Source organism: Pistacia vera, unplaced genomic scaffold (genome assembly GCF_008641045.1).
Source record: "Pistacia vera cultivar Batoury unplaced genomic scaffold, PisVer_v2 Contig320, whole genome shotgun sequence".
In the NCBI taxonomy this organism is placed as follows: domain Eukaryota; kingdom Viridiplantae; phylum Streptophyta; class Magnoliopsida; order Sapindales; family Anacardiaceae; genus Pistacia; species Pistacia vera.
In genome coordinates, this window is record NW_022196136.1 from 3,525,613 (window position 1) to 3,664,461 (window position 138,849).

Here is a 138,849-nt window from a genome sequence, read left to right on the forward strand (position 1 = left end):
AAATTAGATAAGCCTGACTACCCTATAAATTTAATCTCTGATTTCATCCACGAATAGATAAGAAGCATCATGGTTATCAGATTATAGGGCATAGCATAATGGTGAACAACAAACCATCTGTCAACAACACTGAGATAAGTTATACAGAGCAGTGAAGCAAGCCTGTATACTTATAACATGACATAATCAAGAAAACTTCAAGAAAACCAACAGGAAATACCTTAATTGTGCGATCTGCAGAGCCAGTGCAAAACCAATCATTACTAGGATTGAATGCAATGGATCTTACCCATCCCAAATGGCCACTAATGACCTGTAAAACAAACGTAATTCAAATATTTTCAAGTATCATTTCATGTCAGCAAGTGATTGATGTACAGAACAGACAGATAAACCATAGAAAGATCGCAACTTGAACAAACATGTATGGAGAGGTTAATCAGAAAAGAAAATAAGTCATTCCTACCCAGTCAATCAGTCAACAGCGAAACAATCCCATGTATCCTATGTTAAATTTTAGTCAAGTTTGATTCCCTATGACATATATTTAATTCCTTCTCTTTTGACAAAATTTTCATGTCAAAGCTCACCAGCTCTGACCTGCAAATTGATGGTCAATATCCGCAAATGGTTGCATTCTAAGTTTCAAAACAGAATGGAATTAAATAGTAGATAAGAGAGCATGTACAAGCATGAATAGTGCAAGTCTCAACTAGTTAAATTTAGGATAGGTAATAGAATAATAAATGGAGCACCAAGATGAACCAAATAACTGTTTTAAGGAGATTTCACAACTAAAAAATATATGAATGGAAAACTAATTAGAAAATGTATGGTTGCCCCTTGGTCCGAGTACATAAACAAAGGGAAACTATAATTTGGTTCTATCAAACATTAAACAATAACTTTTAATTTTAAAGCAGTTGAAGGTTCCGTGGCCATATAAATGCATGTTTTTGTATATTTTTTACTGGAGCAACTAGAATAAAAAGATAAACTACTTACATCAAACAAGTTGCATGTGACCAACAACAAAATGTGAATGAATAAGTCTTACCCTGTAGCACTTCCATGGAGGATGCCATACAGGCCGTGGCCATCTGCTCGGTATTCTTTCGATTATTGCAGAGGTCGAATAATTCCTTGGAAGAGCAACCAACAGGTTTTAGTAAGAATTGCTTCAACATCCAGGGTAAAATCCACATAAAATTGTAAAAATATATAAAATAGTTCATAATCAAAATTTTCTAGATATATCTAATAGTCTAATGAAACTTTAAGCTGGAAACATAGTAAATCTGGTTTCAAGTTTAAAACTTCTAAATTGTACTTCAGAAGCAGGACACAGGGTACCTCACTGACAGCCATTCCCACATTAACAAGTGAAAGAGTCCAAATATAGAGCATGTGGTAACAATAAAGAATGCTGAAGAAAGCAAAATGAGCATGTGGTAAAAAAAAAATTCAGTTCCAGAAGAATTGAGTTTAAAAGAAATTGAAAAAATTTCATCTGATTACAGAAGTATTGCAAACAAAAAACTCCACCAAGTGGTGTTCAGCTGTTAAGCTGAAATACTGCATCAAATTAAAATGAAAACAGTGGAATGCAAATCAGTTGTTTCCTATTGCTCTCATACATATAATAGAAGAGTTGAAAGAAGCTTGACAAAGGAGAAAACAAGAAACCTTTCAGACGATCCAGAAGTAGAAACAACCATAGTGCCTTTGCCTTGAAGACCAACATTATTTCTGACAAAAACATAATACAGGTTAGCACAAAAGTAAAAGCATTTCAAAGACAATAGAGAACCGTTAGAATCCAGTGCAACTCAAGTGGTGAAGTACAAAATATACCCCAACAGCAAACCAAATAGCTAGAAATGAACAAGCAAAAGTTGATAAAATGGGACAGACCAATATACTCAAAAGAGACACCATTGTCTATCCAGAATGAACTTACAAAAAATAATAGCGATAGAGAATACTTACGGGCCCTTTGTTTGCGCAGATGGACCAACAACCAAAGCATTTTGAGATCCTGCTTTCTGAGGATCCCTAGAATCCTCCGGCCCTGCATTACAGTAAAAGTAATATTCCAATTGAAGATTTAATAAGTCTAAATTCCTAACACTAAAAGATGCAAGCATAAATTCTTAAAACCATAAAACATACAGAACTCTCAGTGATTAAATCAAATAAAAATAATACCAGTCAGAGCAAGGATATTGGAAGATCCTGACGGTTGATTTCCACTACTCGAATTAACATGGTGTGCAGGTTGACTCGAACTTTTAATTACTCCATACTCAAGATTAATCTATACATTAAGTCGAAATTCAATTTCTAAGCCACAACATAATCACGTTATGGAAACAAATCAATTTAACTAAACTAAATCAATTCAACTAACCTTGTGGCTCGTGCGAATTTTTTTACTGCAGCAAAAGAAAAAATGTAAAAGATAACAAAAAATAATAAACGAAAAAGAGAACATTAGGTTTGAGAAATTAACGGATACCTCTCAGGATCAGGAGGAGCTAAGTGGCCATGGACAGGGCTAAAGAGATCGAGAGTTCGCTTTAAGGATTTGAGACTAAGCTTCTTCAATGATTGTGGCTCCACGGGCTCCAACTCCATTGTTTGTACGGGCATCTTCTTCTCTTCTTGTAAACCGTCTCTGCTATTAACACTCCAGCAACAGCTAGGGCTTTAGACAGAGAGAAGAGGGAAATCGGTCCGCTCCAAAAAAGAAAAAAAAGAAAAAATTGTTTAATGAGGATTTCTCTAACGCGAGTACGTTCATTTCTTGTACTCGGCTTGCAATATAACCCGGACCGGGTGTCAGTTATGTGAAAACTAGTTTTCCAAACACCTACATTAAAAAGCTCTCCTTTGAAGGTAAGGTATGATTAATCCAAGAAACAAGGTTACAATAATTAAGTATGTAATTCTATCAAAATTAGAATATCAATTATAATAGACTAATAGTAACTCTCAAATATCATTATTTTTATAGAGTAAACGACATGTTCCCACCAAGGTTTGACGAAATCCCAAGTTAGTACCACTAGTTTCATTTATTCCAGATTCCCACCCTTAAAGTAACAGTGTTATGAATTTTTAGGGTTTAGAAGATACAATTACCATAATACCCTTAACTCTAAATTAATTAAAATTATGTTAACCCCTAAAATAGTAGAATTACAAAACTTACCATTTTATTTTCAAATTATATCAAAAACACCCTCGGTCATATAAACCTCCCGGAAACAGCCCGATCTGGGCTGTTTCCGACGACATCGAACCCCCTGGTCACCTCCATCACCTTCCCCGTAGTCCGTCGTCCAAAACCCCTCCAGTTCCCGACTCATTTGCCCCTCCAATCGCCGGCACCGTTAGGCTTAGGGTTTCGGTGTTCTTCACCAGATTCTGGTCGATTCCGGCGGTGAAAATCCAATTGGACACCACCAATGCAACCACCGTCCCCAAATCTATAAAACCCCTATGTCCCCAGCAACCGTTTCGTCGTCATTCGCCGGCCGAGAGTTCATGTTCATCGGCCGTTTTTCGTTGCCGTGGCCGGAGATCGACGAGTGATGAGGGGTTGTGAATGGTATGGTTTTGTAGAGGGGAGGATGGGGGTTCAAATGGTGGTGACTAGGGTGATTTTGGGTGGAAGAATCGCCGGAAAAGAGCGAAAAACATTGGGAACGACGGCTGCTAACATGCGCCGGAGGACTGTTAGAGGCGGTGGTCTGCTAACATGCGCCGCCCATGTAAAATGACCAATTTACCCCTTTACCGTTACATCAAACGTTTTTTCGTTACTTTAAGGGTGGGAATCTGGAATAAATGAAACCAGTGGTACTAAGTTAGGATTTCGTCAAACCTTGGGTCGGAATATGTCGTTTACTCTTTTTTATATGTCTTTTAGTATTATCAAGTTATTATGTATTTTTTTTATTTCATAATCGCGTTAATTTATATCCATTTAAGTAATAATATGCGCACGTTAAATATACATTAAAGTTTGTTTGTCCCAATTTAAACGTATAAATTAGAAATTAGAGTTTTAAAATTTTTAATTTTATGGATCTAATATTATGTTTTTATTATCAAATTGAAAAGTTTTGGACTTACTGTTGTATTCATCCGATGGAATAATAAGAAAGTCAGACAAAATGGATCCGTAACTTTTGGAAATTATTGGTAAATGAATAACATTTTATTTGAAAAAATATTTAAAATTTCAACTTCAATATGCTTGTAATGTAATTTTAATTCATTTAAGCTTTCTATTATTGCCACCATAATATATATATATATTACAAATTCTTTTGTATAGCTATAGTTCGATACAAAGTGACTTTGCAATAAACATCATTGGGTGGTCTAGTGGTTGGACAATAACTTATGGGTGTATTACTTAAGAGATAACCATTAGAGGTATTCCTTGTCGTTAACTTCAAGATCCAGAGATTAATCGATGTACACGCAAACTGGTTTGGACAAAGTTAATAAACATCCCTGGTTGGTCTAGTGGTTGAACAATGACTTTTGAGTGTATTATTTAAGAGATAACCATTAGAGGTATACCTTGTCGTTAACTTCAGGATCCGAAGATTAGTTGATATACATGCAAACCGGCTTAACAGCTCCTAAAAAAAAAAAAAAAAAAAAAAAAAAAGGGCTTTGCTATCAACTATATATATAAAATGGGCTGTGATCTTCTGATTTAAACACAAGCTCTTTTTGTTCTCCTGGTAAAAATGCCACCACAATATCTGCTACTTCTGTTTTTGCTAGAGAGGGATCCAACCCTGTTGAGTATAATGATCGAGGAAATTAGAGCAAACCCTTTAGAGAAGTAAACACAATATGTAAGATGAGTAAATAAACAAACCTTGATTAGACCTGTCTCTGTACCGCATAAAACAATGTCATTGGCAGTGAGGAGACTTGTTATCTTGCTTCCTGCTGATATTCTCCCCACTTTCTGTTGTGTGCCTCTCAACCAAATCTGTATTGATGCATCAACGTAGCAGTCAAATCAAGGAATGTGTGTTATGTATGAAAAGTATCTTCTCTTTCGTCAATCAGATCGATGAATATGATTGATGGACTCGGATTGTTTCTGTGCGGAAAGCTGGAAAAAAGTACCTGCAGAGAGCTTGCTGAGTAGCTGCAATTTAAGTATATGAAGTCTTCCACTACTCCCATGGCTAGTATACTTGTTCCTTTTTCTGGAACAACTGTTATTTGTGGCTTACATCGTCTTCTCCATTCCTGTATTGTTCCTTTAATAAGTTTGAGGTTCTTGTGCAATATATGTGTACATGTTTACAGGATAATCTATTAGTTTACCTTTATATTTGAACCCTCTACAATTGAACTTGCACTATAAAGCCATTCTCTATACACAACAATCGAATTAATGGACTTGCTTTGCATTCTCCAAATCTTAGCTGGTGCCTTTATTTCTCGCTCCTGGTAGTTTGTCATTGCTAATTCCTGAAAAGATTTTAATGCATCAAATATATAAGATTTCTTTTGATGCATGAGTTTCTACAAGATAAGACCATTAAGCAAACCTGTATGCTTGAATCCGTGCAGCCTGCATAAATTCTTTTTTGAATAATACTCATGCTCTTCACTTTTTTACTCATGCAGATATCTTTCACGGTTCTGGATGAGTTAATCACCTGGAGAAGAACGTAGGAACTTTCTGAGATATATAACTTTCAAAGGCTCATGATAAATTTGTAAGTTAAATAATTACCTTCAATCTGTGGCCTTGTGTGATTGCAAAAATGGCTTTGCCATAGGTGTCTAACTTTTGAATTGGCTCTTTTGTTGATATAACTTCAATTAGCTCTAATTTCCTCTGGACCATTTGCCAAACCTGTAAAACGAAGATGGGTTTTAAAACAGACTCTTCAACTAGATGAAGGCAAGAAAATTTGTCTTTGTAGATAAAGAATACAATATACCCTGATGGTTTTATCAGCAGATCCACTTAAAAGGCTATCCCCTGGTTCAAAAAGAGAGAAACAAGTCACTGTCTTTCTATGCTCCTTAATGTCCCATACAAGTATGGCCGATTGCATTGTGATGTCCCACACCTGTTTAATTCACTCATACATCACCATTGTTGTTTTTCAATAACACAATTTTTGTGTCATTTTGGATGGTCCAAACAAGAACAATATACTTAATTTGCAAGTCGATCCACTATAAACGTACCTTAATTGAACCATCTGAGTATCCACTGTAAAGCAGTCCCTTGTAGTAGATAAGGGCGGTTACAGCACCACTGTTCTTATAACTTGCCTCCAGAATTGGTGTGTGAACACAAGAGATACGCTGCTCTTGCCGTTGTAAAGAGTATAGGTAAGAAAGTGATTGAATAATTGTCACTGATGCTAAATATGTAGATGTACATTATCAGACAAACTACTAACCGATTTGTTGGGAAGATAGAAGTCAGCCACTCTATGTAATTCCTCTGCCATCCAGGATACATTTGAAAATCGTCTCAATGACTCCCGCACTCCTTCTGAGAAATTGATTATTTTTTGCAATCCTAAAGAAAGAAAATGTATCAGAATACAGGTTGATCAGATTGCATACTTGACTATTACGCTACTCATGGTTGTGTAAAGTTCTGCTATGGCTTAATTTATCTCTGTAATTAGATATCCTCATATTCCTTTATATGACGTTACCTTTACCGGAAGCATAGTTGTAGATGCAGAGACATGCCAAAAGTCTGTCTTCAAGCTCCAATCCAGGGTGCAAAAATTCCTCAACTCCACCAAGTAATATTTCACATGCAGAATATCTTAGGCTATTTGGACTTTTTGCAATTTCACAACCAAGCCATGCAATAGCTGTGAGAGAGTCCCGAGAAACCCTCCTTATATTACTCTTTAGTCCCTTCTCTAAAGCATGGAAGACGGGTTTCCCAATTTCAATGATGCTTTTGGCAATCTTACTGCTCCATGAGTCTATTCCTGCATCCTGCAAGTTCAAGCAATTGTCTTCATTCTATAATTGCTACTACCAGTAATCATCAGTTATAGATATGTGTATGCCATACTAATACTAATTTCTTATGCAAATTACCTGCAGGCTTTGGTCCAACCAGTCAAAGTTTCTTATCATGTTCCGAAGACAAAATGAGCTCAAACTTGCCTTTTTCACCAGCCATGCTACTGTGTATGGTTCTCCTGTCCAGGAAAAAGTTCCACCAATGTTCGAGAAAATGAATGAAGATAGCAGCTGTGTGTTACAGCTTTCTTCTGATGCCATTGATTTGAGGAGGACCTGCATAGCATCTTCTCTAAACACACTTTTACCAGATGAGTTTTCCTGCATAAATTTATTTTTTGGTTATGTCAGTTCAAGCCTTCCCTATTAATTTTGTGTTTAAGTAACATGGAATAAAATTTTCTTTGGTGGTAGCTAAATATGTTAGAAAACAGTATTGCCAGGTAATGAAAGGTCATCTTATCACATGTAACATTAGTCTGGAAGAGTCTAGGTATATATCACAATTATACTACCATAGGTGAATTCATACCCTCTCTGAAATCTAGCCTAACATCAATATGACTGCAGGATGGGATCATTTTTCTGAGAATAGCTTCCATAATTTAGAAATTTACCAGTGCATCTAACTGAAGCAACAAATTTGCTGCCAAAATTTGGTAATCAGGCTGCAATTGCTGGAGAGAAAGCTTTAAAGTCTGTAGAATGTTGATGCTTCCTTCTTTGTGTATTCGCTGCAATAGGCCTATGGCTGATGATCTGCAATAAAAATGAAATCTCAGAAGGGCATCTTTAAGATTGGGATCTTGCTGTTAGCAGCATCAGTAACGTTGCTCCATCTAATGTCCTTAAAAACAGAATGAATGGATGCTAGACCATCCCTGTAACATGAATGTAAGTAGATTCAGGTTCATGCTTATTCACACTTTAATTTGGTGGTAAATTTCTATACACATCCAGTCAAAAGATTTCAAACAACTTATTGTGACGGTGAAAACTCTGGGATTGATTTTGACAAAGCATAAGTTTATGAATTTGTTTTCTTAATTTTCAGATTAGTTATATTTAAAATATGAAATACTGAATTTGAACCTTTTCTTCTGTACCTTGGTATGCGAAGGATCTCATGAAAAAATTCAAGAGCAATGAACATGGCGTGCTTCTCATTACTCTGAAGGAGGCAGATAAGTGGAGCCACTGGAATAAACTGAGAGAGATATTTTCTGCTTTGTCCATCAAACTGCATACATTTTACAAGAACAGTGGCCAAGGAGATTAATTCTTCCAGCTTTTGATATCTTGTAACATCTAGGAGGGCACTGAGGACGCGGGGTGAATTGATTGCAGCCAAGTGCATGTTATTAGTAGCATTGTCAAACGCAGTTACTAATACTTCAATAATCATCAATGATGCAGCTGGAGGTGTCAGGAGATTTGGTTTTGGCTTACCCTTATAAATGTCTGATGTGCACACAACCTCCGCCAGTGTTGGTAAGAGTTCTAAAGTCTTTATTTCTGTAGGAGATGGCTTTATCAAGTAGATAAGGATAGCTGCTTCATGAACATTTCTTTTAAGAGCACGCGCTAAGTCGCTTAAACATAAACCCTTCTTCTTGATGTCTTCTACAACTGATACATTGGCTGAAATGATAGTTGTTAGTATAGACACTGATGCCCTTATTACTGTGTCCTCTTTAGAGGTTGAAATGGCTGTCAGCAGCTGTTCCAATATTACATCCCTTAAAATTGCGTATTTTACTCCTGTTTTGCTCTTAAGCATTTCATAAATGGCAGTGACTTCTACAGCATAATCTTTGTCACCTTTCCTCAATTCTTCTGAGAAACATAAGCTTGAAATGGCTTTCTCAATTATTTCCAGCAATTCACTCTTGGAATTCCTTCCCCAAAGGGAATAATCTTCATCGAATCTTTTGCTACCTTGCGATTTCTGCTTTTTCTTCGTACAACTTCCGTGGCAGTCCATCTGAGTAAGCCTATATTTCTCCAGAGAATTAGATGTTAAGTGTTCAAAGAGCTGGACTTTCTGTGGCTGTAATGTTCTCTGAATTGTACAATCTTCTTCATAAAAAGTGTAATTTGATCTTTTATCTCCAAATTCAGAAATGGATAAATCTAATTCATTTATAGAACTCATGAATCCCTTAGAAAAATCCTTGGTGATATTCAATAGTTCATTAGATTCTCTGTGCATTGAATGTTGAGGAGCTTTTGTGAAAGTTATTGCTGTGGACTCTGGGCTTGATAAAGAGCAGTGAGCCTGCAGCTTCCTGCGTAAGCCATTGCATTTAAATGTGGAAAAAATCAGAAATTTTCGATACAAAAATATCTATTGCAGGCTTAAGGTATTCAACAAAAGTAACCTATAAGCAAGGACTGTGAACCTAACTGATCAAAAGTTTCTGGTTGTGGATTATCAGCATTTATTCTTTCATTTCCAATTAAGCTGATCTCCAGCTTTTCCTAATCACAAAAAGGTAGTGAGAAATGTGATACAACAAACCGGTAAACATTGATGTTATTTTGTAAAATACAAAATCATTAGCACACAATAATGCATTCTAAACAATTACCTCAAAATCAGCAGAGCATGAATCAACTGAGCTTAACACATCTAATTGAGATTCTTGCAGCATATCCTGGATGCATTTGATGCTTGAATTTTGTCCCGGTTTGCCAGTTTGAAGTGGTAACCTCGGAACTTGGTTTAAACGTTTTAAAGCTTTACTATCTGAAACTTCTCTGCTTCCCTTAGGTTCATATGTTTTGCCATCACTTATATTTTCGTGAGGATCAAGTGGATGCACCTTTGCATACTGCATTAATATCGTCACACATCACAAGAAAATTAAATATGTAAATGCATACTGTATTTTATCTTATATATGGGCAATATATGAATCTTAAAACAGATTTAGAACTGAGAGTCCTCATTGGCACATAACAACTTAGATACGGAGTACTAGAGATGAAAAAAAAAATGTAATTCAAAGCATACGTTACAATAAGTTTGCAAGGTGTGTCCATGGTCAATTGCCTTCGAAGATTCTGTACCACTGGATACTTCTTGCCTGTTCATAAATAGTAAATTATAAAGAGATCTTGCAGGGGCATTTGTAGTTTCTTAACAATTTTACTAGGAGAATTTTAATGAACAAGCAATAAAAGAAGACAAAATAACAAGGTCATATGGCAGGCTTCAGTTTAGATTTACACAAGATTTTCCTGTAATATTAAGATGAGCATAAAGGGGCACTTACGTGGAATAATTTGCTTCTACATGAGGAGATGAAATATCTGTTTGTCCAGAGTGCACCAGTGGAGCCTCTTTGTATATCAAGACCTGATAATACATTAACCAATGTTTGTATCTTTTCGCCATCTGCCTCATGGCTTCAGTGGCATTTTCTTTACCAAAGTCCTCAAGGTAAAAAGATTCCAAGTTCCTCCTAGACATGGTGCCTGAAGGAAAAAGACTTTGGCAAAGTTCTGGTGCTAATTCTGTTCCTATCAGTCTTGGGAAAACTGATAATGCTTGGAGAAAATGCAGTGCTACCTGCAACTCATCCTTCTGGAGCTTCTTAACCACAGAGAGGTAAAAGTAAGAGCAACAAACCAAGTAACGGTTTGGAATTCCAGCTGTGACTTCATGTTCATCAAGCAATGCAGTTACCTGAAGCATTGACTCTGAATTTTTCAGCCTTGAAGTCATCTCTTCAGGCCATTTCGCCTGAATTGCAGCTTCGATACAGTCTATACCCCAGTAAAGATTTGACAGAACCGACTGCTCGGAGAATTCGAAGAACTCCTGCTTTTGAATATTTATCTTGGAGGTGCATCTCATTTTTATAGACTGCCATCTTTCTACATTTGTTATGAATTCAAGAATGTATTGATTGATTAAAATGACAAGTGCCCTTATGGTTTCAAGGTCTGGTCTCTCATTATCTCTATATGAAGCTGATAAAAAGGAACTAGAAATGGATGCCATGGAGCTGCTAGACATATTGTTTTCATGAAGAAGAAGAAGAAGAAGAAGAGAAGAAGTGATATTTACTCTGGAGAGGAAGAGAGTGATATATACTATATAAGTGTTGTAAAGCAATTACGTATGGAACACTTCCCCGTGACTGTTCCAGCCAAATTCCATTCTTCAGCGCCCCTCTATTTCCTCCTATTATTTTTATTCAACGTTTTGTATTATCTGGAAAATGAGTAGCCTTGTGTCTAACTTTATGATAACTGGATATAATTGAGAAATGATAGAAATCTTACTCTGAAATCTATTTTTTGAGTATTGTATTTTCCACTCATGAGTTTGGAATCTACTAGCATTATTTGAAGGTACAGCTGATCCAGGATGGCCCCAGGAAAATCTGGCAGAAAGTTCCATAAAGTAAAATAGAGGTTAGTTTTTGTCTTCTTTAACATATTTAATCACTGTTAGAATTTTTTTTTTTTTTTTTTTTTTTTTTTTGACCTCCAGAAGTGTACGACAAACTGCAGTTTGACTGGACAGGGAGCAAACTTCATTATTAAAAAAGTACAGGACCATCACATTTTTTTCAGAGCTAATTAATTACAACAATGTAATAGTTGTTTCAGCTTGTGGTTTTGGTAATTTTTTTCACAAAGTAAACTCAAATTAGATATGGGTCTGTTCCAGTTTTGAGCTAAAATGCCAGCTTTGGTGAACCCATTCTGTGTGTTTTTTGTTTGGTATGATGGAGGCCAATTATGATAGAATTTGTGCAGTTGTCATGAAAAGACCCTCTTCTGAATTTGGCTCAAAGAGATAAACATCACAGACTGAACAGAAATTGGAAACTACAAATCTATCCCATCATCAACTCACAAAGATATCAATCTATAGAGACATCGCACCAACAGCTATAAATTTATTGAACTTAAAAGATGGAACAGAGAAGATAATCCGGATATGCAGCAAATGGAATCTGATATAATTGAATTGAAGGATCAACGTTAGATGGGTTGAATGAGTGGGTCCGATGGAATCGACTCTTGTCTGTCACGGGCTTTAAAATGGAATGGGGTTTTCAACGTTGGATCAAAGATCACATTCACATGCAGAGCAGACACTGGAGCATCTTGTGACGAAGAAAAAAACAAATCTTATTATAGCTTCGAATGTAGACTACTTTGTAAAGACTCTCATCTCCCACCGTCTAATTGCGGAGAATTATGCATAGATCATGCGATTGAAGATGGACCACCTCCATCACCCTCCTTCATAGCGTGTCCAGGACGGCACCAATTTTATACTTTTGTTTCTGTATATGTATTAACAAAAGGTATTTAAACGCATTTTAAAGATAAATATTTTTGAAACATTATTGGATCGAGGTTTGGCCCATTTTCAGGGCTTAAACTCGACAGCCAGGATGAAGCTCTTAAGCCAGCCCATAAATTAGAGGGCCTAATAATGTCACGGTCCATAAAACCATTTTTGGGTTTAAATTTGTGATCCAATTAATTTTAGACTCGATTCTCAATCTCAAATTTCAAGTTTTATGCAAGAAATTTGATTTTCTCATGAAGGATTCTGGGAGGATCCCACTTTGGGATCTCACACCCATCAAGTGTGGTACTCATCTAGGGGCTCTCTTACCTATCAAACCGGTGTTTTGAGTCGGGTTCTTCTTTGAACTTGAGTTCTAATATTGGTGCTTCTATGTGGCTGGTGTTTTGGGTTATTTTGTGTTGGGTTCTCCTTGGGAGGAGGTGTTGTATCAAATAATTGATTAGATTGAGGTGGTTGGTCTTTTGGGTTGGGTTCTCCCTGGAAGGAGGTGTTCATTGAATAACTGGGATATCCACTAGATTAAGGTGGCCGGTCTTTTGGGTTGAGTTCTCCCTGGGAGGAGGTGTTACATCGAATAACTTATTAGATTGAGGCGGAGGACATATCCATGGTGGCTATTAAAAAGGGGTACAATGTGAGGATCCCACATCGGCATCTCAAACCCACCAAGTGTGGTCCTTAATAAGCCTAGGGGCTCTCTCACCCCCTACCAGACTAGTCTTTTAGGTTTCCTAATAGATTGAGCGTGTGTTTATTTGTGTTTGTGATCTTGTTAAAAATATCTCCCGTTTATTTTGTAGACTTGGGTTAAAATACAAGCAAATTATTTATTTTTTATTTTAGCAGAAAATGCATGCATTTCTAAAACATAATTGAATTTCCATAGTCAGAATCTTGACACTTTGGACTCTTCTGCCTAATTAGATAAAAAATTTCAAGCATGCCTAGCCACATTAGTTGCAAGAATCTCATTGACTAAATGGAAAAAAAAAAATCAGGCATTCATCAGCATCTGTATATATACTTATCTAAGTCAGATTCATGAATTTCTCCTCTACACATCATCACCCATTTAATAGTTTGAAACTTATTAGGTTCATCCTCTACGTAATGATAGCGTCTCTTCCTGTTGCAGTTCACCAGCTCAATATCTTTAATTGCATAGACAATCCTGGTTCCTTGTCTTAGCTGCTACAGTTTTATTCTCCAATAGTCACTATTACTACTACTAAGAAATCAATATTCCAACCACACCCATGTCGAGTTTTTCCTTTGAATTTCCATGCTCTCTTTCTCTTCATGCTATCGGCCTTTCTTTCTCCTTCTACTACTCATCAAAACCTCCCATGTGATCATTAATGTTACTCATGCAGCTCGCCAACTGGGTAATTTTCAGGATTCTGATGATGCTCCAACGCACTTAAACTTCTTCCGTTCCGCTTTACGTGGAAGGCAAAGAGTGTTGTCATGTGCTACTGATCCTGGAGTGTGCTTGGATCGTGAGAAGAATCCATGGGGTGGTACCACGTGTTGTTTTCGACAATTCTGCAAGGATACTTTGAAAGATTCAAGCCACTGTGGAGCTTGTGGAACAGCTTGTGGCTATGGACTCGTTTGCTGCGATGGAAAATGTGTGGATGTTCAGACTGATCCTCAACATTGTGGCTCCTGTTTTGAGGAGTGTCCTGGAATAAACAAATGTGTGTTTTCAATGTGTGATTATGGTGGATGAATATTTGATCAGTTAATAAAGTTCTTAAAATCAATTCATCTTTCTCTCTAATAGATGTGCATGCTTGCAATGGATGGCTGTTCAGTTTGGTTTCTGTTTAATGTTGGTCGTCAGGATTCCACGAGTTTCCTTCTAGGTTTATGTATATTATTTACGCAGTCAAATTCTTATTAATTACAGAGGGCAATGTTTTAAAACCTGGCCTGGCCAATTTAACCTGTTCAACTGGGACCCAGAAGCTTCAACGGGTTAGGTTTATATTTTTCTTATTTACCCAAAACCCTAGGATTTGGGAGGATGATTGGCAGACAATTGACGGTCGGGATGTTGGGACTTTTGAAGAGAAAGTGATGGTGAATGCAATGGTGATAACAAAGTTGATTTCCGATGAGTAAATTGACCAAAACTGGCAGCGGCAACAACTGGCTTTTACCGGTAATTGGCAAGGCTAACAGGGGTGGGATAAGGTGGGTTTTGATCGGGAGGAAGAGGGAAGTAATTTCTTAGTGATGGGGAGGGTTGTAGATGACGGCGTCGATGAGATCTGGCCTAGAATGCCGATGCAGGTGTCGATGAGATCTGGCCGAAATCGAACATATTTCAACTAGATCTTGGGTATATTTTAAGGGAAATGGGTTCAAGAGACGATTGGGGTTGCATCTGGGGTGTCGCCGCCGCCAACCAATCGCTAGCCGATTTGCATTTGGGGTGTGTTTGCTAAATTTTAAATCTATATAGACTTAACATAATTTTTAGATGTTTATTTGCTGAATTTTAGAAGTTTTTATCAATCGGTTTGACCAACGGTCAAACCAGTTAAACCATTCAACCCGGGACTCAGCAACTTTGTTGGTTTTCACCCCGGGTTGGGTTTTAAAACATTGACAAAGACTAATTTGTGTGAGATAAGATCATTATTGAGTCAACTATGACTATGACATTGTAACTAGATTAACATCATCTTTATTAATAAACTCTTAGCTGATTAATAATTAAACGTACAGATTAATGATGATAAAAGTTGTGGAAAGAGATTCCAATAAATTAATTTTCCTAAAAACCAAATGCTTGGTCCATTTTTGGTGATCCATAATATTTTAAAACTGAAATCGGGGTGTGTGTGTGTGTGTGTGTGTGTATCCTACACATATATACACCAATTTTCAATTTTTTGTTTTATAATTAGGGTATCCGGACCAGCTTCCGTACACCTCAATTACTATTTGAGTCCATTGAACACCCTACTGTTAGTATATGCCCTATGAATCAATTGTGTTATCGATTCCAAGATATTATGTTTTGTATATATATGTTAATGTATATACATTTTTATCTTATTAATAAAAGAAAGTGTTTTTATTTCACACACACACACACACGTATATATATACATGTGAAATGTCTGAATGACATAAATCTTTAGAAGATCAAAATCATCAAAGTATTCCCTACATAGGTAGTATAGGTAGTATTAATTGGGCAATAATATTACATAGTAGGCATGTTGAATGCCTCCGTTGAATATCATGTGATGGTATTAGTGTGGGTGATTATAAAAGTTATATCACTAGGACATCAGCATGGATAAACAGTTAATGAACATTTTATCGAATATGACCATTTATGATGAATCACATGGACATTTATAATGCAATTAATGATGCATCATAAGATAGTACTAGTGTACTATTAATCCTTAGACTTGAGATATCATGGTTGGATTTCGCATAAACGCATATAGTTCATATGGTGTATAAACACAAGACTAATCACGTCATGTGTAAAAAGCCGATTTGGCTATGTGTTATTTATGTGTGAAGACAAGTGATAGTCAAGATGGGATCCGTTCACTTGGTATAGGTTAATATCAAGTTCCTAGACAAATGTCAAGATACATTGGAAAAGGCAAATCTCCGGTTGGGGTATATAAAATGTTACCTAAAATGTTATTTCATGGTGACACATTCTAAATGTATTAATTGTCAATTTGATATGAGATTAAGAGAATGATTTTGACATACCATGAATCTATTCTTAATCGAGATTAGACAACGAAGGGATTATATTATACGCTATGCACGATTATAAAAGGGTTCATTATAGTATATCTTCATTATGACTTATGGGTTATGGAGCATTGTTAGATGCCTGCCATAATCATTGGGAGTTTTGGTCATAAAGAACTATGACGAAACATATCAAAATGGATTACGATATTGAGCCCACGGCTAAGCCACAGTGAACCTAATAGGTCACACATAAAAACTAAGGAGAATTAGAAATAGCCAAAGAAAGTTGATTATCCAAGGCTGGCTAGCACCTACCAAGGGTAATAAAGTTACTTATATTATTCTCATTTAATTAGATTTAATAGAGGATTTTATTAGTAATTATGAATAAATTAAGAGTTAAATTGCTAATTGGAATTCCTTCATAATTAATCATTTTCCTTATATTAAATTGAATTTAATAATGTGTTGTAATTGTAAACATATAAACAATTTAAGGGTTAAATTGTTATGTAAACAACTTAAGGGTGCGTTTGGTTCAATGAATGTTGTATTATTGGAAAGATAGATTACCAGGAAATCTTTAGAGAAATGTGTTTGGTTGGTTGAAATAAATCAGTGGGTATGTTATAATAATATGTTTGGTTGGGAGGAAAAATGAGTTTGTATATTATGCAGATTACTAAATTGCCCTCCATTTTAAATAATAATATAATAATAATAATATTATTATTATTATTATTATTATTTTATTATTTTTTAAATTATTTCTTTTAACTCCCTATATTTGAAATTTTGCTAAAACACACCAAACATATAAAACTTTAAATTATAGCAAAATCACCCCCACCCACCTTAAACCACTGCCGGCAACCAGCCACCACCACCGACAGCTGCTGTAATAGCGCATGATTGGCCAGATCTGGTTGGTCGTGCACTGGTAAGGCCTAATCCGGTCATGGATTTGATCTATGGCAAAAAATGACTAGATCTGACCTTTTCACGACCAAATCTATGGCATTTTACAGCCACATCTTTGGCCATAAAACAGCCAAATCTGGTCGTTTCCAAGCATGGATCACAAATCCATGGCTGAAAATGTCCTTATCAGCACACGACAGGTAAGATCCTGTCGGTCTTACATCGATATGACGACTTTCACCGAAGGCCAGTGGTGGTGGCTAGCAGTCGGCAGTGGTCTTGGGTGGTTGGGGGTATTTTGTTAACTTTTAAACTTTTTTGTGACTGGAGTGTTTTAGCTAAATTCTCAAATATATGGGGTTTGGGTAATTGTTATTTGGTAGACATATGAGGGCAAATGTGTTCAAAATGATAAAAGACTAAAGGCAAAATAGAGTCAAAATTAAGATTACCTCGATAATCTTATATTAACACCCCTTGGAAAGGTAATCTGATTACCTCAAATATTATTAATAATAAATATTTGCAATAGAAGATTAAGTAAATATTTTATTACTTGATAACCAGACGAGGGAATATTTTATTACTTGACAACCAGACGAGGGAATCTTAAAAATTAAATAAAGATTACAAGATTAATCTTATATCACCCCGAACCAAACGTAACCTAAGAGTTAAATTGTTAATTATAATTAAATGTTAATCCAATTTCATAATTATGGAATTAGTTATAACCCTAAAAGAATTATGAAATTGCATAAGGGCATCCTTGAACAATTATTGAATTGTTTATTGGTTCATCCATATGAAGAAAATAATATTCAATTTTTTATAGAATGAAAAATTGAAAAACCCTAGCATTTTTCTCTCATTGGTTGAATTCTCTCTTTCAGCTTGGTGTGGACTTTCTTTTGCTAATTTCTCTTGTAATTGAAAGATCTCCTAACTACTAAGGAACCAAGGTAACAAGTTTTTACCTGATTTAATTCAAGTTTTTGAATTATATTTAAAAACCCTAATATGCATAATATAGTGATATATGCTTCCAATTCATGTTCTTCCATGCAATCCATCTTTCATCTACAAGCCCAATGGCCCAATGGGTCAGGTAAGTCACTTTACAAGTTCAATGAGCTAAGTAAGTCATAAATGTAGTAGGTAAACACTCTATGAGACTCGAACACAAGACCTCTAGACAGTGACGGATCCAGGATTTTTGCCGAGGGCGGCCCTTTGCGGCTCCGCCATTATTTACCAAACAACTAGTAAAAACTTTAAAAAATCATCAAACCTTAATAAAAAAAAAATAATAATACAATATTAAAAACTTAAGAGAAAAGAATATGCAATAACACAATATTTTCCTATTTGAATAAATCAATGAGAAGCAAAATTTTGAGTAAATGTGTTAAGTAAACCTTGAGCAAAACCTTCTTTTAATATTTTTATTTTTGGCTTTCAAAGATTATAATATAAATTTTTATGACTTTGATAATACATAGCCTAATTAGGCTAAAGTCAACAAAAACTTCAATAAAGTCAACGTTGCTTTGACTTTTAATATGAATTAATAAAAAAATGAAAAATTTTCTTAGTATAAACATAGATAGTAACTCAAATTTCTTTAATAATTTTGAGCAGCTAAACAGTGACGTTTGAAATATAGGAAAGTAGTGGGTGAAAGGTGAAGAATAATGTCCTTTAAAATATAGTCAATGTTTTAATTTGAGAAAGCATGTTCATTCAGTTTTTAAAAGTTTTAAGAGCGAATAGCATGAGAAAGAGAATGAGAATGAGAGAGTAAAGAATTTTGGGGATAAAATCATAAAAAACAAGTGGAGGAAAAGGAATGGAGAAAGTTTTAAACTTTTAATATGATGTGGGTTTGGAACATATATATCAATAGCAAACTTTTTGTGGACCTAGATATATGTATAATAGTTCTCATAATCTAAGCCCTAAGGGTGGGTCTAGGTATATATATTAATTAACAATTTTTGGTGGCCTGTACATTAATAATTATTATTATTTTTTTTTTTTTTAAATCTGAGGCCTACCCTCAAAGGGCTAAATCTGCCTCTGCCTCTGCCTCTGCCTCTAGGTAACTCACCTAGATGGTTAAAATCTTGCCGCCAAACCCCAAAACAAGTGGTTAAAGACAGCTAAAATTGGGATTAGAACTAAATGGTCTGGTTCAGATCCAAAAACTCAGTGATGCATGGTGGGCATCTGGGTTAATCAATTTCAACTGATAAATGATGTAGGTGATACTGAAATTATGAATTCCTAACTTTTATAATCAACATTTTCATTAAAGTATGAAAAGCATATATCACAAACATGTGATGGTGGGGATTCTATTATTTTTAACAATTACTTTACTCAGAACACTAATTCTTGTATCTCCAATTTATTAGTCTTCTGTCCCATGGCTATAGCTAAATGGCATAATCTAACATGTACTAATAAATATTTTCTTCTAAAGAGAAAAGAAAAAGGGCCCCAAATGGGCCCTCTGTACTCAAAAAACCCTCTGGTTAGGCTCAGTCTCTTGCGTGTACGCTCCAACATGGCCGAAGTCAATTATTTATTTACCATCTCTACTGTTCATTACTTAAATGGCAATTGTCTATTCTGTGCTGCCAGATCCTGTACAAGTATTTGCTAATGTGAAGCGATAAACTGATAATAAACAACCTAAATAATAATTCCCCATGCCCATGCCCATCGCATCTTCATAGCTTGGCTACTGTTTCACTTTACCATCTACCCAGAACATTGGTTCAGATTAATACAATTATCGGTCAACCACTCAACCGACCGAGTAAGCATCAAAGTAGGTGTAGCCGCGTAGGCTTATTATATATTATACGAGCCAGATCCGCTAGGTGTAAACTCTTTGAGATTCTTAAATGAATTATTTAAAAGATATTAAATTTGGATTGATTATTAATAAATGATAGTCATTAGAGGATGTTTATCCTATCGTTAATTTTAAAATTGTAGAAGATAGTTGAGATATATTTAAACTTATCAAAAATTCCAAACAGTCCTGTTGTACTTAAAAAATCACACTAATGTTAGTACCAACCAATCAAAGTTCAGAAAGGTTTTGTGTCATCTAGAAGTTGTCACATCGTCTCAAGACAGAAGAGATACGATTGTCATCAACCCAACAGATTTAAGTGTTATCTATGAGTGGATGATGACTGCACATTTGTCCCAATTTTATCAAAATAAAAAGATAAAAATTAAGGAATGATCCCCACATGTCATGACAACTCACAGAAGCATTCATTACATTGATCTAAAATGTGTATAAATGAGCACCTCTCATTACGAAAAAGAAGGTAAGACATATGAGAGTTAGACATAGATTTGAACTTCATTATTTCTCTCTGTAAAGCAAAATATTTCTTCATCTTTGTATAGTCAGAAAATAATAAAATAACAGTAGATGTAGGGTTTGCTAGCATCCGAACCACTATAAAAACCTATTTTATCAGTTTATTATTTATGTTTCTGCAACATATATAATATCAGTACCATATTCAAATCTCATGGATCGATTACATATAATTTCTAAGACTCTCTTAACACTTTACACGTGTGAGTCGTTAATGTCAAAATCAAGCATCATCGAGTCCAAACACCAAAAAAAAAAATAATAAATAAAAAAAAAAAAAAAAGAAAGAAGAAGACGGATGGCTTAGAGTTCCAGAAATGACCTAAAAGCCTCTGCATTTACACTGAAAAATCAAAAGAATTTTCATCTGTTAGTCTTCGAGGAAAAGACCAAGAAAAGTATGGATTAGATCCAACCTTCCTTACAATTTCAGGCTTGACCTTGAGAGCCCAAAAGGGTCTTTTGGTTTCAAATATTTTGTAGCCAGAGAAGCTGTCTCCGAATCTACCCTAAATTTTGTTTCTCTAATAAAATCACAGGTCATCTAACCATTTAAATATTAGATCATATGTATGCATACATAAGCTTTGTCTTATTTAGTTGAGATGTTAGCATTCAAAGTTTAAAAAAATGTGAGAAATGAAGGTTTTACAGGTTGATAACCTGAAAAATATTCAAATTTAATATTGGTATCAAAATCCATGACTTCTCAACCGTAACGTTAATTATAACGTGTAACACGATACTAGTCTCACCCATTAGTAGCTTAAATAATAAAACGAACATTAAGATGTATGATTTATTAAGAAATAAAATCATTTTGATTTTATTTCCTTATTATTATGATTATTATAATATCATATTTTTTTATATTTTTTATTAATTTTAATATTAAAATGATTGTATTTCCTTGTATAAAATATATTGAACTTATATATTCTATATTTTTTATTAATATTGAATATATAGCCATTTATACCATTCTTATCATTAAGACGCACCGTGCACCGTCTGATGTTCGAATTCCCCGTTGGGATACCCTTTAAAAAAGAAAAGTAAAAAAACACCATAATAAAAAAAATTAATAAATGGACAAACTTTATAAACCAAACAGCAGAGAAATTTACTTTGAAGTCTCAGTCCACAGAATATAAAAAAAAAAAAAAAAAAAAATTAAATACCGACTTGCTTTTGATCTCTCAAAAGGGTAAAAAGTTATTTCCACCTGAGACAAACGCGCCCCCTACACCTGTTATAAGCCACACCATTCACATTCTCTCACACTCATTCTAAAGGCTCTTGAAAAAAGGACTTTGAAAACTGCGAAGCCAAACCTAAAAGCAAAAACAATGTTTGATGAGAGACCACGTGGTCATGGTGGAGCGCCTCACGGCGTGCTACTGGCGGTGGTGGTGAGCATAGTGGTGCTGGTTCCGTTTCTGTTTGGTGACTCAGGCGAGGCCGTGACCGAGTTCATTGCCGAGCTCTTGAGCCCAGTAGGGCTCCTGCTTTTGCCTATTATTCTCCTACTCACCATCCAGTTTCTCTCGTCCGATCGTGGTTCATTTGTGTCCAGCTTGTTCTCTACTGGTGGACCTGACTCCATTCACAGGGTTAGTGGGTCGCCTGTTGGTGTGGCGCTTTTCCTCATTTTGATCTTGTTTTTGCTTTACAATCGTGTATCGATCTTTGGTGGTGATGATGATTCTGGTGATTAGTTCAAAACTTGAAATGGTAAATGGATCTGTGTTACTTTTCTTTGTTCTTTAATACTTTTGATATGTTATAATATACAGTGGGGTACGTACGTAGACTTTCATGTATGAACTATGAAGATGGTTAGGGGAACTGGGGAAGGATCTTTTTGTAATTTACGTAAATACCCAGGTATTGTGTGGTCATGTGGAACATAGTTGAAGTTGATTTTCCAATGTTTAATTATAGAAATACCCTTTTCATTATCACTGTTCATATCTAGTTTACTCTGATGTTTAGGGCATAATGGTCTTTTTATGCTGTAAATTATGTGAACTTTCGTTGGTCAGTAAAGCCACCTTCGGTGGCTGGTGCTGCAGCGCCAGTGGACACTGCTGGCTCTCTTTTTTTTTTTTTTACACTTTCTTTTTGTCGTTTGATGAGTTTCCCTTTTGTGATATTTTAATTGGTTCTTGAATCTTGATTTCTTGCACTGGCACGTGGGCACGTGGGCATCCTCTTTTTTTAATGTAATAATTGTTTAATGAGGTAGAGGAAATTATGCACAGCCAAAACGCATAAGAAGACGAGTTCAATAAAACAGGCCTTTATGTCTATAATGAAGTCACTGACATGTGGGTACAGAAGCAGATACTCCTCCTGACGAGGCAGATGCAATCGCCACGTGTCAGATTGATGATTTTATTTTTCTATATTAATTTTCAAATATTGTGAGGTGTGGATGGGATGGGAGTAATCGGTAATCACAAAGGCAGCTTCAGCACATATAATTGACTGCAGATTCCATGTCTTGTTCAAATTCAATTGTTAAATAGCCCACAACCTGAAGAGAACTGTGGTCCATTTACATGATCATATTGTGTGTTTATGCCTTGTATACAACACATGGATTTCTTGGTCCATGGCTAAAGCTTCATTTGCTCACCGCTCGAAGTTTTGGAAAATCAAATATCACGTCTTGGTTTTAAGCAAAAGAAGCCTATTTGTGCTTCCTAATAAAAATGCCAACGTCAATGTCTCCCCACCGGCACCCCAACACAGTTGCGTTCTGGATTATCAATCAGTGGAAAGACAGTGAAAGAGGGATCAACGAATACTGAGATGACGCCAAATGTCAAGGATAAGGAAACCTAGAAAGACATACATCGCCAAGTAAAATGTTGAACTCTTGTAATCGCAATACAACAAAGTAGTTGTGTACAAGTTAAACTCTACTGATTGACCAGATTACCAAAATGAAAGCGTGTACTGGAAATGATACAGGTTTCCAAAAACCATGGTTTCCACTTACCACCTTGGCAAATTCTGAAAAGTGAAAACCAGTCTGCAGACGAGGGACCACCTTGGCAAATTCTGAAAACCAGTCTGCAGACGAGGGACCACCTTGGCAGAGGAACGAGTGGCTAATGAGTCCTTGGGAATGAAAAGCAACTGCTAGGCTGGCTCACATCTTTGGAACTCAACCCCACAAATTTGTCTTATCTACCGACCCTACTCGACTCTTGGGTCTATCTTCATCATTCATAGTTTGTAATTTTACCCTTCCCAGATTCTAGCCATAATACTCTGTTCAATCGAAGAAACATCCAGTGTTATTTAGATTTTAGATAAATAAGATTGTAAGATCGTTCCAACAAGAAAAGACATCTACAGAGAAATATGTGGTCCAAAATGTTGCTGAAAATAAGTATTAGAACCAGGTCTGACAAAGCGTCCTGCTGTAACCAAAACTTATCATACGTCAGGTAAATGCTTATCAATGTGCCAAGTGTAAATCACTGTCTTGCAGTAATTGCTTTGTTAGTTCTCATTCTTGGATAATTGCAAGTTGCACCTCTAGCTTTCTGCCCAGAATGAATGCCCAAGGGCAGTTAATTCAAATGCTAAAGCTTGTTTACTGTCTCATCATGTCCAACGAAAACTGATGCCAATTAATGAAGAGACCGAAGTTTAAATTGCACCCAAAAAAAGGCCTATAAACTCCATGAACTAGAAGGATCATAAAAAAGGGGATGGGATACCAACAATTTCAAATGCTACAACAGCATCTCTTGTTAAGTGATGTGTCACGGGTTAATATTCTAAATTTTTTGGCTTAAGCACAAAAGAAGGGTTCTTATTCAAGCCGAGAAAGCAGATAAAATGCCAGTACAATTCACCAGCATTGACTGCATAGCATTAAGTTCACTAAATCAGTTTGGATGAAAAAACACTAAAACAAGCATACAATATAAACCTCATTAATGCACGTAAAATAAGCAAGGGGCTTACCTTTATGCTAGTCCAAGATTTTCTAATTTATTGCAGTGGGGAGTTGGCAGGTTCTTATTCCAATGTCGCTTCTGTAGCTCTACATTACAATACCTCCAAAGCAAAGTTTTGTAATCCTTAATCACACTGTCCTCAACGTGAGCTCGAGCAGGACTACCATGAGGAAAATGCTCATCAAATGCAGATGATTTTACGTAAAAATCAACTCCATGTTTCTCAGTAGTCCTAGCAATCTGATAGTGAAAATTCTTGTGCAACGAGTAGTTGGGCTCTGAAAATGGCAGGAAAGCAAGCAAGATTATTAATAAAAAAGGAATTATCTGAAGAAGAACCAAAAGATTAGGCCCTCCACCACGAAACTCCTCTCTTTGATGGCTCCTCGTCTCTCTAGTTCTAAAAACATGAGTTGTCCGAAACATATCTGTTTGACCAAAGAATGACCTGAATATCTCATCAGGATCAAAATCATCATCAAAAAAGTCATGCTCAGTTCTCCTTCTCCTCTGCCTAACATTATGCGTTTGGTTATACTCAAATTCATCAACCAAACCAACATGATCATACTGCCTCCTCGAATCATCATCACTCAAGCACTTGAAAGCCTTGCTCACTTTCTTAAACGCTTCCTCAGAACCCGGAGCCTTATTCTTATCCGGGTGAACCTTCAACGACAGTTTTCTATAAGCCTTTCTTATCTCTTCAACCGAGGAAGTCCTTTCCACACCAAGAATCTCATAATAGTCTTGGTTTCTCTTAATCTGCCTAATCAACTCAACATGTTCTTGACTATAACTCCTCTCCCCATTCAAATCCTCATCAAATTTCGCCCGACCAGGCTTATTGTCCTTATCATAACCACCATCAACACGCCTCTCCTCAGGTGACGACCCGGAATCACCAGAGCCAAACTTCTCACAAGCGGCCAAAAGTTCATCAACAGCTAAATCACGATTGAGCCGTTGCGCAATTTTGATAAATTTCAATGCGCGTTCTTTTTCTTCAGAAACAATCGCTTCTTTAGCAATACGAATACATCTCAACGCCTCGTCTTTGTTACTATCCATAACGAATACTCAACACTCACACATTCAAAATCAAATCACTCAACTCGACGGTTTCAATTTTCATTCTGTAAATTCGACATTACCTAAATCCAACAAAAATTTAAAATAATTAAATAATAAAACAGAAATTAGTATATAATCCTAAAATTCTAACACGTAATTATAAAAATAAAGTAGATCAGGAAACAAAGATAAAGATCATCCAAGAACAGAATAGAAAATTACCTGATACAGAGATCCAAGCCTCGTAACAGCGAGAGGATTCAGGAAGGCGTAGCCAAAAGAAAAGTATCGATTTATATATTTATTTATTTAAGGGAAAGCCACGTCGGATAGTTGGTCAGACTCACCAATAGGAGTCTGCCACGTAAGAGTGTATCTGTTTCATGATTTTATTCATTATTTAGACCAAAAGGAGAACCCAAGAGGGCCAAGACATTTGCTAAAATTAATAAACAATTATAATTCGATTTCTGAAAACAAGTTATAGCATATTTCATATTTGTGAAGCTGGATAATAAAATAAAATAGAATGGAATTATAATTTTTTCTTCTATATTTGTGTAATGTTATACATAACGGAGAGTTGGAAGCCTGTTTTAGAGCTAAAAACAGAACCCGGATGAATAAATGTATTTCTAAAGACATCAGTTTTCTTCATCTGAATCAAAAGTTTTTCTACTTCTCAAAGACTCTAATACATGTAAAGGCCTGTCATGTCGAGCTGTGGTTCCTCCCTGTCCCTGGGCAGTCTTGAGTTTAGGCACACTCATTGCACTGAGTGGTGGTGTTTGAGTGTTAACTTCCTTGAGCACAGACCGAGCGGTGGCTGCAGCTGCCGCATCTGCCATTGCTGAAGCCACTCTAGAGTCAGTTTGCAATTTTGTAGCCAAATTACTACGCCTCTTTGAGAGGGCAGGTGACGTGGCAACAGCTGCAGCAGCCTTGGCTGATTCATACTTTTGCATATCATAAATGAGTTCTTTCTGGAGCTGCCGATCAGCAACCAGTATGTCATCAATCTCGTTTTTATAGTCCTTGAGGAGAATTCTAAGGCATTCCATTAGTGAGCCTGTGAGGGGGCTGTTCTTGCTCTCTAGTAGCCTTTTAAGTTCTATGAAAATGGGGATGGTGTTTTGGATGAGCCCTTTTCTCACTGCTTGTGTTATGGCTCTTCCTTTAGCAGCAGCTGAAGATGCTCCCGTATCTCCGGCTTCTTCCTCTATTTCTCCAGCTTCCGATGCTGACCTGCGTGTGGGAGTAATTCGAATCTCTTTGCAGGCAAGAATTTGGAAAGCATCCTGCTCCACAATGTAAACATTGAATATTTATTTACATTCTTGTTTGTTAAATGAATGTGTATATACTCAAGTTTACAGAATATGCTTTAGGATTGTACCTGAAGAACAGACTGTCCAGTGGCATCTTCTGTGTTGAGCATGCCATCCGAAGCAGCTGCAAGAATCTCAGCACATAACTTTGCAAAGGTGGCTAAAAGGTGCTCTGGAGCCATTTGCTTAAGCAAAGAAACATAGATATGCATTCTTTTAGACCTGGACCTTTCATCATTTCCTCTGAAAAGGGAAAATATATTCAAGGTGATAAATCAGCATTTTTTAGTTACAAATCTCTTCTTGTTGCTGAGTATGAACACATGTACCTGATGGAAAATAATCGGCGCTCTGTTTGTGAACCCTTGGAGTCATTGAGACCATTATGGACGTGGCAATCATTTAGGACAAATATAGCCTCCACAAAACTGTTGTAAGCTAGAAGTGGAGCCTTGGCTGCCATGATGTTATAACAATGATCAAAGCCCCCCCAAAAAAGAAAAATAAACAAACAAATCACTGACTTCTGTGTAAAGTAACATCTGATAAGTTGAGGAATCAGTGTAACCTTTTAAAATATTCCCAAAAAGAAAATCAGCAAGTTGTCTAATCTTTTCTGATTCATCAACCAGAGACAGAAGAAATCGATGGAAGAGCACGCCTCTCCACTTCACGTAGTCCCTCTGAATGTATGAATAGAAATAGTAATCAACAGAATCTGTATGCCTTCTTACAATTAACCTTCAAAATGGAAGTGACATGTGACACTCAGACAACAAATTTACCTGTAATAATCTTGACAGTAGTATAAATGTCTGCCTTCTTACAAGTTCACATGGATCCCGGAGACACATAGTAATCTTTGCTATATAACTGTCAAATTCAAGAATCATTAATCAGACGGCAAAGAATTATTCAACACTAGCATTTTCTTCCAGAAATGTCAGTATCTTCTCAATAGATTAAATGATGAGTACAGTTATTTCAATTAAGTTTCTACAGGCCTCACCAATCAACCAAAGCAGTATAACGAACACAAAAATCTGCCATCATTACTACAATATTGTTGCGAAGGGCCACACAATCACTTTTTTCAAGCTCCTGTAACAACACAGACGCCGTAAGCATTTTGAATTCAAAATGTTAGGACAGAAAAAATCTAGGTGCTAGAAATCATGATATGATCAGGCAGGAATAGTTCAAATGGAAATAGGGGATGTTGGAGGAGAAGGGTTGCATTTTGCAGAACTATAGAAAGAGCATTGTTAGGATGTCTCAGGAATCTTACAAGAGACTCAAGTTAGATACTCCTTCACAATTCTTTTTGCAAATAAGTTGGGTCAGTTATGCATGAAATAAAAATTAGTATGAAGTGAGATAGTTTACGAGAATAGGCAATCCTGTCACTGTGATAATATATAAGATAAAGAGTGCCGCAGAAGTGTTTTGTGTAATTCCTGGTTTTAGAAACTCAGAGGCCAATGTTGATCAGTTAAGAGTCATCTAAGAGTACAAGACCAATGTGAAGATAAGATGATGATCAAACCTGCACAAACAGTGGAATATAACTCTTTGCAAGTTTGCCATCCGCAAGGCACAGCTTCCCCATTGTCAACCATGCTTGAATATACAATGAAGGAGCTATCTGCTTTGTAGAGACTGATGAGCCTGGTAATTTATTCAATTTTGGACCAGAATTCCCTGAAGTAATGATGGCGTATAATAGAGGAACAATAGAGCTCATATCAGCAGTGGGACAGACTATAACCAAGGACCCAATAGTATAAACTGCAGTGACTGCTTCTGACAATGATATGGACATGGCCACTGCTTTCTTGCCCTTTCTACTATGTTTGGGGGGAGTAAAGAAACTGCTATTTTTATTTTCTTCTGAATTCTCTGAAATGTATTTTTCTAAAATTTGTGAAGCTTTGGAGAGAAGTTGGCGCACCCATTTCAAGACAAGCATGTCAGACTCTTCAGCATTAGAAGCCTTCCGTTTACACAATGTTCTAAGAGCTTTTACGTGAGCATTAACCTGCCATTAAAATTCTAATTAAACAAAATGCAAATAGACAAACTAAAATAAGGAAAAACACAATACATTTCAAATGGGCAAGCAATGCATATTGCTTCTGGTGCTTTAGCTCTTTCTAGGACCACAGTTTCACCGCACATGACCTCTATAACAATTTAGATACCCTGTATTTGAACACATGTGAATGCTTTTTATCTTAATTATGACTGGTGAAGACATTTTCAAAAAATTAGTTCCTTGGGAATAAGCTATACAGTTCAAACAAGTCACCTACAACATGAACTGAAGTTTTCATCACATTGTTTTCTTTAATACCCTGGTCAAATCTCCAAATGGTAAGTACCTCTGTTGAGTGCATGTTGAATCCTTCAATCCGCTTAAGTAAGTTATGAGCTAAATCTGCAGCAGGTTCTGGAGGCAGCTCCACAGAAACATTAGAGATTGTTTGAAGGAGGGAAACACGATCACCAGCCCATGAAACAGAATTGGATACTATTCCCTCTTCATCTTCTTGCTCATCTCTTAGCATAAGTGGGCTTTTAAATTCATCTCCTGCTTCATACTTGTCAAGAAGCTGCCAATGGTGATGAAGGAACTCCCAGTCCACTGCTTTTGGAAGGTATGCTGATACCTCTGATAGAAGAAGCCAAGCACCAGGTGGGGCTGTCCACTTCTCAATTGGCATGGAATGGCTCAACCAGACAGATTCAGATGATCTTATAATGTTCTGAAGGGCTATGGCAATTTTGGGCTTCAGTCTTTTCTTCTTTCCCAGGCTGGTGCAGATTTTCTTCACCCAAGGTGTCACCTCCCCGTTACAGATCTCTTTCAAAAGACCCAAGGCCCCCTCAGGAAATAACAGCTCAATCTCCCTTTCTATACTTTTTTCCTTCACATTTGAGTCATGGAGAGTGGAACCAGAAGATCCAGCTCTAGATACTCGATCCAAGACCAGTTCCAGGAACAACTTCTCACATTCTTCTTGAATGCTAGTTTCATTGTCAGTTATTAAACGCGGAACAGAATGTAGCCACTCAGCAGTCACACTTTCATCTGAAAATGTTCTGAAAGCCTACATAATGAAGGTAGATCTAACATCAGATTCAGTAATGCACGAAGTGAAATTTATCGGAGAATAGTAGAAAGAAGCATATTTTAGCTATCTATGCATCTAAACAGTCTCATAGAATCAAATGACACTTCAATTTGATCTCCTAAGTCTCCAAATTAGAATAAACGACTTATAGAATAACATAAACTTATGTAAATGGAAAGCATAAGGAAGATTTTAAAGGCATCAGAAACTAATTGAACATCATATACTATTGATATCAAGCAACAAAGTCAAACTAAGAAACTTCATATGAAACAAAAAAGTAAACTAACCTCCGAAATAGCTGAAATTGCTGCTTTCCTGATGCTAACAAGAGGATCAGAACAAGACATGCCCAGCGTCTTGAGCAAAATTCCATCTACTGAACCACCAAAAAGACCTGTCAACTTGGTAACTAGCAGAAGTGCAGCCTTTCTAACGGCGGCCTTTTCATCCATACATCTTTTCCTTAAAAGGCTATTCATTTCACCTTCTCGAAACCCCATTACTTTCTTCAAAACCTCCTTATTTTTTTCATTACTAATAAAATCCCCCACCAACTGAGCCAAATTTGACAAAGCTCGAGCTCGTATTGCAGCACTAGAATCTGAACAACGCCGAATCAAAGCCTCCAAACAACTCAAACCCCAAGAATCTTCAACTGCACCATCCAAATCCACGCTTAACGGATCTCTCAACGACATCATTAATATCAATATAAGATCAACTGCTATCAATCTAAGATTATCCTTCCCTTGACTCATCTTCACTGTATATTCAACAAACGCAACTTGATCCTCAAACTCCATTGCTTTAACAATCTCTATTATCGCCTCCACAGCTAATCCCCTCGGCTCAGCCTTCTCCGGCGCTTTGTTTGCCAAGTACTTTGGCAAATTCAGTACTGCTTTTTTCACCCCCTCACTCTCTTTAGCCGCAGCCATCATTTTACCCCTCAAAAACCCCAATGCAAAAGTCCTCGCTTGAGATTTACCCATTAAAATCAACGATGTCAACGACTTCAACACCTCCGCAGCTGTTCTTGCCACATCACCGTGTTCACTTCTCAGCAACCTACTCAAAATCCTGGAACACAAATCAGTCAATCCATTATAACCACCCAATTCAAGCGACAGAACCGGAATTTCAGCAACCATTTGTATCAAAGATTTCAAACTGTCAGAAAATCGGTTCAAATAAATTAAACTCATAGCAGATTCCAACTTCTCGAGTACTATAAACAATGTCCTTCCATCATATTCGCTATCGTCCTGGTTAAATTCATCCGAACTTCTCGTTATATTCTTCGACGCCCGGGTCCTCCCACCACTCTTTCTCTTTCGAGTAACTGTCACCTGGGGCCCACCATTTGACGCGGGTTGTGGATGCTTGAGAGAGCGGCGGATGGAGCGGAGGAGAGAGAGAAATGCCATGGGCGTGAAGAGCGTGAAAACAGGGGAGTTTGGAGAGAGAAGCAGAGAAAGGTAAACTTTGGAACCCAAGAGGGACAGGTTGGTGGGACCCCCGTCCATGACGGATGAAATCGGATTGATGAGGGAGGACACGGAGAGGTTTCTGGAAGGAAGTTGGTCGAAAAATCGGAAGATGAGGTCGGGGTCATTTGTGTTTAACAGAGATTGGAGATCGAGGAGAGTGGAATGAGAGATGGGACTGGTTGGGTTTTGATTTAGGGTTTCTTCGAGGTCAGTGATGATTCTTGATATCGTTGCATCTTCTTCTTCTTCCATGGCTATCGTTTGAGATTGGGAATTGTCTGATTCTGAGGTTTTGACTTCTTTACGGTTAAAACTTAAAATGCTTTGAATTTTTGGGTGTCCCGCTTAAACCCAAAAAAAAAAAAAAAAAACGAAAAAGTAATGAATTACCTAAAATGACCTCCTAATTAAAACTACTCTTTTATCTTGAAAGGTAACATGTTAAATGACAAATATTTTTTAAATACTGTATTAATGCAATTTCTTTATAAAATATTAAATATATGTCCTTAAAAGCACATATTATGATATTAACAATAAGCCCCTACGAGCTCACTGGCAAGTGCTGCATATTCTTTTCACACCTGTGAAACTAAAAATGATGAAGAAGAAGAATGTTGAGTTTCCTGTATCGGCGGAGATCAGCACAGAATAGGCAGGTAACAAGTAAATCCAATATCCCACTAGAAATAATTATTTTTGCAAGCTTAAAAAAGGACCATCCATAAACCAAACAAATCCCAAAAGAGGTAGTCTACAGTATTCTGTGGCAAAAAAAGTTACAGGGCTAAAACATCATAAGCAAACTAGCAGTTGTAACAGTTTTAATAATTATTCAAAACATTCTACCTGCAGTTACAGTTTTTGGAAGAGAAAGAGTTTTATTTTCTGTGACATCTTAGATGCCTGATAATGTCACAGAATGTTCAGCCAGCTTCATTTGGTGCCATGCCAGGCACTTACTCTTGTGGTGCTCAGTAAAAATCCATATCTTCTGGAAAATACTCGTAAGGTGGAGCATGAACTTGTTCCTCGACATGGTGATGAACAAGAAACGGTGGCTCTGGGTAGTTCTGATAGATAGCATGTTGGTGTGGTAATGGTATCTGTGCTTCAGGAAGCCAGCCATGAAAAACGTTGGGTTGCCTCCTGTCCGACAACATAAAACCAGGAATTACGGGTGATAACATACAATGTACCAAAATTTCATATGTGGGTGCAGTTCTGGTTGGGCATGAACAACAACTCAAGAGTCAACAAAACAAGAAGCATCAAGCCTATGAAGATGAGGTGCATGCTCCACATCTTTGGAGCACATGATGTAACACTAAAAAGGAAAAGTAAATTGCATACTTTAATAACCTGTTTGTGGACATCTAATGAGATTAAGAAAGACTACTAATCTGAACAACATTGAACGCGTTAAAAAACCTGTGCAAGTAACTATTGAAGCAGTCAAAGTTTCTTCGGTTAACTTTTTGCATTAAAATCACGGCAAAATAGTGTTCATGATGCAAAGAGTTCTCCATGCCACGTCAGAATTCAGTGGCTCTGAGAGATCAATATTAGAAAATTTCAGGGTACCAATTAAATTTATTAGGCAGGTAGACTGAAGCTACTGGAGCTTACCCTTGCTCAAGAATAACATCATAAGCACCCAACCCCACATTTGGCAGACCGGCACCAGAATAACCCTGAGGAGCTCCCTGGATTCCAGATGAAACAAAAGTCCGATTGACACCAATAACATGGTTGCATGTAGGAGCAATTGTAGCAGGAGGCACCTGATTGGTACGATGAATGAAAATTTGGGAAGTAGATATCTCAGTGATCACGGGTGGTCCATGATGGTGATGATCACCTGGGAAAATGGCTGGTATTTCAATTTCAGCTATATCCAAATCAGCACCTACATAAAGAGTTCACTAAATTAATTCATAACAACGATCCAATTTCATGATCAGCAAATCCCAAAAACTTACTCTCCACAACTGGTGGCTCTGCAATCCTGCAAAATTCAAAAAATCAAGTGAGACAAAGAAGCTATAGCCCCCATAACTTATGAGGTCCATGTGTACCATTTTCAACATGGGAAGAGTGTGGTTGGCAGTTCAATTTTTACCAAAGGCTGGAAAAAGAAAATGCAAGATTAAGGAAAGTAGTAATAAAGTTAACAAATCATTCCTCAATTTGCTATATCACCATAAAGATGCTTTTAACTAAATTTTTAAGACAAATAGAAAGGCATCCTCAACAAGTTTTGTTAGTTGGCATAATAAATGCAGTATACCTAAAAAAAAAAAAAGAAAGAAGAAGAAGAAGAGTTTCATATGAAGTATTTTGGGGGTACTAAATAACTTTTTGCAGAAAATTATCTAGATACAGTACACCAATTCAGAACACTAAATAAAAACATCATAATCTCTGTAAAACAGAGTAAAAATACTTCAGGTAAATGAATTCTTTCTTCATGAGCAGAACATCAGACTTTGTATATGAATCTTCAAATTTCAATAGGCAAAGTGAATTCTTTATAATACAATCATCCACGTCTATTCCTTGGACTTGCATCCAGATGTGAAAATGAGCACTAAGCATATGCAGAGAAAGTGTAGCAGTGAACATGTTTTCATATGTCAAAAACAAGTATGTTAGCTATTACAGAGCGATGCAGCATTCAGAAACATATAGAACATTTCTTTAATCATGAAATATTGTTAAAACTTAACTATCAGCATTGAAAAATTTAATGTATATAACCAAAAATCCTACATATGGGAAATCATGCTTACTCACCGTCCATGAATGGGGCACCAGCGATCTCCAAGATATTGCTGAAACATCCATAAACATAGTAACAATGTAAGAGAAAAGCATCAAACACCAATTATCAATTAATATGACATGACATCTATTCAAAGGACAAGAATGAGATACACAAATTATTACAATCAAAAGCGAAGTGAAACTACTAAGCAACAAGAGGTCCAAGAACAACATTAAAGTACCAAACATTGCAAGAGATATCAGTCTTAAAGTTTTAAACACATTCACTATCAGTCAAATAGTGAAAACCAACAGCTACACATCAAATAGACACATTCACATAACAAGTGTGCCTGTGAACACGTTCGGACAAAGACCAGAAGCCAAGAAGAGAGTGGGGCAAAGAAAGATATCTGATATGTGGTTAGAGACAGCATGTTATATGTTTGCAAATGAGAAAAAAAAAAAAAAAAAAAAAAAAAAAAAACCCTTAAAGTGACCCGTGGTGGCATTGAAGTGTTTTAATACCTCTACAAGAATAAAGTAGATCTTCCAAGTCGCAATAATTGTATTAACTTCAAAGTTATAAACCTTGCTTTTGGGATATTAGCTAGGCACTGCTTTTTCATCTATTTAATTCTGCTTAAGGCATCCCTTATATAGGCAAAATGAATATGGCAATTACTCCAATTACTTATCCATCAAAGATTTTGTTCCAGCCTAGAATTCAAAACCTTAGCATCTACGGAAGGCATTTCACTTAGGGAAATGGCCCTCAGAGTAACTCCCTTGATAAGGCACAGGTCTTGGGAGAAAAGCAAGAAACTCATAAATTAAAGGCCTCTAAGCGTCTTGTTGTAGCAAATTTTTAGAACTATTTGATGAAAGGAACTTCCAGGAACATAGTCACATACTCCCACGGTGGTCATTTTCTTAAGTCTAATATTTAGCCAATTCACATGCAAGAAAGAACTACCAGGATCAATCAAATGGTTCAACGTATGACCTTTAAAGAAACTAGACTGAACATGATTGCATTCTTCCAGTTGTACTTCCCTCTAAGAAAAATAGAACTTCAAAAGGAATTATTGAATCTCATTTTAGACTTACCTACTTGAATCGTATATCTTAAATGCCTACCATGTAATATTCATTGTTAATGAACATTAAGGTTTAAGCAACTTTTCATTCAAGCACGTGAGCAACTAGATATGACCTAAAAGTAATATAGGTAAAGGTTGGTCATTGAGATAATAACTTCATCACCACAAGGCAAAAGACCGATCACCAGAATGTATATAATAACTTCATCACCACAAGGCAAAAGACCGATCACCAGAATGTATAAAATAACTTCATCACCACAAGGCAAAAGACCGATCACCAGAATGTATCTAAAAAACTGATCACCGGAATGTATATAATAACTTCATCACCACAAGGCAAAAAACCGATCACCGGAATGTATCTAAAAGAGATAAGGGTACGAATGAATAGAACTACGAGGTTCACTGGTTCGGAGAGACTATGGCGAACGAGGTTTGGGTAGAACTCACTCCCAAGCCCGCTCAAAAGAGAGGGGTGCCCAACCACATATATACACCATAACAGCTTAACAACTTAGCGATGTGGGACAAATTCAAATTTTAACAACCACCATCCTCCGAAAAATGCATAATAGATCATTAGTCTACCAAAGACAAATAACATTTAGTTGCCACTCAAAGCCTAACACAAATAAAAAACCCGAATTTTCTTTAAATGGCTACTTAGTGACAAAAGGCAATAAGGTTACAACTACAATTATGAGGTTCACCTAGAAGCAACCACCTTGAAAACATGTGTAATAGTTAATAGTTTACTTGCTACTCAACGTCCATAGTTCAAACACAACTTTACAAGAATGCAATAAGTACTTTGACTTTCAAGTTGAGCTTCCTATACTAGCTTATCGATATTAATGGTCAATTGTAAACAAAGAACTGAGAAGTTGCCTAGTTAGGTAAAAATACGGGTGGGAATTATGCTAAAACGAAGTCCCGTGTGTGTTAAAAGGATAAGTTAACAATTTTCAGTTGCCATTTTCCAATTATATTCTTCTTCCTTTTCTAACCAAGCCAAAATTAAATATCAAAGAAATCATAATGATGATGGAATTATTCTAAAAAGTAAAACTTATATTAATCCAATATTATCAATGGATAGCATTTTGGCAAAATTCTATCACGACTATAAGGATAAATGATAAAAGGAATTTCAAATTTAGCATGATCAAAATACTTGGGACTAAGAGTTGGTTGATTTATAGTTTTATGTACATAATGGATACTATTCATTGATTTTAGTTTTGACATTAAAGGTTTAAGCTTTCTCGCGCATACTTTTCTTAGAAATTGTAGGCCCAGAACAATTCATTTTCATGTTATAAACAATACTGTAATAGTATAATATAGAAGTAACGAGAAACAGGGCAAATTATGGCCTTATGGAAGTTTAGGTCTTGACAGTTATACAAGGCAATCGAAGATCCCAATAGAAGATAGCTTTCAAAAACCCGATGCCAATGCTTCGACTCAAATTTTGCAATGAACTCATTGGATGAATTACTACAAGAAAGAAAACCAATTGGACCGAAGATCCTAGAGACCGTTACAAATGGAATTTTTTCAACATCGATGATTGAAGCTCATATCAAGTTTGAGATTCTCGTTGAAACGAATACCCATTTCCATGAGCAACAACATCTCAAAAACATTGATGAAATCATCTCAAAATTTCTTGATTCCATCGCAACATGTGGTCATCATTTGCAGATTTATACTTTTTGAAACAAGTATGTACCATGCTTGAAGAGACTTCTTAAGCAATTGTGTATCCTTCGAGTCCTATGATAGGAGCTTGCAAAGTGAACCAAAATCTCCTAGGCAAGCAGGCTAACTTGACTAGTTGCTAGCTTTCCATAGTTCCTAGTAATCAACTACGAAGCATACATTTTCATTGTTGTATTCTCAACTACATAATTAATGACTTATATATGCTTCCATAGTCGAAATTTCAACCATATAAGAACATGGTTCTCATTATGAACTCCAAATACATGTGAGCTAGCCCCAGGGTGGGAAGCAAGAAAGCCACATATAGCCCTCGTGTCCAACATGCACAAAATGCATCCTTAGTTCTCCCTAATACAATTATAGTATAACACTCAATTATTTTAATAACATTTATACCAAGCTGGTATTAAAGGGAAAGCCTTGTAAATTAACTTATAATCCGTAAACTGTTTTTAAGGAAATTCCAACTAATGATTCATCAACTTGCAACAAACCATAATATCATCATGCTTCATTAGGCTATCCAAAAATTTGTTACTTTTAAAACACCTATTCTTGAGATAATTTTAAACAGCTACAAATCATTGGCATTCGTCTCTATAGAGAGAAATACCATAAAACTAATAAGTTGATGATAGATTTCTCAATCAATTTCTCAATCAACCTCTTGGCCTTGAAAAGGTAATCTTTCTTGTTGCTTAGTGAGAAGCTTCTGCTTGTCTTTTGTAAGCTACAAGAGTTCCAGTTATAATCTGGAAAATATATTATGTCATGAAGTTCATAACACAAGACAGTTTGATCAAGGACAACTTAGTATCTTTAGAGATTGGGTTTAATATTTGTATAGAATATTTCAACTATTTTCCTTTCGTACATGTTTTATCCATGTAAACCTTTGAGTTAATGCTTAAATGTAGTTCAACTTCAACCATCAAGGTATTTTGACACTACCAACATACTTATCAATTGATAAGATTTACTCTATCTAGTCCTTGACTTAGCTATGAAGCCAAAGAAGGAACTTTCCTTTTGGAATCAATCAAAGGGAACTTTCCTTTTGTAATCAATCAGTTGTTCAATTTAACACAGTGCCTTACTTTATGTGTGTGCAATGAACAAAACATAACTTTCCATCAATACACATATATCCAAGAATATCGAATGTTGTATCAGTTAAAGAAATAAATTTCAACTGATTTTGTTCCCTGTCACATCCTTTAAGCAATTTCTGAGAGAAGCATAAAATATAACATTTATGAAACCAAATAAGTTTTGCATACAAGTACTGCAATTGTCCTAACAGGATTATTGCATCCATTGTAGGAAAGTCAAGATAGAAAAACACTGAATGACAGAAACAATTTAAAATTTATGGGCAACACGATAATATATCGGGATTGTATAATAAACATAAATCAATGAGGCCCCTATTTTTACCGTTTGGACAACATGTTGCTGATCCTCGTCAGCCTCCTGATCCATGTCTTGTTCATTGTTCGTATTCTCAAAACGCCGCCATACACCATTTTCAATTTCTCGACAATTAGGGCATTGCATGATCCCCGATACATTAAATGCAGAACCAATGCAATCTGAAAATAAAGCAGAATATTAGTTATAAAACAACAATAAAGTTCAAGATAAAGGTCATAATAATCGATACCAAGAAGAAGACATACAACGGCCATCAAATTAACTGTATAACGAGCTTAACAAGTACAAAATATACAAGTGGTTTTGACTTCTAAGAGAAAATGAAACAACAGAGTATGTTAGCCCCCAAGTGCCCCAATAGTGGGCAAGGCTTAGCATACTAAGAAGCCAGAAGATAGAGTTTCAGCAATAGATTGTGTAAATACCCAATACGCTCTCACTGATGCAGATATATGAACACTACGACCCAAACAAAAACATGCACAAAAATTCATAAGATTTAATCTTTTTCTCCCCAATAATCCAAAAATCCTTTGGAACCCAATTATAACTCAGTTTGAAACTGATTCTCCCAAACACTTGTGGTTTTTCATCAAGCAGATGAGCCATGGCTCTTAGAAATGGCACCTGAACTTGTGGTGACAGACCACAGACACAGGCCTCACTCGTAACATTTGACAAAAGCATACCCATAAACTTTCATGTAATTATTAGCAAATTATAATTAAGACATGTCATTTTCATGCCATTACTTTGATTTCTCAAGAGGACGTCCCCAAATTAACCGTTGTTTGAATTCACCAATACAAACTTGCAGATAAATCCTCATATCAAGCATAATTTCAATGTACACGTAAACATCCATAACAATAAACAAAAATGCAAACTTCAAATTACTGACCGAGGTGGAACAAGTGAGAGCACTGGAGCCTGACAATGGAGCGACCACAGGTCTCAGATGCCTCATCCCAGCAAATTGAGCAGAGAACGGTAGAAGCTGAAGGTGCCTGAGCCATTTCTATTCAAAATTCTATTTCTTTTTCACTCTCAAACTGGGAATTGAAACTGCAGAAGAAGAGTTCAAACACAAGCACAGTAGTTTTATATAGAGGTCCTGAATCTTCATTGGCTCATTAAAGACCATAATCTAGTGCATGTATATTTGGGTTGGCACTTCTTCCATAACTGGCAAGCTCTTGATTGCTAGAAAGAAAACACCATTTATGGTCACTGAGTTAGTTTGGACACTTTACGCTCGGCCCCACCAGAGTACAAAATTTAACGCAATAATATCTAAACACGTGGCTAAGATACTTGTGTCCTGGTTTTTTATTGGAAGTTTTAAATTTATCATGAATTATGACTTTTGACTCTGGTGAGAACAAAAAGAATCACCCGCGTTTTGAAGGGTATAATAGTAATTAAAAGAAAGGACTCAATTAGTAACCATTAATTAAGGTTGAATGTAGGATTCTCTGGCTTTGTTGGTTCTCATTGGCTCTTCTTTTTATGGAAGGATGTAAGGTTGGATATACACAAAACCATTATTAGTCTTTTTGAAGTCAAATTTTTTTCTTTATAAGTTTCAACACCTTCCATCTATGAACAATGTTCAATGTCAAATTGTAAAAAATCGTCTCCTTTAAAACGTTAATATTACAAACAATGAAAAAATAATATTCACTTTATAAACTTTTGACTATGGATTCTTAATCCTATGAAACTGAGACTTGTATAATCAACAATGAATTTGGATGTATTGTGGAAATTGTTAAAAATGTGTTTGGGGTTGATGGTATCATACATATGGTATGTATGTATGATATGTTCTTAAAAATAAACTATATGGAAAGTAGGGTTTGCTTTTTAGACTTTATGCGAGTACATTTATTCAAAAGCATTATATTTTGATGAGAGGTGACATTATTTAATCAAAATATGTTTATTTCCATGTAATGTGACAAATTCTACATTTTGTGGACCTTTTGTCTGTTTTAGGAGATTGTCACATTGCATTATTAGGTTGCAAGTAAGTTCGTAACTAGGATTTCTAGTCGGTTGGGTCAAAAAATCTAGGTCGATAAATTTATAATAAAAAATATTCTGAAGTAATAAGTATAGAAAACTGTAATTTAAAAACGTAACTTTAAAACTTATACATATTAAATTATCAATTTTATACTTGTCATTTTTCATATTTTGAAAACGTTGTAATCAAATATGAGTAATTTTCTTGATTGATTAGAAAGTATGAGAGAATATAAGAGGAACTGAGGAAGAAATAAAAAAATATGGGTATTTTTTAATTTTGAGATTAATAAAATATGAAAATATTTTATTAGAGTCAATAAAATATGAGTAATTTTAGTAGGGTCAAAATTATTAATTATTATAAATATATATATTAAATAATTTTAGAATTTCCGTAGGGTCAAGTAACCCCACTAAACGCCCTTATTGCAAGTTGATGACATCCTTGAGTCTAACTTGCACAAATCTACTTTCTGGCACGTAAGCATATCATTCACTCAAAATCCATCAAGTTAGTTTAGAAACATTGGCACTTTATTTACATTTAAACTTTATATAATAATAAATTCTACGTAATCATAAAAAAAAAAATATATATTCTCAATTTATGATGGTTATAAATAAGAATAAACTTCATATTGTAACAAGTTGTAATTTTTCAAATTCCCGTCTTAAGGAAAGTTGTCTCTACATAGTAATAATTATTTGTATACTACAAAAAATACATGATATGGTATATTAAAGGTTTAAGATTAAATAAAATATTTATCTAAAGTTATTTGAAACAATGATTTATACTTTAGAGTTGTTACCAGTACCATATCTTTACGGGTACATTACTCGTTGGTATGAATATTTATAGCTTCTCAAGTATGTTTAGAGCTTATTGGCGCAAAATTTTTTGTATTTCCATACTATTATCCTCATGATTATTTTTTTTTTTCTCATATTATCATCCTCATGATTATTTCCTTTATTTTTTTTTTTTGTCTAATTGTAGCAATGGTTTCTTCTTCAATTAAAGCCATATGATTTGTTGCTCATTTGGATGATTGAAGAAGACATTAATATTTATTCGATTAGTGTAGTGAAGTTGTCAAATCTGATAACTCAATTATACAATAACTCTTTGATTTTCCTCATCTACTTTATTTTTAATTTTCAATTTATCGATATCAGGGGTTCTAATTTTGCAATGCTTAAAACAACTGATAATTGTCTGTGGTTTCACATCAATTGACCATGCAACAACTGCATTTACAATTCCATCAAAGACACTTATCATTGTTGGTTCCAATACATTATCTTCTATCCGTTTCAAAAGTAGGCAATTGAAACACTAATACTATTAAAACATGAACTGAAATCCTAATATTGTATTACAAGAACATGAATTATGGAATAAAGAATTTTTGTAACTACACATCTGTTATGTTATAACTTCTTCATAGTAATAAAATTAGTTAGTCCCACCATTGTGACTATAGAGAGGTTTTACTGTATATGTTAATGCAAACGTATGGTAACACATTGTTTGGAATATGAATTTGAGATAAATTTTAGGAAGAGTGATATTATTAAAATTAAATTAATTAAAAAATATAAAAAGAAGAGTAAGTTCTATTAGAACTTTAGAAGGGGTTTTTCTTTCAATTTAGTTGGGGCTAAATAGTATCGCAAGTCCATTAAGCAACAAGACAACAAAAACAGAAACAATCAAAGCCCATCATAATTCAAGCCTACCTATCGGCCCCAACCCTTTCTCTAACCCAAAAGAAAGTAGAAACTGGACGCATCAGGAATTTAAGAAAAAGACGTGTCCTGATTCCGTAATTTATAAGTTGCGTGATTTTTCCCGATTCTTAGCACAAACCCTCGCCTATATAAACCCGCTGTCCTCTCCTGCGCAAACCCTCTCGCTCTCTCACCGCTGCGTCTCTCTCTCGGCTGCTGCTCCGTTGATTTATTTGCTTGTTCGATCTCGGAGAGAGAGACTGCAATCATGTTGGTCTATCAGGATCTTCTCACTGGTAATTTTTTTAATGTCTTTTTTATTTTCTGCTTTTTTTCTGAATTTTGTTAATTTTGACATATTTGACTTTGATTATTGTTCGATAGTTTTTTTTTTTTTTTTTTTCCAATCTTGTGGCTTTAGTATTTCGATTAGATCTGTAGTAATTCTGTTAAGTTCAATACTGTTCGGATCTAGAGAGCTTCGGAAATTTTCAATCCATGTGTTGTTGAGCCTTCGATTCAACCAGTTAATTGGTTTAGTAATTTAATAAGAAAAGATCTATTTGTTAAAGTTGCTGTGTTATGTATTTATGTGTTGATAGCAGTGTGCTTGAATCATACATAGTGGAGTTACTAAAGCATCGCATAGAAAAACGATTTTGGTTACTATTTGGGTTTGGGTTTGGATTTTTATTTTATTTGAATAGAAAGCTATGACTTTGATCTAATTGTTGAATGCCTAAATAATATGTTCTTTAGGCGACGAGCTCCTCTCCGACTCCTTTCCATACAAGGAACTCCATAATGGCGTGCTTTGGGAAGTTGAGGGAAAGGTTAGTTTCTCTTTGATTTAGCTTTACAATGCTCTTTTAATTTGAACATTTGAGTTTCCTGCTACCCATCGCATCCTTTAAATAGTGTAATTAAGTAGTTATTTGTATTGATTGTGTTTTTTATAGTGGGTTGTTCAAGGAGCAGTTGATGTAGACATTGGTGCCAATCCTTCTGCTGAAGGTGGTGAAGACGAGGGTGTTGATGACCAAGCTGTTAAGGTGGTTGACATTGTTGACACATTCAGGCTCCAGGTTAGTTTCCATTTAATGGTTACATTGAGGTTTTATTTATTTTTGGAGTTTTCAGACCGAAAATGACATGTACTCTGTTGCTTGCAGGAGCAACCTGCTTTTGATAAGAAGCAATTTGTCACTTACATGAAGAGGTACATCAAGTTGTTGACACCCAAGTTGGAAGGGGAGAAGCAGGAGGAGTTCAAGAAAAACATTGAGGGAGCAACCAAGTTCTTGCTCTCGAAGCTCAGTGACCTTCAATTGTAAGTATCATTTTGTCTGTATGTTTATCTGAGTTAAATCTTATTCTGTTTTCACCTAGGCTTAAATGTTTTCTTGTCTGATAATTACAGCTTTGTTGGCGAGAGCATGCATGATGATGCTTCCTTGGTGTTTGCCTACTACAAGGAAGGTGCCACTGACCCAACGTTCTTGTATTTTGCTCATGGTTTGAAGGAGGTGAAGTGCTAAAAGGTGGGCCAGCTGGCTTCAAAGATGAAGTGCGTGCTGTAGTTTAGTTTTATTTATTGCCTGTCCTTTCTCTAGTGTATCTCTCTAATGGTTAGACTTGAGGTATTGGGTTTGCTATTCTGGGTTAATTGTGGATTTCGGTTTACAACATACCCTATTTCTATATGTTGTGTTTTATGTTTTGTTTGAGTTGGCAAATAAGTTATGTGTCTTGAACTTTCTTCAATTTTGCAAATATCAGTTTATGATTTTTGTTAATTCAAGTACAATCCAGTTACGAGTTCTAACTAGGTATATTTTTGTCAATTGGTCTTGAACAGAGGATCTATCAAAATATTTACTCATAGACTCTCCCAGAAACACTTGTTCTGGAGGTAATTAACTTTCTTTCAGGCACAATAGGCCGTTGGCTCGTTGGGTTCCCCTTTTTGTGGCAACCAGTGCCCAATAGGGAAACCTTTTGTTCTATTTCTACAAAGCTTACTATATTAAGGATTATCCTAGAAGCATATTAGTGCATGATTGTGCGATATAAGCCATATATATATAATAATTTTAGAATTTCCGTGGGGTCAAATAACCCCAATGAACGCCCTTAGTGCAAGTTTACGACAACCTTGGAGTTTAACTTGCACAAATCTACTTCAGGCTTCACGTAAGCATATCATTCACTCAAAATCCATCAAGTTAGTTTAGGAAATCTAACACATTGTCCCTTTATTTACATATACAGCAAAGTCGTTCTATAGTGAATTCTATATAGTAATAAACTCTACATAGTAAAAAAAAAAATATATATTCCCAATTTGAAATAGTTATAAATAAGAATAAATTTCACATTATGATAAATTATAATTTTTTAAATTCCTGTCTTAAGGAAAATTGTCTTCATATAGTAATAATTATTTGTATATTATAAAAAAATACATGTTATGGTATATTAAATGTTGAAGATGAAATAAAATATTTATCTAAAGTTATTTGGAACAGTGATTTATACTTTACAGTTGTTACCGGTACCACATCTTTTAACTTACAGGTACATTACTCGTTAGCATGAACATCTTCTTGTTGATGTACCCGTTAGCATGAACATCTTCTTGTTGAAGCCAAAATATTTATAGCTTCTCAAACATGTTTAAAGCTTTTTGATACAAAACTTTTTGTATTTTCATACTATCATCCTCATGATTATTTCCTTTATTTTTATTTTTTGTTTAATTATAGCAATAATTTCTTCTTTAATTAAAGTTATATGACTTGTTGCTCATTTTGATGATTGGGGAAGACATTAATATTCATTCGATTAGTGTAGTGAAGTTGTCAAATCTGATCACTCAATTCTACAATGGCTCTTTGATTCTCCTGATCCACTTTATTTGTAATTTGCAATTCATCGATATCGGAGGTCATAATTTTGCAATGCTCAAAACAACTGGTAATTGTTTGTGGTTTCACATCAATTGACTATGTAACAACTGTATTTACAATTTCATCAGAGACACTTATCTTTGTTGGTTCCAATACATTATCTTCTGTCTGTTTCAAAAGTAGGCAATTGAAACACTAAATTGAAACCCTAATACTATTAAAACATGAACTGAAATCCTAATATTGTATTACTAAAACATGAATTATGGAATAAAGAATTTTTGTAACTACACATCTATTATGTTATAACTTCTTCATAGTAATAAAATTAGTTAGCCCCACTATTATGACTATAGAGAGATTTTACTGTATATGTTAATGCAAACATATGGTAACACATTGTTTGGAATATGAATTTGAGATAAATTTTAGGAAGAGTGATATTATTAAAATTAAATTAATTTAAAAAAAGAAGAGTAAGTTCTATTAGAACTTTAGAAGGGGTTTTTCTTTTCATTTTAGTTGGGGCTAAATAGTATCGCAAGTCCATTAAGCAACAAGACAACAAAAACAGAAACAATCAAAGCCCATCATAATTCAAGCCTACCTATCAGCCCCAACCCTTTCTCTAACCCAAAAGAAAGTAGAAACTGGACGCATCAGGAATTTAAGAAAAAGACGTGTCCTGATTCCGTAATTTATAAGTTGCGTGATTTTTCCCGATTCTTAGCACAAACCCTCGCCTATATAAACCCGCTGTCCTCTCCTGCGCAAACCCTCTCGCTCTCTCACCGCTGCGTCTCTCTCTCGGCTGCTGCTCCGTTGATTTATTTGCTTGTTCGATCTCGGAGAGAGAGACTGCAATCATGTTGGTCTATCAGGATCTTCTCACTGGTAATTTTTTTAATGTCTTTTTTATTTTCTGCTTTTTTTCTGAATTTTGTTAATTTTGACATATTTGACTTTGATTATTGTTCGATAGTTTTTTTTTTTTTTTTTTTCCAATCTTGTGGCTTTAGTATTTCGATTAGATCTGTAGTAATTCTGTTAAGTTCAATACTGTTCGGATCTAGAGAGCTTCGGAAATTTTCAATCCATGTGTTGTTGAGCCTTCGATTCAACCAGTTAATTGGTTTAGTAATTTAATAAGAAAAGATCTATTTGTTAAAGTTGCTGTGTTATGTATTTATGTGTTGATAGCAGTGTGCTTGAATCATACATAGTGGAGTTACTAAAGCATCGCATAGAAAAACGATTTTGGTTACTATTTGGGTTTGGGTTTGGATTTTTATTTTATTTGAATAGAAAGCTATGACTTTGATCTAATTGTTGAATGCCTAAATAATATGTTCTTTAGGCGACGAGCTCCTCTCCGACTCCTTTCCATACAAGGAACTCCATAATGGCGTGCTTTGGGAAGTTGAGGGAAAGGTTAGTTTCTCTTTGATTTAGCTTTACAATGCTCTTTTAATTTGAACATTTGAGTTTCCTGCTACCCATCGCATCCTTTAAAAAGTGTAATTAAGTAGTTATTTGTATTGATTGTGTTTTTTATAGTGGGTTGTTCAAGGAGCAGTTGATGTAGACATTGGTGCCAATCCTTCTGCTGAAGGTGGTGAAGACGAGGGTGTTGATGACCAAGCTGTTAAGGTGGTTGACATTGTTGACACATTCAGGCTCCAGGTTAGTTTCCATTTAATGGTTACATTGAGGTTTTATTTATTTTTGGAGTTTTCAGACCGAAAATGACATGTACTCTGTTGCTTGCAGGAGCAACCTGCTTTTGATAAGAAGCAATTTGTCACTTACATGAAGAGGTACATCAAGTTGTTGACACCCAAGTTGGAAGGGGAGAAGCAGGAGGAGTTCAAGAAAAACATTGAGGGAGCAACCAAGTTCTTGCTCTCGAAGCTCAGTGACCTTCAATTGTAAGTATCATTTTGTCTGTATGTTTATCTGAGTTAAATCTTATTCTGTTTTCACCTAGGCTTAAATGTTTTCTTGTCTGATAATTACAGCTTTGTTGGCGAGAGCATGCATGATGATGCTTCCTTGGTGTTTGCCTACTACAAGGAAGGTGCCAGTGACCCAACATTCTTGTATTTTGCCCATGGTTTGAAGGAGGTGAAGTGCTAAAAGGTGGGCCAGCTGGCTTCAAAGATGAAGTGCGTGCTGTAGTTTAGTTTTATTTATTGCCTGCCCTTTCTCTAGTGTATCTCTCTAATGGTTAGACTTGAGGTATTGGGTCTGCTATTCTGGGTTAATTGTGGATTTCGGTTTACAACATACCCTATTTCTATATGTTGTGTTTTATGCTTTGTTTGAGTTGGCAAATAAGTTATGTGTCTTGAACTTTCTTCAATTTTGCAAATATCAGTTTATGATTTTTGTTAATTCAAGTACAATCCAGTTGGACCAGTTACGAGTTCTAACTGGGTATATTTTTGTGAATTGGTATTGAACAGAGGATCTATCAGAGTATTTACTTATAAACGCTCCCAGAAACACTTGTCCTGGAGGTAATTAACTTTCTTGCAGGCACCCATAGCCGTTGGCTCGTTGGGTCCCCTTTTGGTGACTGCCACTCTGCCAGTGCCGATTGGGGAAACCTTTTGTTCTATTTCTACGAAGCTTACTATATTAAGGACGATCCTAGAAGCATATGAGTGCATCTGTGCATGATTGTGCGATATAAGCCAGTGTTGTCGTGTTATTAATATTTGGAAAAGGTGAAAATAAATAATGAACTCTACAATTGAACGATCCCTAGTACATGGAATGGAGCTAAATAACGTTGAATTAAAAAGAAATAAAAAGCAATTCATTGACTTTATTCATGAGTAACAAAGTAAACAGATTGGTTTCAGTTTAGGACTTGGGTCTTGGGCTTCTTCACAATCATTATAGAGCAGCTACAATGGTGAGCACAGTAATCACTGACGCTGCCCAGAACAACCCTGCGAGTAGTTAACGGACATAAAACAAACGAAAATAACAATACCTATGCAGAATCTAAACCCATTTTGTACCTTTTGACAGCGCCATAGCCGTGACTTCCAAGTACCAAAATGTCTGCGTGGTGTTTATCTACGGCTTCAGTGATAACATCTCTAGGATCACCTTCCACTGATTCCACTGGCACATTATGCACCTGACATCAATATGTATTTAATAATTAAATTAATAATCAACTATCTGGCCCATTTTAAGGCAGTGCATTCTTAGAAACCCATCTTCTCCATAAAATTTACACCTAGATATGCATTCACTGATACCAAATATGAAGTACTGATAGCTCCGAAGAAAAAAGGGTTGCAGTGCCACCCCGACGAAAAATACCAGACTGTGTAGTTTGAACTGAACTCATATGCTGGAATCAATTAAGATCTTATGGCATATTTCACAATTTGAGGGGAAAAAAAAAGTTTTGGATCTGCAATTTTTACGAGTGAATCTCACCGATTTCTTGCTGCATGTATCCTTGACCTTTTCAATGATCTTTTGTGCCGCTTTCTTCGAATCAAAATCCATCAGTGATATAACATCAGTAGACGCTGCATGTTGCTCGAAAATCAGAATTTACTACATGGTACGTGATGTTGTGAAATTTTTTGCATGCAAGCAACTTCGTTGAGTCTAAAGACAAAATGAAAAAGGTTTGTGCAGAAGAATAAGAAGCTAAAAACTGATACGAAGATGGATCTGATTATTACTGGTTCCGGGTCCTCCGAATCCAAAAAAAGTAGTTGGAGTGGGTCGAGCATGAATGACCATGAGCCTGAAGAGATGATTGGAACCAACAGAAACAAAGAAATTATCAAGAGCCCACTCTAATGCAAAGAAGCTATGGTTACTATCGTCTACAGCCACCAACATCAATGGTTTCGATGTATCCCCCATTCTCTCAACAAAATCCCCTTTTCAAGTATCAGTCTCTTGGTTTCCTCCTCGATAAAACTAAAGCAACATCCAAACTAAAAATACATAAAACAAACTTTAAAAAAAAAAAACGAGCGAGTTTATGGGCTCTATCTGAAGTGTGTTCCATCATCCATGTATTGAATAGAGGCATGAAGGGTTTTGTGCTGAATTATTCGCAACCGCCGTGAAGTTTTTGCGGCCAATTGACTCGGTTTGTGAAACCGACGGTTGAGATATGTTAGGAAAGTCCACGGTGGGTCCTTCGCGATTTATATTTAATTTACTCTAGTTTAATTATCGTATGAGAGGCATAATTTCATTAAGTTATTCAATTAATTATTGTTAATTACTGTCAAATATATTTCCATCGATTAAGATAGCTTTCATCAGTGTTGGCCGGCCGGTAATGTAAAGTATCTTAAAGCTAATCGAGAGTTCTGCCAATTGGCCATTTCAATTTCAAATTCAATTTGATAAATAAATAAATATTTATTTTTTACTAAAATATTTTATTTTTAATCAGCAATCATCCTTATATTGTTGCAGTCAGAAAGAATTAAATTAAACTACCGAATAAGAGTATTTATTCCATGGACATTCCTTTATTGTTAGCATATCAAAATTAAATCTTGTAAGTGATAATTATTACTTCCAAATAGTAACACGCACACAACACCTCTGATTAATGACTCGTTGCCATATCACAACGTTACCAATAGTAATAGTACATCTACTTCAAGGAGAACCACAAAATCAAAAATTATGGATGTTTGTGTCAGTTTGTGTATACTTTAACTAATCTCTGCAGTACATTAAAAATCCTATAAGTCTAATGAGTCAAGTAAATCACAAATATGATAAATAACTACTTGGTGGGACTCGAACACAAGACTTTTAAGTAATCTAAAGTCTTACCAGCCGCCCACAAGCCAAGTAGATAAACAAAATTAAATTAAAAAACCAGCCATTACCAGGGATCGAATCTGGGTCGCCCGCTATTTTTAAGAGTGTTAGGCTTTGTTTGGTTGGTTTTTGGGAATATTATTATTAGTATTCCCAAAAAAGTTAAACAGTAAAATGCCTAAAAACTCACAATATTATCAATATTATTCAATTTTTTTTAAACCCTTTAAATTTGTTAATTTAATTAAATACCCCTAAATATTTTTTTTCAAAATTGCAAAAACACCCCTAAACCCACATTATACCAGATTCCGGCCACCACTGCCGGAAGTTGGCCGGAATATGATAAAATGGCGCACTACCGGTTGAATCTTGTCAGTAGTGCGCCGATCTAACTTTTTTCGGCCAAATCCATCGAAAAAGGCCAGATCGGCGCACTAGATGGCCAGATTTTTTGCCGTAACCAGACGTCAACGACGGCCAACATATGGTCGTCGTTGACCATCAACGACGGCCATATCTTTGGCTGGCTGGCAAAGGCCATATCGGTGTACGACCAACAAGATCTAGCCAGTCATACGCCGATACGGCGACTCCAGCCACCCTTCGGCGGTGGTGGCCAGCTGTGATTATTCAATGGGTAGGTTGGGGGTGTTTTTGTTAACTTTTAAAGTTTTATTATAGGGGTGTTTAGTAAATAAACAAACATAGATGATATTTTTATTAATTTCCAAATCCTACATCGTAATACCCACCTAATTCAACTTTTTTTAACTTTTTTCAAAAAACTTTTTTAAAAAAATGCAAAAAAGTGAACCAAACGAAACCTTAATTTCATTTATTTTGTAAGATCGGATCATTTGTATTATATTTATGATTTTCGAAAATTATTAAAGACCGTCGTATTAAAGTTTTTTGTTTTTCATAAAGGGGGTATAATTAAGATGATGATGAAGAGAATATTAAGAGACTTTAATTCAAAAAAAATATTTAATCGTTGGATCTCACAGCCTTCACGTTAAAGCAAGACTTTAATTCAAAAGAAGTGTACTGCAAGATATGCTTGGTTAACTTAGCCAAAGGGCCCACTTTGAGATCCACCAATATGATTCATCTTCACATGGCCCACTATGACCACTACAACACAACACACCCTAAAACTATTAATCTTAAACTGAGATTTTTTTTGGTCATTTTTTTATAATTTTATCATTTCCATGTAAGTCTGGCCCAGATTGACGGTCCAGAAACTGATAAATGAATAAGTCTAGAAAGGACATTTTCAATTTAATATCTCATAAAAGTCACCCACAAAAATACAGCTTTAGGTTTAAATAATAAATATGTGTCATTGCTGTCATCATCCTTTTTTCATATTTTGACCAATATATTTTAACCCATGGTTTTGCCAATAATGTCATATATAATTTATTATTTATTTATAACATTCTTTTACAATTTAATTACATTAAAGGGTAAATAATGAATAAACATTATGGATTGCACATAAAGTTTAGAAGAAATAATGTAATTAGTTAGATGTTTTGTTTTGAAGCATGCATTTAATTTGAGTTTGTGTACAAAACAATGGAGCATGCCAAAATAAACCAACAAATTTGATTTTATTAATGAGTATACAACAATTTATTCTATTATTGTAATTGATTATAACTTGCATTTATAACAACCTTGCTTTTTTGTCCATGTAAGTATTAGTGAATATGAAACCTCACTTAATATATATATATTGGTAATCAAGGTGTCCGGACCAAGTTGTGTACACCTCGACTAATCCTTGAGAACTCTAAAGTTAACGATCGAATAAACCCTCAAGTGTCAACTTATATTAGCAACCGAGAAGAATCGAATTTAAAATCTCTTAAATAATATACTTAAGGATCTTTATGACCTCGTTTGATCACTGAAAGGTGGTTAAATGATACTGTTGGGTTGTCACAAACCTTACTTAATATTTTGGAGACCACAAGGGTCATTAAAACAACCATTTTTATACCATTTATTTAAAATCAATTAATATTGTATTTAATAATATTATAATAATTAATATATTTAATATTAATCAATTTCACAAAGTTTATACAAAAGAATGAGCAATTAACACGATTATATTTATTTATGGGAAAATCTAAAGAAAGGAGTTCCTTGACAACCGAACAAGACCAGACAAGGGTACTTCTGTCATTATGAATCTTGAAGAATTAAGAAACTATAACAAGGAAAGGGCAAAATGGTCATTCCGAAAATCAAAATAGCTGTTCAATAATTTTGAAAATACAACCTACCCAATTAAAATGGATTATATCTGGATAAATAATTAAATCTGAAATCATCTCGTGGAGCCTTGGCTATTATCATCATCATCATCTCTTACAAAGTTTATAAAATTAAAAAAAATAGAAGAAATAAAAAAAAAAAAATATCAAATTTAGGGTTCTACTTTTGCTTTTAATTTCTCTCATTCAGATCTGATCATTACATTTATTTCTCTCAATTTTTAATCTTAGATCTCATTCTACTGTCACAATTTGGTAATTCTCTCTCCATTGTACGTTTTTTTTGAAAATGTTGAAACTATTTACGAATTTGTTTCGATTTGTATTTAAGGTTGATACAAGAATTCGTTGATTTCAACACTTTCATGTTCGTCTCTGAATTCGGATTCTCTCCTCCCTGTAAGCATATGTGAAATCGTAACCGTTAATTTTGATAAGGATGATGATCTTGTTGTTGGTTTTTTTTTTTTTTTTTTTAATTTTCTTTTTTGGGTGTGGATGAAGTGTTGTCGTTTAACAGATCTTGAAAATTGGCTCCGCAAAGGCGCTCGCAGCGCCACATGGGTGGCCAGATGCAGCAGAGCAATGCTGCAGCGGCGACGGCGCTGTATGATCACGCAGGTGGCGGCGCCAGTGGGCCTATGCATAACAATGCGGGTCCCACAAGCGATGCCGGCGATGCGGTTATGGCACGGTGGCTTCAGTCGGCAGGACTGCAGCATCTGGCCTCTCCCTTGGCTTCTACGGGCATCGATCAGCGCCTCCTCCCCAATCTCCTCATGCAGGTGCCGACAATTCTTCACATATCTGTATCTTTGCTTGTCATTATTACCTGTATCATTTGATTGGGAATTGAATTTTGGATTTTGGTTGAAATGCGACTTTATTATGTTTTGCGTGAAGTGAGATGAAGATTATATATAATTTGTTTTGTTAAATTTACAGTTTAAATTTTAAAGTTCCACATGTGGATTATAATTCTTTTTAACGAGAAAATCTGGATTATTAGTTTAACGATCTTTTTAAGTGATTGATTGTTCCTGAAATTGTTAGTCTGATCGTTTCACATGTATTGCGCTGGATCTTGAATTTTTATGTTTATTTTGTTTTATTTTTCTTTAAAGGACTGTTGATAGTTTAGATACTTTCACATTTGATTTCTATGTATTCGTATGGGTTTGGACTATATGAGATGACAAGGTATTCTGTGTCATTATTAAGGGTTATGGAGCGCAATCGGCTGAAGAGAAACAGAGGCTTTTCAAGTTAATGAGAAACCTCAATTTTAATGGGGAATCTGCATCTGAGCCTTTCACACCAACTGCGCAAACTTCAGGAGTAACTGCATCAGATGGATTTTATTCTTCAGAGTTCAGGGGGGATTTTGGAGCTGGACTTTTGGATCTTCATGCTATGGATGATACAGAACTTCTATCCGAGGTGGGTTCTTTATGTGGTATTCCATCTGAGCTGCTGGAGATTTTTACATTGGTTTATTATATTAATTGTACTATGATGCTAGAATGGCTGCAGTAGTCAGTTTCTGTCGTGGTGTCTTACTTTGAATGGAGTAAAACGGATTAGTTTTGCATGATAATAGGTCATATAAATTTAAGCTGCCTTACTTCTCTTACCTCCATTGTTGCCTTTGAGTAAGATGAGTTGATTTTTGCACCCATTGCAGCATGTTATTTCAGAACCATTTGAGCCATCCCCGTTTATGCCTGGTGTTAGCGAAGGGTTTGAAAATGACTTCAGTCTGACAACAGGCCGGCAGCAAAAGGAGCACCTTGATGCAGATGTCTCAGCTCCAGTTCTCACAAATGAAAAAGAGAACAATGCAAGAGAAACTAATGTTGCTAAGATCAAAGTTGTGGTACGTTAGTTCTAGTAGAAGTGAGCTTCTCCAAAAGTGAGTATTTTTCTATGTATGTGTATAGACTCATTCTATTTTGTCTAGGTTCGTAAAAGACCACTAAACAAGAAGGAGCTCTCACGGAAGGAGGATGATATTGTATCTGTGTCTGGCAATGGTCTTACTGTCCATGAACCCAAGCTAAAGGTTTGTTTCTCAACAATATCAGAACCTTTTATTTAATATCACTCAGATGAATGAGTTGGATTTACCTGATACTAGCCTCATAGGGTTTTCTTATCTGTTTTCTTTTGTATATCTCATTGAAGGACTAACTTTGGTTTTAATGAGAAAGGTGGACTTGACGGCATATGTGGAGAAGCATGAGTTTTGTTTTGATGCTGTTCTGGATCAGCATGTCAGTAATGATGAGGTAAACTCTTTTTATCTTTATTTATTTTTTGGTGTTTGAAAGTGGATTGCAACGTGTCAGCCACGTTTAGCATGTCAATATATTGTTACTCTGGTATACAAATCTTCAATGCTTATGATATTTTTTGTATTTCAGTTCCCAGGTGTGCTATTTTTATGGAAGTGTGTAAATGAGACTATCATTAAAGTTGTTCTGATTAGCCACTAATGATATAAATGGCATGTTTGCTTAAACAGGTATATCGGGTCACTGTAGAGCCAATTATTCCAATCATTTTTCAGCGAACAAAAGCTACTTGTTTTGCATATGGACAAACAGGTGTGTGGAGATGCTGATTTTCCCTCCCAACACTACATATTATGCTAGCATCTTTTATATGCTTAAAGCTTTATTCCTGTAGAAGAAAGTAGTGTTTGGTTCATTCAAATTGGGATGCTCCTTGGGGAGCAGCTAGTTTACTAGCTGTTTTGTTTGTGGATGTTATAAGTTTCTCATTGTCCTTTTTTTTTTAACTTTTTGTTAAAGTGTATTTCAGGGATGAAGTTCTTAATCATCTTGCCGTCTTTTGTTTTAATAATCCCTCCACGCTTTTTATGGTCCTATTTCCAATATTGCTGCTTGTCTTATTATCTTCTGTGATTGTGATGATCCTTTTGATTTTTCTAGAATTTTCACTTTTATCCTTGGCTTTGTAAACTTTTTGTAGACAAACAAATAATAGGCATTTAAGCCCCAACTATATTAATTTTAGTACAAAAAAGAGTAGCATCAATTGACATTCATATGACATATTTTTTGTCAGTGATGTGTTTGTTCCTTTACATGGTATTTTAAACACAGCATTGAGCAAAAATGTAGGAAGGGTTTTGGGAAACTATATTTTCAAGCTCCTGAATAGTATCCTTTGGTGGTCACTGAGCTACTTTAGTTGTGTGAAATTTCTCATGTTCTACTAAACAAGATTCTTTGATGTTGTTATGACAGCTTGATTATATCATAAGGTTGAGGTGAGATGTTTACAGGCTATGCAATATACATATGTAGTTTTTAATATGGCATATTGGTTAGGATTTAGATGAGAATTTGTAATGGGAGGTTGATGCATATTAACATGCAACGAAATCTAGTATATGTTGGAAAAGGTCTTAATAACATCTTTTGGAATTTATGGTACTGAGATTGAATTTTCAGTAATTTGTCGGTTTCCCTTGTTGTCCCCTTTAGTTATTTTCTATGCCTGCTTAGAAAATGGCTTATTTCTGCGCAAGAATCAGTCTTTAACTGCTGACAATGTATGGAAGTTGTGGTGGTACTGTACTAGTTAGTCCTTTGTCGGTTTCCTTCTTGTATTTGTCAGTTTTTTGGTATGCTTGCTAGTTGTTTCTGAAGCTAGGCACAAATTCACGTTATGGAAAAATGAAATACTAATTTTTTTTTTTTTTTAATTTTAAATTTCAGGTAGTGGCAAGACATATACAATGCAACCCTTACCTCTCCGAGCAGCAGAAGACCTTGTTAGATATTTGCACCAGCCTGTATATCGAAATCAGCGGTTTAAATTGTGGCTTAGCTATTTTGAGATATATGGTGGAAAACTTTTTGATCTTCTCAGTGATAGAAAGTAAGGATCTGCTATTTGTTTTACCTTCTCTCTCTCTCTCTCTCTCTCTCTCTCTCTCTCTCTCTTTTTGCATCTGTACCTTATGAATAAAATGATTTCTGTTTGATCTTAATCATTGGTGGAGAATATGACTTTGAAATGTCTACATCATTTGTTCTCTGTCTAGTATGTGTTGTGATTCTTATGAGTACCTAGGTATTCATTTCTATGTATTACTATTTACATACATCTGACATATTTCTGTGTACAATTACCAGTTTGGGCTTCGTAATGTTGATGGTGGTGCAATCTTTTTTTGCTTTGTTTACCAGACAGACAGAAATTGCTGAATGACTTGATTTATTTTTCTCAAATAGGAAACTTTGTATGAGAGAAGATGGGCGGCAACAAGTTTGCATTGTTGGACTGCAAGAATTTGAAGTTTCTGATGTGCAAATTGTAAAGGAATATATTGAGAGGGGCAATGCTGCAAGAAGTACAGGATCTACTGGTGCCAATGAGGAATCTTCTAGGTCTCATGCTATTTTACAACTTGTTATCAAGAAGCACAGTGAAGTAAAAGAATCTAAGCGGAACAATGATGCAAATGACTCTAGAGGAGGGAAGGTTGTTGGAAAAATTTCTTTCATTGATCTTGCTGGTAGTGAAAGAGGTGCAGACACCACTGATAATGACCGTCAAACTAGGTGAGCTTTTAGCTCTAAGGTGGTCAGCTATGGTTTTGTATGGGAGTTACGTTTAAATATAAAATTTGTCGATATAAATTGTGTGGACGTGGAACCATTTCCTTTTCTTTGTTTATTCAGTGTTTGCTGCTTGTTACTTGAGATCGAAAATGATAGAGAAACTATTAAGCATTGTTTTTGGCACCTTTAAAGATAAATTTCATTAGATTTACTCTGGATATTGCATGAGTCTAGCCTAATTTCATAATATATGCTTTTTAGGACACATTGAAGAGGTGGTTCTTGACTAAATGTTGTATGATGTGCCTAAGTGTTTAGTAGTTAATACCCTTGGTTGCAGAAGCTAATGTGAGAATCCTAGGAACAAGAGTAACATTAGTTTAGAGCGAAAAGTTACAATTTAAATGATGTCTTTCTGCTAGGCATTGGGTTGGTAGATGTGACAAGGTTAAGACGATCAAACTCAGAATTGTAAATGGCTTGGTTGGCAACTTAATAGTACTTTTAAATGTTTGTGGGGCTCAAGGGTTGTTGACTTATTTCCTTGTCTCAACAAGGGTGTTTTTTAAAAAAAAAAACTATTAATAATAATATTATTTCTAGAAAAACCTTAACATTAGAACAGTCAAATAGTAAACCAGACTAAGCTCAGAGCTGAGAACTAATCAAGCCATCAGTTTTTAAACCTGGTCTATGAGATCAGACTGTTGCTTTTTGGCATGGGTTGGGTCCCTATGAATGTTGGGGCTTGGTTCACATGCACCACAGTTGGAAACATCAGGTTGATGTATTTATGGTCGGCTGTCTCTTTCTTGACTCTGTGCTACCATCATTTGAATTAATGTTGCTATTGGCAGGTGTTAACTAGGTATTGTGATTATAATACTTATGTCTGTGGCAGCTGGACATAACTTTCAGGCTGTTAATTCTTTTTGGGAAGCTATTCCTAGTATTGCAGTTCCTTTTTGTTTCTTTGGTAGGACTGGTGTTGCATTTCCTGATACTAGTGGTATGGTTCATTGTCAGGATTGAGGGTGCAGAAATCAATAAGAGTCTTTTGGCTCTCAAGGAGTGCATTCGTGCTCTGGACAATGACCAGATTCATATCCCATTTCGTGGGAGCAAACTTACAGAAGTTCTTCGTGACTCCTTTGTTGGCAACTCAAGGACTGTTATGATCTCTTGCATATCTCCGAATGCAGGATCATGTGAGCATACCCTCAATACATTGAGATACGCTGATAGGTAATGCTTGTTCTTATTTTCAGCCTCTGCAAAATATATTGCTAGTAGCATTGATTTAATTGTTTTATAGTTTTTGACCAAGGGCTCTCTACATAAATGAGCAGGGTTAAAAGTCTCTCCAAAGGTGGGAACACAAAAAAGGATCCAGTTGTAAATTCACTACCGCCACTTAGTAAAGATGCTTCATCAGCATCTTCCATGCCAGTTACTGTCGAAATGGAGGATGCGTTTGAGCCACAAGAAGTTAAAATGGTTGATATAGGTAGACGAGTTGTAGAAAAAGAAACTCTTTCTTATAATCCTACTGTTGATCTCGACAAACAAGCAGCAAGCTATTCTTCTAATCTTCCCTTCCATGGAAGAGAGGAAAGCGGGGTGGCTTCTGGCTCAATGGACAGGGAAAGGTTTGAAACTAATAATTCTTATGGCGGTTCTACAAGTCAAAAGATGCACCCATCATATTCCCAAACTAATATTGATACAGAAGAGAAAGTGCAAAAGGTATCACCACCTCGAAGAAAAGCATCTAAGGATACTGAAAAATCAGAAAAGATGGGGAACTGGCTCAAAAAGGATAGTGGTGGATCAGATATCTCCATCACTAATGCCAGGCAGCAGAATACGGGAAGTTTCAACACAAACAATGTTGGACCTAGACAATCTGAACCCGAACCTCCTTCAGATGGCAATATCAATGCGTTACTGGAGGTTGGTGATCTGTGGCGTTGTCTATTACTTGCTATTGTTTAATTATATTAGGAACTTTATATAGACGTTGCTTTATGCATTTTTTGAACTCTTGTAGGAAGAAGAGGCCCTAATTGCAGCTCATAGAAAAGAAATTGAGGATACTATGGAGATTGTTCGTGAAGTAAGTGACGTCTTCATCTTTTTACAGATTGACCTAGAGAAAGTATTAATANATATTATTTCTAGAAAAACCTTAACATTAGAACAGTCAAATAGTAAACCAGACTAAGCTCAGAGCTCAGAACTAATCAAGCCATCAGTTTTTAAACCTGGTCTATGAGATCAGACTGTTGCTTTTTGGCATGGGTTGGGTCCCTATGAATGTTGGTGCTTGGTTCATATGCACCACAGTTGGAAACATCAGGTTGATGTATTTATGGTCGGCTGTCTCTTTCTTGACTCTGTGTTACCATCATTTGAATTAATGTTGCTATTGGCAGGTGTTGACTAGGTATTGTGATTATAATACTTATGTCTGTGGCAGCTGGACATAACTTTCAGGCTGTTAATTCTTTTTGGGAAGCTATTCCTAGTATTGCAGTTCCTTTTTGTTTCTTTGGTAGGACTGGTGTTGCATTTCCTGATACTAGTGGTATGGTTCATTGTCAGGATTGAGGGTGCAGAAATCAATAAGAGTCTTTTGGCTCTCAAGGAGTGCATTCGTGCTCTGGACAATGACCAGATTCATATCCCATTTCGTGGGAGCAAACTTACAGAAGTTCTTCGTGACTCCTTCGTTGGCAACTCAAGGACTGTTATGATCTCTTGCATATCTCCGAATGCAGGATCATGTGAGCATACCCTCAATACATTGAGATACGCTGATAGGTAATGCTTGTTCTTATTTTCAGCCTCTGCAAAATATATTGCTAGTAGCATTGATTTAATTGTTTTATAGTTTTTGACCAAGGGCTCTCTACATAAATGAGCAGGGTTAAAAGTCTCTCCAAAGGTGGGAACACAAAAAAGGATCCAGTTGTAAATTCACTACCGCCACTTAGTAAAGATGCTTCATCAGCATCTTCCATGCCAGTTACTGTCGAAATGGAGGATGCGTTTGAGCCACAAGAAGTTAAAATGGTTGATATAGGTAGACGAGTTGTAGAAAAAGAAACTCTTTCTTATAATCCTACTGTTGATCTCGACAAACAAGCAGCAAGCTATTCTTCTAATCTTCCCTTCCATGGAAGAGAGGAAAGCGGGGTGGCTTCTGGCTCAATGGACAGGGAAAGGTTTGAAACTAATAATTCTTATGGCGGTTCTACAAGTCAAAAGATGCACCCATCATATTCCCAAACTAATATTGATACAGAAGAGAAAGTGCAAAAGGTATCACCACCTCGAAGAAAAGCATCTAAGGATACTGAAAAATCAGAAAAGATGGGGAACTGGCTCAAAAAGGATAGTGGTGGATCAGATATCTCCATCACTAATGCCAGGCAGCAGAATACGGGAAGTTTCAACACAAACAATGTTGGACCTAGACAATCTGAACCCGAACCTCCTTCAGATGGCAATATCAATGCGTTACTGGAGGTTGGTGATCTGTGGCGTTGTCTATTACTTGCTATTGTTTAATTATATTAGGAACTTTATATAGACGTTGCTTTATGCATTTTTTGAACTCTTGTAGGAAGAAGAGGCCCTAATTGCAGCTCATAGAAAAGAAATTGAGGATACTATGGAGATTGTTCGTGAAGTAAGTGACGTCTTCATCTTTTTACAGATTGACCTAGAGAAAGTATTATTAAGTTGCATTGGTTTTTGGTATTGAATTTTTTTCAGTTATTTTGATATGTCATGTAGTGAACCCATTATTTATTTTCTATGGCATTATGGCGTGTTTCTCATATTACATTTTATTGTTTGGTTTGGATATCAGGAAATGAAACTACTGGCAGAAGTGGACCAACCGGGCAGCCTCATTGACAACTATGTGACCCAGTTGAGTTTTGTGCTTTCACGCAAAGCAGCAGGTCTGGTTAGCCTTCAAGCTCGACTTGCTAGGTTCCAGCATCGCCTCAAAGAACAGGAAGTACTCAGCCGGAAGAGAGTTCCTCGTTAGGGCAACACTCCAATTTCTGCGCTTCGCTGACTGCCTCCTATCTTGTAATTCTTCTCTCCTGTATTATATTGCAATATGATTTTGTTATTGTTGAATGATTTTTGTTTATTTTGCTGTAAATGGCTCCATGGTTGAGGTCAACTAAAAATGTACTTATGCTAAATAATAATTTTTTTTTTTTTGGTTCAAATTTTATGTTGGTTCTGGCAGTCAAAACACAGGTAGCAGTGTTTAAATATTTTGTGGGAGGAACAGAGATATGGCAGGGTCAAATTGATTTGCCAAGCCTAATGTTGCTGTTGACATCCAGAATTTGTGGCTTTATATGAATGACAGTGGTAAAACTGTCTTTTTTGTTGGTGACCGAGGGGTGGACTGTCAAATGTATTATTTTAGACGTATTCTTGCTGAGTTGTTTATGGATTTGTGGCTGTTGCATGTTGGTGACTGGGGAATGTTTTTCAGGAAAGGAAAGAAAAGGTGAAATAGATCAAAATACTCTGGAAATTCGTTTTATATTTTATATTATTTCTACTCTAATGCATTGCACAGTATGCTTTTAATATGCTAATTCGAGATTGAAAAATCCCACGATTCTACTTAATTAAACATGTCATAATCTGTCAAGAATTTACCTGAGCTAGAGTGGGTTTGAACGTTGGTGAAGATTCAAAAACATCAGCTGTTGGTTTATTTTGGAATAGGGATTCAACTAGAGCATTAGCAACTTGATAAAATGAAAAATTTAGAAGTACGTCATTTGTCAAAACAACAATATGTACAAAATAATAAGCATACTGATAAACATAGAAACTTTAATTGACAAATTATCCATCAATTTATGTCTTAATTATATCCACTATTTCATTTATTTTTATATCAAATTCATTCAGTTTTAAGACCAGATGGAAAATCCATGACCTGTGCCAGTCTAAGTGTCCTTGAAATTATAAACTATTGACATCAAAACAAAACCAGTAACACAACACTTCTTGGTAAAACTTACCCCACAGATTCCCTATTGAACTACAAGAAGTGAATTGCACTTGAGTATGCTTTTCAAAAATTAAAAACTGATCGTCATCCAATAGTCAGTACACAACTTTTCTTATCAGAAGTGAAAGCAAATTCCACAATGCCAAACAGGTAATTTCTCATTTCTTAAATTTCAAATTGATCATTACAATTGTGGATCAAACTCAAGATTGAAAAAGGGACGGCTTTAGTAAACCAGCAAAAAAGATGGATCCGGAAGCAGAGCAAGAGAAACCAAGATGCAAGTAAACTAAACATGAATCCTAACATTTCGAATATAAACTTACCAAAATCTATGCCACACCTTATGCTTACATATACAGATTATATACCACTCACTGCTCCTGCCTTGTACACTAAATCGCACTATATCTTAAGTCATTTTACCAGGATAATCTTTGATCTATCAACCAATCTAAAAACCAAAACTTAAGCGTAGCCATCACTTAAAAGAACCTTCAAAATGGTGAAAGCATCCTCAGAAGATCGGCTATTTCATTGGTGCAGAATTCTATGGCGTACCACATCATGTTATTAAATCAGCAGAATCCACAACCATCTCCAAACGAAGACCTGCTATCTGCTAAATGGTGAAATAATAAAAGGGCGCCACAGTAAGTTACAAATAGCTGATTCACAATTTCAATCAGTCAGCTCTCAATCTCAGGATCTCTTTTGCTGTTCTCACACGAAAATAGGGCATATGACTCTGCAAGGAGAAAGAAACACGAGTTAAGAGTTGAAATATGGCATGGAGGTTTTTCTTCATAATGTAATTAGGAAGGGGCAAATATTTAGCAAAAATGTCATAAAACTCATAACCTAAATTCTTTCACCCAAATAATATATTTGGCATCAGAATACAGTTAAATAAAAGAATTTCCATATCTACACTGGTGTAGACTTATAAGCATGTTCCAACATGAAAAAAGATTTAAAAATAAATAAATTTTCAGATGCACAGTTGTGCAGAAGAGCCAAGTTCCTTCTATCCTTACCTGGTCAAAACAAAGCCCTAGACCTCTGCTATAAAAGTCAACATATTTGAGCATAAACATACCACAGTCAAACCTGTTTGGGAGACAAAGTTCAAAGAGAAAAATATCAATAATTAGACAGAACCACATAAAAACATTATGAAACTAGAGTCTTTGGTACTTGAAGACGTCCAACTAAATAGGGGAAAATAAGATTATAATAGAATAATCTAGAGATGTATGGTTGATCACCTGAACTTCAAAAATTGATTTTACAAAATTTTCAAAAATATACTATAACCAAAATATTACATGTAAACTTATTTCCCGAAATATGTTCAAACTCGCTGTAATCTAGTTAATTTATTCCTTAATCCAAAAACTGTTCATGAAATCCATAAAATAAAATAAAAAAAGGCATCTCCGAATGCATATCTTTCCTATTTGAACAATCTTCAAGTATGTAACTCACTTGTAATTATTGCAAAATAACAGAAGTATAAAGAATACACACCCATTCTCCTGTGNAAAATTGATTTTACAAAATTTTTAAAAATATGCTATAACCAAAATATTACATGTAAACTTATTTCCCGAAACACATATTTTCAAACTCGCTGTAATCTAGTTAATTTATTTCTTAATCCAAAAACTGTTCATGAAATCCATAAAATAAAATAAAAAAAGGCATCTCCGAATGCATATCTTTCCTATTTGAACAATCTTGAAGTATGTAACTCAATTGTAATTACTGCCAAATAACAGAAGTATAAAGAATACACACCCATTCTCCTGTGCAGGAAGGTCTTCAACAAATTCTTGCTCCCAATCGCTTACATCTATGTCTTTTCCACTCTTGTCTTTCACTTCCTCCACATAATATCTAGCCTGGCACACACAAATGACCAGCATCAACAAACTTGCAACAGCCGGATGACCAAATGCAGATTTTCTCTATAAGGAAACAAACAGTTCTATTTCCCAATATATACAATTCTATCAGCAATAAACAAGATAGGCAATGCAAAAATGAAAATTTGCAAATCTAAGCGGCTGAACAATCATGTCAGTCTTCATCACAGAGTAAATTTGTAAAAAGACAAAAACCACTAGTGCAAGCTATGAAATCCTTTGACTCAATTGACTGCATGAATCTCACAGTTGAAGTTTAATCTCAGTTGAAAAAAATCAAATTTTTATTTCGGTCCAATTACCAGAATTAGATTACTAAAACATACCAAGGCATTCAGCACTTTCATATCCCTTCCTTTCAGCGAATCAAGATATTGAAATTTCTTATCCTTCTTATTGATAACAGCCAAGCACCAATGTATCTCTCTGTGGATAGGAACAAATATCTGAGCCCAAAAGAAGAACCAAATCAGAGGTAAGTGCAATATTCAATCAAGCAAAAATAAGAATAAAAGAAAAGGGTGGTGAACAAGAACTTTACTTTGTTACACTCAAGGAGAGTGTATCCCAACTTCTTGATGGACGTCCATCTTTTCACGGCTTTAAAATCATAGCCCTTGTTGCCACTCACTAACTGAAAATTAGTAAAATAGGAGGTAAAAAAAAAAACATAAATACTCACCTAGAGAGGAGAACATTATAAAAGCACATGAGACATAATGGAGGAATGGGGATCAGATGTGAAAATTTAATTCGAGTTGGCAACAACTTATTTAAGTTCTAATAACAGACCCTAAAACTTGTCTTAGATGAAGAAAATAAAATGATAAAAAGTAAGTACTACTAAGATAGTTACTAATAAAGAAATGCGTAGAATGATTTATAAAGAAGAAAATGAGCATACCAATCCTTCTCTTCTATTACTACCAGAATACGAAATCCCAGAAATAAAAGACCATATTTAAGGGGTACTAGGAGCAGTGATATCTGTTGTTTTCTTGCTGATATTAATTTGATACAATGACCAACAGTGTGGAAAAACAAAGATGGAAGTCTGGCAAATAATATCTTAGGCTCCTCTGGCAATTAATTATATTGCAGCACGCAGAAACCATAATTGTATTTTTTTCCACTTTCCAGAAAAGATGAAAAACACGATTAGATGGACAAAGTATGTATCTGAGGACTATTCAGTGTTCACGTAGACTAACTTTTACCAAGATTAATGATAAAATTAAGGAAACAAGTCACTAACCTTCTTGTAAAAAAATGTGTTGAAGAAATGGCATTTCAGAAACTTCTTTGGATCCCTCTTTTCCCTGCCTTTCAGTAACTCCAGATATACATTTATGACCTAGAAATGAGAAAATGCATGCACATGAGAAAATAAATGACTATCCACTAATATCCACTAAATCCCTAACAATTATTAGGATGTGAACAAAGTAAAAATTCCCTTCTTATTCACAAATTAAGCAAAATTTAACCCTAAAATGATACCTCATCATTCAACCATGCACCTGGCCTAAGGCACTGTAGAATTTGTCCAGTAATGTCAATATCTGTCCCCGAATCACTGATCAAGACCTGCCTCCTCCTGCATGAGAAAGTCCCAGTTGTTTGTATTAGCATTTGAGCAAGTCCCAGTTATGTTATAGTACAAACAGCGACCATTAAACTACCCAAAAATACCAATAAAATCATTTGGTCATACCTATTAGGAGCAAATGCACGACCAACCTCAGCTTCTTCCTCCTCTGTCAGAGGGACAAAGGGTTCGCGAGGTACTTCCTGAAATGGATTATCAACAGTTCTCAGTGTCATATAATGAATAGGGGACCTTATTTATTAAGGTTCCAAAAGTAATTTCCTTGATGTTACAACAATTCTATCATTTAATCCCAAAAGCAACTACAGTATCAACAGTTCCAGTAGACCTCTAAATATATAACAAAGAAAATGAACAGACCTCTACCAGTTTTTCCTCTGGTTGCTTCAGGGGCTGCAACAGCCTGAGAGAATCGCGACGCTTCTCATTCAACTCAATCTCAAACCCTATTGAGTTCAACTTAGAACTCCTCCTCTCTGCACTCTCCAACAACTTCTTATACACCTCAAGATTAGGCACACCAATTACCTCCCGATTTAACGACAATGAATCCAATATCTTCTCCGCACTCTCCATTCTCAAAATATCACCATCAGCAACACCATTATTCATATCTGTAGTAACCACAGAAGAAGACGATGGCTGGAAATTATTATGATTTCTCTCCTCCACAGCTTTCCCACTAATTTCCCTAACTGGTACCTCAAATTTCTCATTCTTCTCATTCTCAACTTCTTCAACACTTGAATCATCAGAAACTATCTCCTTCTTATCATTATATTCCTTATCAACATCAATCACTTGCTTATCTTTTCTCAAATACCTAATTGCATCAAATGCTGTTTTCTTTGCCTCAACTAAGCGAGAAGTCAACAAATTACCCATAGCATTACCTGATTCTTGATTTTCACGATACCCACGAGCACTTTTCGGGCTTGAATCCTGTTTTAGCTTGTCGGAGAATCCAAATTTGAGAATTCTACAAGGGGCATGTACTTGTCTTTTCAGAGGGGCTCTGGCGTCCGGGTACTTAGAGATTCTCGAAACCGTGCTGTTCGATGAAACTAAATCTTGGTTTGGGGTCTGGTGCATGAAAGAAAACCGGGGTCGCTTTGAAACGTGAGAGTTTTGATATGGACTTTGGAGATGATTCAATGATAAGTACTCGTCGCCACGTTTACGATTGCTCGTCAGAGCACCCATTGGTTTTAAACTTGAAATTAGAAAACCCTAAAAACTTCAATCCCATTTAGAAAACCCCATTTTGCAGAGAAATCATGTGAGAACCCTAGATGTAATAGTGCAACTGAATGACCTAGGTCTTGAGCAAATATAACTGAATTCAAAAGAAAAAGGTAGCTATAAAATTCGACCTGGGAGACCTAAACTAAAACCCTAATATTTCACAGATTAAGGGTATAACTGAAATAAAAAGCAAATGATGAGGAGTGAAAAGTGTAACTCAAAGCAAAACAAAGACAGATATTGAGATTTTGTACGAGCAAATTTGTGTTCTGTTGAAGTGGTTTCGGATCTAAAAAGGTTTGGCTTCGCCGTTCATGTGGTATTTCTTATGGTACGGCAACAAATTTTCGCGGCACAAACACAATAAAAAAATACAATAATAAAAACTAAAAAACAGAAAAACGAAGAAAGCCTATCGTAATATAATAATACATTCGTCACAGCCACATTCTTTGAAATTTTAGCTACATTGCGTGGTCCCCGTCCCACTAGTTTAGCATGCATATATATATATATGTTAAATTACTTTGAAAAAATTATTGAAAAAAAGAAAAACAAAGTTTATTAAGGATCGAACAAGTTTCTAATAAATAATCTATTTATAATAATAAATTTAAATAATATTTTTTAAGTGTTCATTAATATTAGTAAATTCGTTTATCCATACTATTTCAATATTTGCAAGAGAAAAAAATGGTTTGTGAATAATAATACCTTATGAATATGGATATTATCAATTTAAGTACAATTTTTTTCATGAAATACTAAAAAAGTACAAAGTTTCATTTTGTTCAATTTAGGGACATAATTAATAATTTTTTCAATTTAGAGACAAAATGAACATTAATTTCAATTTGTTTGATTTAGAGACATTAAATAACATCTTTATTCAAATTTGGGACACTTGTTACTTTTAACATAGGACAACAAAAATACATAAATACCCTTAATTACTTGTTGTTATTTGGTTTTAGCCTTTCAATTTTTAACTTTAAAAACTAAAAAGAAAATAGATAAAAATTTAAAAAAATTTGTTTGATTTCAAAGTTTAAATAATAAAAATAATAATAAAAAATTTAAATAAAAAGGAGAAAAACCAGTTTTAAAAATAAAAAAACATAACAAAAACTTTTATATACAAGAAAGAAAAACCATTGTTATTTTTAAAATTGAAAAATAAATTAAAAACATAGAACCATAAATTAAAAAATAAAAAAGACGTCGGCTTTTTATCATGCCAGGCCCAGCAATCAACAGAGGCTAACGTCGTTGGCCAGGATCTGGCTCGACCTGGCCAAATCAAGGCCACGCCAGAGCAATAGCCTGGATCAGCCAGACCAGATGGGGCAATCCCATGAGCCCGAGATATAATACGAAGGGGAGTGTTTGATTGAGGGTTATGTGGGATTACTGAGGTTATGTCATCTTATATTACTTGATTACCATGTTTGATTGTCAAATAATATAGGATATCGATAATTTTTAAATACCAATAGTGGTTACTATTGGTAATATCGGAAGTAATCTGATTCTATTTTCTTAGGTATTCTTAGATTATCAGGGTTATATTTTTTTGTTACAATTTTATCCCTTATTAATAAAAATTTTGGACAATAATATCCCTACTTTAAAACAAATTTACATTAATATCCTATTTCAATTTTATCTTTATTTAATAAAATTTTGGACAATAATGTCCTTATATTTAAAATAATTTACAGACCACCACTGCCACCCAGCCACCACCACCACCGCCAAGAGCGGGCCAACCACCACGGACCGCCGTTGGAAAATCACCGGAGTCCCTAAAAAAGAACGAGATTCGATAGGAGACTCTAGGAGGCTTCGATATGGCCATTTCTGGCCGTTTTCGGCTATCAATATGGCCAGAAATGGCCATATTGAAGCCTCTTGGTCACGGTGAGGTACTCACAGACTTTCAGAGACTTCCGATAGTGATTTGTGGTGGTGGCAGGTGGCGGCAGGAGGTGGGGGTGATTTCGTCATAAATTAATGTTTTATATAAGCAGGGTGTTTTAGCTAAATCTGAAATATTGGGGGTTAAAAAAATTATTCAAAAATTAATAATAAAAATAATATTATATTAATATTTAAAAGGGGATAATTTAGTAATTTAAATAATATACCCATCAATTTATTTCCCATATCCAAACATATTAATATAACATACCCACAAACTAACCAACATATTTAAAAGATTCCCAATAATCTTCCAAGGTAATCTATCTTTCCAATAATCTAACATTCATGAACCAGAAATGACCATGGTTGGGCTTTGTCTTACCTGATATAAATTGATGCGCTGAAACTTTCGAAGGAGCCCAAACAGGTAGTCCTCCGGCTAAGCTATCTTGTTCCATTAGCACAATCTTGTAAAAGTGAGTGCAGTTGTAGCATTCCACAAAGAGAGTAAAAACGTTTATAATGCCTATCCCAAATACTGTATTGACAAAGAATGATGCAGCTTCTAGAAAATTGTGTTTCACTAGTGGAATCAGTGTTCAATTATCAGCTTCCGTCACCTCAATAAATCATCATAGCTGAAAAAAAACAAAAAAAAAAAAAAATATCATATTTGATCTAAATTGGAAGCAATAACAAGCCAGAAAATTATATTCAATCACACAATAAAAGAACATGTATCATATATGAACACTAACGTAATACACCCTCATTAAGTGATTCTATATCTGCGTTGGATGCATAGAAGAATTATCCCGTATTTGAGAGCGAAGAACACCTTTGGAGAATTTTAAATCTTTACATAGATGGATTAAAACAGGAAATAAGGTCATTTCTTCTGTTTTCTCACAGAAATATTTATGTAAAGAAAGCATTAATTAGGTTTATGTTAATGGGGAATTTACATCACCTCGTGCGGATTTGGAATTGGATTCGAGAAATTAGTCTCCAGAAAGCGAAGTCAAGATGTGAAACTATTTCAAGCACAGTCGAGTCAGAACGTCAATATCAATAAGAGGGTTTAACCTTTAAGTCTCAACAATTAATAAGCTTCCTGGAAGGTGGTCCGGCCGATATCTGCAAAGCGATAAAATTTCATCAGACCTAAAATTTATTCCATTTATGATTTTTTAATTATTATTATTATTAACTCACTCACTCACTCCACATTCATGTATCTTTTGTTTGTTAACGTTTTGGTGGGTGCGAATCGAGTGAAGCCAAAATTACGACATTCACGCCGGTGACGGAGTTCTCATCTAACCCACCAATCACGTTCCTCCACCTCACCCTTTCCTTCACTTATTTTCCCTGCCACGTGTCCCGTCTTTCACCGATCGGTCAACCCTTAACCTAAAAACCCATAAACTCACAATCCGTCTCTCCCTACAACTTCACTTTCTTTACTTGTTTTCCTAAATCAGATCTAGTGATATTTTTCCGGGTCACAGAAACCCTAACTAGATCCGATGGAAGAAGAAGATGAGGTGCACTCAAATCCGTCGCCACCGGCCATCGGATCTCCGTCTCCGTCATCTCAGTCACCGCCAAACGAACGGATTTCAGTGACAGTTGCGGCGGCTGCACCACCAATTCAGCAACAGCAACCGCAGCAGCAGCAACAGCAACAACATAATAGTATAATAGTGGCTCCGCCGCCGCAGAGGAACGGTGGTGGTGGAGGGAGAGAAGACTGTTGGAGCGAAGGAGCCACTGCGGTGTTGATAGACGCGTGGGGAGAACGGTACTTGGAGCTAAGTAGAGGGAATTTGAAGCAGAAACATTGGAAAGAAGTTGCTGATATTGTGAGTAGTCGAGAGGACTATAGGAAGACTCCAAAGACTGATATTCAGTGCAAGAATCGAATAGATACGGTTAAGAAAAAGTATAAATTAGAAAAAGCTAAAATTTTGTCAGGTGGAGGAGCTAGTAAATGGGTTTTCTTTGAAAAACTCGATCAGTTAATTGGTCCGACCGCTAAAATTCCAGTCCCGTTAGCAACGGCACCAGCAGTAACACCTCCAGCTGCAGGTAGTTCAAGAGTACCAATGGGAATACCTGTTGGATTAAGAACTCCGATGGTGGCTGCGGTCAAGAATCAGCATCAGATACATTTGAGGAAAAGGAGTGGTAGTGGTAGTGGCATGGCGGCAGCTGTGGAAACAGAGTCGGATGAGTCGGAGGAGGAATCGCGAGATTCAATGGATAGTTTTCCTCCGGCAAAGAGGATAAGAGTGGCTGTGGATTTAGGGAAAGGGAGAAAAGAGAAGGGAGGTTGGGGTGATTCAGTGAGGATGTTGACACAAGCTATATTGAAGTTTGGGGAAGCTTATGAGCAAGCGGAGAGTGCGAAGTTACAACAAGTTGTGGAGATGGAAAAGCAGAGGATGAAGTTTGCCAAAGAGCTGGAGTTGCAGAGGATGCAATTTTTTATGAAGACACAGTTGGAGATTTCACAGATAAAGCATGGAAGGACGACTGGGAATGTAAGTAATCACCACAGGAATAATAGCAATAACAATAATAACAACAATAGTGATTGTAGTATCTAATTCTAATCAAGTTATCTATGTTTGGGTTGAGATGTGTAGTTCTAGATTGAAATTTAGATTTAGGCTTAGATTTAATTTAGATTTCTTTGTTGTTGTCTGTGGGTGAAGACCTCATTGATGATTAAATGTTGTACTGGAATTGTTGGCTTTATGTAATGTAAACTGAAACAAATATTCATGATTGAAAGCCTGTGGGATTTGTTTAACCCATTTTTTCCATTGCCTAGGTGATACTATGGCAATGTTTGTACCTTTCTCATCAATTTCCAGCGCTAAAAGGAGAAAGAACAAGAGGGTAATAAGTTATTTTGTACTATAACAGAGTATAACAAATATGTTCAATTTCTCAACTTTGCTTCACATATATTGACAATTTAAAAAAGAAAAAAGAAAAGATATACAAGCACAACAATTGCTATCACTAAAGATTAGCACAAAAGAAAGGCTGCCCGCCCGGTTATCAGTTCCAATGTCATTCATCCTTGCACTAGCAAAGCAGCTCGACAGGGGCATATAAAGAAAACTATAGCGGTGGTCTACATCTGAAACAGCAAAAGAGAAGAAAACAATTTGCGTTCGCATGGATTTTTGAAAAAATATTTCAACTCAGCTCGAAGTAGGTGAAGTGCCTTGTATAATACTTTCATACTAGCTGCACGACAGCGGCTACTCTCAAGGTTCCATTTTGGAGAAGATCAGCAAGCTCATCAAACAACAGAGCTGTACGCCAACCCCATCCCTTCGGAGCTTTGGGCAAAAGAGTGCCCCTTTGTTTGAAGCTTCCAAACACCATGACTTCTCTCTTTGATGGACATATCAACTAATAATAGCCACAAGATATAGTCATAACAAATACCATTGTGTGTTATTTAGTAACACTGTAACACAAAGTATGAAAAGTGAAAAGATGGCTGCTTTTTCATTTATTTTTGGAGAGGAGATGTGGATATTACCTGATATCGAGCAGTAACCTTTTCACGAGAATCTACATACATATGAATCTGAAAACAGGAAGTCCATAGAGGCAGCCATGGAAGAGATGATCAAATACTTAAAGAGGCAAAATTGAGCATAAAAAGGACGGCAAACCAACAGAGGGAGAGATGATCAAATACTTAAAAGAGGCAAAATTGAGCATAAAAAGGACGGCAAACCAACAGAGGGAGAGATGATCAAATACTTAAAAGAGGCAAAATTGAGCATTAAAAGGGCGGCACACCAACAGAGGGACAAATAATCCTGCTTAATGTACCAAGATCAAGGCTAACCTTTCTTAGAGAATCAGTAATCTCTGCCTTCCGGCGATGAAGAAACAATCCTGAAAATATACATTAATCTATTGTGACTCTGATGGACACGTATAAATTGTTTCTAAGGAGAATATTTCTATGATACACAACATTACCAAGAGTTCGGCGTCCTTGAGGATCTTCATCATTGAAAGCCTGAACACTAACCTATGAATTCAAATAACACATATGAATAAATTCTCTACCAGACAATGACAACTTGAAGAAGAGGCCTCACAAATTTCTGAATTTTATTATATGAAGGAATACCTTCCACAAGGAACCTGCATAAAAATGTTCTAGAGAGTGCTTAACTTGCCCATCATTGAGCCTGTGCACATCTTCAAATTCAACCCTGCAGAACCAGCAGACTATTCACAATATAAAACTATCATTTAGAATATGCATTATTGGCTATGCAAAGCAAGAATAATTACCCAAAACGGAAAGGAGGAAAGTGACTCAGAGGTGTTTTCATATCCAATGATATCGAAGAACCACCTGCATTCTCCCACTCAATTCCAATAGCATGTTCTGGTGACTCTAGCATCTGCATGGACATACTACTAGTAGTTGGCCCTGAAATGGAAGTACCTGACAATCTGCTTTGCAGATCTGTCTCATATCCCCTCTCTGTTTGCTCTCCATGGACATTAGTGGAGTTGCTCCCTTCTTGGCTTAAGCCAACTATAGCTGTCAGTCCATCACCAGATAGGTCTCCATTGTGGTCAGTTCTAGCCTCAGTGTCGTCATTAGCAGGGGATTGCTGACACTGTCTATTGCCCACACCAAAGGGTACTCGAGAAAAGACAAAACGTGTTGGAGGCCAAGCAGATGCTGGCACAAATGTACTTCCACGTCCTATACCTGCAAGCCCATCAATTGGGCCCCTAACATGAACTCTCACAGGCCTAAAGAGGCCATTTCCTTCTCCTTGAGAAGAATCAGCAACATATATGTTCCCAATGTTTCCAGGTGAATTATTCTGATCATGCTCATGCATATAATAACCAGTGGCAGTAACTCCAGGAGAAAATCCAAAAGGACCAGTTTGCCTGCAAGTGCAAGCCATACTAGTACGACAGCAATTTTTGCAAGTGTCGGCAACAATTTCTTGCACCCTCTGTGTCAAGAGCATCTACATGACAGCCATAAAAATGAAAAATTAATATCCTTGTATAAGGTGAAAGCAAAAGCAACATTTTGTACAAAGATAAAGGCTCTGTAGTGGGATGAGAATCAATGTCCAAATTTCCAGTCGAAGAAAGAAAAAGGAGAGTTTGAAGCCATTCTTTCCAGGACCCTTAAATCCTGAATGGTCATCTTCAAGACTGTAGTGTCACATTTTTGTCCAATAGTGCTGTGATATATAACTATTTTGGATAAAAGGAATCAGTGACTTAGGATTAAACAAAAAACCTGGTGGTGAACAACTTGTTTATGTTCAAGCACAGAGCAGTAAGAAATCATGTGGTTTTAAGGACTTTCTCATCCTCACTTTCCAGAGGAATTCCTTGTATATAGCAATTGACATAGAATAATAGAGGCAAACAGATTTCAATAACAAACCTGCAGCCAAAGGCCATCATTTACTGCTTTGCAAGGAAATCCCAATTCTTCAAGCTGCTTTCTAACATTTAAAAGTGCCTCAAAAGACATGTTGCAGTATAAAAGAGAACCGCCTTCAAATATATTGACAAAAGCATCATATTCCTCACCATGAACCCCACAGTTTCCTTTAGCATAACCTTTTACCTGTCTTCTATCCACAACCCTCCCACCCCATGAAAGACCAGGCATGCCACATCTTCCCCAATCATTCATCATAATCCCATTGCATGAAGCGTCCATTGAAGAACAATGCTTCGATTGGTCACTTGCAAGCCAACTATTGTTATTTAAATGGTAGCATGAGCCTTCCTCAGATGGTCCCTCCATAGCCGCACCACTGACCCCAAGCCTACTGGTCCCAACTCCAATCGGCATTTCAACATAAGAACATGAAGTCCTATTTCTAACTGTATCTGAATATGAGCTATCCAAAGATGAAGACTGATTCATATTGCTGGGATATACTGGTTCCAATCTCGGCTGAGTGTATACAGCTTGTTGTGTCTGTTGCTTTGAATCAGAAACTCCTGTCTGTAGGTCAACTACACAGTCTGCAAGCTCAACCAGAAGTTTATGAGCCGTATTATGGCCCTCTACGTCATCTGTTAAATTTAAGCGTCCTAGTTCAGATTCTAACCTCTTATTCATGCAGCTATTGGTCAAATTTGTTCCCTTTGCTTTACAAGAATCAGAATGGATACCTGTTCCCATATCAGAACTTGAACTTCCTTCCTCAAAATGTTCTGTCTTACAAAAAGCACCTTTCGCGAGGAATGCATACAAAGCCAGTTCAAACCTTTATTTTGAAAGGTACAAAAAGAAGAGTTATCCAACTTATAAAGTTCAGAACTTGAACCAGAAAACCTTTTAGTGCCTATAGCTCTTACCGTTTTTCTTCATTATGTATCCACAGTTCATCTGAGGTCAGCAATGCATGCAAACTTTGAGAGGAAAGTTTTGGAAGAACCTATTTGTGATTGAGAGAATCAATAAAATAAAAGTAAAAGACGAAAAGTGAAAGTTCAAAAACAAAATGTAAATATCAAGTAAAATCTTCAGAAAATTGAATCAGGAAGTTGCAATTGAAAACATATTAGAAGCCTTATGTACATAAGAAGCTACATGGGGTATATGTTGGACAGTATGGAGTCATTTAGTTAAATTGATAAGGGCCAAGTCCTTTGACTAAATGAGCAATATGTATGACAAGGTTATCATTATCAAATAGCAGTACAGTGAAAATTTTATCAGATTTAGTAGCAGAGTATATCATAAAAGGTATAATTTTTTTCTTTTCTTTTTTTCCTTCATTTATTTTTTGGGTTCTCCAATAAACTATAAAATTGTGGCAAATTTATTAAAAATGTAAAAGATAAAACGATTCTTTCACCAAATTTTCCCTTTTTTTTTTTTGAATGAAAAACACTAAAACATTAACAGTGAGGATATTAAACAAAAAAGCAACTCACCAAAACCCCAACCCATCCTCTTAATGCCTGACATAAGACCCCAGCTACTAGGATTATATGATACCTAATTGACAAAGGTAGTAAAAACAAAATAACAGCTTGAAGTTTCAATCTTATTACACTTAGAAGAACTATAACCTAATAGACAAAACTATTTTTTCTAGCTTCACTTCATATTCTTATTTCCACATATAGTAATTGCAAGCTGGAACACATACCTCTTTCAATTCCACGGCGCCACTTTGACAAAGGTAGCCCCAACATGCATTCCTTACACGTTCTCCATGTATGCCATAATCTTGATTCTCTGCAAATACCTGAAATTACAAGTAGACACAGTTTCAGAAACTAAAGAAATAAGAATGATATCGAAAGTCTGGTAAACAAGAGCATTTTTAACCTGATAAGCTAAGAAGTTTGAAGTCCACAGCTCGGATATAATGAAATCTGTGCATATTGCACACAAATCCTGTAACAGCGAGAACATCAATTTGTCGTCCAAGAAAACAAATACAAACACCAGCACAATCAAAATAAATAAATAAAAGCATATTTTTTTACCTGAAGGTCAAGAAATGAAGCAGCAGCCAGCACACGAAACGCATTAGTATCATTAAGCTTAGGGTGATGGCCATATAGATAAGCCAAAGCCATAGCAATTGCTTCACCATTCACATTCTTATCATCCACGTGTAAGGTCACCACTGGAGCAGTCGCTTCTTTCCATGGATCATGTAACATGTTCCTGCGCACATTACATTATAAGAAAATCAATATTCGCACTGACAGTTAGTTTCTGAGTAAAATTCAAAGCAAAATTTCTAAATATGAATACCTAAAGTATGAGCTGCGAGATAGGATTAAGCGATGGAGGTGGTAGGTGGACCCCATGGCGTGAACGACGATATCGGAGAAAGAACCGGAATTGAAGCCCTCCATTTGGATGTGATCGCAGAGAGCCGTTAGATTACAATCGAGCGCACGTAACTCGCTGCTGCTGCGGTCGTTATCGGAGAGCTGCGAGGGCGGAATCGTCATTTTGATTTGCGGGTGGGGCCCGTATAATCGGGGCTTGGAGTACTGCGGTTCCATTATACAACAAAGTTTAAGGTTGGTTTGGTTTACAGGAAGAGAATGGAGATCAGAGAAGACATTGTTTGTAGAAAAGCTGGTTCTGTGAATTGCAGCTGTACATGTTTCTGGGTGTTATGTGCTGTGACGCGTGACGCGTGAGAGGGACGGGACCGAAGGGAAACAAAGAAACATGAGTAAAACGCGGCGTTTTGTGACCGTTATGAAAAACGGAAAGGATGTGCATAAATTTAGAGCTAAACGGTGTCGTTTTACTTTTGGGTCTGAAGTCTGAACATAGCACTCTCTTAAGAGTCTCAGATAAACCTGATTCTCCAAATTCTTCTGTGGTTTCTCTACAAGGTATGTGAATTCGCCTGAAATTTCCTCGCTTCATCATAGTGAAATTGTATATTTCCATCGCATTTTCTTGGCATCCAAACAAGCACGGTTAAAATTGATTTTTTTGTTCTCACGGAACCCAGGTAAATTTAAAGGGAGAGTGGCAGCTTAGACATGTATAAATGAAGATGCTCTTACGTAACCCAGGTGAATTTGAATGTTGTGAGACTCGTTTTTTTTTTTCTTTTATACATAACTTTGCATGATTTGAAATCATAACTTGTAGCCACTGTTTGTTGTGCTTACAGGAGTAGTAGTTCATTTTGGTTCAAACAGCTATCGAATTTTCAATATTTGTAAAAAGTTATCATCCTTATCTGATGGGTCTTCATTGGATGGTATTCAAGGAACTCCAAGAACGAATGATTATGCAAGAAAAGTTGTTGATGATGTGTACAATATTTTGCAGAGTGGTCCTTGGGGACCTGCTCTTGAGAATGCTTTATCAATGCTTGATGGAACGAGTGGAATACCTCAACCGGAATTTGTTATCGGAGTTTTGAGGAGGGTGAAGGATGTTGATATAGCGATAAATTATTTCAGGTGGGCTGAGAGGAAATTTGACCAAGCACATTGTCCGGAAGCCTACAATTCACTTCTTATGGTGATGGCTAGAAGCAAAAAGTTTGATTTTCTAGAAGAGATTCTGGGAGAAATGTGTCTTGCTGGATTTGGCCCAACTAATAACACGTGTATTGAGTTAATTTTAAGCTGTGTTAAGTCAAAGAAGCTGAGGGAAGCTTTTGATATTATTCAGACCATGAGGAAGTTCAAATTCAGGCCTGCTTTTTCAGCTTACACAACTTTGATTGGTGCTCTTTCTGCAGTTCATGAATCTGATCTCATGCTTGCTCTCTTTCATCAAATGCAGGAGCTAGGTTATGAGGTTAATGTTCATCTGTTTACAACTCTTATCCGTGTTTTTGCCAAGGAGGGTCGTGTTGATGCTGCTCTCTCCCTGTTGGATGAGATGAAGAGCAACTCTTTTCATGTTGACGTTGTTCTTTATAATGTATGTATAGATTGTTTTGGTAAGGTAGGAAAGGTGGATATTGCCTGGAAATTCTTTCACGAGATGAAAGCAAATGGGCTAGCACCTGACGATGTAACTTATACCAGTATGATAGGGGTTCTCTGCAAAGCTAACAGACTAGAGGAAGCTGTGGAGTTGTTTGAGCAGATGGACCACAATAGGAAAGTTCCATGTGTATATGCTTATAACACCATGATCATGGGTTATGGCTCAGCTGGAATGTTTAATGAAGCATACAGTTTACTTGAGAGGCAAAAGGCAAAGGGGTGCATACCAAGTGTCATTGCATATAATTGCATTCTTACTTGCCTGGGTAAGAAGAAGAGAGCGGCTGAAGCTTTAACGATCTTTGAGGACATGAAGAAAGATGCAATGCCCAATATAACAACCTATAACATTCTTATTGACGTGCTTTGCAAGGCTGGAAATCTTGAGGATGCTCTGAAGGTTAGGGATGCCATGCAAGAAGCTGGCTTGTTTCCTAATGTGATGACCGTAAATATAATGGTTGATAGACTCTGTAAAGCTCAAAGAGTTGATGAAGCTTGTTCAATTTTTGAAGGAATGGATCATAAAATCTGCCACCCAGATGCGGTAACTTTTTGTTCACTCATAGATGGCTTGGGCAAGAGTGGTAGGGTGGATGATGCATACAGGCTTTATGAAAAGATGTTGGATTCTGATCACGTTCCAAATGCTATTGTATACACATCTCTCATTAGGAATTTCTTCAAGTGTGGCAGGAAGGAGGATGGTCATAAAATATACAAGGAAATGGTCCAAACTGGCTGTTCTCCTGATTTGATGCTCCTTAATACCTACATGGACTGTGTTTTCAAAGCCGGGGAAACTAAGAAAGGCAGGGCTTTGTTTGAGGAAATAAAGGCTCGAGGATTCATTCCAGATGTACAGAGCTATTCCATCCTGATTCATGGCCTTGTGAAAGCAGGTTTTGCCCATGAAACCTATCAGTGGTTCTATGCAATGAAGGAGCAAGGTTGTGTTCTGGACACCCGTGCTTACAACACTGTTATTGATGGATTCTGCAAGTCAGGTAGGGTGAACATAGCTTACCAGCTGCTGGAGGAAATGAAGACAAAAGGTCACCACTCCACTGTTGTTACCTATGGTTCTGTCATTGACGGGCTCGCTAAAATTGACAGGCTTGACGAAGCTTACATGCTTTTTGAAGAAGCAAAATCGAAAGGCATAGAACTAAATGTAGTTATTTATAGTAGTCTCATTGATGGTTTTGGGAAAGTTGGTAGAATTGATGAAGCATATCTAATCATGGAAGAGTTGATGCAGAAAGGTTTGACACCTAATGTATACACATGGAATTGCTTGCTTGATGCCCTGGTAAAAGCTGAGGAAATCAGTGAAGCCCTTGTCTGCTTTCAGTCCATGAAAGACTTGAAATGCACTCCCAACCATGTAACATATAGTATTATCATAAATGGTCTTTGTAAGGTTAGAAAATTCAACAAGGCCTTTGTATTTTGGCAAGAGATGCAAAAGCAAGGTTTAAAACCCAATACCATCACCTACACTACCATGATCTCAGGACTTGCAAAGGCTGGGAATATTGTAGAGGCTAATGGGCTTTTTGAGAGGTTCAAGGCTAGTGGAGGTATACCTGATTCTGCTAGTTATAATGCTATCATAGAAGGTTTGAGCTATGCAAATAGAGCACTAGATGCGTATGCACTTTTTCAGGAAACCAGACTGAAAGGCTTTAATATTCATACCAAAACTTGTGTTGTTCTTCTAGATGCACTTCATAAAGTTGAATGTCTTGAGCAGGCAGCTATTGTAGGGGCTGTCCTGAGGGAAACTGCTAAGGCTCAACATGCTGCAAGATCTTGGTAACATCATGTTGTTTTAATTGGTTGTTAAGAGATCATCTGGTTTACAGGGCGAATTTCTGATGGCACAAGGGGTATTTTTTTTCCTTGCTGATGCACAATTTGTTGGACAGCACTTTGATAACAAGTCTTCATCTATCCCTTTCTTGCTGGTATTAAGTTGCTCGCAGCAGAGGTATTCTCTTTTCTATCACTAATGTGTTTATTAGTCTTATAGAATGAATGAATTGAATTCAATGTCATTACTTAACTTGAACTCCTCTCTAATTGACAGTTCTTTGGGTATCTTATGTAGGCTAGTAGTTATTTAAATGTGCAAGCACAGGTGTGTGCACGTGTGTATAACTCATATAATAATTTGGCTAATCAATAGGTATTAATGTATTTTTAATAAGACGAGGAAAGATCTGTAGCAGGTGTGAGATAACACCAAAACTAGTATAAAAACCAATCTATTGCACTGTTATGTTACATTCTCTTTATTTTTCTGAACATAATAGAAATTCTGTCTTTATATTTGTTTAAAGATGTATGATGGAAAAAAAACCTGTAATTTGTTATTCTCTGTAACTCCCGGCTAGTTGTCTTGACTTCATGCTCTGGATGCAGGCATCGGATGTGGAAGTCAACATTGGTGATAAGGCCTCCTAATGCATCAGTTCTTGCAATTAGCTTGTACTGCTCCAACATATGGGCTATCTCTCCATCATGAATTTGTTCCGTGAACTGATGGTGCTGCATTTCATTTCTTTGGCTGTGTTAAATTCTGCTCTGGACATTTTGTTAATTCATGGATTGCATGCATGGGAACATGTCTCAGAGTTCTCTTCTTGGGTACTATTTTAGCTTCCATTGGTGGACACTTAATGCAATCGAATTCTTTTTTATCCTCTTAACCATTGTGAGATAATTTTCTGTTGAGAGACTATATAAGATAAGTATAATTATTGTTCGGCCATCTTATTATGTATCTCAATTTTTCATCCATGATCAGATCAGGGAAATGTAATAAAAACAGAAAGAGATTATTGGTTGTGTTTATACATGCAAAAAGGTGATGTAATTAATTATGTTGGGGGAGTCCCCATTAGTTTATGCATTATTTTCATTTCATTCATACAAACTGCTACTTTATACATAATTCAGAATTCAAGCAGGTGGAGTTTTGGTTGCCTCCACATATCCCTCAAGTTATAGCTACATGGTCTGGAACTGGCAACTAGAAGGCTACAAAATAAGAACAATCACTGACCTTTTTTGTGTCATTTTTATGGAAAGTTTGAGGCTATCACCATCCCCAGACTGCTTCTTCTTTGATTAGCAAATTTAAACACATCCAATTGTCGCTACTGAACCAGGAATAGATTTTGCCACCCAACTGAAAAGTAGCTGGTGATAACAAGAACGCACAGCAGAACCACATGCTTCTGTTTTCTTTCCTTTCTTTCACTTCACTTTCCAATATTGTTGCTCCCTGTCAAGGCATATGACAATTTTTTTAGTCTCGAAACTGTGTTCTCGGATTGCTCAACAAATGGTCCAACCTACCGTCCCAAATTCGATTCCCTCGTTAGGTGTAAAGGTAGTATTTTTGTCCAAGATTTATCTAGGAAGTCATGACAATGAGTTATTATAGGATAACTTTTCTTTAAGATTAGTTGAAGTGTGCGTAAACTGAACCGAAAACCTCAATTATATATATATGGGGGGCGTAACAGTTGACATTCACATAAGTTTTATACATGAAGACTAATATTTCTGTGTCAAAAAGAAAGTGTGGAGGATGCTTTTGATCGCNCGTCCCAAATTCGATTCCCTCGTTAGGTGTAAAGGTAGTATTTTTGTCCAAGATTTATCTAGGAAGTCATGACAATGAGTTATTATAGGATAACTTTTCTTTAAGATTAGTTGAAGTGTGCGTAAACTGAACCGAAAACCTCAATTATATATATATGGGGGGCGTAACAGTTGACATTCACATAAGTTTTATACATGAAGACTAATATTTTTGTGTCAAAAAGAAAGTGTGGAGGATGCTTTTGATCGCTAGTCGCTATATATGACTTTATTAAGAGATTTTACATAATAAATATAAAAACCCTTTAAATATCAGGAAAAAAAAAAATTAATAAGCACCCCAATATATAAAAATGTTATAAAATGATAAAAACACCCCCACCATCCCCAGTGTCAGATTCCAGCTACCACCATCGGAATCTGACCAAAAAATTATATAACGACACATACCGGTCAGATCTGACGGGTATGGTGTCGATCTGGCCTTTTTCGGTCAGATCTACGGCCAGAAAAGGCCAAAGAAGTCCATTTATGGCTGTCGTTGACTGTCAATGACGACCATTTCTTTGTGACGGCCAGATCGGTGAATTACCAGCCAATTCCGGTGGTGGTGTAGGCCGTTATAACAGATTCTGACTATCATCGATGGTGATTGTAGGAATCTGGCAAGTATAGGTCAGTGGAGGTGTTTTTGTTAATTTTTAAACTTTTTTCTGGGAGTATTTAATGAAATTAATAAATTTAAAATGTCTAAAAGTAATTAAAAATATATAGTAATATTTCATAAATAATGTGTCAAATAATATTTAGGGAATATGATTCGAAATATAGGTAGAAATAGGAACTAAACGCACCCTAAATTATTCTTCTGTGTTGAACATCTTTAAAACATATTTTACGTCCCACAAAGCAAAAATCTGGTTAAGTACGAAGGTGGATTCCAGTATGGTGCACGACCCGTTTAATTTAGGATGGTGGTACCCATGCCACGTGTCGTGAAAGGATAGTGGTACTCATGCCACGTATCGTAAGAGGAGTACACGTGGTTTGACTGCAAATAAATATTGGCAACCTTGGATAGCTTTCCGCGTTTCATTGATATGACCGTTACTAAAAAGTTCTAACGTCTCTTTTTTTAACTTTCTTTCAAAATTTAAATTTCGGGAAGCCGCAGCAAATAGGATCATAGCAACCTTTCTCACCTTCACTATTTGCATCAAGGAATCTTGAATCTCTCTCTTCAAAATTTAAAACTGTACGATCTTCTTCCTCTTTCCGGAGAAATGGCGTTGAGACCCATTGATAATGCGCTTCCAACAACTACACCAGAGAGACCCAAAAAGCAGGTGAAAATCTCAGTTCCAATCCAAAAACAGCCTGATTTTGGAGTAAATGATGAAAACAAGGCTCCAATGCCACCATCTTCAGATGCAGCTATTGATTACATCTCTTCTGAGAATCTCGAAGCCATAACTGATCCAGAGTCCAAATTACAAGTAAGCATTTCCTCTCTCTATATTAAATGGTTTATTTTTTTTATTTTTTTCATCTTTTAGTTTTAGCGCAGACCCAATTCCTTTTCTGATTTTCGTTTGTTTGTGTTGTGAAATCTCAGGGCCTAATTGAAGGACTAGATTCAAAGGATTGGACAAAGGTTTGCGAGTCGCTTAATAATGCAAGGCGGTTTGCGTTATATCACTCCTCTCTCTTGGTCCCTATCTTGTAAGAAACTTATTTTTGGAAGAACTTTGCGTTCTTGTGTCAGTTTTGATAGGGAAGGGAGTTGGCTAACATGTATGTGATGGTGGTTTTTACAGGGAGAAAGTGATGGTGGTTGTGGTAAAGGCTATGAAGAACCCAAGAAGTGCTTTGTGTAAGACTTCTATCATGGCTGCTTCTGATATTTTCAACGCCTTCGGGGATAAATTACTCGACGAAACCAATTCTGCTGCATTTGATAACATGGTAAATATTCCCTTTTGATTTTACTAGTTTAGATTGTGTAGTCATGTTTTATATGATTAGGTTCTTATAAATTAGTTGGTTTTTGACATTTTGTGATGGGTTTACAGCTACTTCAGCTACTGCTTAAAGCTTCTCAAGATAAGAAGTTTGTTTGTGAAGAAGCAGACAGGACGCTGAACGCAATGGTGGGGTTCATTACTCCTCTGCCTCTTCTTCATAAGCTCAAGGCATCTGTTAGCCACAACAACCTTAGAATCAGGGCAAAAGCCGCCATGTCAATTTCTAATTGTGTCTCCAAGATGGTAACACTAATATATCTCTCATGTATTGTTTATACGTGTTTTTTTATTTTTAGTCTCTAACAATGAAGTAAATTGAACAATTCCAGGGGCTAGAAGAAATGAAAGAGTTTGGGTTGGTTTCACTGGTTCAAATGTCAGCCGAATTGTTGAAGGACAGACTGCCTGATGCGAGAGAAGCAGCAAGAAGTACTGTAATTTCCATGTACAATGCATTTACTGAAAATGAAGAGCAGAAGCAGGAAGCATGGCAATGCTTTTGCCAATCTAGTTTGCCACCCATTGATGCTCAGTCCGTGCTCAAAATTACCGCTTCACAATAGAGTAAGGTTGTTGGTGGGCAGCTGCAGGAGTTCAGAAGTTTGTGTAAATCTTTCTGTCTCCATCATCATTGTGGTTAGGAGACGATATTAATATGTTGTCAATTTTCTACTTTTCTCGATACTTTTCGAGAAAATGGAGGAAAATTCTAAAATAAATTATTAGATTTTTGAATGCTAAATCTAGTTTGCCACTCAGTCCATGCTCAAAATTACCGCTTCACAATAGAGTACGGTTGGTGGTGGGCAGCTGCAGGAGTTCAGAAGTTTGTATGAATCTTTCTGTCTCTATTATCATTGTGGATAGGAGACTATATTAATATGTTGTTGTCAATTTTCTACTTGTCTCGATCCTTTTCGAGAAAATGGTAAAAAAAACTGTTAGATTCTTGAATGTTTAATTTTGTAAGTTGCTTCAATAATATCGATTAGTGGGAGGAGCAGCAGAAACTGCTGTAACAAATTGTTCTTGCATCCAAAATCATTCTCAGAAATGAACTTCAGTTCATTTTGTTTTCAGCCAGGACATCAATTATGATTTCAGCAACATCAATAAAAGAATTGTAATTGTCAATTACAGTGGGCGAGACTGGAGAGTTTAGGCTATTTCTCCCAAATAAACCTAGACTTTGTCTGCAAAATTGTGATTTCAGCCAGGACAACAACGTGCTAGCTAATAAATGTTCTCTTGTGTACACGGCACAAGCCATAGAAGAAATCAGCAAATGGTTGTGCTACTTTGCTCAATCAGCGAGAATAAAGCTTTCTCGACATCAGCTAATGGCTGTCTGGCATAAAGCTTAAGCTGCCTCTTCTTCACAGCAACAATGTTCTTCATACCTGATTTAACTTCATCATGAAGTTCCTGCAAAAGTTGAAGTTCTCTTTTACTGAGCTCAATCCTAACAACACTCATGTAAGTCTACAACAAGGTCTGAAGTTTAATTGAAATCAAGTTAGAATGCTTACTTTCACGGACAGAGGAACAATATCAGCACTAAAATCGCCTAGATCCTCAAAAAATGATTCGAGTAGACAACAAAAGTTATTAGCATCACCACGGTCCTCAAAAGCAACCGTATATGAAATCTCACTCCGGTGTTGCACCTGAGACGTGAGTCTTAATGTAAAAAGGCCTCCTGGACCTTCATGGTGCAAACCTCTACGCATGAGAATAGCCTGCAATTGAATAAATAACAGCATGATGCTTTAGAGTAATTGAAAGACACTTCTCCCAAACACAGAACAAACATTACAAAGTACACACAAAACAGCATCAGCAAACATCTATGGTTAGTATAGAACCTACATTAATATCTCCTGCTTGCCAATGAATGTTTGGTGCATATTCCAACATCTAGACTCGGAATTATGAAAGGGTGCTTTTCATTACATTTTAAGGTAAACAAGATCGAGATGAAACATATCAGATGCAAAGTTTGTGAATTTAGAATGGAAAATGAGGACATTGTCATATTGAATGGCCAAAAGATACTCTAATATAGGCATAAATGTCATCTTGTGGCAATTATCCATGAATTTATACACGAGAAGATGATTAAACAGAACAAACATTACAAAGTACCACGGTTTGATTAGGCTCATACACATATATAGAAAAAGGCATGAATTTCAAACCCTAAATGAAAACCAACAAGTCATATATAATTGAGAAAGAATGGTTTGTGCCACTGATAAAAAATATAGTGCCACTGTTTATGCAATTGATAAAAAATAAAAAAATGCCACAAGGGAAGAGTTTACAAGTTTCAATAATATACCAAAACGTAAGGAAGCTTCAGCCACAACAAATCAGACTTGATATCTGATAGATCACTACTAACTATGTTCGCTGATGAACCATTCCACCCCAACCAGAATCTTTATCAAATTTCATGGTAGTTTCCTGCTTTCCTTTTGCAAGGTTCTGCAACTTTAGTGCCTCTATATCTTTTGTTTCTCTAAACTTCATAACTTCAACCAAAGGCCCTCTTTGACTCTTCTCCAGGCCAGTACCTAAAAGATTACAAAAAAAGGTCTATGTATATAAACAAAAATACTCTCAAATTATTATACTTCCCCTATTTCATTTTTGTTTTTTCCATGATCGTTCCTACCATTAATACAGTCAACCAAATTCTCTTTTTGGTCGTTCACAATGACTGAATAAAACAAAAAAAGCCTGTAACAAATTTGCAGAGTTCACCAACATTAATAAAACTGTACAGTATGTTTGCAAAATAGACTCGTAGAAACATTACCAAACCTCTTGTCAGTGTTCCCGACTCCCATTGAATCATGATTTGCACTTGCTATACCACTCTTCTTTTTCTCATACGTTGAATTATCCTTCATACCTGAAAAGTGAAAACCCTCATACCTGAAAACCCTTCGCATCACTTCTCAAACTCCTAGAATTCCTGAACTTAAATTTTTTCTTAAACATTAATGTCTCATCCATCTCTTTTGCTTCTTCAACACCCTTAAACTCGTTCAAAATGTTCATATATGATCCGGGTGACTTCCCTTTTCTAGAATTCAACTTCTTCTCCAACTTAGACAATCATAAGCCAATCTCTTTTTCAATGCCTGTTCTACTCTTAGAATTCACAATTCATCAAGAATGTCACCTTTTTCGTTATCAGCTCCCCGTGCCTTGCCTTCAATCTTTCGCACTTCTCTAGCCATTGCCCTAATTGCATTAATTTTATATTCTAACTCAGTTTCATCCAAATCAACCACGTTTTTATCTACCAAAAAGCTCCCTTTTTTTATTCTGTTAATACCCCTATCTAAAGCATCCAAATTCTTGTTTTCCTCGTCGGAATTTGAATTTCCCAGAAAACAAACACTACAAATTGTTTGTAACATCAAAACCCCAACTAAACCGATGCCAACTTTCAAGACAGACATTGCAGACAATTTACCTTAACTGCCACTGTAGTCTCCAGCAACACCCTCGGTCTCCGTGACCTGAATTTCCTCGACTTCATCAACGGCAGCGACAACTCCGACGAGTTCATCGAGTTGAGGCTCGGAAAAGGTGTCGTTTAGAGGCGGAAATACGATAGGGATTACGGGCTCTATTGGGAATGGTTTTGTTAGGTTTTGAGGATTTTGGGGCGCAAGTGATTTTTCCGCTTCGTGAGTTTTTTTGGAGCGCGTGGACTGGAGATGGAAGAAGAAAGGAGTGGTTTTAGTAACTTTGGGGTGGTGTTAGTTAGTGATGTAAGAACGGAGAAGGCGGAGCAGTGCGCACCAGCCATTGCTGAGGAAGGGAGGCGGCGCCGTGGTGCGCGGCTTTTAACTTCGGTTTTTGGCTGGGAATTTTAGAGAAAGCTTTTACTCGTGCTAACATACGCCGGGCGTAAACGTTGTGATGGCCCGATGGGGAAGATTACGAAAGGCCATTGAGTTTATGGGCCAAAAATCCCAACCCAAAACAAACCCATGGATGATCCAGGATCAAGTTTTTCTTCTTCACAATAGCGATACTTAATGTTTCACATCGATCAATTAAACTGTTTTAATTTATATTACATAATTCATGAATTCAAAAAAATATGATGACTATTGAAAACAGAAGAATCAAAATAAATTATTAATCATGTGAAATAAAAATTATAATGCTTTATTTTTTGGTGTAATTTATAGTTTATAATCTACCTATAACATACTGTGTTAGCTATAATATTATTTTTTTTTTTGGGAACTTTTTTAAGATAATATTTGTTGGATTTAAAATAACTGTCCAAAGGCCCTAAAAGAAACAGTCTATGAACCACCCCTAAAGGGTCGGATGGGACGATAAGAACTCTTAGGTATATTACTTTGGGGTATTTAGAAAAATGCAAAAACTGAATCGAACAGAATTTTCAGTTAACCGAAAAACCGGTATAGTTTCGGTTAATAGAAATTAAAAAACTACATTTTCGGTTCGGTTACCGGTTTGGGAGAAAATGCAAACCGGTTAACCGAAACCGATTTTATTAATCGGTTTACAATATTATAATAATATATATAATATATTATATATTAAATTAAAATAAAATAAAAAATCTCTAAACCTAAATCCCCTTTACATATATATGAATGTTTAATTTTTATTGGGATATGTATTGTTGATGTTTACAATTTAAATTAGGAAAAATAAAAAAATAGTTTAAGCCTTAAGGGGAAAACCGGTTAACCGAAAAATCGATTTTCCTCTAAACCAGTTCGATTTCGGTTTAGGAAAAATCTTGAACAGAAAAATTAATTCGGTTCAAGAAAACGGTTAACCGGTTTTAAACACCCTTAAAATTACTTAAGAGTTATTAAGTTTGACTCCCCTCTGTGGCTAGTAAGAGTGCTCACAAGAGGTCTACACAATTCTTAACTTCAGGGTCTTGAGGAATTAGTCAAAGTTGGCGTAAGTTGACTTGAATACCCGTAACCTATGAGATCAAGGCGCCAACTGAACTAATGCTTGAAAAGTTTTTAAAACAGGTGTTATAAGATTAACTTAATAATAATAATAATAAAAGTATGCGAAATCAAGTGATTAAAGCTCGTGTAACATAAAATAACCAAATATTTTTTAGCTAAATTAGTTAGATTACCAATACTTTTTTTTTTTTTTTTTTTTTTTTAGCTAAATTAGTTAGATTACCAATACTTTTTTTTTTTTTTTTTTTAATGAAGAGTTAGACTATTTTTTATGCAAAATTTTATAATCGATATAAGACAATTCATTTATTTATAAGTTAAAAATAATTATTTTTAACATTTTTTCAGTCCATTAAATTATCTCCAATTAATCGATAATCATCTGTATTACAAATTTGTGTTATATATGTTAATTATTGCATATTAAAGCATATGTACTTCTTTGAAGACCTACGAAAAATCCCTATTACATAGAAAGCTAACTCTTACTCTCTTACTGTAAAACAAATACTTTAATTCCTTAATTACCACGAAGTAATTATGTTCAACAACAATGGTTAGTGGCCATAGATTATGCCATGAGGTCTAGAGGTAAGTCAAAGGCCAGTGGCGACGGCCATGAAGTCTAGAGGTAATCTGGTCAAAGAAAATTCCATTGATCAGATTGCCCCTAACAAAGGGTAAAATTTCGCTCGAATTTTTTAGGGGTAATCTGGTCGATGAAATTTTCATTGACCAGATTACCCCTATAAAACAGTAGTGGAGCAACATGCAGCCGCCCATAGTTTGCCTAGAGACATTAATTTCCAAAAGGTTTAAAAATTATAAACAGCTACTTTCCATCAGGTACTGTTAAAAATTTCCGTAACAATGCTAATAAAAAGACTAAAAAGCCTTTAAAATTTTGATATTATAATTTTTTATTAATATATAACAAGTCAACTCAAACAATTTCATAAATACCCACATCCTTTACATTAAATTACTAATATGCCATCAAGTTGTTATGGGTTAATAAAAAGACTAATTTGTCCCTGTGAGTTTGTAAAAGATACTGTTATTTGAGATTTAAAAAAAAAAAAAAAAAAAAAAATATATATATATATATATATCTTGAGTTTATGGATTTAAATCATTTATTTGAATTTAGGCCATTAAAATGTTGATTTATTATTTATATGAAATATATAAATTTATATATTAATTAATAATTAATTCAAACCCGAAATCTAAAAACCCTAGTCACCCCTGGTTTCTTTCTCTACATCGCCTCTTCTCTACCTCAGCCACACCGCCGCTGCTTTCTCCCTCTATCTTCCACAACAGAACAAAAATCCATAAATCAATCTTACAATTACAATTAAATATTTTTCCGTATCAAATCTCCATCAATTCAGACTACCATCATATCATATGATTCCATAATGAGATTTCTAAATTATTGAAAAACAAGAGTTATCTTATAGTTAAAAATTAAAGGGTGCGTTTAGTGTAGTATTTTGGATAAGATTTTGAGGATAGTATTGGATTGTTGGATAGGGGAGTATTATGAGGTAAATTTGAAAAATTTATGAAAAAACCCTTAGGTTTACTAATTTAATTAAAGACCCTACTATATAAAATAACAAAAACACCCCCACCACCTGCAGTGTCAGATTCTGGCCGCCATCGCCGGAATCTGGCCGAAAAATTTCGTTACGGCACAGACCGATCGGATCTGTGCCGTAACGCATCATTATGGCCTGTTATGGCCGTCGACGGCCGGAAAGGCCAAAACGACGGCCATCTTTGGCCGTCAACGACGGCCAAAGATGTGGCCATTGTTTTCGGTCAACGACGGCCAGATCCGTGGTGGATCTGGCCAGAAAAGGCCAGATCGGTGTAATTCTGGCTATTTATGGTCGGAATTTAGGCCGTTGTACAGATTCCGGCTATCACCGACAGTGGTTGCCGGAATCTGACAAGTTGGGTTGATGGAGGGGTTTTTGTTAATTTTAAAAAAAAAAATTCAGGGGCCATTTAGTGAAATTAATAACCTTATGAGATCTAAAAGTAATTAAAAAAATAGGGTAATATTTCTGGAATAGTGTGCCAAACATTATTTGGAGAATAGGATTGAGAATATGGATAAAAATAGGGAGCCAAACGCACCCAAAAATATTTTAATAAACTTCATTTTAAAGAAACATATTTTTCAATCCATACCGAGGATCAATTTGTTGTTCAAAAAACAATCTTGGCCTTGGGACGTTAAAGACATCTCAACAAACAAAAAAGAAGAAAGAAAACTGGGCAGTCTAAAGGCTTCCCCAAAATAAATTAATAGAAAAAAAAAAAAAAAAAAACAAATCATTCAAAGGTTTAAATAGCGGAAAAATCTTAAAACACAGGAATTTGATGGAATTAACAAAAAAATATTTATGTGAAAGCCTCTTCTGTACCGATTCCATAACCCATCACCACCACCACCGTTCTATCTTCCACAATCGTCAACAAGATCACCAAAATTTACAAACATTTAATCACCAAAATCCATAACATCAACAAAACAAAAATCCACAACAGCACCAAACTCATAAGAAATCTAAATGAACAAAATAAACAAACCGAAGGAGAGGATTTTTGACGAAAAATGTACAACACTAACAGATCGAAATACAGCAAAAGATTGAAGCCGCGGTGGTGGGTTCGGGAAAGGGAAAATGGAACGGTCGCTGCGGATTAGGGATAGGAGAAAGGGGCGCGGCTGTTGGTTAGGGAGGGATAGAGGGCGGGGGTTGTGGGTAACGGTGGGAGAGAGGACCTACGATTGTGGAAGATCGAGGGAGAACGGAGCGGCGGTGTGGGTGAGGTAGGGAAGAGGCGATGTAGGTAAAGACACTAGGGGTGACTGGGTGTGTTCGATTTGGGGTTTTTTTTATCTTCTATTGTTTTATGTTTGAATTAATTATTAATTAATATATAAATTTATTATATGATATTTTTTTTTTTCAAAAAAGTGATTTAAATCCATAAACTCAAGATAAAATTTTTTAGTCATTTTATTAACCCATAACAACTTGATTGTAAATTTAATGTAAATGATGGGTATTTATATTATTGATTGAGTTGACTTCTCATACACTAATAAAAAATTAAATATTAAATTTTTAAGGGTATTTTAGCATTTTGAAGAATTATTGACAGAATCCCAAACCAAACATGATGGAAAGTTATTGTTTATCATTTTTAAATATTTTGGGTACTAATTTGTCTATACGGCAAATCACCATAAGTTGGGTACATGTGCCTTTGTTTAACTGGTTTAGAGAAATAGGAAATGGGTAGGAGTCTAGGAGATATCAGAAAATGTGATAAAAGAGAGCCAGAATTTCATTGACCAGATTACCCCTATAAAAGCGTAGTATTTCTGACCTTTTTAAAAGATACGAGTGAAAATTGTAGGGGTAATCTGGTCAAAACATATCATGCGCGCAATTTCATAAAACCATCGATCAAGAACATCTCTCGTCTACAAACCAATTTCATAACATCACCGATCAAGAACATCTCGTCTACAAGAGTCAGTCACCAAGAAATGGATCCTCAGTCGCATTCACAGGTCCAAGACGTCCTACTTACAGTAAATGAAGTGGAACCTTATACGGCCGCTGAAAGAATTGAACAAATTCTTGAGCCTCTAGGCTATCACCGCGAAGCTGATGGAGTTGATGAAGCGATAAAAAGGTTCCTCCGGCATGACAACGACGTTACTACATTGCTGGAATTCGGTTTCCTATTTGAAAATCAGCTCCCCAACCCGGACTTTCCGGACATCCAGTTGGCTGACATAAAAAATCTGCTTGCCGAGGTAAACGACTTGCTTCTGATGCCCACTGGAATCAACGCTCTTTCTTATCGTGTTAGAAATATATTAAGAATCTTCAGGTTTCCGGTTCAAGTTACGATCGAAAGACTGAGAGCGGGTAATATCACGGTTGATGAAGCTCTTTCTGAACTAAATGGGCTTATTTAGTTGTTAAATTTTGGTGCAAATTTCGTAAGCTTTTCTTGATGTTGTTTGATTTGGTTTTCATGTGAACTGCATATTTTTTAGGCTTGTCGCATTTTATTTTACTTTGGTTTCTGGTTCTGGAGTATTTTAGGACGATGAGTTTTGAGACTGTTTTTTTTTTTACATTCTAGGATTTCTCCGCCTGTATAAATGAATGATAATTCTGAAACAGTTCACACAAATTTTGCAAGGCTCTGCTGTTATCCTAGGCTCTCATACCAGATTACCGCTTATTGTTGTTGGATAAACTCCAATCATCATCAATAATTTATAAGTTCTAGTTTGATTATATTTTTGTAGAATATTCATGGATCTACAAAATATTATAACTTTTTTCCACGGAATCACTTTGACAAAGGTAGCCCCAACAAGCATTCCTTACACGTTCTCCATGCATGCCGTAATCTTGATTCCCTGCAAATACCTGAAATTACAAGTGGACACAGTTTCAGCAAGTTTGTGTTCTGGACACCCGTGCGTACAACACTGTTATTGATGGATTCTGCAAGTCAGGTAAGGTGAGCAAAGCTTACCAGCTGCTGGAGGGAAATGAAGACAAAGGTCACCACCCCACTGTTGATACCTATGGTTCTGTCCTTGACGCCAGTTGACGGGCTTGCTAAAATCGACAGGCTTGATGAAGCTAATTACATGCTTTTCGAAGAGGCAAAATCAAAAGGCATAGAATTATATATATATATATATAGTAGTCTCATTGTCATTGATGGTTTCTGGTAATTTGGTAGAATTGATGAAGCATATCTAATCATGGAAGAGTTGATGCAGAAAGGTTTGACACCTAATGTATACACATGGAATTGCTTGCTTGATGCCCTGGTAAAAGCAGAGGAAATCAATGAAGCCCTTGTCTGCTTTCAGTCCATGAAAGACTTGAAATGCACCGCCAACCATGTAAGGTTAGAAATGGTCTTTGCAAGGTTAGAAAATTCAACAAGGCCTTTGTGTTTTGGTAAGAGATGCAAAAGCAAGGTTAAAAACCCAATACCAGTTTTGCATGGCTCCTGTGTTAGTGACTTTTATTAAATCATTCATCGGTTTTAAATTTTTCTCAAATTTTGATTTGACCAATGCAGAAATTATGGCCCGTTCATTATTCTAATAGTTTTTAAAATAATCTTTGAAAAAAAAAATTAAATTAGACAAGTATTACGATATAGGATTTAAAAATTAATAAAAATATCTCTTATATTTGTTTATTTACTAAATACCCCTATAATAAAATATTAAAAGTTAACAAAAACACCTCCAACCCTCTCATTAAATATGGATAATCGGCCACCACCGCCGAAGTGTGGCAGGAGTATTTTTGCAATTTCTAAAAAAAATATTTGGAGGTATTTAGTTAAATTAACAAATTTAGGAGATTTAAAATAAATTAAAAAATATAGAATAATATTTTGGGAATAATGACATTTGACTGTTTAACTTTTTTGGGAATACTAATAATAGTATTCCCAAAAGCGAACCAAACGAACCCTATTGTTGTTGGATAAACTCCGATCATCATCATATAATTTATGAGGTCCAGTTTTATTATATTTTTGTAGAATAGTAATGTATATACAAAATATTATAACTTTTCTTTCTTATGTTACAATATTATTCAACCTTATTAATTGTCACTTGATACATAATATTTTGCATATAATTATAGCCCTTTGAGTTTTTTAATTGAATAACAAAATCCTTCTAAGATTTTTAATATAAATAAAATCCATCTATCATATATGTTGAAATATCAGTAAAAGAGTGATTATAATAAATAAATTATAAATTCATGATAGTATAAGTTCTAACAACTTAACAACATTAAGAAAATTTGTCATTTTAAAAATTTAGAATTTTTTTTTTGTTAATGAACAAAAAGGTAGATGTCTTTTTTAACTCTAAATTAAGGTGCGTTTGTTTCAATATTTTTGTACTATTCTATCCCTATCTTACCGAAAATACATATTTGTTTCTCTATTCTTAAAATCCTATTATATTTTATAAATTTTTTAAACCCTCTAGGTTTATTAATTTAACTAAACACCCCCCAAAAAAGTTTAGAAATTGCCAAAAACACCCCCATCCACCCACCCACCCACATTTGCAAGATTCCGACCACCACAGTTGAAAGGTAGATAGTATAATGGCTCACTACCAGCTAGATCTAGCCGGTAGTGTGTCGATCTAGCCTTTTCTAGTCAGATCTATGATCAAAGATCTTTGGTCGTAGCTAGTCGTCAACGATAGCCATATCTTTGGCTATCGTTGACGACCAAACGCAGCTAGATCTGATCATCAATGGTCAAATCTAACTGTAGATCTGGCCTTTTTCGACTAGATCTACGATGGATCTAGCTGGAAAGACCATATCAATGTACGATCGGTCAAATCCAGTCGGTCATGCACCGATACAACAACTCAATCACCCTACGATGGTGGTGGCTGGCTACTAGTATTTAATGGGTAAGTGTGGGTGTTTTTATTAATTTTTAATATTTTATTACAGGGGTGTTTTCTAAATTAACAAACCTACGGGGTGTTTTTCTTAATTTTTAAATTCTACGTCGTAATAACCACCCAACCCTTACTTTTTCAAAAATCCTATCCAAAATAATAAAAACAAACACATCCATGAGAATGCGAAATCATAAAATCATTTAGAAAAAGAGTCTTTACAAAGTGCCATTTTTGTAAGGCCAAATTTCTTTTTTCCACCCGAGTTTTATTGAAACTACTTTGCCACCAATAAAAAACCATCAAATTCCACCCAACGTTAGTCTTCTTCTATTGATAATTTTCTTTGACCAGATGTGACCATTGAAATACCCTTATTACCCTTATAAATCCTGATTAAATAAATTAATAAACTACATTAGAACCCCAAGTTAATAAAATTAACAAAATAACGATATATATTTTAAATTTGCACCAACACCATCTTCTTCACCACTTTCATTGTCACCCCACAATACACAAAATCAAAACTTTTCACCATCAATCATCTCCAAACACATAAAAACCAAAACTTCACCTAATCTTTCGTTTCCAAATGAATTTCCGCACCAGTGAAAGCGTCAGGACGAAGACATACGTCAACCAAAGATACTTGGTTGACTCTAGGGAGAACCGAGTAGGATGAGTGCGTGATTCTTGGGAACCAACAAAGAAGACTCGACCCTCATGCGGTAGTGGTCAAGATGATGATGCGCCTCCTGGAGGATGATGTGAAAACTAGACGTTTTTAAAGTTGTTCGGTCGGAAAAATGAATAAAGCTTACGTCCACTAATATTTTATTCGATTGTATGATAATGGGATACAAAAGACAGGTTTTCCCCAGCGATCATGGAAAATCTTTGTTTTTTGGGAGAGTTTTCTGGACATGAAGCCTAGACCAGAGAAAGTTTGTTTTTGTTTGTTTTCTTTACTCTCTCTCCCACCCTCTCTCCTTGACCGTTGTTGCCTTTATAGAGAGAGAGGGCTTCAAAATGTCATGATGGTAAGTGCATCAGCCCCGGACACGCCCCCGTGCGGAGCGAACATCAGGCTCAGAAGCTCACATGCCCCTACGTCATAGCTAATGATGGCGTTTGCTCTAACAGCAAGTGTCTTTGCAGGTCTCATAGAAGAAATCAGCAAATGGTTGTGCTACATTGTTCAATCAGCGATAATAAAGCTTTCTCAACGTCAGCTAACGGCTGTCCGGCATGAAGCTTAAGCTGCCTCTTCTTCACAACAACAATGTTCTTCATACCTGATTTAACTTCATCATAAAGTTCCTGCAAAAGTTGAAGTTCTCATTTAGTGAGTCCAATCCTAACAATACTCATGTAAGTCTACAAGAAGGTCTGAAGTTTAATTGAAATCAAGTTAGAATGCTTACTTTCACGGACAGAGGAACAATATCAGCACTAAAATCGCCTAGATCCTCAAAAAATGATTCGAGTAGACAACAAAAGTTATTAGCATCACCACGGTCCTCAAAAGCAACCGTATATGAAATCTCACTCTGGTGTTGCACCTGAGAAGTGAGTCTTAATGTAAAAAGGCCTCCATTTTTAATTGTCTCCAAGATGGTAAACACTAGTATATCTCTCATATGTTGTTTATACGTGTTTTTTTTTTTTAGTCTCTAAAGATGAAGTAAATTAAACAATTCCAGAGGCTAGAAGAAATGAAGAGTTTGGGTCGGTTTCACTGGTTCAAATGTCAGCCGAATTGTTGAAGGACAGACTGCCTGAGGCGAGAGAAGCAGCAAGAAGTACTGTAATTTCCATGTGCGATGCATTTACTGAAAATGAAGAGCAGAAGCAGGAAGCATGGCAATGCTTTTGCCAATCTAGTTTGCCACCCATTGATGCTCAGTCCATGCTCAAAACTACAGCTTCACAGTACAGTAAGGTTGGTGGTGGGCAGCTGCAGGAGTTCCGAAGTTTGTGTAAATCTTTCTGTCTCCATCATCATTGCGGTTAGAGCCTTAGAGGAGACGACGTTATGTTGTTGTCAATTTTCTACTTTTCGAGAAAGGAGGGAAAATGCTAAAATAAATTATTAGATTCTTGAATGATTAATTTTACAAGTTGCTTCAATAATATCGATTAGTGGGAGGAGCAGCAGAAACTGCTGTAACATCCTGTTCTTACCTCCAACATTCCAAGAAATGAACTTCAGTTCATTTTGTTTTCAGCCAGGACATCATTATGATTTCAGCAACATCAATAAAGAATTGTAATTGTCAATTACAGTGGGCGGACTGGAGAGTTTAGGCTATTTCTCCCAAATAAACCTAGACTTGTCTGCAAAATTGTGATTTCAGCCAGGACAACAACGTGCTAGCAAATAATGTTCTCTTGTGTACACGGCACAAGCCATAAAGAAATCAGTAAATGGTTGTGCTACCTTGTTCAATCAGCGAGAAAAAGCTTTCTCGACATCAGCTAATGGTTGTCCGGCATAAAGCTTAAGCTGCCTCTTCCTTCACAACAACAATGTTCTTCATACCTGATTTAACTTCATCATAAAGTTCCTGCAAAAGTTGAAGTTCTCATTTAGTGAGTCCAATCCTAACAATACTCATGTAAGTCTACAAGAAGGTCTGAAGTTTAATTGAAATCAAGTTAGAATGCTTACTTTCACGGACAGAGGAACAATATCAGCACTAAAATCGCCTAGATCCTCAAAAAATGATTCGAGTAGACAACAAAAGTTATTAGCATCACCACGGTCCTCAAAAGCAACCGTATATGAAATCTCACTCTGGTGTTGCACCTGAGACGTGAGTCTTAATGTAAAAAAGCCTCCTGGACCTTCATGGTCCAAACCTCTACGCATAAGAATAGCCTGCAATTGAATAAATGACAGCATGATGCTTAGAGAAATTGAAAGACACTTCTCCCAAACACAGAACAAACATTACAAAGTACACACAAAACAGCATCAGCAAACATCTATGGTTAGTATAGAACCTACATTAATATCTGCTGCTTGCCAATAAATGCTTGACGCATAAGCCAAGATCTAGACTCAGAAATACGAAAGGGTGCTTTTCATTACATTTTACGGTTAACAAGATCGAGATGAAACATATAAGATGCAAAATTTATGAATCTAGAAAGGAAAATGAGGGCATAGTCATATTGAATGGCCAAAAGATACCTCTAATATAGGCATAAAAGTCATCTTGCGGCAATCATCCATGAATTTATACTCGAGAAAATGATTAACACAGAACAAATATTACAAAGTACCACGGTTTGATTAGGCTTATGCACATATATAGAAAATGGCATGAATTTCAAAGCCTAAATGAAAACCAACAAGTCATGTGTAACTGAGAAAGAATGGTTTATGCAACTGATAAAAAATATAGTGCCACGGTTTATGCAATCGATAAGAAATAAAAAATGCCACAAGGGAAGAATTTACAAGTTTCAATAATGTACCAAGACGTAAGGAAGCTTCAGCCACCACAAATCAGACTTGATATCTGATTGATCACCCCTGACTATGTTCGCTGATGAACCATTTCCACCCAACCGAGAATCTTCATCAAATTTCATGGTAGTTTCCTGCTTTCCTTTTGCGAGGTTCTGCACCTTTAGTGCCTCTATATCTTTTGTTTCTCTAGACTTCATAACTTCAACCAAAGACCCTCTTTGACTCTTCTCCAGGCCAGTATCTAAAAGATTAAATTAAAAAAAAAAAAAAAAAAAAAAAAAGTTTATATATGCAGATAAATAAGAGTACTATCAAATTATTATACTTCCCCTATTTTCATTTTTGCTTTTTCCATGATCGTTCCTACCATAAATTCAGTAAACCAAATAATCTTTTTGGTCATTCAGAATGACTGAATAAAAAAAACCTTGATAATTAAGGTAACAGATTTGCAGAGTTCACCAACATTAAGAAAACAGTTCAGTATTTTTACAAAATAGACTCTTAGGAACATTACCAAACCTCTTGTCAATGTTCCCGACTCCCATTTCTTTTAGCCTCTTCTCCAGGTTTTCTGCTTTATTTTGCAAGCCTTTTGACCCTCTATTTGATGCTTCGGTTCCATTCTTCTCTCCTTCCATAGTCCCCGACATGCTTTCCCCTGAATCATGATTTGTACTTGCTATACCACTCTTCTTCTTCTTCTTTTTCTTATACTTTGAACTATCCTCCATACCTGAAAATCCCTTTGCATCACTTCTCAAACTCGTAGGACTCCTAAACTTAAATTTTTTCTTAAACATTAATTTCTCATTACTCTCATCCATCTCTTTTGCTTCTTCAACACCCTTAAACTCGTTCAAAATGTTCATATATGATCCGGGTGACTTCCCTTTTCTAGAATTCAACTTCTTCTCCAACTTAGACAATCATGAGCCAATCTCTTTTTCAATGCCTGTTCTACTCTTAGAATTCACAAATTCATCAAGAATGTCACCTTTTTCGTTATCAGCTCCCCGTGCCTTGCCTTCAATCTTTCGCACTTCTCTGGCCATTGCCCTAATTTCATTAATTTTATATTCTAACTCGGTTTCATCCAAATCAACCACGTTTTTATCTACCAAAAAGCTCCCTTTTTTTATTCTATTAATACCCCTATCTAAAGCATCCAAATTCTTGTTTTCCTCGTCGGAATTTGAATTTCCCAGAAAACAAACACTACAAATTGTTTGTAACATCAAAACCCCAACCAAACCCATGCCAACTTTCAGGACAGACATTGCAGACAATTTACCTAAACTGCCACTGTAGTCTCCAGCAACACCCTCGGTCTCCGTGACCTGAATTTCCTCGACTTCATCAACGGCAGGGACAACTCCGACGAGTTCGTCGAGTTGAGGCTCGGAAAAGGTGTCGTTTTGAGGCGGTAATACAATAGGGATTACGGGCTCTATTGGATATGGTTTTGTTAGGGTTTTGAGGATTTTGGGGCGCAAGTGATTTTTCCGCTTCGTGAGTTTTTTTGGAGGGCGTGGACTGGAGATGGAAGAAGAAAGAAGTGGTTTTAGTAATTTTGGGGTGGTGTTAGTAAGTGATGTAAGAACGGAGAAGGCGGCGCAGTGCGCACCAGCCATTGCTAACGAAGGGAGGTGGCGGGGTGGTGCGCGGCCTTTTACTTCAGTTTTCGGGTGGGAATTTTAGAGAAAGCTTTTACTCGTGCTAACATACGCCGGGTGTTAACGTTGTGATTGGGGAAGATTACGAAAGCCCATTAAGTGTATGGGCCAAAAGGCCCAACCCAAAAATAACCCATGGATGATCCAGGATTTTAGGGGCGTATACAAGCTAAGCCTAGCCGAGTATCTAAACACTTGAGCTCGGTTTGTGATGAACAATGTCGAGTTCAAGCCGAGCTCGCTTAAGTTTGAATACTTGGGCTGGAGCTCAAGCTCGCTGCTATGGATGGGTACTTGAGTTCGTGCTCGAGTGATCGAGCTCGAGCTTTGAGTTTACTATAAGAAATGGGTTATTTGTCATTTTAAAAACTTGAAAATAAAAAAAAAAAATTACAAAACTTTCAATCTGGCCCTCCGAGCGGGATGAGACTCATGAGTCTATTGAGCCGAGCTTTACTTGGATCGAACTTAGTTCGACTCCTTAAATGAGCCACTCGAGTGCAAGCTCGACTCGATTGATTTCGAATTGAGTTTGAGTTTTTCACAAGCCGAGCTCGAATAGCTCACGAACTGCCCAACTCGCTTCTCATTCCTATCCGACATCAAGTTTTTCTTCTTCACAATACCCATGCTTAATGTCTCACATAGATCTACTTAACTGTTTAATTCATATTACATAGTTCATGAATTCAAAAAAATATGATGAATATTAAAAATAGAAGAATCAAAATAAATAAATTATAATATTAAAGTAATTCTCTCCATATAAAAAATTGCCGGTTGATTGAAAAGCACAGTGACTCTATACATTGATCGGGCGGCTCATGCAGCATCATCATGATGATAAAAGGATAAAAGTCTGCCAAAGGGATTGCTCCAGTGGCCTGTAGTCATGCCAATTATCACATGTACTCTGAGTTTTCGAAGTCCCACATTGCTCAAGGGCAAGCAAGACAGGAAACGGGTGAAGTATAAATTGGAAGCTGAGGGGCCATTCTAAGCATACCTTTCTCGGCCTTTTGGCTAAGACCAAGTGTAGTATCTGTTCTTATCAGTTTAATATCTGATACGTGGGCCATCGGTCCACATGATATTAAATTAATTTTTTCAGGGAGGGAGCCCACCACGGTAGCTTGCTATCGGGGCTCTCGAGCGTCGCCCATGCGTTGCACTACTGCAAGGGCCTGGCGCATCCCGCCAATTCCAGTTCTTAATTTTATTGATTCAAATCTTCTTTACCAATGAGCATGGATCGTCAGTGCCCATTCCAACTTATTTTGTTAACATGGATGTGTAATGCTGATATCATCTCAATTAAGTCATCTACATAATCATTAAATAGAGAATTATCAAATATTGTCATTTATATATAATCTAGTGTGAGCGAAGTGAAAACGTTTTTATGCTCAAATTCACAGGAGCTGTTAGATTTAGATTAGATGAAAGTGGTTAATTTATCTCATTTTAAGTCAATAATGGGTATTGTAATAATCCGACCCATTATCTAAATAGAGGAAAATTATGCACGGTTGAAGCAAAACTTCCATGATTTTGTAGTAGTGTGGCTCCAAATCGGTGAAACAAACAATTGGTAATTGACACAAAAATACCGAAAGATCAATTCGTTAGACAAACATTTGGTAGTTGGCAGGGAAATATCTGGAAAAAACAATTTAATAAAGAAACATTTGGTAAATTGAAATAACGCGGTGCTAGAAGCATTTGTTTTTTTATTGGGTTTATAGGGGTATTTAATAGAACTTAAGAATTAATTGAAATACGTACAAATATCTTGTGATTCACAGTGTAAAGCCTTCAAATTTAAAAAAAAAAATGGAAATCAATTCATGAACTGAGCCGAGATGCCTTGGAAGTGGCTAAAGACAGAGGCAAACCAAACTACATAAACCTTGTGGAAATCGTGGATATTTCAACTGCCATGAGGAAGTGTTTTGTTCATTGGGACAATCAGATTTATGTTTGGTGTTATCAATATAACCGTGTCTTATTCTCTCACAAACAGCCGAACACAAAACCCCACGAAGCCTCAAAACGGGTTATCTCTGACCCAAACCTCAATTCAACAGGTCTCCATGATTCATGCAAGTGGTTTGTGGCTCTCTCACTTGCCACACCAACGTTCAATCTCTACTAACCAAACACAAACAGAGGAGGGTAAAATAAAAATTTTATTATTGAAATTCTATTTTAGTAAAAGACATTGTTATGGCTATTGATTAAAATTTGCTTAAATTGACTTTATAATTGTTGCTGTAGACAAAAATTTACATAAATTAACTATATAAAAGAAAAGTTACTATTAAAAGTTGTGCACCGGTGAAGCTAGGGATGGCAATTTATGGGTTATAAGGTCACCCACCCCAACCCAAAAATACCCATCCCAGCCTATTTTGAATGAATTTATTGTATTGTTATTATGGACGTGTAATATAATCATCATAATATAGAAGTCTGCCAAAGGGGTTGTTCCAGTGGCCTCTAGTCATGTCAATTATCAGATGTCCTCTTAGAGATGGCAATGGACCCGGTAGTACCCAACCCAACCCAAAAAGGCCAGATTTTATCCAGTGTTTGCAGGCTTAGGCCTAATTTTAAGGCCCGACCTCGGATACTGGCTGGGTCAGGCTTGGGTATGCCTTCAAGCCCAATCCGACAATTTTAGTATTAATTTTCATAAATTATCTTTATATTGTATATTTAATTACAAGATTATCCTAAATATATATACCCATTTTTCTCAAACCTTAATCTCATCCCATTTGATGAGTATTCAAAAATAAATTAATATTTTTAAAAACTATTTTTAGAATTAAAAATATAAAAAAATTGAAATTTATTAATATTTAAAAATTGAAATTATAAAAATGGACAAGCTCGGGCCGGACCTGAGGTTACAAAAACCCCATTGAACCGGGCTTGGACTTTACATATTACACCTGTGATAGGCCCGAGCCGGTTTTGGGCCTTTGTCATGAGATCGGGCTTGGGCTTGGGCCAAGGAGTACCCAATCTCGGCCCCGTCCATTGCCATCACTATGACAGTGCTCTGAGTTTTCGAAGTCCCACATTGCTCAAGGGAAAGCAAGGCAGGAAGCGAGTTGACTATAAACAGGAAGTAATGTATGATTAGCAGCAGCGCGCTCCGCGCTTACTGCATTTCCTAGTTCGTTATTTTTGTCCCTCTACTGAGAGTTTTCCTTCATTGTTGAATTTGTGGTGAAATGGGAATGACACTGTAGGAAGTAATTATTTTGCATTTTTGAAATGGGAAGATAGTGACGCCATTTGTTTAAATGGTAGACACACGCGCGTACTCACAAGGGTTTCTATAACTCTAAATTTGTTATTTTAAAAAAGATATAAAATGTTTCATTAAAGATGTAAATTAAATATTAAATATTATCAATAAAACAAATAATAGTTGTTTATGTTATTTAATAAAAATAAAAACATTAATTTTGATTCAAATATAAATTTCATGCAAAAGAAAAAAATAGATTTTTTTTTTTTTTTTAAAACAAAAGTATTACACTTAGGTTTCCTAAAACTAAAACTTCTAATTTTTCCAACTGGATGGCCAATGGCTGGAAATGGGGTTTACGGGAACTGCCCTTTATGTTTTCACTTAGTATGTTTTCACCCTACAAGAAACACTGACTATTTTTGAGGCCCTTTATGTTTTCACTTAACCCCTTTTTACCCTTCAAGAAACTTTTCTCGTCTGAAAGAATCAGTGGCCAATAAATGGATCCTCAGTCGCGTGCTCAGGTCCATGACATCCTACTTATAGTAAATGCAGTGATACCTTATACGGCGGCCAAAAGGATTGAACAAATTCTTGGGACTCTCGGCTATCACCGCGGAGCCGATGAAGTTGATGAAGTGATAGTTAGGTTCCACCAGAATAACAACGTGGATATTACATTGCTGGAACTCAGTTTCGTTCTTGAAGATAAGCTCTTGAACCAGGACTTTCCAGGCATCAATATGGCTGACATACCAGATTTGCTTGCCCAAGTAGAACCCTTGCTTCAGAGGCCAGTACGGGCAGCCAGAATTTATGCTCTTTCTTATCGTGTTAGAAATATACTAAGAACCTTTGGGTTTAGGTTCCGGATTCAAGATACGATAGAAAGACTGAAAGCAGGTATCATCACCGTTGAGGAAGCTCTTTTTGAACTGAACGGGCTTCTTTAATTTGGACAATGAGTTTTGACTCTTTTTTTTGTACATTGTAGGAATGGCTGATCGATAACGGATTTCGGTTTTTTACTCTCCTGTACGATATTCAGTTCTGGTAAATCTTCTTTGTCGTACTTCTTTAGTTCTTGTTGTGATCTAATGATTCCTCTGTACTAATTGTATAAATGAAATGATCGTTCTGAAACTTACACTAGTTTTGAATGGCTCCTCTATTATTGACTTTATTTATTTTTCTTAAATCACGCATCACTTAGCAATCTAATTAAATTTGTCTAAAATTTGGATTTGACCAATTCACAAATTACATGTCTTTGACAATTTTAATAGATTACCGCTTATTGTTGTTGGATAAACTCCAATCGTCATTAATAATTTATAAGTTCCAGTTTGATTATATTTTTGTAGAATAGTAATGTTGTTGATGCGTGGTTTTGACACTAACGAAAAGCACGTATGAAATGTTGAGTTGGCCCCCAAAAGACACACGTGAATGGTTTGGAAAAATGAAAGTAAATGCAGTGAGAAAAGAGTTTTAAAATGGTTTGGATGCTAAGGAAGTAAATCTTACGTCCACTGATATTTCTATTAATGATAATGGTCAGGTCGCTTTAGACGACTGACTTTACACTGATGATATAAGGTATCAAAGACTGTCTTTGATAGAGAGAGAGAGAGAGTTTGTCAAGAGTAAAATGTGCGAATCCCCTTAATGAGAGAGGAGCTCCCATTTTATAGTGGGATGCCTTGAGGTAATGATCACTGAATCTGTAAGTTGGTGGGATGATCCGTGCAAATCTTTCGTTTAGAGTAATTCACGTGATTTGCTGCAGAAGTTGGACACGCGGGATCATCACAACTCCTTGCTGGCCTGACGTGCACCCATTACTCTGACGGAAGCAAGCCGTGGATGCCACCATGATCACACGAAGCAGCTGTGTCAGAATGGAAATAGGCTCTTCTCGAGGTCTGACCTTGCGCACTTAACTGGGCGCCACATCAAGCCTATGTTCCCAGGCATAACAAATGTATATACACTATTATTCAACCTTATTTATTGTCACTCGATACATAATATTTTGTATATAATTATAGCCTTTAAATTTTAATTGAATAACAAAATCCACCTGAGACTTTTAATATAGATGCAATAAAATCCATCTATCATATATGTTGAAATATCAGTAAAAGAGTGATTACAAACCACCACAGTCGCCTCGCTCAATACCACATTCGTAACAATATTTCTCATAATCATCGAAAACTTCAGCACAATATTTCTTAAAACAATCAATAACCCACTGTCAATTTACGAATCCAATCACATACCCACAAAAAAAAAAAAAAAAAAAAAAATCTGAAAAAAATAAAAATTATTCTCCAAAAACAATGTAAACATCTCATATTCAAATTAAAAGTTCAAATAATTAACTCAAAGAATATAATACAACTATACTAATAATTAACAAATTTAGTAATACTATATATGCATAATACAGCCATAATAATAATTAACAAATTCTTAGCATCTTTATGTTAATATAACTATATAAGTATAATAGACAACTCTATTGCAAAAATAAAAATAATATAAAAACTTTGTTCGACATTCGTTAACATGAAACTTATACCTTTCCAACTAATCTTTCAACAAAAATATAGCTTGAATTTAAAAACAAAATTGAGAAGCAATTAAAATTTCACTACTTGTAACATGATATATCCCTTAAAAATCTTCTTCTTTCGTTATATCATCTTTTAGTTCTAAGTATGATTTAAATAGCATATAAAAATTAGAGTTTATGTGGTAAAAGTATTTATGATTATAAAATAAATAAGCAAAAAAAAAAAAAAAAATCATATTTAATAAATAAAAAAAGAAATCCTAAAAATGCTTTATAAAATAAATATTTTGTACTTCGAAGCCCTTGAGGGGGTGTTTGGTTAGGGGTTATATGGGATTACTGAGATTATGTCATCTTATATTACTTGATTATCACGTTTGATTGTCAAATAATATAAGATTCCGATAATCTTAAAATAGCAATAGTAATTACTGTTGATAATATTGAAGATAATCTGATTACCTCAATTTTCTTAGGTATTCTAAGATTACCAGGGTAATCTTTTTTTGTTACAATTCTATCCCTTATTAATAAATTTTAGGACAATAATACCCTTATTTTTAAATTTATTTACATGAATATGACTTTTACTATTTCACCCTAATTAATTAATTTTTTGGACAAAATTACCCTTGAATTCAAAACAAATTGTAGCCCACCCAAGCCACCACCGCCACTCACCTGCCATTGCCTACTGCCGGCAACCACTGCTGCAGCCAAAACGGCGCACAAAAGGCCAAAAATGACCGTCGTGCACCGATTAATATAACTTTTCAGTAATCCAATATTCCCTGAACCAAACGCCCCCTAAGGGTTTCTGAACATTTTAAATAAGCTTTTTATAAGTATTAAAGACTAACGCGTTTACATACTAAAACTCGTCAAACTAATTTACACCCCCAAAAACTCTCGAAACTACTATGTAGACCCCAATAAGTGCGGGAGTTGACTAAATTTGACCAAACACAGCCAAGAACTACCCTAATTAATTCTGAACTTGACTATTTTACCCGAAAATTTATTAACAAGTCATTCTTAATAAAAAGGTAAAATAACTAATAAAAAATATTAAATAACACAATACCTTAACCTAAAATCACAAATATTAAATAAAAAAGATTACAAATTACTGTCATTGATTTTGAAAAATCAAGAATACATCAAAAACAATACTAAAAAAATCTAAAAACAGAAGCTAAAAGCTAAAAATATTTGCAAGTTCAATTTTTTTATTTTTTATTTTTTCAGATTCTTCAGATTTTTTATTTTTTAGTTTCTTTTCTATTTTCTTATTAAAAAAAATTGTAATATTTTACACAATATAATAACTTTTAATGCCTAACATTGGTGTTGGGGGCTATTTACTATGAGTAATACTACACATACATCATTTTCATACAACATTTCCCATACAATATTATGTAGCAAGATATGATTGGCTAATTTAAAGTTAAAATTAAACTTTCACCCAATCACATCTTGCCACATAATGTTGTATGAGAATAATATATGTGTAGTATTATTCATTTACTATTTAGATGAAATGAAAATAGGTGGGATTGGCTTGCCATTGATGGGCACAGCAGGTGAGGGCATTAAGATCATTCACCTTTTCTATCGTTTAAAGTAACCAAAAGATACTAAAAGGGTGTTTGGATCATATAATGTTTTATTATAAGAGTATATTATATTAACAAAAAGAAAGATCACCTTGAAGATTATTAGGGATGTTTAGAAATTGTGTTTGGTTGGTTCGAATTTGATGAATAATATGTTTGGTGGGAGGTTAAATGGATGGATATGTTACATAAATTAATAAATTGCCTTCATTTTTAAATATTAATATAATAATATTTTTTATTATTAATTTTTGAATCATTTCTTTTAACTCGCCTTTTTTTAATCGTTTCTAGTCATGGATATGTGATCTATGGCCGGAAAAGGCCTTATCAGTGCACGACCAACCAGATCCCGGTCGTGTACAATTATGGTTACGAAAGCCAGCGATCGACGGTGGTGAGTCACGGCCGGCGGTGGTCTTCGGTGGCTAAGGATATTTTGTTAACTTTTAAACTTTTAAATTTTTTTGTGGTAGGGGTGTTTTAACTAATTTCTCAAATGACAGGGTATTGGGTAATTGTTATTTGGTAGACATTTGAGGGCAATTATATCTGAAATGGTTTTTAATTAAGGGCAAAATGGAAAGAAAAATCATATTACCCTAGTAATGTTTTAAATTTTTAATAATAGCTTCTAACAAGGTAATAAGTAGACCTGGCAAAACGGGTATGGACCCGCGGGTCGGTCCGTACCCGGGTAAAAAATATAGGGTATGGGTTCAATAAACTAAACCCATTTTTATTTGACCCGTACCCGTACCCGGTCCAATAAATTACGGGTCATACGGGTGAACCCGTGGGCACCCGCGGGCACCCGTATAACCCTTCTATTCTGTTTTGATTTTTTTGAACAATCCCTAAAACTAAAAGTCCTTTATTCGAATCCATCTCTGCCTCTCACGCGGTCACGCCTCCCTCTCACGCGGTGAACTCCGCCCTCTCACGGAGTCACAGTCATCACGAATCCATCTCATCTCTGATCTCTCGACTCTCAGTCTCAGATCGCGGCCGCATCGTCACTTCGTCATCACTCTCAGAGAGATCATCTCGGTACGAAATAGAGGCTCATTCGCTCAAAGAGATCATCGCGGTAACGAAATAGGGCTCAGTCGCTCAGAGAGAGATCAGAAGCGAAGTTCGGCAAAAACAGGTTTCTCAAGAACAAACATTTTCGATTTTTTTTTTTTTTTAATTTTTTTGGGAAGCGATGAATTTTTATTCGAATGAAGAGTTTTTAGGAAGATTTGTTTGAGTTTCTTCATAGTTGCTTATGTTTGGTTTGGTACAGTTTGATGGCCCTTTGGTTGGTATAGTTTTATGTTTCAGTTTGTGCTTGGTTTTAAATTTTGTTGTTTGGTTACTTAGAAGTGGGGAAAGTTATGGAATGAATTGGAAAGGTAAAATAGCAATGGATCTTGTTTATGTGTTCTCTTTATGGGTTTAAACTTTAGGATTTAAAGGTCATTTCTACTTTTTTTTTTAAAACGTGGTAAGTTGGAACCCAGAACAATAATTCATCATTCATCAACTTACTGTAATTAATAGTTGGGAAAAGCTACAGAGTTAACATAACTATAAACATGTAATTAATCATTTTGTAGTCTAAAAGGAATACGAGACATGATTGATAGAGGGAATTCAATAGATATTATTCAGCTATATTTTTATAATACAAGTCAGATATCTATGGTTTTTATTTAATGATTATGGTTCCTCTTCAAGTTGATTGGCATTATATGCTCCAGGTGGGGGTTTAAATAAATCCAAACAACTAATCATCTTCATTTCACAGTAACAATTTTGTAGTTGGCTGTTGATAATTTATCTCATTAAAGATGCTTCAAATTCCATTTCCATTGCCTTTTCTTGAAATTACAAACTTGTACAAGATATTGGACTTTAATATTGGAGAAATAGGGCATCATGGCATTTCTGAAAAAGTTGTGATGGAAAATTTAATACTAACTTTTGATATTTATTGTATCATATCATCATAATCATTCATTCCCTTAATATAAATGGTTTATGATAATTTAATGAAATGGCGAGACTTTGGGAGAAGACCACTGCCACTCAGAAACACAATGTAGAGATTAAAAGAGAGAAAAAAAAAAAAAAAGTTGGTTGGTCGGTTAAAGACTTCTTCGTTCTCAAGAAAGGTCTTCTCCCTCCGCTCCCTGCTCATTCTTCTCAATTCCAGCACCATTTCAACCTTAATCCATCAGCAAATTCTCCCATTACTGAAAAGAATATTACAAATATCTTCCATATTGGAGACCTCGCAATTCCCTTTGGAATAAACTCGTTATTACAGTTTGTCAAACAATGTTAAATATTATAAATTTCAGAATAAAAGTTTGCAATAGTAACATTGTTTTATATCTCAATATCAGTGGTCAGCAAATAATTATAATTCCAGGTTCATGCTTTTCTTTTTCCTGCTTTTGATATTCAAGGTCTACAAGTTGTGCAGTCGGGTCACTTTTGATTTCTGGGATAATGTTAATTTAAAACTTAAAAACAAAAGAAAACTGATTAAATTGGTTTATAAGTACAGTGATTAAATGAATATGATATCAGCACTAAATTCTTGATGTTTGTTTCTTTATTTTATTGTATTTCCTTTGAGTGTTGTGAGAGACCTAATATTATATATATATATTTTTTTTTGTAGTCTCACATTGACATGGCGGATTCAGAAACTATAATACAGTATGGTCAACGTGAGAGCAAGTGACTGCTCTAGGTAATGCCACCTCCTTCTAGTTCTAGTATTCCTACACTATTTCTAGAAAAACGTAAAACATCAGAAGTTTGGAATTATTTTGAATATATGTTAGAATAACACTGAAAGGACTATGGTAAGGCATGCAATAAATCTTATGCATATGGTAGTGCCACACATGGACTAAAATAGAAGCGTCATATACAGAATTGTCCAAAACGTGCCAACCATGATGTAGGGCAATTATTGATTGATCATAATCATAGATTGCAAAGTAGAAAGATAGTCAAGAGACTTTTCGTGAATTATGGCCTTATCAATTTTCAACATAACTATCCATATTCATATGTGGAGAATCAAGGAACTAGGAGAGTCTTTTCATATGTGGGTATGAGCTTGTGCATTATTCTAGGAACACCGCTAAGGCGGATTGCTTAAAATTTGAAAGGATGAAGAAAAAACTAAGCTTGAATTAGGGAGGCTGACAAGTAGAATATGCTTAACTTCTGATGTTTGGACTTCTGGTACAACTGGGGATATATTTCTTTGACAGCTCTATATATAGATGAGGATTGGGAGTTACAGAATAAAATATTGAACTTTTGTCATATTCTCCTCCCACATCAGGGGTTGTTTTGGCAAAAATCATGAATTTCTTGCAAGAGTGGGGTATTGAAAAGAAAATTTTCTCATTACTTTGGATAATGCAAGTAGTAATGATAGGATGGAGGATATCTTGAGGAACCAGCTTGTGTGCAGAATGCTTTGTTATGTAAAGGTGAATTTTTCCATGTGCGATGTTCTGCACATATCTTGATCTTATTGTTCAAGAAGGGTTAAGAGCTGCTAGTGTTGCTTTGAATAATTCGAGATAGTGTGAAATATATTAAGCAACTGAGGCTAGGAGAATCAAGTTTGGGAACTTGCTGTACAAATGGGAGTGAAAAGCTCAATGGGGTTGAGATTGGATGTTTCCACTAGATGGAATTCGACATTTTTAATGCTTGATACAGCGTTAATATTCTTCCCGTGTTTGTGGCTTTGTCAACAGATACCTAGTTATAATTTGTTCCATCAAATGAAGATGGGATAGGGGGAGAGGATATGCAAGTTCTTGGAACCATTTAATGATATTACGACTTTATTCTCAGGTTCTAAATATCCTACAGCAAACTTGTACTTGAAATGTGTGGGAAATCAATTGCGTTTATTGAAGAGAGTACGAGTGAGGATGAAGTTGTTAAGAGCATGGCAAACAAATGATCCCAAAATTTCACAAATATTGGGATTCTTATAGTTTTGTGTTGACGATTGCAACTATTCTTGACCCACGTCTCAGTTTCGTTTGTGGAGTACGCTTTCAACAAAGTTTATGATTCAAATACTCCGTACTGAAGTTGGAGACTGTTAAGAATAACTTGCAAAAGCTTTTCAAGCTTACGAGGCTAGATGTTGTAAAGAGTTCCTGCCTCACCTTCAGTTGTTCTCCTGCGTAGTTCTACTTCTAGTAGGCGTGTAGATCATTCTTCTGTAAGTCACTATACTTTTTTTTATATTCTTATGATAAATAAAGTATTGTTTATTGTTTAATTTTAACTTTTGCCACTTACTGTTTAAATGATGTGATTTTGACAGCTATGAGAGTGTTTTCATTTCCACTAAGAAATCCGAGTTAGATCTTATTTGGAAGAGAGGAGGTTTAATCGCGTCATATATCAGAATTTGGATATCCTCGATCATTGAGAATAATCGTGATCGTTATCCGGTACTTACCATGATGGCTCGTGTATCATGGCAATACCATAACATCCGTTGCCTCAGAGTCCTCTTTAGTATTGGTAGTAAGTGCTCAACAAATATCGAGCTCACTTCGACCAAAAATGCAGAATCTTTGATATGCACTCGAACTTGGCTATATGGAATGAGTTTGAAGGTAACATGTTAACATAATATTTCGTATATTTTATTATTTACTTTATTAATATTTGTAGTCGATCATTGTTTTGTAGATAATGAGGTGAAAGATGATTCGATGATGATCTTGATGTGCCATTGACTGATCTCGGACCGTGGAATCAGAGACTCTATCACGCCCCCTGTGGATGAACATTTGCTGTCTTAAGAATTTTTTTGTTGAATATTGGTATTAGTATTTGTTATTTTTATGGTATTTATAGTTTATTGACTTATTGGTTTGTTTATGTGTAATTGTGTATTAGTGATTTGTATTTGTTTGTTTTGGTTGGTATTTGTAGTTTTGTATTATATGTTATTGTTTGTTTATTTGTTATTTGTTTTTTTGGTTCATATTGTTTTATATTCTTAATTGAATTGAATTTAAAGTAGTTGATTTAGGGGGTGTAAATGTAAAAAATTAAAACTGTAGGAATTTTGGGGGTGTAATTGTCATAATGGAAAACTGTTAGGGGTGAAACTGTCAAAACCGAAAGCTGGAGAGAGAAAAAACGGTCCACCCGCGGGTCCACCCGTACCCGTATAGGGTAGGGCACGGGTCCAAAATATTGGACCCGTATATATCCACCCGTTTTGGACCCGTACCCGTTTTACCCGTATCCGTTTTACCCGGCCCGTACCCGGCCCACCCACCCGTTTTGCCAGGTCTAGTAATAAGAGTACCCCTCACATTACCAACAGTGACCACTATTTGTAATAAAAGATTACCGTATTATTTTATTAGGCCAAACGACTTGCGCATACCCAAGGTTTGCTGAAACGACAAATTGGTACCCAAAAGGTTTTGAAAAGACAAACAGGTACGCCGGAATTTGGCCGAAAATTACGTTACGACACAGACCCCATCGGATTTGTGTCGTAACGCGCCGATCTGGCCTTTTTCGACCAGATCCGTGACTGATCCGGTTGAAATCTGGCCGTAGGTGGTGGGTGTGTTTTTTGTCATTTAACAAACTTTTTATATATGGGGGTGTTTAGTTAAATTAGCAAACCTAGGGGGTTTTTCAAAATTTTTTAAAAAAACTAAAATTCAAGGGCATTTTAGTCTTTTCACTGTTAACAAACATAAATCACTAACAGCACATGACGGAAGGTACCTGTTTGTCGTTTCAAAACCTTTTAAGTACCAACTTGTCGTTTCGACAAACCTTAGGTATGTGCAAGTTATTTGCCCTATTTTATTACTTGCAAACCAAACACAAGAATCTTGCAAAATAAACAAATATTACTCCCTTTATCTTATTTATCCTCTATTCAAACGGCCCCTAACGGTAAGGGGTTGAGAGTAATTACCAACAAGGGGTTTATTTGATCAAACCTTGGTGGTTTTAAATTATATATATATATCCAATAAAATAAATATAATAAGTGCTCAAATCAGAGAAAATTAATTCTTTATCATAAAATTTTCTATTGATATAATATTTAAAAATAATTATATAAAAGCTGAAAAGTATAAAATTAAAAAATGCTAAACAAAAAAAACAAAAAAAACCAATCCTCAGTCCCCAAATTTGATTAATTTGATTTGGACCAGTAATCCGCATTCCCTGATTTCCATCATATACCTGTATCGGCTATGCGACACTTTTCAAAAGAAAGGGTTTGATCCAACAACCGAAAACCCTTACACACCATATTTTCACCATATTTTCAGATCTTCTCTTCTACTCTCGACTAACATTAAAATTAAGAAGAACAATCATTCGCCTAGATACTGAAAGCTCACCATGTTAAAAACTGACTGAAAACACTAACCTTTATACCAAACGGCGAACAAACGGAAAACGGCATCACACGCCTATAAAGCCACAAAACGCCTAGGGGCCTGGCGGTAAACCTAGTTGTGACTCAGAGGATGTTTTTAAGAAAGGCTACTAGATATCTTTCTTAAAACCCTGGTTCGGCTAAGTGTTTAATATGCTCCACTCATATTTTGAAAATCGCAGTTTTAAAGAAATTTTTAAATCTCAAAAATGAGAAGTGATTCCTCGATCTTCAATTCATTGATACTTGATTTGACAAGGAACACCCAACCAAGAACTAAAAGTTGTTATTGAACCATTCATTTCATATGCATCATACTATAGGCTTTCCCTTTCAGGAGTGCCTTAACAGATCTAATAAAGACTGAAAATAAACACAAGAAGTCTCGGAGTATCTCTTATATCATGCCGAAGAAATTACAAGAGCAGCTGCAATTACAAAAGCTGCTGAGAAAAAAAAACAGATAAAAAAAACACGAGTGTACTTGAAAGTAGTGTACCTGTGCTGATCACCGGTGCCCAACAATACATCCGGCACTCGTTATTTATTTATAGACTATTTATTTTACCCTTGTTATCTAAACTATAGTTTACTTCCGTGGAAAGTAACTATGGTTACTTTTACAAAATCGAAAATACTGGTTACGGCTGGTTGCGTGTCCTTGATAAACTATACGTTACCCTTGTTAACTAAACCAAATTTCTTAAAGACCGGACCGGACCTTGACCCCAGAGATGGCAATGGTCTGACATTTTTGGGTATTCAACCCGGCCCGGCCCAAAAGGAATGAGCTTTATCCGAGGTTGACGGGTTTGGGTCTGGGTTTGATTTTAAGGTTCAACCTCGGGTACGGGCCGAGCATGGGTATATCTTTAGACCCGACGTGGTTCGGCCTGTCCCTAAAATTGTTAGTATTAGTTTTACTAATTTACCCTTATACTATATATTTAATTACAATATTATCGTACATATATATATCCATTTTCCAAACCCTAACCTCAATTTTCATCCCATATTGAAGGTTTAACATGTTAAAATTGCCTTTAAATGAGTTAGATGGGTTTGGTTCAACTTCTAAAAGTGGATTTCACCATAACATATTATGCACAGCTGAAAAGTTAGTATAATAAAATATTATGGGGTTTTAATTGCTCACTTATTGCTTAAATTATTTGCGGAAATAGCTTCAATTAATATTTAAAAACTATTTCTAAAATTAAAAATATAAAAAAAATTTGAAATTTATTAATATTTAAAAATAAACATTATTAAAAAAGGCGGGCTTGGGCCGGGCCTGCGGTTATAAAAAACCCGTCGGGCCGGGCTTGGGTTTTGCCTATCATACCCGTAACGAGCTCGGGCCGGGCTTGGGCCTGTGTCATGAGGTCGGCCTTGGGCCTGGGCAAAGGGGTACCCAGTCCCGGCCCGGCCCATTGCCATCACTACTTGACCCTAGCAAGGACCCAATTCACGATTTGACCGGTCCAACCAGTTAATACGGCGGTTTTCGACGGTTCAAAAAGTTTAAAATCTTAGAAAAATAACCCTAAAATTTTTTGAGTCCCTACAAGTTTGAAAACTAGCAAATACACTCCTACAATATGTTTGGATTTTGACTTTTTCGGCCAAATTTCGATTGATTCTGGTGGCTAAAATTCAATCCGACACCACCACCTGAACCACCTTCCTCCGCTATACAAAACCCTTTTAACCCCGAAAATTGGTAGCCTCTCATTCGTCGGCCGTGACTTGTGATCATTGTCGCGATTGAGTTGATTTTTCCAACAGCAGCACCTTAACCACCGGCCTCCACTCTACAAACCCATTTAACCCCGGCACTTGGTAGCCCCCATTCATCGGCCGTGACTTGCGTATTAGGTTGATTTTTTCAGCCTAATTCCGATGTCAAAAATTCAATCCGACACCACCTTTGAACTAGTCGCCTCCACTCTACAAAATCCCTCTAACCTTGGCATTTGATAGCCCTTTATTTGCTAGTGGTAAGATTATGGATTTGGGTGACAGTGAAATTCGAAAATCTGACCAGAGATGATGCTAGTTGATGGTCGAACCAGTCCGACCGACTGGTCTGATCCGATTCGGTTTTCAAAACATTGATCTAAACAATAGCAATGAAGAACTTGTTTGAAACTTGAGCAGCCTTACAATAAAAACTAGAAATAGTTATTCAACTAACAGAATACTTGTAAGAGCTTCCAATTTCTTTCTCTCAAAGTATCAAGATACCTTACAATAACATTAGTCTACCCTAAAGAGTAAATGAAACAAAACAAACTTTGGATGATGGGAAAATGCTTCAGATTAGATTATTATGCCTTTGTTTGTTATACTATTCAAGATCATTTTTCTGTTATGCTATTTGGATTAAAAAACAGAATATTTGTTTGTTTACTTATTGGGATCATTATTCTGAAAATTAATCCTTATCAAATAAGATTTTTGTCTGAAAATAAAAAGAGGGGGGAACTTGTTTTCCATTATCCTATTCTATTCAACTCAAAACATTTTCCAACTCTATTCAACTAAAAACAATTACCTTTCACTCCTTCCAATTTGAAACCCAAGACCAGCACCGCCTGCCAACAACCACCACAAGCTGCCATGGCCAAAACGATGCACCACCAGTCAATTTTGGTTGGTCGTGCACCGATCTAGCTGTTTCCAACCAGATCTGCTGCCAGAGATTTGGCAGTTGATGGCTAGATTCTAGCCAGATCTAGCCATTAATGGCCGAATCTATCTGACCATTTATGATAGCTAGATATATCTGGCTGTTGACAACGATCAAATTCTGGTCATAGATTTGGCTGTTTTCGTTCAGATCTAGTCGGTCGTGCATCGTTCCAACGACTATGGACTGTCGTTCGACTGTGGTGGATGATGATGATTAATTGGTTATAAATTTAATTGCAATGTGAAAATTTAATTTGAACTTAAACAATTAAATAAATATAAATGGATCATTAATTGGTTATAAATTTGTATGGTTTTAATTTTAACATAAATATAATGCTCACACTTCAAAATGTGCAAATTCAATTTAAACTTAAACAAATAAACAATTAAATAAATTTGTTTTTATTAAATTATTAATTTACATCATCCAAATCTGTGTTTTAAAGAGGTCAAGTAGTTCGGGATCTTCAGGGTGGTACTGTAGTCTTCTGTCTGTATGCCAAGCATTTTTTGTCTTAAATAATGCGGCCAATAATTGAGAATGTTGACTTAGATGTAATTAAGGAAACCGGCACACTTAAAATGTCACGTGTCATTTGGGCTACAATGAGGAATCGAATTGCATTTTGGTTTCACCATTGAAGCAAATCCATCTCGCGTTTCTCCTTCTTGGTCATGTAGGACGTGTCCATTTGTAGATATAGTTGCAACTCAGTTGATCCATGTCTGTACGTGCTAGAGCTGCTACTTCCACCACCACCGCTATTAAGTTCCATATATGTCCACATGCTCGATCCCTATTGATAAATGTCTTCATCAGCTTCCTACTGGTCGTCTCTGCTGGGCGTTCCACTGTACCTATTTTGATATAAAGAAAAAAGCTTTTCCAATTTTCTGTTAAATTATATCAAATAAGAACTATAGTCATATCCTTAATGTTGGCCTATCTCAGTAACCATACAATTAAATACGTTTAATTTAAACCTAGGATCTACACTAAGACTAATTCATATAATAATGGAATATCTAACCAATATTTTAGGTATTTTGCTTCCATTTCTGAAACTTCCATTAAGTCTGGATTATATCTATGTTTAGCAAAAGTTTTAGAAATTTGAAGTAAAATATCTAACCCTAGAGTAGTAGTAGAATAATAAATACCACTTAATGTATTAGTGGAATCGTAAAAAACTTTAATAAATGAATGAAAAAGATAGCAAACCGTCCAATCTGGATTGTTGACGACTTCATCCGAATAGTTCTTCCAGTTGACAAACTCTGTAATTTGTATTGTGGTTGGCATAGCTCTTTGCAACATGAAGTACATGAAGTTCCAACGGACAGGCATGTCACAACATTGCTTCTTTGGTTGAACTGGTGGCTTCTCTTGGCGACAATATTTTACTTACTCATTCCATCTTATATTGCTACCAGTGATAAATCCGATAGCCGCATGCACCCTTTCAATCCTCACATGTATAGTTTCTAAACCTGCTTTAACAATCAAGTTGATGATGTGGCAAGCACATCTTTGGTGAAAAAATTTGTCTTCACCAAGCGAACCCAATCTCTTTTGAAATAAAGAAATTGTCGCGGTGTTAGTAGCTACATTATTAAACTTAGCGCCACAACTCTCTTAGTTAATAAATAATCTTGCAAAACTTCAACAATTGTAAAATAAATAGTCTTAGTACTATATTTAGTATATAATGGTTTAAAACCTATAAATTTTTGTTGTAAATGCCAACTATGATCTAGGTAATGTGTTCTGACACTCAAAAAATATGTTTTTGATCTAGCAGCCCATATATCGGGAGTAAGTGCAATAAATATATTCCAAAAATTTTCAAATTCTTTTTTAAGTTTATCACTTATTTTAGTATAAAGTTTGTTTATGTCTCTTCTACTTGTACCTCTACTAACAGGACTATATTGTGGACAAAAAACATTTTTAATCATATCAACAAAAAAATAATTTTCAGATAAAGAAATTGGAGAGTCCGTAGTAACTATGTATTTTACTATTTCTTCTCATGCATAGAGTGCATTGTATTGCTAGTTTGAGAGAGTTGAAGATTGTGGATTAAAATTAAGTAGAGTTTGTATTTGCTTACCTGGTCCGATTGAAGTTGAATCATGCTGCATTAATTGAGGGTGCTTCTTCTCAAGGTGTCAGCGCATCGTAGAAGTCCCATTCTCAGCGTCGATAATGGTATTGGTTGGACAAAAATTACATACCCCGCACATCTTTTCCCTCAACCCATTTGGCTTTGGCTGTTTTAATTTGATGAAGAATTGCCATATCCCAGACACGATCCTCTTCAACAGTCTTGTCATGGTGTCGCAGCTCGCTTGTGTTTGGCTGGATGTAGTCCCGACCGTTTTTGGTTGTGGAATTGTTGCGTCTGGAAAGGGTGGAAATGGATCGAACCCTTCAATTTTGTCAGTGGATGAAGGAACTAGAACATAATACTCATTTGGAGATGATGATCCTCTATATCCATAATTTGGGGAATCTATTATGAATTTATGATAAAATAATAAATAATTAAAATATAAGAAATTGAATAATATAAATAATAGATGAATAAATATAAATATAAATTGAAGAGAGTTTGAGAATTGGAGTAGAGGGAAGAGAGATTGAGAGTTGAGAGTTGATCTCTATATTTATTGTCACGTTCATATAAAATAGGGGGTTATAGTTTTTAGGGGTTTAAAGGAAATTGGGGAGGGGGTTTAGGCCAGACCCTAGAGGAGATTGGTGATAACTTTGGTTCTATTTTACAATTTCATCTATGAGTTTTCTTGTGTTACACATGCTTGAGATTTATATATTATATAGTTAGGTACCTCTATAAAAATAATAATAATAAAAACCTAAAAAAACGAGATTGTTCATATTCCTCATATGCTGTTATATTTTATATGTATAGATGAGTATTCAAATGTACTTTACACTGGTGAATGAAATTGTTTTCTAATTACATAGTCAAACTAACCAAGTATGCAAGACTTTTGTATATATAGGGTTTAATGATCATGTCTTCGTATTTTTTTTTTTTTACTTATGTATTAGCGATTTGAGATGGCTCTTCTACCAAATAATAGGAGAAGAATTGGCAATGCAATGGTTGCCGACTATGCTTTTTTTATTCCAGATGCATGACTAGCAACTGATTATTTTGTAATGCTTAGTGCTTTGTGACACTAATATGCTATGATGAAACTTGCTAATGTTCCAACATGTTTCGTATGTTTTTGGACATGGTGTTAGTTAGACCTGGCAAAATGGGTCTGGACCCGCGGGTTGGACCGTACCCGGGTAAATAATATAGGGTACGGGTCCAATTTATTAAACCCATTTTTTTAGACCCGTACCCGTACCCGGCCCTAAAAAAATGGTTTATACGGGTGAACCCGCGGGCACCCGCGGGCACCCGTATTTGCAGAAATCGTTTTTAATTTTTTGAATCCCTAATTTTTTTCACGCAGCACAGCAGTCACGCTCACGCCTCTCACTCTCTCAGTCTCATATTCTCAATCTCATCTCTGATCTGATCTCTCAAACTCCACATCTCTGATCTCTCACTCTCATAGTCTCATCTCATCTCTGATCTCTAACTCTCAGATTCTCAGCAACTTTATCGCGGCCGCATCTCAATCTCTCGTCGTTCATCTTCGTCTGAAGTTCAACTGAATCAACTCCCTATCTCGGTGTCTCCATCTTCGATTAATAGTCAGCTCGTCACTCGTCGGCTGGTAATGAATCCCTAACCCCTTATTTCGTGTGTTTGTTTTTGTTTTTGGACAGATTTTGTGTTTTCTTTTTTGTTTGAATGGTTAATATTTTGTATTTTAATTTTTGTTTGTTAGATTAATGTTGTTTACACTTATATTGTTGTCTGGTTGAGCTTTCCCTGTACGTAGATCTGTAGAGTTGTTTGGGTTGAGTGTGTTTGTGTTTGGTTCCCCTGGTTGATGGGTTTTCCTCTTTGCAGATTATTACACTGATATAAAGATTAAAGACAGGCTTCCAAGTTCCAAGTAAAAGAAACTGTGAAGTGTGGAAGGATAATCTCTTTTGGCAAGGCAGAATCGAAATTACCTTCTTCACAGATCCCTAATCTTGAATTCTTGATACAGAGGTACTAAAATTTCAGTACCATGTATTGATGTATCATGTATGCAAATCCAACCATGTATGCAGGATTAAATGTTGGCTCAACAGCGAGCCTTTCTATAAATGATTTTATGTTTCAAGAGATTGCATGAATTTGAAAGGCGCAAAATGTTTTTTCTTTGGATCAATTGTGCACGAGTTTACTTTGTATTAAGTTATGTGTGATGTGTGAATATATGCTGAGGGGACTTGTTTGCAGGGTTGCAATGAATAGTTAACAGAAGCCCTGCAACCTACTTGTTGCACTTGGAGGAAATTTTACTTACTAAGTAGATATATATCTAGGAATTCTGTGTTTTATAATTGAGTTAACAGTATGAATTTTCCAGTCATTCCCTGACTGTTTACATGAATAACCTCAAATCCCTTTCCGGGGTCTGGTTCTGAATTAGAGTTTGGCTGACATCATATTATATTTGACTAGTATAAAAAAATACAAATTTTTTGCTCGAAAACTAGGCTAGGCTACCCAGCCTTGCACCTTTCTTTCTACCTGACCCTATCTTCTTTGATTGGCATCTTTTGAACACCAGAAAGTATGGGTGACTGTATTTGTTAACATCTTTTGATGGCTGCAGACTGTTGAAAACTTTGTGTTTAAGCTGTAGAAACTTGCTGTTGGCCCACTTTAGAAAGATGGGTGTTATGTTCAATATGATTCAACTACTCCACCCAAAATTTTGGGTTTTGTGGAAATCCTTTATACGTTCTATAAGATGATAGTATGGTGTAATTGTGCTATTTTAGATCCTGCACAAATTTGTGTTTTGTTGTTGTTATGGGATTGGATTTGTTGTTGTTTTGTGGAAATCCCTTATACGTCCTAATCTGTTTTCTTGAGAAGAATTTTCATCAGCCTAATGAGATATCATTCATCTTTGCAAAAGAATGAAATAACTAATTTGTGTTCTGAATGACTGTCCTGGATGAACCCAGGTGGAAGTTTCTTAATGAGAGAATTTAATTAAAAACATTAGCCTCCAAAATGGACCTTGATTCAACAACTCCATACGACTATATGAAGCAATGTGTTTTGTATTTGTTTTATGGATCATATTAAAGAACAGATTAGACATGATTGACGTGTTGTGTTATTATAATACAGTAATTAAAGATAAAATTATAATTGAGTTAGTGTGAAAAAGCTTGGTTCTTTTGGTATTTAGTCCAATTCCAAATGAAATCATCTCATCTTTTTGCCTTTCCTTCTCCAACATTGAATCTGACCCACACCCACTTTATTTTAAAATTAAAGTGGTTTTAAATCTAGAATTATGAATCCTATATTTTAAAAATCTCTTATTCAGAAGAGAATGGTTTTAACAAACCAAAATGGGCGATTACCCAAAGCTAAAGCATTTTACTTTTTTACATTAGAGCTTAGTATCTCTAATGCAATCGTGGTCTTGAAAGCACAATTCAGTAAACTTAAACATGTCTTTCTAGTTGACATTATTTTGATAAATGATAGCAGTATCCAAAACGTTACACGTACACCAAATGCAAGTTTAAATATAAATTCTCTCTTGTATTATATCCAATCATATCTTCGAAACTACAATCATTCTTAATATTTTCTGTCTATCAACAAGACTTCACATCCCAATCATGATGAGTGATGACAATAATGCATTAACAGCTAATCGTAGCAATAGCTACGTTAGATCAGTTCATGAACATAAGACAACAATCACAATTTTGTAAAACAAGTAACAAAGAGAAGAAGAAGAACGGTTTAACCCTTCTCTGAATGTCACAGCTGATGAATTATAGAGATAAAAATCTAGAATTATGAATTGTCCAATTTTATTCTGGTTATGGTGTCCTTGATGTTTGTTTCTTTATTTTTATTTTTATTTTTTGTAGTCTCAACTCTCAATTCTTGATGATATCAGCACTAAATTCTTGATGTTTGTTTCTTTATTTTATTGTATTATCCTTTGAGTGTGTGTGAGAGACCTAATATATATATATTTTTTTTTTTTTTTTTTTTGTAGTCTCAGCATTGACATGGCGGATTCAAAACTATAGATACATATGGTCAACGTGAGAGCAAGTGACGAGCTTCTAGGGTAATGCCACCTCCTTCTGTCTAGTATTCCTACACTAGTTCTAGAAATAAACGAAAACATCAGAAGTTTGGAATTTTTGAGTATATGTTGAGAATAACACTGAAAGGACTAGGGTGTAGGCATGCAGTAATCTTGCTATGGTAGTGCCACACATGGACTAAAAATATGAAGCGTCATATACAATTGTCCAAAACGTGCCAACCATGATGTAGGGCAATTATTGATTGATCATAATCATAGATTGCAAAGTAGAAAGATTAGTCAAGAGACTTTTCGTGAATATATGGCCTTATCATTATTCAACATAACTATCCATATTCATATGTGGAGAATCAAGGAACTAGGAGAGTCTTTTCATATGTGTGTAGAGCTTGTGCATTATTCTAGGAACACCGCTAAGGCGAGATTGCTTAAAAATATTTGAAAGGATGAAGAAAAAACTAAGCTTGAATTAGGGAGCTGACAAGTAGAATATGCTTAACTTCTGATGTTTGGACTTCTGTGTACAACTGAGGGATATATTTTTGACAGCTCATTATATAGATGAGGATTGGGAGTTACAGAATAAAAATTGAACTTTGTCATATTCCTCCTCCACACTCAGGGTTGTTTTGGCAGAAAATATCATGAATTTCTTGCAAGAGTGGGGTATTGAAAAGAATTTTTCTCTTACTTGGGATAATGCAATTAGTAATGTAGGATGGAGATATCTTGAGGACCAGCTTTGTGTGCAGAATGCTTTGTTATGTAAAGGTGAATTTTTCCATGTGCGATGTTCTGCACATATTTTGAATCTTATTTCAAGAAGGGTTAAGAGCTGCTAGTGTTGCTTTGAATAAGATTCGGATAGTGTGAAATATATTAAGCACTGAGGCTAGGAGAATCAAGTTTGGAGAACTTGCTGTACAAATGGGAGTGAAAGCTCAATGTTTGAGATTGGATGTTTCACTAGATGGAATTCGCCATTTTTAATGCTTGATACAGCGTTAATATTTCGTCCCGTGTGTGTGGCTTTGTCAACAATAGATCCTAGTTATAAATTTTGTCCATCAAATGAGAATGGGATAGGGGGAGAGGATATGCAAGTTCTTGGAACCATTTAATGATATTACGACTTTATTCTCATTTCTAAATATCCTCACAAACTTGTACTTGAAATGTTGTGGGAAATTCAATTGCGTTTAATTGAAGAGAGTACGAGTGAGGATGAAGTTGTTAGAGCATGGCAAAACAAATGATCCCAAAATTTACAAAATATGTATTCTTATAGTTTGTTGTGACGATTGCAACTATTCTTGACCCACGCTCAAGTTTCAGTTTGTGAGTATGCTTTCAACAAAGTTTATGATCAAATACTGCCTGCCGTATGAAGTTGGAGACTGTTAAGAATAACTTGCAAAGCTTTTTCAAGCTTACGAGGCTAAATGTTGTAAAGAAGTTCCTCCCTCACCTTCAGTTGTTTCTCCTGCGAGTAGTTCTACTTCTAGTAGGCGTGTAGATCATTCTTCTGTAAGTTACTATACTTTTTAGTTTTTATATTCTATATGAATAAAGTATTGTTTATTGTAATTTTAACTTTTGACACTTAACTGTTTAATGATGTAGGATTTTGACAGCTATGAGAGTGTTTTCATTTCCACTAGAAATCCGAGTTAGATCTTTATTTGGAAGAGATAGGTTTGATCGCGTCAAACAGAATTTGGATATCCTCGATCATTGGAAGAATAATCGTGATCGTTCCTGGTACTTACCATGATGGCTCGTGATATCATGGCAATACCAATAACATCTGTTGCCTCAAGTCCGCTTTTAGTATTGGTATTAAGTGCTCAACAAATATCGAAGCTCACTTCGACCAAAAATGCAGAATCTTTGATATGCACTCGAACTTGGCTATATGGTATGAGTTTGAAGGTAACATGTTAACATAATATTTCGTAATTTTTATTATTTACATTTATTAATATTTGTAGTTGATCATTGTTTTGTAGATAATGGGTGAAAGATGATTCGGATGATGATCTTGTGTCCATTGACTGATCTCGAGACCGTGAATCAAGAGACTCATCACGCCCACTGTGGAATGAACATTTGCTGTCTTAATATTTTTTTGTTGAATATTGGATATGTATTTGCTAATTTAATTGGTATTTATAGTTTATTGACTTATTTGGTTTGTTTATGTGTAATTGTGTATTAGTGATTTTGTTTGTTTGTTTGGGTTGGTATTGTAGTTTTGTATTATAGTTATTGTTTGTTTATGTGTTTATTTGTTTTTTTTGGTTCATATTTGTTTATATTCTTAATTGAATTGAATTTAGATAGTTTGATTTAGGGGTGTAAATGTAAAAATTAAACTGCAGGAATTTTGGGGTGTAATTGTCATAATTAAAACTGTAGGGTGAAACTGTCAAAACCGAAAGCTGGAGAGAGAAAAAACGGTCCACCCGCGGGTCCACCCGTACCCGTATAGGGTAGGGCACGGGTCCAAAATATTGGACCCGTATATATCCACCCGTATAAGACCCGTATCCGTTTTACCCGTACCCGTTTTACCCGGCCCGTACCCGGCCCACCCACCCGTTTTGCCAGGTCTAGTGTTAGTGCATTACATTGATACTAATTTTCTATATAAGTATAGTTATGTTTTATGTTTTAATATGAAATTATTCAACTATTAAAGTTATCATGAATGAAGATAGTTGATGATATATTATATTAACTTGGAATTTTTTTTTGCTTTTTTACCAAATCACAAAAAAATATTTATTATAATTGGACTTCTCTATAAAAAAATAATTTAACTTGTATTTAATTAGATAAAAATTAAATTTTTACTGATTTTGGATATTGAGGGTAAAGTTGAAAATTATTTATTAAATCCATGGATTGTATTCATCTAAATAAACATGAGTGCATGCAAATTTGAATAAACAATCCATAGATTTTATACATAAACCAAACAATGGAATTTATCAAATATATAGATTTTGAATCCATGGATTTTTAAATCCCTCCATCCAAACGAGGCTCAAGTAATTTCTTCCAAATTTGTCATTAAACTTTTATATTATATCGAATTGAATGAAGAAAAATTATTCTCTTGTAATGTTACACCAATAAACCTAGAATCTACGCATTTACAAAACACTTAATTCTCAATTCCGTAATAAAAAATTCAATATCTTTATGGTTGTTTCTCTTTCAAAATACATGCCCAATACAAAATTTAACTACAAGATTTTATTCCCTCTTTGGGATTTATTTATTTATTATTATTCTTTTGGCTGAGAAGAAAGATTGTTGATTTCCTTTAAGATTTTTGAAATAATCTAATGTTAGCAATGTGTAAACTTTTTATACTCAAATACAAAAGAGCCGTCAGATTAGATTTGATGAAAGGTAGATTAATTTGTATCTCGTTTTTAGTCAATAATTTGTATTTTAATAGCCTGATCCTTTAATTATATAGACAAAAATCATGCACAGTTGAAGCGAACCTTTCCATGATTTTGTAGTGATGTGGCTCCAAATCGGTGAAACAAACACTTGGTAAGTGATAGAGAAATACCGAAAGATCAATTCGTTAGACAAACATTTGGTAATTGGCAGAGAAATATCTGGAAAAAACAATTTAATAAACAAATATTTGGTAATTTGGTAAATTGAAACAATGTGGTGCCAGACTCATTTAACAGACATTGGTAATTTGTTGCCAAATTGTGAAAAACAAACTTTGGTAATTCAGTAGACGGGCAAAATAAACATCTCGNACTTATTTGGTTTGTTTATGTGTAATTGTGTATTAGTGATTTTGTATTTGTTTGTTTTGGTTGGTATTTGTAGTTTTGTATTATATGTTATTGTTTGTTTATGTGTTATTTGTTTTTTTTTTTGTTCATATTTGTTTATATTCTTAATTGAATTGAATTTAGAGTAGTTGATTTAGGGGGTGTAAATGTAAAAAATTAAAACTGCAGGAATTTTGGGGGTGTAATTGTCATAATTAAAAATTGTTAGGGGTGAAACTGTCAAAACCAAAAGTTGGAGAGAGAAAAAAAGGTCCACCCGCGGGTCCACCCATACCCGTATAGGGTAGGGCATGGGTCCAAAATATTGGACCCGTATATATCCACCCGTATAAGACCCGTACCCATTTTACCCGTACCCGTTTTACCCGGCCCACCCACCCGTTTTGCCCGGCCCACCCACCCGTTTTGCCAGGTCTATGTATATGTATGTTCTATAGTTGTTGAGATGAGATGATATGAGATTTGTAGTTATGTATGATTGTTGAATATATTGGATATGAGAAGTGTTTTAATGTGTGTTGAGAAATGGAACTTGAGATGAAGTTTGAGAGATGTTGTGTAAACAGATTTGGGAGTGCTTTTCTTGACAAGGATTATGGTTATATGAGGGAGTTTTCTCCCATTTTGGATGGCTAGAGAATGAAGTATAGTAGTAATTTTAGTAGAGTGTTTATATGCACATGAGTTGTTTGATGAAATGCCTAGGTGAAATCTGCCCTGTCACTGCTGTGACTTTCTAAGTGCTTTTTGGGCATCTTAAGGATTGAACTGGGCTGAGACCAAAACACAGAAGTAATAGCCCTGTTTCTAAGCTTTAAAACAAGACCAAAACCGTAGCAATCCGAGATATATAACGCAAGTTATGGCCTTTTTAGTGTGACCTATGTAGAATGATTGTTTTGATGAAATCTTGTATTTGGCATTTCATAAGAGCATTAGTGAGCATGAGCTATCCCTACGCATTTTTTTTATGCACTGAAGAAGTAGTTTGAGACATAGTAGAGAATTTAAGTATAAGCTACTTTAAGAGTAAAGAGAAAGAGAGAATGAGCACTAAAGAATAAAGAGAAAAGAGCATAAAGTATGTTGTGCGATGGGGAACCCGTGAGTAATGGGTACAGTATTCCCGCATGTACGCCGCATTGAGAGAGTGGCATGAGTATGAGAAAGAGAAGTGGTGTAGCCCGTGAGAGTGCATGCGGATGAGGGCTATACCCGAATACCCGAGAGAGAGATTATACACTCACATGGCCAAGGGTTCCGAATCCATGCACAACCGAGTCCGATCAGCTGAGGATGAGTAGAAGTTACGGAGAGCGGGAGTGAGCCCCGGCCATGCCCCCGGTAAGATGGGGCCGTGACTTACTAAAGAGAGTTCATAGAAAAGAGTTCTAAGAAAGAGAAATAGAGAGAGAAGTACCAAAGAGAATTTGAATGAGAAGTTGTAAGGAAAGAAAAAGAGAGAGAGTTACGGGGTTAGACGAGTAGAGGATTTACTTACTGAGCATTATTTTAGTGCTCACCCCATTGTTTTTCCTATGTTTTGCAGGATCTAACTGAGGACACGGTGGACGTCGGCGCTCGAGGGGAAGCGGTTACACTGTCCACCATGTTTTTGATGACTTTTGTACATATTATAATTTGGTGTAAAACTGTATATGTTTTGTAAAGAATGTATATATATATTTAATAAAAAGAAAATTTTGGGCCCAGTTTCTTTATATTATTTTATATGTATTTCATTATGAGTATTTGAGTAGAAAATGGCTATTACAGTAGTAGAGGATAGGTGTCATCCATGATTTATCTAAATTAACTAGCGAAACCTCAGTTGTGCTTGTCCTTATGGTTGGTGCTTGGAGGTGAACCAATTGGATACTCATTGGTAGGGATGTTTTCAGTGCCGAGTCGAGGTTTGCTAAAGCATCCGCATGTGTTTCTCAGTTCTTGGGATGTAAGTGATGGTGACATCTTCGAAAGATGATTGGAGCTCTTTGGCTAACTTGAGATACGAGGTCATCTTGGCGTTTCATGCTTGGTAGGAGTCGTGTAGTTAGTTCACGACCAGTTGCAAATCGGATCTAACTTCTAGCTTTTTAATTCCCATTTCTTTGGCGAGGGAGAGGCCGACTATCAATGCTTCATATTCGACCTCATTATTTGTTACTTTAAAGCCACACCGTACAGCTTGTTGTAAAGTATCCCTTTCTAGGGAAATAAGGACTAGTCCCAAGTTGCTACCATTGATGTAGCTTGATCCATCCACTAAAAGGGTCCATTTCAAAGGTGTGTAATCTGTCAAGCATAGGAGCTCCTTCTCTGCCTAAACAGAAGTGCTAGGTGCAAAATCGGTGATGAAGTCGGCTAGCATTTAGGACTTAATTGCGATGCAGGGTTGGTAAGAGACATCAAATTCACTTAGCTCTCCTGCCCACTAAATGAGCCGGCCCAAGAGATTAGGTTTGTGGAGTATCTTCTTGAGGGGGTAAGATGTCAGGACCACAATCAGGTGGCATTGGAAGTACGATCTTAGTTTCTGCGCGACGGTGATGAGGGAGAGCACCAGCTTTTCAAGTTGGTTATATCGCATCTCGGCGCTCAACAGAGACTTACTAGTGTAGTAGACCGACAACTATTTTCCATCCTCCTCTTAGATCAATAAGGTGGATATTATTAATTTGGATACATAGGTGAGGAGTTGTTCCCCTGTTTTTGGTTTAGAGAGTAAAGGAGGCAACATTAAGTAATTCTTCAAGTGGGCTAGTGCCTCTTCACAAGCTAAGGTCCATTCGAACTTTTTTGATTTTCTAAGGGCGATGAAGAAGAGGTGGCATTTTTTCGCAGATTTGGATATAAATCGGCTAAGCGCGGCAACCCTCCCAATGAGTTGCTGGAGGTCTTTGATACAGGTAGGAGACATAATATTTAGGACTGCCTTGATTTGGTCAAGGTTGGCTTTGATACCTCGCTGTGTCACCATGTAACCAAGGAATTTACCTGATGAGATGCTGAATGAGCATTTGGCTGGGTTTAGTTTCATGTTGTATTTCCTTAGCACCTCAAATACTTGCCTGAGGTGATCGAGGTGTTGTTCAGCAACTAGGGATTTAACCAATATATCATCGATAAATACTTCCATTGAGACTCTAAGGTATTCGGCAAACATTTTGCTCATGAGGTATTGGTAAGTTTCGCCAACATTTTTTAGAGTGAACGACATTACCTTGTAGCAGTAGGTGCCTCTTTCAGTTATGAAGGCAGTCTTTTCCTGATTATCTGGGTGCATCAGTATCTAGTTGTAACCCGAGAAGGCGTGTATGAAGCTTAGCAGTTCATGTCATGGTAGTGGCGTCCACCATCATATCTATGTGAGAGAGTGGGAAGGAGTCCTTGGGGCAAGCTTTATTAAGGTTAGTAAAGTCAATGCAGACTCTCCACTTCCCGTTCTTTTTTTTCACCACAACTATATTGGCCAACCAATCGGGATACTAGACCTGTCGAACCGAGTCATTGCTTAGCATCTTCTCTACCTCTTCGTTGATCACCTTATTCCTCTCAGGAGAAAACTTTCTTCTCTTCTGTTGCACAGCGGGGTGGCTTGGGTCGGCATTTAACTTATGGACAATAGCGTTATGGTTGATCCCGATCATATCTATATGAGACCAAGCGAAACAATCTTGGCTCTGTTTGAGGAAGTCTACCAGCTTCTGTCAGATGTCAGCTTTAAACTGTGCCCCAATCTAGGTTTTATGGTTAAGGTGATCATGGTGTATTTGGATGTCATCCAGCTCTTCCATGACTGGCTGGTTTAGCTCAACTTTGGTGATCGAGCGGCTCTGTAATTGCTACATGGTCCCTCACTTTGCCTTGAAAGCATTTTGGTAATAATCCTTGGAAGCCTTTTGGTCACCCCTGATTTCTTTTATTCCCCATTTTGTTGGGAACCTAATAGTTTGGTAGAAGGTGGAGGGGATTGATCGCATGCCGTGGATCCATGGGCGCCCCATTACGACGTTGTACAGAAAAGGTGCGTCAATTATCATGAAGGTAGTTTGGAGGTTGATTCCCTTGACGTAGACCAGTAGAGCTATCTCCCCGAGAGTGTATTTCTGCTTCAAACTGAACCTAACAAGGAATGTTAGGTGGTGGTTGATGTTGGACTTATCAAGGCCTATGACTTTGAATGCATCTAAGAAGAGTATGTTGGCAGAGGAACCGAGGTCCACTGGGATTCTCTTGACGATAATATTGGCTACCTAGAGGGCGATAACGAGAACATTGTGATGGGGATTGAGGAGTGATGTTGCCTCGTCGTCGGTGAACTTTATGGTCAAGTTTGTTAGTTTCTGCCAAGGTTGCTATGATAGGTGATACAATTGGTTGGCTGCAAATCTGGCGTGGCGTTTTGCGGCGGAGTAGGTGACTGTACTTACTTCTAACCCACCAGAGATCACGTTGCATATCCCGTCAGTAAGTGATGCTTTTGGTGGGGGCGTTATTTGGCAATCCTTGTTTGCTATTGTGTTCTTGCCTTTCTCGATTAGGAAGTCTCGAAGGTGGCCCCTTTTTAGTAACTCCATGACTTCCAGACGGAGGGCTATGCATTCGAAAGTGACATGTTCGTAATCTCTGTGGAACTCACACCACTTGGTTGTGTCACACTTAGTCCCAGTACACTTTTGCTTTGCTGGCCATCTGACTACCTTCCCCATTTCTTTCATCACTGCGACTACCTTTGTCAGCTCGATGTTCATGTTGTAATGGAGCATCTTGTATCTTTGGGGTTAGTCAAGTGTCCTCTTGCTATGCTAAGCCATGTGACGATCATTGGTGAGTCTGTTGCCCCCACATAGGCCCTCTTTTTACTTGATACGACTCAAATTGAGGCCATTATTTGCGTCCCTCTGCTCGGCAATGGTGATGGTTAGTGGTGGAGTTCAACTTTGCTCTGTGGACTTCGTCTTCTTCCTACCTTATTTCTACTGAAGCGTGAGCTAGCACGTCTTCCATTGTATTGCAATTGAATTTGGTGAGTTCCTTGTATAGTTCACCGTCTGGGAGGAGTTTTTTCCTAAAGGTGTCTATCGTAGTCTCTTGGTTGTAGTAGGGGATTGAGACTTTCTCATGGTTGAAGCACCCTACATATTCTTGTAACGGCTCATTGTGATATTGACAGATATTATAAAGGTCGCCAGACAGTTTTTCAAGCTTTTTGCTATTGGCAAATTGCTCCACGAAGGTGTCCGTGAACTGGGTGAATGACATGATAAAGTTGTTAGAGAGATTTGTGTACCATTAAAGTGTCGGTCCTATGAGGCTGGAACCAAAATTCTTGCACATGCATGTTTTGCGGAGATCTCGAGGTATAGCGGCAGCGAACATTCTTTGTTTGTAGGAGACTATGTGGTCATTTGGGTCGGTGGCTCCATTGTAAAGTTTCATGTCAGGGAAGGTGAATTTGTGCGGCATCTCTACGATTGCTATTGCATCCATGAAGGGTGAATCAGCATAACTTTGTGGTTGACTCTTCTTGAGTGGTGCAGGTACGCTTGGGATACGTTGGATCATGGCTTCTATCTTGGCTAGTCGCTTAGCCAAAGTTTGTTCCAAAAGAGTTGGCATATGGTTACATAATTTGTTCAGGAGTTGGGGGAATACGTTGGGATCTATGTGTATAGTGGAGCAGAGTCAGGCTGCTTGGTTGATATTGTTGGTGTTTGGATGGATTGGATATGTTTGTGAGAGGTTGAGACGGGTGTCTAGCTGTTGAAGTAGGGTAGTTTGGGGGAACGCTTCAATGGCTGAATGGTTGACGGGTGGGGTATTGTCATCTTGGGTTGGCTCAGCCAAAGGCATTATGGTTAAGGCCGAGCAAATGGTGGGACTCGTGAGGGTGCCATGATTTGGTGTGGAAAATAGCTGTCTTGGGTGAATGGGTAGCCGAGAAAAAGATGCATTATACTGATTCATAGACCAATTTAAAGAGTAAAATTGTGTTACCTTATCTTGAAAAACTTGGTTCTCGACGCGGATGGTGGTGTTTTGTGCTTTTTAGGCTTGGTATTTGTCACTCTCCTATACCAATACGGTGAAGGCCGCGATCTGAGCTGTGCCTCAAGTATTAGGGTTTTGATGTTGTTGGTCATGATGACTAGACGAAAGTTATGGAATGGATTGGGTAGGTCGTTCTGTGTCGTATGACTGTCAAGGCCCCATAGTGGGCACCAAACTGTAGATGGTAAAATCTACAGTTACAAATATAGGGTCGAATCCAATTATGTGGGCCACTTGCAGCCTAATGGACCTGTGAGGAATATAGCGAAGGTCGTGGAGACTTGGGACGGAATGATGCTATGGTTTTCGAGCGGAATGCTAGAGCTTTGACAAATCCTTCATGAGAGGGTTTGCCTCTGTTTATATAGTGAACCTTGAGGGTTCCCATCCCAAAAGGATCCTGAATCCTGTTTTTGGAGGACTTTTCTTCTAGGAAGAGATATGATTCCTCACCTTCCTCACCTTTATTAGATTAGGCTTACCAATTTTAGCGAGAATCTAGGTCTTACCAAAAGAGGAAGCAGAATTTGATTCTAATTCTCTGTTTATCAGATTGCTGTGGGCTGATGGGTTGGAACCCAGTCAAGCTTAATTTGCAGGGTAGCTCAACTCGTGGAGAGGACAATTCACAAAGTAGATTTAAGCGTGGGCCCAACCAAAATTAGGCTAAGGCCTTAGGTCATAAAATGTTTATTTTATTATTGGGTCTCGTCAGGTCTAATACAATTTTTGGCCCATACAAAACCAAGCATCTCTAATCAATTTCTATCTCCGTTTTTCATCTGAAATTTTCATTAAATCCTAAAGCTGGCCTGGATGCATCAAATAACACAGATTTGCTCCATTCCATGCTCTATTATCATTTTATGATCACTAACTTTATGTTATCAAACAGCTTCATAATGTAAGAGAACAAAAAATTAGGGATTACTAATATAATCCATTCATTCATATTAGTCTCTATTTACATCCAACTGTGTGTGAGCATTATGACAAATCAATAAGTTTCAAGTTAATGATTCTTTTATTGGCTTGTGTACATTCATTATATGGAATAGATAAAAGAGCACATGTTGACATGACCTATCTCGACCCTCCCTATCCCATAAGCTTCGGGCGCACCCATGAGACTCGAGCGACTGAGAAGTGTCATGTGGGAAAACTATAAAACTTGTTCCAAAATTAAAATATCATAAAACTCTTCAAACTAAATCATTTATAAGTATTCATTCCGCCGCAAAACGCCCACCCAACCCCCCCCCCCCCCCCCACCCCCCCACAAAACCAAAGTCCAAAGTCAAGTAAGAGATTGTACAGAGTGTACCATAGTTGTGTTTTATTTTTCCATTGCAAAGTTTATATTTCTTTATCATGTATTTATTTCATGTTTTGGATTTGTAAAAGCTATGGAAAAATCTGATATCATACTTGTTGTTTGTAAAATCACAATTTTATTTGTTTATTTGTAAATGATATTATATTGGTTTGTGAGAAACAAAAAGGAATGCCTATAAATGATATAGTTAGAAAAGTTTTATGATGTTTTAATTCAGGAGCATGTTTCATAGTTTTCCTACATGTCACGTCTCGGTCGCCCAAGTCTCATGGATGCAGAGCTTATGAGATAGGGAGGGTCGAGATGGATCATGTCAACATGTGTAGGTAATCATCAATTGCTTAATTAACTGTATTTCAGACAAAGCAAGATCAGCTAGGTAAACTAAATGTAAAAATGCTGACAAAACTATATCACTTTCTTGTGCTTCAAGTTTCTATATATTCTCATGCCAATGAGATCCTAGGAACAAACCAAGTAATTGCCTCCACTTCCCTTCTCAAGGCTTCACGCTTCCAAGTAGTAACCGCTACTGGGTTTGATTTCTTCCCAGCAATCTCGATTTCCTGTTTCATACTTAGAAGTGTTACATGCCACATCTCTATCAATGAGTATTTAGCTAGTCTAGTTTAAAAACTTTGGATATCTCATCAAAGTAAAAATATTTCGGGTGAAAGATACTTACATTAAGTTGAAAGCAGATAATATCTACTCGGTTAGGCCTCAGCTGCTAGAGTTGGCATCAGAATAGGCTGAGAGCATGCTAAGATGAGGAGCACATGAAATGCTTTCGGACAAGCTTCTTGTTATTGTGGATTAGTAAGTCTGAAGTTGAAACCGCTAACGTGCTATAACTAAAGCAACATAACCATATTTACATAAGAGTAAAGGCCTGGTATCAATAACATCATTTTTCATAATGAAGGGGAAAAAAAAAAAACTATAGAAAGATAGATATTAAGGAAAGTTACCAAGCAATGAGCACATCTTTTTGTTTCCTTATAGGCCCATGCTTGAAGGCTTCAAAGTAATCGTTTTGCTCTGTGGCACAAATCTCAAAATTCCATCCATTACTAAGCATGCCCGGTAAGTCAGTCTAGCATTGTGACCAAATAATCAAAAACAGTCGCATAATTATGCCCAAATATTTGGTCTTTGGCATAAATTTTGGTAAGAGTAGTATTATTTACTCTTTCCTGAAGATAATATATGATCCTCTACAGATGAAATTTGATACCTGAGAACAAAATATCATATTATGAACTAAACTCGTGGTGGGCGAAAGAAAGGAGGGACAGGAACTGCAGTCGGCCAAGCCCGGTAATAATTCTTCTATAAATTCATGACTTGCTGAACTTGTCTCTGTGCATCAATTTGAAATGCTTTAATCAAGTTTTCTTAATAAGAACAAGTCCTGTTAACATCCTAATAGCCAAAATATAACCAAAACAAACCTCTATGAGAAATAAAAGCACTTTCCAAATTGCAATCTGGGGCCAGTGGAGAAGTTCACTAACAGAAACTGCATAAACAACACACAGTAAGAGACAGCAATGAAATATTTGATTCATTAGAGACATATGTCCTGTCTCTCGTAAGAAACAACAAAATTCCAGAAATGAGTAAAACATTCTGATCAAGTATAGTAACTCAAAAGAGTATAAGGATCAGCTAAAGCGCATACACTTTCAACTTATACATACTTCGACTAATCCTCAGGAGAGACTAGCGCAACAACCCACCACCACGGTCCCCTACTTAAATCATGAATGCTTAAATGGGGAATCGGACCTGAGACCGTACGCCTATCCACACTATCTCCAATTCGCCCGAATCATCTAGGCTACCCACAAATGGGTAGCTAAAGCACATAAACGTCTAGTACTATTTTACCTATTTTTTATTTACCGAAGAAAAAGAAAACAAACCAGAGCTCTGATGAGTAACTAATGTTGTTGAAAGACATTAACCCCAGTGCAGCAAGAAATTACTGTGCCTCTGAGATCAATAAAATGAAATTGTGATAACTAGCAAACACAGAGAAATATGGACAGAAGATTATATAAAATGCTTAAGGGCAATCACCTTTGCTTATTGATGATGATGGCCTATTATAGTTCAAGAAGTCTCTGCTTTAACTGGGCTGTAAAGATCAGATTCAAAAGAAGTTGACATTTATAGCACAATTTTCTACTGATGCCTGCAAAATGGAGAAACAAAATTGTTTAGTAGGTGGACATACATATAGCAAAAATATATTAAACATTTTACCGGATTAATTCTTGGAATCATACTTATGCATTTACCTGTAAGTCTGTCACAACGTCAGTTGCTATTTGAAAATCCCATGGCCGTTTCTTTGCTCATATGCGAAATCAATCATGATATTGGGGATGTGAGAGATCTTGTGCCAGTCCTCTCCAGTCCTCAGGCTGTAACATTGTTTTAGAATAGAACAGTAATTGATATTCAATTCCTCCAAAGTTGTCTTCTGCAGAATGCGCTCTGGTATTTTCCTTAATTTCGGACAATGTACAAATGATAGCGAGCGAAGACATGGCATGATTATCGAGTCTTCCCATACAGCTATAAGCATTCGATCCCATTCTTCCCATTCTTCCATGTCAACAAACTTGAGCGAAACCAGTTTCGGAAAGACAATATCAAATGTGTTGCCAATTACGATTCCCAGAAATTCATTTCCAACTCGTTTCACACTCTGCATATTCCATATAGAGAGTGATTCAAGGGATGGCAGTCTTCCCAAAGCAGGTAAATGCTCAGACTTTATGCAATCATGGAGATTCAACATCCTCAATCTGGTTAATGGCAGGATCCAATCAAGAGAAATGTCACGGCCTCTGTATCCTCGAATCTCCAACCCCTCTATATCAAAAGGTGGTTGCAAGGCTACAAGAATGTTTTTGTCACTATCGATCCTCTTCTCTTCTTCTTCCTGATTCACCTTCTTTTTTTCCTCCTTTTCAAAATTTAGATGCAAAGAGAGGAGGTTTTTCTTTGTCTTCAGTTTTGCTTTCTTGGCTTCATTCACATCTTTCACATTTCCCAACCTTTTTAAACTGAGAGACCCTCTGAGGTGGTTCAAGTTTTCCAGACACTCTAGGGTGCATGCTTCGCCGCTGCCACCGCCACCACCCAAAAAGAACTCACTTAAGGTCTGAAGGCAAGTTAATTTCTCGATTCCTTTTGGCATGTACTCTAGTGAAGTTCCATTGTTTACTAGATGCCTCAAGTTGATTAACTTTCCAATCCCCTGAGGTAACTTCTTGAGTTCGGTACACCAACTCAGCTCTAAAGTTTGCAAAGCATATAACTCACACAATGTCTCAGGCAATTCTTCAAAATTTAAAAGGGACAAATTAAGATATCTCAAATGTGATAATTTTCCTATCTCTCTTGGAATCTCTTTAACTGAATTCGCATACTGCCGCTTTGCACTGAGATCTAATGCCCTTAAAGGTATCTGTTGATCAAATAACTTTAATGGGTCATTACGAAGCAATGAGAGGTCTGTAACTCTACCCAGAATTATGAGGCTTCGCAACTTTTTGACATCACATAAGGATTTAGGAAGTGGAGCTCCTTCCCTCACCATTAACATTAAATGGTGAACTTCTTGGTGAGCAGTGTTTGAGGATGGATCTTTAAGACCACTGACTTCGGTGGCTAAACACTCAAATTTACTGATAAACTGAGCGAATTCATGCACTATATCATGCATTTTATGACATAAAATAGTGCCATCATGATCTTTTTTAAACACATCGAAGAAAGATAGTCTTACTAAGTAGTCAAAATACTTTTGACCATTTATCTCCATTTCTTCGTCTTTTCTTAAACCAAGATAACCTTGAGCCATCCACAATTTAATCAATTGATCTTTGCTCATATTGTACTCTTTCGGAAAGATAGCACAGTATGAGAAACATAGTTTTAACATTGTGGGCAAATCACTATAACTCAAAAACAGAAATAGAAAATGATCTTTCGCCTCAAACTCTTTTAGTTCCCATACATAACTTCCTAAGATTCTCTGCCATTGCTCTTTGGTATTTTTAAAGCGTAAGAGACTCCCAATAATCTTTACAGCAAAAGGCAAGCCCTTACACTTATCTGCAATTTTCTCACCTATGTCTTCTACCCAATCCTCAGGAGACCTATCAAAAAATGCTAAATGTTTTAACAACATCAAACATCCCTCTCCACGCAATTTCTCAACGTGGACAACATCTTTTGATTCGACCATAGGAGCTATTGT

General features: G+C 36.1%; 21 protein-coding genes, 1 non-coding gene and 1 pseudogene across 28 annotated transcripts in view; 9 read left to right on the forward strand and 14 right to left on the reverse strand.

Annotated features, from left to right (window-relative positions):
- Window positions 1-2,767, reverse strand: part of LOC116137054 (protein pleiotropic regulatory locus 1) — a 6,411-nt gene extending 3,644 nt beyond the window's left edge. The window contains exons 1-7 of the mRNA XM_031422744.1: window positions 2,519-2,767; window positions 2,411-2,435; window positions 2,209-2,317; window positions 1,990-2,071; window positions 1,687-1,749; window positions 1,058-1,142; window positions 221-313 (exon numbers count right to left, since the gene is read on the reverse strand). Coding sequence (XP_031278604.1) covers window positions 221-313; window positions 1,058-1,142; window positions 1,687-1,749; window positions 1,990-2,071; window positions 2,209-2,317; window positions 2,411-2,435; window positions 2,519-2,652 — 591 coding nt within the window. The 5' untranslated portion in view covers window positions 2,653-2,767. The remainder of the gene's footprint in view (window positions 1-220; window positions 314-1,057; window positions 1,143-1,686; window positions 1,750-1,989; window positions 2,072-2,208; window positions 2,318-2,410; window positions 2,436-2,518) is intronic.
- Window positions 2,768-4,670: 1,903 nt separating this feature from the next.
- On the reverse strand, window positions 4,671-11,259 carry LOC116137187 (putative E3 ubiquitin-protein ligase LIN-1). The gene is made up of 17 exons (XM_031422874.1): window positions 10,329-11,259; window positions 10,067-10,139; window positions 9,642-9,884; window positions 9,458-9,531; window positions 8,157-9,338; window positions 7,668-7,809; window positions 7,126-7,371; window positions 6,726-7,020; window positions 6,462-6,583; window positions 6,244-6,363; window positions 5,991-6,122; window positions 5,780-5,902; window positions 5,592-5,702; window positions 5,365-5,511; window positions 5,161-5,286; window positions 4,904-5,020; window positions 4,671-4,820 (listed from the first exon to the last, which is right to left on the reverse strand). Exons 1-17 carry the CDS (start codon window positions 11,072-11,074, stop codon window positions 4,803-4,805), a joined length of 4,017 nt encoding a protein of 1,338 aa, XP_031278734.1. The 5' UTR covers window positions 11,075-11,259; the 3' UTR covers window positions 4,671-4,802.
- A 2,334-nt stretch (window positions 11,260-13,593) lies between these two features.
- On the forward strand, window positions 13,594-14,138 carry LOC116136895 (stigma-specific STIG1-like protein 4). Its single transcript, XM_031422561.1, has one exon. The coding sequence runs from the start codon at window positions 13,674-13,676 to the stop codon at window positions 14,121-14,123; it is 450 nt and encodes a 149-aa protein (XP_031278421.1). The 5' UTR covers window positions 13,594-13,673; the 3' UTR covers window positions 14,124-14,138.
- A 7,543-nt stretch (window positions 14,139-21,681) lies between these two features.
- On the forward strand, window positions 21,682-22,420 carry LOC116136927. The gene has a single exon (XM_031422601.1). The coding sequence runs from the start codon at window positions 21,809-21,811 to the stop codon at window positions 22,175-22,177; it is 369 nt and encodes a 122-aa protein (XP_031278461.1). The 5' UTR covers window positions 21,682-21,808; the 3' UTR covers window positions 22,178-22,420.
- A 1,046-nt stretch (window positions 22,421-23,466) lies between these two features.
- LOC116136929 (chaperone protein dnaJ 49) lies at window positions 23,467-25,866 on the reverse strand. Of its 2 annotated transcripts, none has more exons than XM_031422604.1 (3): window positions 25,736-25,866; window positions 24,447-25,593; window positions 23,467-23,741 (listed from the first exon to the last, which is right to left on the reverse strand). In XM_031422604.1, exon 2 carries the CDS (start codon window positions 25,508-25,510, stop codon window positions 24,449-24,451), a length of 1,062 nt encoding a protein of 353 aa, XP_031278464.1. In that variant the 5' UTR covers window positions 25,511-25,593; window positions 25,736-25,866; the 3' UTR covers window positions 23,467-23,741; window positions 24,447-24,448. The 2 variants fall into 2 exon arrangements, with proteins under 2 accessions (XP_031278464.1, XP_031278465.1); XM_031422605.1 differs by lacking the exon at window positions 23,467-23,741 and adding an exon at window positions 24,093-24,343.
- A 199-nt stretch (window positions 25,867-26,065) lies between these two features.
- Window positions 26,066-31,720, reverse strand: LOC116136928 (condensin-2 complex subunit D3). Its single transcript, XM_031422602.1, has 9 exons — window positions 30,266-31,720; window positions 29,223-29,951; window positions 28,388-28,879; window positions 27,851-27,942; window positions 27,627-27,714; window positions 27,410-27,524; window positions 27,171-27,297; window positions 26,910-27,084; window positions 26,066-26,811 (listed from the first exon to the last, which is right to left on the reverse strand). Exons 1-9 carry the CDS (start codon window positions 31,718-31,720, stop codon window positions 26,158-26,160), a joined length of 3,927 nt encoding a protein of 1,308 aa, XP_031278462.1. The 3' UTR covers window positions 26,066-26,157.
- A 473-nt stretch (window positions 31,721-32,193) lies between these two features.
- LOC116136883 lies at window positions 32,194-39,711 on the reverse strand. The gene is made up of 6 exons (XM_031422543.1): window positions 39,404-39,711; window positions 38,506-38,660; window positions 34,265-34,302; window positions 33,451-33,476; window positions 33,098-33,377; window positions 32,194-32,617 (listed from the first exon to the last, which is right to left on the reverse strand). The coding sequence occupies exons 1-6, from the start codon at window positions 39,516-39,518 to the stop codon at window positions 32,443-32,445; spliced, it is 789 nt and encodes a 262-aa protein (XP_031278403.1). The 5' UTR covers window positions 39,519-39,711; the 3' UTR covers window positions 32,194-32,442.
- Window positions 39,712-42,407: 2,696 nt separating this feature from the next.
- On the forward strand, window positions 42,408-44,031 carry LOC116137089 (translationally-controlled tumor protein homolog). Its single transcript, XM_031422778.1, has 5 exons — window positions 42,408-42,563; window positions 43,027-43,100; window positions 43,227-43,352; window positions 43,440-43,597; window positions 43,688-44,031. Exons 1-5 carry the CDS (start codon window positions 42,536-42,538, stop codon window positions 43,803-43,805), a joined length of 504 nt encoding a protein of 167 aa, XP_031278638.1. The 5' UTR covers window positions 42,408-42,535; the 3' UTR covers window positions 43,806-44,031.
- A 1,882-nt stretch (window positions 44,032-45,913) lies between these two features.
- LOC116137001 (translationally-controlled tumor protein homolog) lies at window positions 45,914-47,627 on the forward strand. Its single transcript, XM_031422683.1, has 5 exons — window positions 45,914-46,070; window positions 46,534-46,607; window positions 46,734-46,859; window positions 46,947-47,104; window positions 47,195-47,627. Exons 1-5 carry the CDS (start codon window positions 46,043-46,045, stop codon window positions 47,310-47,312), a joined length of 504 nt encoding a protein of 167 aa, XP_031278543.1. The 5' UTR covers window positions 45,914-46,042; the 3' UTR covers window positions 47,313-47,627.
- Window positions 47,628-48,039: 412 nt separating this feature from the next.
- LOC116136850 (universal stress protein PHOS32-like) lies at window positions 48,040-49,233 on the reverse strand. The gene is made up of 4 exons (XM_031422517.1): window positions 48,890-49,233; window positions 48,636-48,730; window positions 48,206-48,327; window positions 48,040-48,133 (listed from the first exon to the last, which is right to left on the reverse strand). The coding sequence occupies exons 1-4, from the start codon at window positions 49,074-49,076 to the stop codon at window positions 48,040-48,042; spliced, it is 498 nt and encodes a 165-aa protein (XP_031278377.1). The 5' UTR covers window positions 49,077-49,233.
- A 3,132-nt stretch (window positions 49,234-52,365) lies between these two features.
- Window positions 52,366-61,321, forward strand: LOC116136936 (kinesin-like protein KIN-13A). 2 transcript variants are annotated; one of them, XM_031422614.1, is made up of 14 exons: window positions 52,366-52,693; window positions 52,799-53,079; window positions 53,516-53,734; window positions 53,979-54,170; window positions 54,255-54,356; window positions 54,505-54,582; window positions 54,819-54,900; window positions 56,041-56,203; window positions 56,560-56,889; window positions 57,916-58,134; window positions 58,239-58,842; window positions 58,940-59,005; window positions 60,767-60,993; window positions 61,160-61,321. In XM_031422614.1, the coding sequence occupies exons 2-13, from the start codon at window positions 52,855-52,857 to the stop codon at window positions 60,947-60,949; spliced, it is 2,463 nt and encodes an 820-aa protein (XP_031278474.1). In that variant the 5' UTR covers window positions 52,366-52,693; window positions 52,799-52,854; the 3' UTR covers window positions 60,950-60,993; window positions 61,160-61,321. The 2 variants fall into 2 exon arrangements, with proteins under 2 accessions (XP_031278474.1, XP_031278475.1); XM_031422615.1 differs by having other exon boundaries at window positions 52,599-52,693; window positions 52,815-53,079.
- A 756-nt stretch (window positions 61,322-62,077) lies between these two features.
- LOC116137005 (ubiquitin-like-specific protease ESD4) lies at window positions 62,078-67,116 on the reverse strand. Of its 2 annotated transcripts, none has more exons than XM_031422687.1 (9): window positions 65,849-67,116; window positions 65,588-65,664; window positions 65,374-65,470; window positions 65,129-65,227; window positions 64,415-64,507; window positions 64,200-64,319; window positions 63,746-63,849; window positions 62,983-63,055; window positions 62,078-62,693 (listed from the first exon to the last, which is right to left on the reverse strand). In XM_031422687.1, the coding sequence occupies exons 1-9, from the start codon at window positions 66,683-66,685 to the stop codon at window positions 62,631-62,633; spliced, it is 1,563 nt and encodes a 520-aa protein (XP_031278547.1). In that variant the 5' UTR covers window positions 66,686-67,116; the 3' UTR covers window positions 62,078-62,630. The 2 variants fall into 2 exon arrangements, with proteins under 2 accessions (XP_031278547.1, XP_031278546.1); XM_031422686.1 differs by having other exon boundaries at window positions 65,843-67,115.
- A 2,530-nt stretch (window positions 67,117-69,646) lies between these two features.
- On the forward strand, window positions 69,647-71,468 carry LOC116136905 (trihelix transcription factor ASIL2-like). Its single transcript, XM_031422572.1, has one exon. The coding sequence runs from the start codon at window positions 70,180-70,182 to the stop codon at window positions 71,260-71,262; it is 1,083 nt and encodes a 360-aa protein (XP_031278432.1). The 5' UTR covers window positions 69,647-70,179; the 3' UTR covers window positions 71,263-71,468.
- A 136-nt stretch (window positions 71,469-71,604) lies between these two features.
- LOC116136904 lies at window positions 71,605-76,821 on the reverse strand. 4 transcript variants are annotated; one of them, XM_031422570.1, is made up of 13 exons: window positions 76,467-76,821; window positions 76,193-76,376; window positions 76,032-76,100; window positions 75,850-75,948; window positions 75,050-75,129; window positions 74,864-74,958; window positions 74,121-74,713; window positions 72,989-73,689; window positions 72,822-72,906; window positions 72,668-72,719; window positions 72,531-72,580; window positions 72,216-72,263; window positions 71,605-72,082 (listed from the first exon to the last, which is right to left on the reverse strand). In XM_031422570.1, the coding sequence occupies exons 1-13, from the start codon at window positions 76,721-76,723 to the stop codon at window positions 71,906-71,908; spliced, it is 2,490 nt and encodes an 829-aa protein (XP_031278430.1). In that variant the 5' UTR covers window positions 76,724-76,821; the 3' UTR covers window positions 71,605-71,905. The 4 variants fall into 4 exon arrangements, with proteins under 4 accessions (XP_031278430.1, XP_031278429.1, XP_031278428.1 ...); XM_031422569.1 differs by having other exon boundaries at window positions 74,121-74,764; XM_031422568.1 differs by having other exon boundaries at window positions 74,121-74,958.
- A 166-nt stretch (window positions 76,822-76,987) lies between these two features.
- On the forward strand, window positions 76,988-81,075 carry LOC116137125 (pentatricopeptide repeat-containing protein At3g06920). Its single transcript, XM_031422813.1, has 4 exons — window positions 76,988-77,065; window positions 77,188-77,251; window positions 77,353-80,177; window positions 80,612-81,075. The coding sequence occupies exons 2-3, from the start codon at window positions 77,227-77,229 to the stop codon at window positions 80,004-80,006; spliced, it is 2,679 nt and encodes an 892-aa protein (XP_031278673.1). The 5' UTR covers window positions 76,988-77,065; window positions 77,188-77,226; the 3' UTR covers window positions 80,007-80,177; window positions 80,612-81,075.
- A 2,007-nt stretch (window positions 81,076-83,082) lies between these two features.
- Window positions 83,083-84,823, forward strand: LOC116137024 (TOG array regulator of axonemal microtubules protein 1). Its single transcript, XM_031422707.1, has 5 exons — window positions 83,083-83,295; window positions 83,415-83,521; window positions 83,617-83,764; window positions 83,872-84,066; window positions 84,153-84,823. Exons 1-5 carry the CDS (start codon window positions 83,083-83,085, stop codon window positions 84,384-84,386), a joined length of 897 nt encoding a protein of 298 aa, XP_031278567.1. The 3' UTR covers window positions 84,387-84,823.
- On the reverse strand, window positions 84,791-87,741 carry LOC116136851 (annotated as a pseudogene).
- LOC116137025 lies at window positions 86,151-86,993 on the reverse strand. The gene is made up of 2 exons (XM_031422708.1): window positions 86,645-86,993; window positions 86,151-86,399 (listed from the first exon to the last, which is right to left on the reverse strand). Exons 1-2 carry the CDS (start codon window positions 86,778-86,780, stop codon window positions 86,227-86,229), a joined length of 309 nt encoding a protein of 102 aa, XP_031278568.1. The 5' UTR covers window positions 86,781-86,993; the 3' UTR covers window positions 86,151-86,226.
- A 10,074-nt stretch (window positions 87,742-97,815) lies between the features above and the next one.
- LOC116136852 lies at window positions 97,816-99,681 on the reverse strand. Its single transcript, XM_031422518.1, has 4 exons — window positions 99,327-99,681; window positions 98,815-99,050; window positions 98,003-98,212; window positions 97,816-97,898 (listed from the first exon to the last, which is right to left on the reverse strand). Exons 1-4 carry the CDS (start codon window positions 99,679-99,681, stop codon window positions 97,833-97,835), a joined length of 867 nt encoding a protein of 288 aa, XP_031278378.1. The 3' UTR covers window positions 97,816-97,832.
- A 57-nt stretch (window positions 99,682-99,738) lies between these two features.
- On the reverse strand, window positions 99,739-100,443 carry LOC116136853. Its single transcript, XM_031422520.1, has one exon. The coding sequence runs from the start codon at window positions 100,441-100,443 to the stop codon at window positions 99,739-99,741; it is 705 nt and encodes a 234-aa protein (XP_031278380.1).
- Window positions 100,444-101,487: 1,044 nt separating this feature from the next.
- LOC116137209 lies at window positions 101,488-101,683 on the forward strand. The gene has a single exon (XR_004129134.1). It is a non-coding gene; the product is annotated as a U2 spliceosomal RNA (small nuclear RNA).
- Window positions 101,684-136,654: 34,971 nt separating this feature from the next.
- LOC116136832 (putative disease resistance protein At3g14460) lies at window positions 136,655-138,428 on the reverse strand. The gene is made up of 2 exons (XM_031422501.1): window positions 136,877-138,428; window positions 136,655-136,770 (listed from the first exon to the last, which is right to left on the reverse strand). Exon 1 carries the CDS (start codon window positions 138,409-138,411, stop codon window positions 136,903-136,905), a length of 1,509 nt encoding a protein of 502 aa, XP_031278361.1. The 5' UTR covers window positions 138,412-138,428; the 3' UTR covers window positions 136,655-136,770; window positions 136,877-136,902.
- A 48-nt stretch (window positions 138,429-138,476) lies between these two features.
- The window catches only part of LOC116136854 (putative disease resistance protein RGA3), a 1,384-nt gene continuing 1,011 nt past the window's right edge, over window positions 138,477-138,849 (reverse strand). The window contains exons 1-2 of the mRNA XM_031422521.1: window positions 138,607-138,849; window positions 138,477-138,488 (exon numbers count right to left, since the gene is read on the reverse strand). The exon at window positions 138,607-138,849 is cut by the window's right edge and continues 1,011 nt beyond it. Coding sequence (XP_031278381.1) covers window positions 138,477-138,488; window positions 138,607-138,849 — 255 coding nt within the window. The remainder of the gene's footprint in view (window positions 138,489-138,606) is intronic.

Bases quoted from the DNA above. Each gene is read 5' to 3' on its own strand.
- LOC116137187 (XM_031422874.1), bottom strand. From the start codon at position 11,074: ATGTCTAGCAGCTCCATGGCATCCATTTCTAGTTCCTTTTTATCAGCT. The intron at 7,810-8,156 runs GTACAGAAGAAA...TTTTTATTGCAG, and splicing joins GAGATCCTTCGCATACCAAG to ATCATCAGCCATAGGCCTAT. The intron at 6,584-6,725 runs GTAACGTCATAT...TTCTTTCTTTAG, and splicing joins CAACTATGCTTCCGGTAAAG to GATTGCAAAAAATAATCAAT.
- LOC116136895 (XM_031422561.1), top strand. From the start codon at position 13,674: ATGCTCTCTTTCTCTTCATGCTATCGGCCTTTCTTTCTCCTTCTACTA.
- LOC116136927 (XM_031422601.1), top strand. From the start codon at position 21,809: ATGTTTGATGAGAGACCACGTGGTCATGGTGGAGCGCCTCACGGCGTG.
- LOC116136929 (XM_031422604.1), bottom strand. From the start codon at position 25,510: ATGGATAGTAACAAAGACGAGGCGTTGAGATGTATTCGTATTGCTAAA.
- LOC116136928 (XM_031422602.1), bottom strand. From the start codon at position 31,720: ATGGAAGAAGAAGAAGATGCAACGATATCAAGAATCATCACTGACCTC. The intron at 29,952-30,265 runs GTTAGTTTACTT...TTCATTATGTAG, and splicing joins CAATTTCAGCTATTTCGGAG to GCTTTCAGAACATTTTCAGA. The intron at 27,943-28,387 runs GTTTGATCATCA...GTGTTGTTACAG, and splicing joins ATATTCCACTGTTTGTGCAG to GAGCTTGAAAAAAGTGATTG.
- LOC116136883 (XM_031422543.1), bottom strand. From the start codon at position 39,518: ATGGCTCAGGCACCTTCAGCTTCTACCGTTCTCTGCTCAATTTGCTGG. The intron at 34,303-38,505 runs GTAAAAATAGGG...TGGATGTTTCAG, and splicing joins AGCAACATGTTGTCCAAACG to CAATATCTTGGAGATCGCTG. The intron at 33,477-34,264 runs GTGAGTAAGCAT...TGAATTTTGCAG, and splicing joins TGGTGCCCCATTCATGGACG to GATTGCAGAGCCACCAGTTG.
- LOC116137089 (XM_031422778.1), top strand. From the start codon at position 42,536: ATGTTGGTCTATCAGGATCTTCTCACTG. The intron at 43,353-43,439 runs GTTAGTTTCCAT...TGTTGCTTGCAG, and splicing joins TTGACACATTCAGGCTCCAG to GAGCAACCTGCTTTTGATAA. The intron at 43,598-43,687 runs GTAAGTATCATT...TGATAATTACAG, and splicing joins AAGCTCAGTGACCTTCAATT to CTTTGTTGGCGAGAGCATGC.
- LOC116137001 (XM_031422683.1), top strand. From the start codon at position 46,043: ATGTTGGTCTATCAGGATCTTCTCACTG. The intron at 46,608-46,733 runs GTTAGTTTCTCT...TGTTTTTTATAG, and splicing joins TTTGGGAAGTTGAGGGAAAG to TGGGTTGTTCAAGGAGCAGT. The intron at 47,105-47,194 runs GTAAGTATCATT...TGATAATTACAG, and splicing joins AAGCTCAGTGACCTTCAATT to CTTTGTTGGCGAGAGCATGC.
- LOC116136850 (XM_031422517.1), bottom strand. From the start codon at position 49,076: ATGGGGGATACATCGAAACCATTGATGTTGGTGGCTGTAGACGATAGT. The intron at 48,328-48,635 runs GTGAGATTCACT...TATTGATGTCAG, and splicing joins ATACATGCAGCAAGAAATCG to GTGCATAATGTGCCAGTGGA. The intron at 48,134-48,205 runs GTACAAAATGGG...AACTACTCGCAG, and splicing joins GGCTATGGCGCTGTCAAAAG to GGTTGTTCTGGGCAGCGTCA.
- LOC116136936 (XM_031422614.1), top strand. From the start codon at position 52,855: ATGGGTGGCCAGATGCAGCAGAGCAATGCTGCAGCGGCGACGGCGCTG. The intron at 54,583-54,818 runs GTAAACTCTTTT...TTGCTTAAACAG, and splicing joins AGCATGTCAGTAATGATGAG to GTATATCGGGTCACTGTAGA. The intron at 59,006-60,766 runs GTAAGTGACGTC...TTTGGATATCAG, and splicing joins CTATGGAGATTGTTCGTGAA to GAAATGAAACTACTGGCAGA.
- LOC116137005 (XM_031422686.1), bottom strand. From the start codon at position 66,685: ATGGGTGCTCTGACGAGCAATCGTAAACGTGGCGACGAGTACTTATCA. The intron at 65,665-65,842 runs GTCTGTTCATTT...AATCCATTTCAG, and splicing joins CAGAGGAAAAACTGGTAGAG to GAAGTACCTCGCGAACCCTT. The intron at 65,228-65,373 runs GTATCATTTTAG...TCTCATTTCTAG, and splicing joins GTGCATGGTTGAATGATGAG to GTCATAAATGTATATCTGGA.
- LOC116136905 (XM_031422572.1), top strand. From the start codon at position 70,180: ATGGAAGAAGAAGATGAGGTGCACTCAAATCCGTCGCCACCGGCCATC.
- LOC116136904 (XM_031422568.1), bottom strand. From the start codon at position 76,723: ATGGAACCGCAGTACTCCAAGCCCCGATTATACGGGCCCCACCCGCAA. The intron at 75,130-75,849 runs GTATGTGTTCCA...AATCACAAATAG, and splicing joins GCGCCGTGGAATTGAAAGAG to GTTCTTCCAAAACTTTCCTC. The intron at 73,690-74,120 runs GTTTGTTATTGA...GCTGTCATGTAG, and splicing joins ATGATGGCCTTTGGCTGCAG to ATGCTCTTGACACAGAGGGT.
- LOC116137125 (XM_031422813.1), top strand. From the start codon at position 77,227: ATGAAGATGCTCTTACGTAACCCAG. The intron at 77,252-77,352 runs GTGAATTTGAAT...TTGTGCTTACAG, and splicing joins GATGCTCTTACGTAACCCAG to GAGTAGTAGTTCATTTTGGT.
- LOC116137024 (XM_031422707.1), top strand. From the start codon at position 83,083: ATGGCGTTGAGACCCATTGATAATGCGCTTCCAACAACTACACCAGAG. The intron at 83,765-83,871 runs GTAAATATTCCC...ATGGGTTTACAG, and splicing joins CTGCTGCATTTGATAACATG to CTACTTCAGCTACTGCTTAA. The intron at 84,067-84,152 runs GTAACACTAATA...GAACAATTCCAG, and splicing joins CTAATTGTGTCTCCAAGATG to GGGCTAGAAGAAATGAAAGA.
- LOC116137025 (XM_031422708.1), bottom strand. From the start codon at position 86,780: ATGCGAAGGGTTTTCAGGTATGAGGGTTTTCACTTTTCAGGTATGAAG. The intron at 86,400-86,644 runs GTAATGTTTCTA...GTAATCTTTTAG, and splicing joins GAACACTGACAAGAGGTTTG to GTACTGGCCTGGAGAAGAGT.
- LOC116136852 (XM_031422518.1), bottom strand. From the start codon at position 99,681: ATGAACATTTTGAACGAGTTTAAGGGTGTTGAAGAAGCAAAAGAGATG. The intron at 99,051-99,326 runs GTAATGTTCCTA...TTAATCTTTTAG, and splicing joins GAACATTGACAAGAGGTTTG to ATACTGGCCTGGAGAAGAGT. The intron at 98,213-98,814 runs GTACATTATTGA...ATTCAATTGCAG, and splicing joins TGAAGCTTCCTTACGTCTTG to GCTATTCTTATGCGTAGAGG.
- LOC116136853 (XM_031422520.1), bottom strand. From the start codon at position 100,443: ATGGCTGGTGCGCACTGCGCCGCCTTCTCCGTTCTTACATCACTTACT.
- LOC116136832 (XM_031422501.1), bottom strand. From the start codon at position 138,411: ATGGAGATAAATGGTCAAAAGTATTTTGACTACTTAGTAAGACTATCT.